General features: G+C 38.2%; 2 protein-coding genes across 5 annotated transcripts; one reads left to right on the top strand and one right to left on the bottom strand.

Annotated features, from left to right (window-relative positions):
* Nucleotides 1-28,938: 28,938 nt before the first annotated feature.
* Nucleotides 28,939-94,300, bottom strand: SEPTIN10 (septin 10). Of its 4 annotated transcripts, none has more exons than XM_042931817.1 (12): nucleotides 93,857-94,300; nucleotides 67,959-68,027; nucleotides 62,097-62,217; nucleotides 61,497-61,692; nucleotides 56,741-56,927; nucleotides 53,511-53,672; nucleotides 51,828-51,924; nucleotides 50,474-50,642; nucleotides 37,916-38,048; nucleotides 32,372-32,559; nucleotides 31,774-31,856; nucleotides 30,263-30,603 (listed from the first exon to the last, which is right to left on the bottom strand). In XM_042931817.1, the coding sequence occupies exons 1-12, from the start codon at nucleotides 93,881-93,883 to the stop codon at nucleotides 30,440-30,442; spliced, it is 1,596 nt and encodes a 531-aa protein (XP_042787751.1). In that variant the 5' UTR covers nucleotides 93,884-94,300; the 3' UTR covers nucleotides 30,263-30,439. The 4 variants fall into 4 exon arrangements, with proteins under 4 accessions (XP_042787752.1, XP_042787751.1, XP_042787753.1 ...); XM_042931819.1 differs by having other exon boundaries at nucleotides 30,519-30,603; nucleotides 31,699-31,856; nucleotides 93,857-94,297; XM_042931818.1 differs by lacking the exons at nucleotides 30,263-30,603; nucleotides 31,774-31,856 and adding an exon at nucleotides 28,939-29,239 and having other exon boundaries at nucleotides 93,857-94,295.
* Nucleotides 94,301-94,544: 244 nt separating this feature from the next.
* On the top strand, nucleotides 94,545-99,004 carry SOWAHC (sosondowah ankyrin repeat domain family member C). Its single transcript, XM_042931816.1, has one exon. The coding sequence runs from the start codon at nucleotides 94,697-94,699 to the stop codon at nucleotides 96,335-96,337; it is 1,641 nt and encodes a 546-aa protein (XP_042787750.1). The 5' UTR covers nucleotides 94,545-94,696; the 3' UTR covers nucleotides 96,338-99,004.
* Nucleotides 99,005-144,179: the final 45,175 nt, after the last annotated feature.

Below are 144,179 nucleotides of genomic sequence, written 5' to 3'. Positions count from 1 at the left end.
CATGTGAAACTAACCGTCTTCAATGCTCAATTGTCTTCTGGAAGCAGCGTATGTGAGTCAGGTCTTGCGAGAGCAACAGGTGTACACTGGTGGAATGGTTGCTGGACCAGTAACATGGGCCCCCCAACATGCCAGGTTCCCAAAGAGACACAGTGTTCTTGGCATTCAGGGCACATCATCTCCTGTAGTCAGAAGGATAGAAAGTCCCTTGGTGGCTCCTAGGTCACCTGTCAGAGTAGCTCAGGACAGCCTGCTTAAGGGCCCATTTGTCATAAAATGCCAGGGAGAAAGGTCACATGACTGACCATTGCTCTTATTATAAAAATTGGGATCCATTTCTAAGAATGCTTTTCCTCCTCCACCATCTTGCCTGCTTGATGCATGTCTGAGTGCTCAGGAACACAGCTGCATGTCTGGGTTACTGCCTCCACTTTCCCTTCTCGACTCAGTTATCTGGGGTCTCACTGGTCTTACTATTTGTCATCTGAAGCAGATGCTGCCATTGTTAATTCTCCCAGTTCAATCAGATGCCTTGGTGTAATCTCTAAAACAACAATGTGGGGCACCTAAGTGTGCAGGGAGGAGGCCATGCGCATGCTTCTCCCTGTGTCCACACCCTGGTCACAGGGCATAGGTCTTGGTTACAGGGCCATGAGTATCTAGCAGTGAGGACCTGCCACACACAGCCTCTGAACCCCCACTGCCAATTAAGATTGAGCTTTAGGCTCGAGTCAGGAAACTGGAGGAAGTGAGTACAAAATTAAGATTTATTATATATTTTTACAGATTAGATATCCCTTCTTTCACTTCTCATGAAGTCTTCATCTGCCATCTTCTGAGACCTCAAATTCAAAGTACAGGCTTCCTTCTCTTGAATTTAGACCTCAGAGCTCCCTCCTGCTGGCGTTGTGGACTGGGAAAGGTCACCTCTCTGTATTATTTTTGTATTATTTTTTTCAGCTTTTTTGCAAATCTAAAATGATCTCAAAATAAAAGATTTGTTTGTTTAAAGAAAATAAAAAGATGTGGCTAGCAGGTTGCTAATCTTAAGTTTGCTTTGTAATTAATTCTTTTTTAAGGACTTCAAGCTGTCGTCAGAGTCACCTGGGACTGAAGCCACTTTCCCAGCTCCATAGAGAGAACTGAGTGGACATAAATGACTGAGGCACCCTTGGAGAGGGCAGAAAGCCAGGGAAAATTGGGGGTGGAAGCTAAGAGCAGGAGAGAAGACTGGGAGGTGTCCCAAGTGGACTAGTGGATGGTCTGTTGGTCTGGGTTGATGGTCAATTTGATGAGAAGGGCTCAGAGAGTTTGGACCCCTCTGGGCTCTGAGCATCACCATCTTTAAGGATGACTCTAGCTAACTAAAGGATGCACATGGCATAAGGGTTCTAAGAAGGGCAGGAATTTCCAGAAACTGGAATGTAGGGAGGGGAAGATGGGTCAGTGAGAAAGGCTATGCTGAGAGAGACAAACTTGAGATGGAAGAAAAGGATTTGACAGTTGTGACAAGTAAGTGATGGGTCTGGGTGAACAGGAATTCTCTGGGTTGCTGGAGATCCAGGCAGAGGCTGAGGTCATGGGAGCAGAGCAAGAAAGTCCATCAGCACCGACAGGCTCTGAACGCTTTCTTCTGGAGAAATCCTAGAGGATGTACCAAGGTGGCAACCTGACCACAGAACAGGGAAGTTCATCAGCTGTAGAGTGCACAGCTGGGGAGGTTGAGGCTGGAGCTGGGTCTGCTGCAGCTAGGTACAGGTTGAGCCCAACAGGGCTTCTGTGAGGGCATATTTGTTGACAGCATGTCACCAGCAAAAATTTTAGCTGTTCAGTGGTGTGCAAAATAGATGTCCTGCCCTCCCTCCAGTCTCACCCTGCTCCATCCAGCATGCATATGCCATCCCAAATGCTGTACTGTCTCCCGCTGGGAGGGAGCAAGCACTACTCTAGGAATTACCCATAAAAACACAGAGCAAGCACTACTCTAGGAATTACCCAAAAAAACATACATGCTGAGTGGGTGAAAGTTTGCCATTTTAGGCTATGTCAGTCCGCAGAACTGGAGCCAGATTTCCAAGAGCCTAGCAAGACTGACCAGTCACAGGGTTCAGCCTGGAAGAGACAGGGGAGGATATATGGTTTAGAAAAAGAGATTATGGATAACAAAATATGAGAATAGATCCAGGAGGGCTTGTGGTGAAGCTTCTGCAATGCACAGGGCAGAAGGAACAGGAAGCAAAAGCGGTGACTGGGAGGGTAGCAAGGAGGGGCCAGTGCCAAACATCCTTTAGATGAAGCAGAACCATCACTCCCAAGGCGTCCTAATCCCAGGAACCTGTGAAAATGTTGTATTCTATGACAGAGGATTTAAGATTGCTAACCAGCTGACCTTCAGAGGGGAAAATCTTCTCGGTTTATCTAGGCGGGCCCAGTGTAACCACAAGTACCCTTGAAGGTGGACATGGGAGGCAGAAGAGTGAGTGTCAGAGAAATGCCATGGAAGAAGGATTCAACCTGCCATTGCTGGTTTTGAAGATGGAGGAAGGGGCCATGAGCCAGCAAATGCAAGGGGACTTCTACCAGCTGGAAGAGGCAAGGAAACAGATTGCCCCTAGAGCTTCTGGAAGGAACAGAGACCTGCTGACACCTTGATTTTAGTCCAGTGAGACCTATTTTGGACTTCTGACTGCAAGAACTGCAAAACAATAAATTCGTGTTACCACCACTAAATTTGTGATGATTTACTACTGCAGTCACAGGAAACAGAGACAGTGGCCATCACTGTGTTCATTCACAGGTTCAGCCAGTGCCCCTGGAGTTAACTGCAGGCTGATGAGCGCCACTCCTCCAACTCATGCCACGTCCCGTTTGACCTCAGAGAATCTTGGAGTCCCTGAAGGGCCTGGAGGGCTGTGTGGCCTGGCCTGCCTCTTGGGATGGATGGAGGTGGGTTTGTTTGAACACGGTCAGGATGAGGGGTCAGCCAGGCAAAGGCAGATGGCCAGCCAAATCTGGTGCCAAGCATGCAGAGGCAGAGGGCTCCTGACTGGACTCCGGCAGCATCCCTGGAGGCATGGAGAAAGCTGCTGAGAAGTTTCCAGGGAGACGGGCAGGTGGGGCTGGGGAGACAGAGGACAGAACAGAGCCACGGTCCCCACAGAGGAGGTGACCACTGTGTGTGTTGAGAAGAGACAGCCACAAGGAGTTTTGGTTTTGGACTGAGTGTAAGAGACCCTGACCAGTGAGGAGTGGGACGTGGATGCGGCATGCAGATGGCATGTGGGGAAATTCCACAGTGGCCAGAGTTGAATATGGGCAATAGCTGCAGAGGGCCACAGGGACTGGGTTGTGTTTGCTTTCTTTTTGTGGGACAGGGTAAAACTGTGTGTGCTCAGAAACAGGGAGGTGTTGAAGGTGTCATGGAGGGCCGTTCATGGATGGGTAAGCAGCAGGAGGAGGGATGGACCCTGGATGTTTTACTCTGTCACCACACCCATCACACCCCTAGGGCTTTACCTCAGGAGCAGGATTGGACAGGTTCCTTTCAGGGACCCACCAGGCCCCAGGCTGTGGTCCCCACCCTCCAGTCCCCACTTCCCCCAACCTGGTGAAACTTCTTGCCCTTTGGGGCATGGAAACTTCTCTTAAATCATCACACATTCTTCCCCACTCTACTGTTTATGGAATAAATCTCATGTTTTCTGTCCTTCCAGTCCTCAGCCTTCTGGCAATAAAAATGACTCTTTTCTTTAAAAAAAAAAAAAAAAAAGAAAAGAAAAATAAACACCCCTTGCCTTGACGTTCGAGACTGATGCTTCTGCTTTGGGTCTGAAAAGTGCAATGAACAGAGAGTTTCCAGAAAATAAATACAAATGGCCTTCACCATATGAAAAGATGTTCAGCCTCACTTATAATCAGAGAAATGAAAATTCAAAAACCACAGTGAGACAGCACTGCCCATCAGACTGGTGGACATCCACAGATGCCCCACACACTACACTAGCGATCTGCAGGGAGCTGGCACCCTCCTACCTGCTAGTGTGCAGGCAGACAGCAAGCACCAGGGCGGGGAATGAGCTACATGGACACTCTCATGCACCAAGAATGACATATGGAACAGGGCATTCATTGCAGCCTTGTGACATCAAACAACACAAAGCAGCCAAGGATGTACCAGCCAGGGACTAGGTGAACACACATGGCACATTCCTGCCAGGGAGCTCAAGTGGCTGCAAATCAGACAAAGATGTGAGCAAACCTTGGCAAATGTATCCGCACGGTTTGTTAAATGAAGGAAGTGAGATGTAGAACAATAAACAGCGTGTATCTTTTTGTAGAAATGTACATTTTAAAGTAGAAGTGTATATATAAAATGTATATATATGTATGTATATGTATATATACCTATACATATACATATATATTCTTTGTATTTGCTTGTTTTTGCATAAGAAATACTAATAATACTGATGATAAACACAAATCTAATAAAAATGGTGAAGGAATAGAAGGAAATGGGACTGAGACAGCAGAGGTGGGCACGAGATAGTTCTAGGTATACTTTTTTATATGGTGTTTACTTTTACCATATAAATATCTTAGGTCCTCAAAACAATTTTCAACTTACTTGGGAGTCTGAGCTGAACACTGACTGCCTGTTTCTCTGGCTAGTTGATGGGGTTCACTGTGCTCCAGTGTTCACCCCAGCCCAAGACATGTGGGAGGAATGACATGGCTTGTCAGAAAATGAAGAAAGATTTTGCAAGAAAGAATTTAGAGCCCTCCCCAACCAAGGCTAGTGCCTCCATGTCCTTTCCCATTCCACACCCCAGGCCCAGTTGAACCTCTTCCAATCCAGGGAACATGCAAATAGAGGGAGCAAGCAGGACACACAGGGATCTTTGAGGATTTGGCACAAGTACTTCTATCTTTGGTCTCAGAGTTTGTCCCTTGGATATCAATGCTGTCAGAAGGTTTTTCTCCCTCGCCTCTTCTTTTTATGTTCAAAGCCCCAATCCTGACACTTGGTTTCTGATGTGAAAACATCCTACTCTCTAGACTGGTTCCGTGTTTGATGTTGGCCCTTTCAAATGTTCAAGACGTGCTTTGCAGAAATGCAGACTCTGCCAGCTTCCCTCTTGTCCATTTCTCTCTGTTCAGTTCTCAGCTGCTGTGGGACTGAGCACTTATAAAAATAAGGAGGGGGCTCACCCTACACTGTTGCTGAGTTATTAAAGTCATGGCAAATCCAACACATTAACCTGAACTCAGACCTTTAATGTGACTCTTAAATATGCATCACAGCCCTAATAAATGTAAATCAGCCTGGGAATGACTTCTCAGCTGTTTATCTGGAGCATCACTGATTTATATTTTTTTCAATTAACTCATCAAAGGGCCTAGATTTTAATCAAAGACTTCAGAATCTTCTGTGGGGCCAAGTCATATCACTGTCAATGTGAAGGGAAGTCTCCAGTGGCATACCACAGGGCTCTACCCAGTAGAGCATTCCATAATTTAGATGAAGGCATCAAGAAATAAATATCACATCTATCAATTACCCAAAGTCCAGTGGGATAGGTAGATATAACAGATGGCAGAATCAAGGTCACAGTTACCTTAAGAGAAGAAATTAATGCACCAACCTGAATAATTATAAAACCTTGTGTATAGAAACCAGCAACTCATTGTACTTGATCAAAGATCATTTACAGAGTGACTGAAGTTTCTCCAAAAGGATAATATGACATAAGTAAATGCAAAACTGCCTGTATGGGTGGATGCAGAGGGCCATCCCATTGCACTCTGGAGTAGCCATCTGCCCCACTGAGAATCCACCAAGGTGGCTGCCATGCTGTAGGGGCATGTGGGGAACCACCAAAGATGTGCAGCTGTAGAGCCTGGAGAAGGGCTAGTGGTAACACAGCACTGCTCTGAAAGCTCAGGGGTTGTAATGGCCTCTGATTGTTGTGAGGTACTCCCAGGATGAACAGGCAGAATTTGCAAGGGAGGTAAGTTCCTCTTCAATCATAGACACATTTTCCAGGTATTGGGATGATCTATTAATACAAATCTTCAAATTGCATCAAGCAAGCAAATTATAAATGAACTACTCTATATTTTAAAAATCTTAGAAACTTTTGTTTAAATGAAATCTCACCTGGAAGCCTAACATTACAAGCCAGATGAAAGTGGGTTTATTCTTCTTAAAACAGAGGTGGAGCCCATAACCCCATTTTTATGGATGTCCCCCACAACCCAGAACACTTGTAAAGGTCTTCTGTAGAAAATCCCCAAATCCCGGTGATAAAGAGGCCACGAACCATGTGTGCTTTTGACTCCTTTTATTTCTCCCTGGCAAATATAACATTTCTGTAATCTAACATTTTGGTTACAACTGACAAGCTGTCAGTTGTGTTGGGGCGTGATGTTCTAACATACTGCTAGAGGAGCTTGTAAGGATGTGTAGACTTAAAAATATGATCTGGAATTGATATCACAAAGTTAAGTTAAACAGTTCAGCTATCAAATTTTATATTCAGTATACACTATATTCCCAGAGTCCCCCAGGATTTGGTTTGGTGCCAGATCTCTCAGGTTTGCTTATTCCTCATCTCTTCTTAGTATCAGGCACGAGACCATTGTCAAAGAACGTCTCTGTATAGCCTCTTCCCAGCCACTAGTGAAGTTCAAATGCAAAATCCCAAATAAACCATCACTTCCTGAAACATCACCGGTCACTTCCTGAAATGCCCAGATATGTTGATACTGCCTGGTGTACAGGGTTTTGTGAGGGTAAGTTCACTCTTTCATCTCATTTAGAAAGCTTCTTCTCATCTCTTATCAAATACAAAAGTCTCATTGGTATGGCATAGACTTCTACCATTCTCCCTTTCTTCCATAGAAATATAAATTTTATCTGAGTACAAGATAGCCTCCCTAAATGCTTTCCCAGGCTGCCCTGCAAAAAGGCCTGGCCATGAGCATGGTAGATATGGAAAGCTGTACACATGCCTTGTTTCTCTCCCTCTTTCGGGAACAGGAGCATGGATATGTAGAAAGACATCTGTGGCCATGAGGACAGGAGCAAAATCCACAGGCAGCAGAAAAGCAAGAAGCAGAGATCTCTGACTCCATCAAGCTGCCATGGATGGCCTGCTCAAGGTATTGAGTGAGAGAGAAATAAATTTTATCTATTTAAGCCCCTTTAACTTTGAGTTTCTTATTTTAATAGTCTAGACTTTTTTCCTCTTACAGCTATGTTTTAAAGTCTCTGCTAGTCTTCTTTCTAATCTGACATTCTATGAATTGTCATTTCTTCTTGGATCACAACTAAAGCTGGAGCAGATGTTACTGAGTGACTAAAGCTAGTTCTGACTTCTGCTTATGGACATGACAGAAAGACAGGAATTGGATTTACTTTCCAGCTTACATACCTAGAAAATCAAACAGAATATAGAACTTTATAACAGAAACATAGAACAGTGATTGTTGAGAGAAGGGAACAAGATGAAGTGCATTAGTTTGCTGAGGCTGCCATAGCAAAGTACCACAGGCTGGGGGGGTGGGACTCACCCAACAGAAATTTATTTTCTCACAGTTCTGGAGCATAGAAGTCTGACATCAAAGTGTGAGCAGCATTAGTTTCTTTTGAGGCCTCTCTCTTTGGCTTGATAAGGCCGTTCTCTCCTTGGGTCCTCACATGGCCTCCCTCTGTGAGTCTGTATCTTAACCTCCTCTTCATATCAGGACACCAATGATACTGTATTACGGCCTACCCTCATGACTTCATTCAACCTTACTTACGTCTTTAAAGGTCCTACACCTAATGCAGTCACATTCTGAGGTACTGGGGGTTTAGGACTTCAACATATGTATGGGAAGTGGGGAGACAACTCAGCCCATAACACAGAGTGTGCCTAATGAATGCCTAGGTCTATCCTAGAGAGTTTCTAGGCTTACGTACAAGGAAAGGTAACACAAAGAGAGCCAGCTGAGTTGTAGAGACAGAGGCCAAAGTAAGCAGAATTTGTGGGAGAGGGTACCAAAAAGGAGGGGCTGTACAGAGTGAGCAAGCTCTTGAGGTCTACAAAGAAACCCCTCAAGTCTTTACTTGAGTACCAATCCACGTGAAGGAATTATGCAAGCTGGGGAATGAACCACCATGAGGGAGTAGGCAAAGCAATCCCCAGAACTGACTCGGGACCAGTGGCTTGTGCTCCCACCAGTAGTGAGCAGGAAGAAACCTCCTCATACAAGAAGCCATGAGATCACTCAGAAGTGTGTAATCTCAGTAATGTGACCAAATTCGTTCCAGAATAAAGCTGTTTGGATAAAGTGCAAACATGAGCCTCATACAGATTAAACTGATTCCAAGGAATTTAACCACTTCTAGGACAAAGCCAAAACTATACGAAGGAATACAACAAACTCCAGCACTCCAGCAATAATGTAAATTTCACAATATCTGGCATCCAATAAAGAATCACCAATCATACAAATAAAAGTAGTAAAATATGATTCTCAATGTTTTTAAAAAAGTCATCAGTAGAAATAGACACAGAAAAGTCACAGCTTATAGATTTAGTAGACAAAAACATAAAAAAACTCCTATTATAACTATAGTCCATAAGTTTAAAAAGGTAAAGGAAAGCACGAAAATGATGGAAAGAGAAATGATAGATTTATAAAAGACATAAATTTAATATATAGAGATGAAAAATACAACATCTGGAATGAAAAATATACTTAATCTCCTAACAGATTAGATGATTCATGAGAAATATCAATGAACTTGAAGACCCAGCAGTTGAAATGATCGAAAATGAACATAGAGGTAAGACAGAATACTAAGAGAACATCAGTGAACTGTGGGACAATATCAGTTGGCTTAACACACATGTAATTGAAACCCTAAAATATAAGGAAGGTGGGCAAAAAAGACTTTGAAGACCCTATGAACAAAAACTTTCCAATTTGACAAAAACTGTAAATGCACAGATAAAAGAGGCCCAGTGAGCCCTAAGTAGAAAGAATATGAAAACACACATGCCACCCTCACACACCACACATACATAAATCATAATCAAACTCCAGAAAACCAGTGACAGAGAGAAAAGCTAAAAGCAGTTAGAGGAAAAAAGCACATTACATAGAGACGAACTAAGTTAAGAATGAGGGAGACATCTCATCAAAAACAATACAAGCCATAATACAATGACAACTTTTAAATACTGAATGAAAAAAAATGTCAACCTAGAATTCCACGTTGGAGGAAGTATCTTTCAAAAACAAAAGCAAAAGAAAGACATTGAGACAAACAAATGCTTAAAAAATGTATTGCTGGCATTCTTGGATTACAAGAAATGTTGAAGTTTTTCTGGCAGAAGGAAAACAATACCTGAAGGAAATTCAAATCTAGACAATGGTAATTCAAATTTGGAAATGGTAAATATGTAACATAAAAACTGTTTTTCTCTTGTTAAAAAACATTTTATAAGATAATCAATTGTTCAAAAAAACGTCAAATGCATTGTGGACTTTATAACATATATGGAAGTAAATACATGAAAACAATAACACAATGGCTGAAAGGGTAAAATGGAAGCACACTGTAATAAAATGCTTAGAAAATGTGTGAAGTGGTATATTGTGAAATGGAAGCATACTATGACAAGGTGCTAACAAAATATGTGAATTGGTACAATATTTATGTTTTATATCATGATAATTTAATAATTAATGATAATTAAAGATGTATATTGTAAACTCTAAAGAAATTACAAGATATTAAAACAAAGAAATATGCCTCTTAAGCCAAAAAAAAAAAAAAAAAGAAAAGAAAATGGCAACATAAAAAATACTAAATTAATCCAAAGGAGTCAGGAAGAAAAGGAGAAAAAAGAAACAATGAATGGATGAAACAAAAAGAAAATTGCAAGATTGTATATTTAAATTCAATTACATTATTGTAAATGGCCTAAAACACTCCAATATTAACATGCAGAGGTCATCAGATTGGATTGAAAAGTAAGATTCAATTATATGCCATCTAATAAAACACGATTTTAAAAACATAGATATAGTTACATTAAAAGTAAAAGGGAAAAAGATATATTGTGAAAACATGAATGAAAAGAAAGCTGAAGTGGCTACATTAATGTAAAACAAAGCAGGTTCAGAATAAATAATTTTATCAGAGATGAATGGGGTCATTTCTTAATGATAAAGGGGCCAATTCATGAAAACTTATTGATCTTAAGTGTGTATGCACCTAATGACTGAGTTCCAAAGTATATGAACCAAAAAACTGATGGAACAAAAAAGAGACCTAGAGGTCCCCTAGTCAGTAAAAGGGAAAATCTACTACTGTAATTTCAAAAATGTTCTTTCAGCAATTGATAGAACAAGTAAGCCAAACTCTATAAAGATACAGAAGAATGTGGTTCATATATACGATGAAATACTACTTGTCAATGAGAAAGAATGAAATCATGCCATTTGCAGCAACGTGGATGGAACTGGAAGGTATTATGCTGAGTGAGATAAGTCAGTCAGAGGACACGTATCATGATTTCACTCATATGTGGACCTTGAGGAACTTAACAGAAGACCATGGGGGGAGGGAAGGGGAAAAAAACAGTTACAAACAGAGAGGGAGGGAGGCAAACCACAAGAGACTCGTAAATACAGAGAACAGTGCTCACTTCGGCAGCACATATACTAATATTAAATACAGAGAACAAACTGAGGGTTGATGGGATGTGAGAGAGAGGGGAAAGTGGGTGATAGGCATTGAGGAGGGCATTTGTTGGGATGAGCACTGGGTGCTGTATGGAAGCCAATTTGACAATAAATTATATTAAAAAAAAAAAAAAGAAATAGCCCAGTCAGAGAAAAACAAAGGAAAAAGAATGAAAAAGAGTGAAGAAAGCCCATGTAATCTATGACATTCCACCACAAGAGCAAATATTAAGAATAATATGGGTTCCACCAAGTTTTCTTCTCTAATTATGGTGACTTCACCCTTCTTTGTGTTAAGATGAGAAAGTATCTAACTTTTCTTATTTCCTTCTCTGTCACTCCTCTTTTACCAGTGTTGTTATTATGAACTGGAATCTTACATTCAGAATGTGTGATTAATAATGTGTCTTTCACCATATATTTTTCTCATAATATTGTTTTAGATGTTTTTTATATTTTATAGACACTTTAATGACTGTTAACCTATTTGTAATAGGTTGTTGAGTTATTTTATTTCACAACTTGTGAGTTTCTTATGTTGACTAATTTTGTTTGTTTGTTTACTGAAGTATTTTAAACGTGTTTTTCGCTAGGAATGTGATAAACTCGTTGATATTTACAAATATCTTGTGCATGGCATTTTTAAGGGAGATTATAGTAATTTTATCAAAAGGAAGCTGGCAAGCTTTGTTTTGACAAGGTTTGTTCTTAAAACTGAAATGATGATCAAGGATCAGTTTCAATACCATTTATACGAAATGTCCAGAATTGGTAAATCTGTAACAGAGAATAGATTAATGGTTCCCTGGGGCTGTGGGATGGAAGAGATTAGGTGAGGCTATGTGATATTGTATGCAGCTTCTTTGGGGATAATGAAAATATTATAAAATGCATTGTGGTAATGGATGCATGACTTTATCAATATACCAAAAGTCATTGAATTATACACTTTGGGTTGATTCTGTGGTTTACAAATGACATCTCAATAAAGATATACAAAATGAATAAGATTATTTTTTAAAAAAAGAATCATATGGGTCCAGAAGGAGAAGTGAGGGAGAAGGAGAGATAAAGTTTATTTAAATAAATAATAGCTGAGAACTTCCCAAACTGGCAGGAGACTTGGACATCAAACTTCAAAGAGCTAACAAATTGTCCTGTTATCTCAATGTAAAAAGACATTCTTCAAGACACTTTATAATGAAACTCTCATAAATAAAAGATTTTCAGAGTTCTGAAAAGCAGTCAGAAGGAAAAAAAAAAGAGAGATTGCAACCCTACAAAGGAACCCCCATTAGGCTATCAGAAAATTTCTCAACAGAAACCCTATAGGCCAGAAAGAGTGGAATGATATATTCGAAGTTTTGAAAAATAATTGTCAGCCAAGAATACTCTATCCAGCAAGGTTATCCTTCAGATATGAAGAAAAGAAAAATACTCTCCCAGACAAACAAAAATTGAGGGAGTTTATCACCAGTAGACCTGCCTTGCAGGAAATGCTGGAAAGAAAACAATGATCAGTAACATGAAAGAATACAACACATGGGTAAAGGTAAATATATAGTCAGACTTAGAAAACTCTAATTCTGTAATAGGAAGGTATGTTAACCACTTAATTATAGTATAATAGTCAAAAGAAAAAGGTATTAAAAATAATTACAGCTACTGTAATTTGCTAACAAATATATAATATAAAAAGAGAAAAATAGTAACATCAAAAATGGGAAATGTGAAAGTTTTTTGTAGATGATTGAAGTTAAGTTCCTATCAATTTCAAATGTATTGTTTCATCTATTAGATTTACCACCACAAAGCAAAAACCTAGAGTAAGATTTAAAAGGAGGAAACAGAACATATCACCACAGAAAATTACCAATTTACAAATGTAGGCAGAAACAGAGAGAAAGAAACAACACAGAGCACAAAACAACCAGAAGACAATTAAGATGACATTAGGGGGTTGCCTGTGGGCGTCCGACTTCGGCTCAGGTCATGATCTCACAGCTCTTGAGGTCAAGCCCTGCGAAAGACTGTGCTCACCGTTCAGAGCCTGGAGCCTGCTTCAGATTCTGTGTGTGTGTGTGTCTCTCTCTGCCCCACCCCACTTGTGTTCTGTCTCTCTCTGTCTCTCAAATATGAATAAATGTTAAAAAAAAAAGATGGCATTAGGCAGTCCCTTATATAGCAAGAATAACTCTACATGTAAATGGATGGAATTCACCAATCAAAAGGAAAACGGTAGCTAAATGGATAAAAAATAAAAACAAGACCCAACTATATGTTGCCTACAAGAGACTAATTTCAGCTTTAAGTGCACTAGTAGGCTCAACATGAAGGGATAGAAAAAGATATTCCATGCAAGTGGAAACCAAAAGAGAGCAGGGGTAGCCATACTTATATTAGACAAACTAGACTTCACAAAAATGGTAACAAGAGACAAAGTGGTCATTATGTAAAGATAAAGGGGTCAATTCATGAAGAAGACCGTATCATAAATATCTATGCATCCAACACTGGAATACCTAAATATATTAAGCAAATATTTATAGATTGCCAGGAGAAATAGACAACAATATAATAATAGCTGGGGACTCTAATACTCCACTTTCAGCAATGGATCCAGACAGAAAATCAACAAGGAAATGTTGGACTTGAACCATATATTAGAACATTCCATCCAACAGCAGTAGGATACACACTCTTCTCAAGTGCACACAGAACCTTCTCTAGGATAAATCACATGTTAGAGAACAGAACAAGTCTTAGCAAATTTAAGAAAATTGAAATCAAGAAAGGATGCTGCATTTTGTCAAATGCTTTTTCTGCATCTATTGACAGGATCATATGGTTCTTATCTTTTCTTTTATTAATGTGATGTATCACATTGATTGATTTGTGAATATTGAACCAGCCCTGCAGCCCAGGAATGAATCCTACTTGATTCATTTGGGAATCAAAGTAATGTTGTCTTCATAGAATGAGTCTGGAAGTTTTCCTTCCCTTTCTATTTTTTTGTAACAGCTTGAGAAGGATAGGTATTAACTCTGCTTTAAATGTCTGGTACCATGTATCCCCTCTGACCACAATGGTAAGAAACTAGAAATCAAAAGTATGAAATCTGGAAGATCTACAAATATGTGGGAACTAAACAACACACTCCTGAAAAATCAATGGGTTGAAGAAGAAATCAAAAGAGAAATTTAAAAAAATCTCAAAACAAATGAAAATGGAAACACAACATACCAAAACCTATGAAATGTCACAAAAGAAGCTCTGAGGGGGATATTCATAGGGATAAATGTATACAGTAAGGAAGTAGAAAGAATTCAAACAAACAAGCTAACTTTACCTCAAGGAACTAGAAAAAGAAGAACAAACAAAGCCCAAAGTTAGCATAAGAAAGAAAATAAAAAAGGTTAGAGTGGAAATGAATGAAATAGAGGCTAGAAAAATATAGAAAAAATCAGTGGAACTATTAGTAGGTTTTTTGATATGATAAACAAAATTGATAAACCTTTGCTTGACTAAGAAAAGAAGAGAAAAGACTTAAATAAATAAAATTAGAAATATAAGAGACATTACATCTGATCATTCAGAAATACATAGGATCATAAGACATTACCATAAACAACAAACTGTTCAGCCGAGAAGAAACGGACAAATTCTTAAAAACACAGCCTGCCAATACTGTATCAGGAAGAAACAGAAAATCTGAATAGACCATTAATGAATAAGGAGATTGAATCAGTAATCAAAAACCTTCCAACACAGGAAATCCGAGGACCAGATAGCTTCACTGGTAAACTCTAGCAAACATTTAAAAAAAGAACTAACACCAATCCTTCTCAAACTGTTCCCAAAATTGAAGAAGAAAGAAAACTTCCAAATTCATTTTACAAGGGCAGTATTACCCTGATACCAAAACCAGATAAGGACACTACAAGAGAAGAAAATTATAGATCTGATGAATATAGATGTAACATTTTTTTAACATTTATTTATTTTTGAGAGAGAGAGACAGAGCGCGAATGGGGGAGGGGCAGAGAGAGAGGGAGACACAGAATCTGAAGCAGCCCGGGGCTCCAAGCTGTCAGCACGGAGACCAACGCAGGGCTGGAACTCACAGACCATGAGATCATGACCTGAGCCAAAGTCGCCCGCTTAACCCACTGAGCCACCCAGGCCCCTAGATGTAAAAATTCTTGACAAAATGTTAGCAAACTGAATCCAACAGCACATTAAAAGGATTACATGCCATGACCAAATGCAATTTATCTCTGGGATACAACATATGCAAATTAATAACTGTGGAATACCACATTAATGGAATGAAAGATAAAAATCCTGTGATCACCTAAATGGGATGCAGATAAAGGATTTAGCAAAATACAACATCCTTTCATGATTAAAAACTCTCAACAAATTGGACACAGAAACATACTTCAACATAACAAAGGCCATGTATGACAAACCTACAGTAACATTATATTCAACAGTGAAGTGTTGAAAACTTTTTCCCTAAGATCAGGCACAAGATAAGGGTGCCCACTCTCACCACTCCTATTCAGAGTAGTCTGGAGGTAGAGCTGGAAGTCCTCCAGAGCAATTAGACAGGGCAGAGATAAAAGACAACTAAACTGGAAAGGAAGAAGTAAAATTGTCATTATTTGTAAATGATATAATCTCATATGTAGAAAATTCTAAATATGCAACCAAAAAAGGAAACTGTTAGAACTAATCAACAAATTCAGTAAAAGTGTAGGAATTAAAATCATTATACAAAATTAGTTGTGTTTCTATGCACTGAAAATGACACTGAAAAAGATATAAAGAAAACTATCCCATTTGCACTAGTTTCAAAAAACCAAAATACTTAGGAATAAATTTAACCAAGAAAGTGAAAGAGAAAGAATTGGATGAAGGGGGTCAAAATGTACAAAGTTCTAGTTATGAGATAAACAATTACTGGGCGTGTAATGTATAGCATGATGAGTACAGTTAACACTGATGTACGGTGTTTTTGAAAGTTAAGAGTGAATCCTAAGGGTTCCCACCACAAGGGGGAGAGAGAAAAGCATTGTGTGTGTGTGTGTGTGTGTGTGTGTGTGTGTGTGTCTATGAGATGATAGATGTTAACTAAACTTATTGTGGTAATCACTCCACAATATATGAAGGTTAAATCATGATGCTGCTCACCTTAAACTTACACAGTGCTGTATGTCAATTGTATCTCTGTAAAACTGGGGAAAAAGGGAAATATCTAAATAATGAAAACTACAAGACTTTGATGAAAGAAAGTGAAGATACAAATGAAATTTATCATGTGTTCATGGACTGCAATAATTAATATTGTTAAAATGTCCATACTATCTAAAGCCATCTATAGATTCAATAAAATCCCTACCAAAGTTCCAATGGCATTTTTCATGGAAACAGAAAAAACAATTCTAAAATTTGTGTGGAACCGCAGAAGACTCTAAGTAGCCAAAGCAGTCATGAGAAAGAATACAGCTGAGGCATCACGCTTCCTGACTTCAAACTATACTACAAAGCTATAGTAATTAAAATAGTAAAGTACTGGTACAAAAATAGACACAAAGACCAATGAAACAGAATACAGCGCTCAGAAACAAATCCCTGAATTTACTAACATATGACAAGAAGCCAAGAACATTCAGTGGGGAAAGGATACCTTTTTTGATAAATGGTGTTGAAAAACTGGATAACCACATGCCGAAAAATGAAATTGGACACCTATCTTTCCCCACTCAAAAAATTAACTCAAAACTGATTAAAGATTTAAACATAACACCTGAAATAATAAAACTCCTAGAAGAAAACATAAGGAAGAAGCTCCTTGAAATTGGTTTTGGCTGTTATATTTTAAGTTATGACACCAAAAGCAAGGTAGCAACAGCAAAATACAACCAGTGGGGCCACATCAAACTTTAAAACTTACACACAGCAAAAGAAACGATCAACAAAACGAAAAGTCAGCCTCTGGAATAGGAGAAAATATTTGCAAACCAAATATGGATAATATCCAAAGTATGTAAGGAACTCCTACAACTCAATAACAAAAAATCAAAAAATACAATTAAAGATGGGCAATAGAAATAGATATTTTTCCAAAGAAGACCAAATGGCCAACCAACAGGTACATGAAAAAAATGTCAATATCACTAATCAGCAAGGAAATGCAAATCAAAACCACAATGAGATATCCCCTCACACCTGTTAAATGGCTACTTATCAAGAAAACAAGAGATCACAAGTGTTGGTGAAGGTGTGGCCATAAGGGAATCCTTGTACAGAATTGGGAATGTAAATTGGTTTCAGCCATTACAGAAAACATTATGGAGCTTCCTCAAATAGTTAAAAAGAGATCTACCATATGATCCAGCAAAAACAGAACTGTCATATGATCCAGCAATTCTATTTCTGGGTATACATTCACAGGAAATGAAAAGAGAATATTGAAGAGATATCTGCAATCCCATGTTCACTGCAGCATTATTCACAATAATCAAGATATGGAAATAGCTTAAGTACCAGTGGATGAATAGATAAAGAAGATGTGGTGTATGCATATATATAATGGGAATATTATTCAGCCATGAGAAAGAAAGAAATCCTACCATTTGTGACAACATGAATGGACCTTGAGGGCATTATGCTAACTAAGTGAGATAAGTCAGAAAGAGAAAGACAAATAGTGTATGATATCACTTATATGTGGAATCTGAAAAAAGCTGTGACCTTCTAAAAACAGAAGGTAGAATGGTGGTTACCAGGGGCTAGGGACTAGGGGAACTGGGGAGATGTTGGTTTAAGATGCAAACATGCAACTAATAGATGAGTTAAGTCCTGGAGATCTAATGCACAGCATAGAGATTATTGAGAACATTACTGTATTATAAACTTCAAAGTTGCTAGAAGACTAGTCTTAATTGTTCCCACAAAAAAGAAATGATAATTATGTGATGTGACAGAGGTGTTAGGTAACACTACAGTGAAATTTATGTCACAGTGTATAAACATATCAGATCAATACATTGTATACCTTAAACAACTTACACTATGTCAATTATATCTCAGTAAAAATACATTTAAAAACTAGGTTAAAAGGGGAAAAAATGATCATTTCAATAAAGAAAGCATTGAACAAAATCCAGCATCCATTCCTGATCAAAACAAAACAAGGCTAAACCAGCATCCTTTAGGCCTTTGGCCTTAGGCCTTTGAGGCCCCACCAAGTCCAAACTGGGCATGCCATTTACAATCTTCAGTAGCATCCTGAGCTTCCTCCATCAGAGTCCTCAAGCAACAGAGCTCTGAGCTCTACCTTCTGGCTGAGTCATCATGCCTCAAACTTCAGCCTGCTATGTGGCTCAAAGGAGCTACACAGATATCTGGAAGCTGAATAAATGGATAAATTTATAGGCTAAGATTTACAAAACATTCCTTAAAGAAGAATAAAAAATAATTAGAAGACCTGTTTCTTACATGTGCTTATTTAAAATGTATGATCTACCAAATTCAAAAACAAAAAGAGATAGAATAAGATTTATAGTAAAAACACATACACATGTAAACATAGAAGTTAATTTTTTAAGCTGTTGGAAACCTTACAGTTAAAGCAGGGAGATAAGTGTACCAGGAATTAAGGACAAGCTTATTACTCCAATGAGGCACTACATTGAACTTTGAGCTCCCTAGTATCCAAAGCAAAAACAGGAATATATCAGAGGTGACTGTAGAATTCTCACTGGCTCATAAAGGAAGGCAGTGCCTGATGAGCAGCAGAAACAAGCTGCTTACAGAGATAAAAAGTTACTCAGGGAAGAATTATATGATTGCCATGCCAACAATTGGGAACCTTTCAGATAGTAATACTACCTACAGATATATGCTTGCTAAATTGATCTGTGCATTCAGCAAGCCCCCCACTGAGCCTGACAAGAAGAGTTTGAGTTGCACAGCCATGGATACCCATAAGGAATGGGTAGAATGGGTAGAAGACTGTGTGGAATGTTGATTTTAAAATGGGCTCTGGAGGCCGATGGGAGAGACTTGATGTGTGGTCTGTTGACCACAGAAGATCCACTACCTAGACAAGGCAAGGCAGGGTTTGAGGAGCTGCCGTATTCCCCCAAGAGCAGCAGGTAGGATGGCCTCTGAACTGCATACAGTAGGGGTGCATCCCAGCTAGGTCAGGGAGCCACAGGTAGAGGAAGACCAAAGCACAAGAAACTTGTCTCATAGAGGAAGGATGTCAAGAATTAGGTCAGGTCAGTTCTTCTGAAAGTAAATAGGTAAATAACAACCTAGTTAATAGATCTTGTGTACTTACTGTTTAAATAATATATACTGTGCCAACTCTCAATATACTCTCTCTCAACTTCAAATTCACCCTTCATCACCTACTCATGAAAATTAAGATGGGCCCTTTAAATATTTTTTCTTTGCCAGCTGGCACAATATTAAGTTTTGTCAGTTGAGAGCACTGGGAAAAGGCGTTCTCCTTCCAAGTTCCAGCAGGCTCCTACAGCACTAAGCTGTCTGTGTAATGGAGACACCTCCCTGAGAACAGCCTTCCTGGCCCCTCTAAGGTGGATTTCCAGCAGGTTTCCCATGGTGGCACCACAGAAACCATGCTGTGAGCCCTGCAAGGACTGTGGGCCCAGGGCGCTCCTTCTCAGCCCCAGCAGTAGTGGCTGCTCCTTGTAGCTGCTATTGCTATAGACTCTGGCATTTTCTCTGCTTCTTACTATCCAAATTCTCTTTAATTCTATTACAGTTGGTAATTCTTCATATTAAAATTTCCCTATTCATTGTGTAGTTTCTCTCTCCTGACTACTTCTGGCTGATATAGCATCTGTTAGAAACATTTTCTCCAGCTATTAAAAAAAGTCTTGTATGGAGCGCACAAACACCATTTTTAATGCCCACAGATTGACATCATCCATCCAGCTGACAGCTGAGTGGACTGTGTGCCAGACTCTGAAGGACACAGACCCTAACCTGAAGGATTTTGTGATGTAATGAAAAGCTCAAGCACATAAACCAACAATAAACCATCTAGGCACTCTGATGTAGGAATATATTTTGTGGGAGCTCCAAGAAGGGAGTCCTGTCAACATCAGGACCCTGCTGGTCCAGCTATTCTGTCTCTCCCCCAACCCCAGCCAGCACACCTGCTCAATGCCCAGCACTGTATACTTTGACCCCTGCATTGGGGGTCAGCCACCCCCTCTCCACAGGATGAGGAGAGCTCAGGCCCAACTGGCTCCCAGAACCTCTGCAAATCTCTGTCTTTGGTTCAATCTCCCAGGACAGCCCAGGTCCCTAGGAGTAAGCTGAGGGTTGGACAAGGAACATTTGTGTGTGCATGCAGAGGGGATGAGGGGCAAGTTGGGGCTGTTGGGCAAAAGATCCACAGTCCTGTGCATATAGGACCCTTGGTCTGAATAGAAACAGGAAGGCACTGGTGTCCATTTGTGCTCCTGCCAAAGGCACCAAATCATCCTGAGCCTCTCCCTAAATCCTTATACCCACAGCACTGACTGCTCTCACATCTCCCTGCCTTACATATGGTTGATATGTCCTGCCTCTGTCTCCCACCTGGGAAATTCTTCTCCCCTGCTCCACCTCCCTACCCCAGTAAGATATCAAATAAAAAAATTAAAAAAAACAAATACATGCTTAGTAAGGAAAGACTTTATTCCAAGGATTGTTGCAAGAACTGGAGATAGAGACTGTTGCAATAGGGAGAATGTTCTGTTCATGACATCTGTGTAGCTCAGGGTTAGGCAAAAAGGGCAACAACCCCAAGGACCAGGGAACCCATGTGGAAGCCTCTGGAGATAGGTTTGAGCAACTGGACAGATAGTGTTCCATCAGCCAGACAAGGGTACCCAGGAGGAGGAGTGGGAAGTGGACACGAGGAGGCCCATTTGGGACTGCTGAAAAGTTGGTACCTGTGGGCCACATAGGCAGTATTTCCAGCAGATGGTTAGAAATATGGGTCTGGTGCTTGGTTGAGAGATGAAGGCCACAATACAGATATGGCACCACCGACATGTGGCTGAAGTGAGCACACACAGGGGGACTGAGGAGGGGAAGGGGAAGGAAAGCTGAGGATAGAACACTGGTGACATCATCTTTCAAGTGATTAAGGGAGCAGGTCCAGTGCAGGAGTGGAAGAGAAATAGGTGAGAACAGGGCTTAATCTTCCTGACTTTGTCTCAGCATCTTGAGAGAGATGATAGAAACAACTACCTTTTGGAGCATTCTAAGGATCGATGAAACAATTATGGCAACATAATGCACCTGGATAGTGTCTCACACTTCATTACATTTAGTAACACACAGGTCCAAGGCTCAAGAAAAGCAGGGATTTCTGCTCATTCATTACTGTTACTCCTAAAGGCACTATATAGACAATAGAGCCTCAGGAAGATCTGAATGGATGGCTTCTTCCTTATCTGGATGTGGGCCTGGAGTAAACCATTTGGCAAACGGGTCACAGTCCTGTCATCCAAAAGGAGAGATGCTAATCTGTCCATCTTAAGTCATCAGAGAAAACTATCAAGATCAACAATTTATTAAAGCTAGAGATTATTTTTATGGTTGGTCTGTCATTGCTTTTGCTTATGCACGCCAGGCACTATTTATTCATGTATTTATTTAAAGTTTATTTATTTTGAGGGGGAGGGGCAGAGAGAGAGAGAGAATCCCAAGCTGACAGCACAGAGCTCAACAGTAGGCTTGATCCCATGAACTGAACCGTGAGATAATGACCGGAGTCGAGATCAAGAGTTGGATGCTTAACCAATTAAGCCACTTAGCTAACCCCCACAAGGCACTATTTAAGGTCATATGTGGCACTGAAGTATAAAGTAATCACACATCTTGTTTTTACCCAAATGATAGATTTCTAAAAGAGATGGAAAATTTTCCTTAAGTCCGTCATCTCTGAGAATATCCTATTATACTTAGGCACACTCTTTAAAACCTCCCAAGTATTTTCTGGACAGTCTCAAATGATTTGCTAGATCTTCACCTCTTTTAAGTTGTCATTACCTACTTTGACACTGGGTAACCCCTACCTTTATTCAGAAATTAGCACAAAACTATTGCTGCTCATTAAGAAGACAGCCATCCTAAGAGCATGACCAAGACACACCGCCACATGCAACTCACAGTGATTATTTAGCAGCACCTGCTGGTGGGAATCATAAACACCCTGGATTTGAAATGGAAATTTTTTTAGTTATGGCAAACTGTATATACTCTCACTAGGAACAATCTAGCACTGAAGGAAGATTTTATTTTTTGTTATTGTTGAATGTGGAGGGGCAAAAAAATGGCCCACGTTTAAATGGATGGTTCTAAGATGGAAGGATTTGAAAACTCGATAGACCAATGTACACTGTGAAGTGTGTGCAAACGTGTGAACTGGGGTCCACAAAATGAATGGCAATACAGTGACCTATCCTATTTGTTATTGTGCTATTCTTCGTATCTTTAAAAGAAATATTAGACACATTTTTCCTCTTGGAAAATACAGTTGAGTTTTATTTGCATCTGCTAGTCAAAAACAGAAAAAACATCTATCTTCTAAAGCAGAAATTTTGATGTGGAAATATTGAAAATATTGATCAAACCATGTACCAAGGCTGTCCAATGGGATGAAATGGGTGTGACATAATGTCTGCATTCCAGTGATATTCTCCACTCAATGTCACATTCACTTATTTTTTTTTACAGAACAGTTTTAAAAACATTTTTTAAAAAGAAGCTCTTAGCAAATAGAAATTGATAAGTATTAGAGTGATACAGTGTCATAGGAACTATGAATTCACTAAATTCATGCAAACACAAGTTCTAACCCCTACCATAAAACACCCTTTACTATGACCAAATTAGAGAAAAGGAGATCCTGAGAGGAGCTTTCAAAAATTTCCCATGTACTGATATTCCTGAAATCCCATCAAACTTGTTCGAATCTTGAAGAGTTTTGTTCTTTATGCTTCTTTTTAAAGTTAATATTTTTGTCTATGTGGGGTAACACTGTTAAAACACTGAAATTAACAACTCTGCAATAAGAAACCAGGAATGAACAGAAATAAGTGAGGAATACAGTGTAAGCCCTGAAGAATATTACCTGGCTTTGGCAGGGGGAGATAATCTGCCCTCTTTCTTTAGGTGTCTAACCTAAGGGACATTATAAGTGGTTTTCAGTTTCCAGATGCCCAAAAAGAAATTACCCTCAGCTCACTTCTTCCTGGAGACATTCTATTGACAAAGCTGTGTTGGTGTGTAAGACTGTCAGAGCCAAGTCTTGTGGGAAAGACTTAGAAATGCCTGTTGTTGTTGTTGTTGTTGTTGTTTTGTGTTTTATCCTGGAGCAGACGCGTGTTACAGCAGGAGACAAGGAGGGTCAGTAACACCTTTCCACCTGCTTCCTTAGTCAAATAGGCATACAGACATTAGAGCAGTCTGAAAATTACTAAGTGCTTTAAAAGCAACTGAGAGCTCAGAGGGCACCAGAATAAGCAACTGTATGGACCAGTGCACTGAAATGTCTAGGACCAAAAGTTTCTTGTTTTTGTGTTTTACCTGATTGAAGTCAGGTGAGTTGGTAGTAGATATAATTCTGAAAAGACCTGCACACATCAGCACTGCTTGGGGTGGGGTGCGGAGGTGGTGATTCTCCCTAATTCTGGGATTCATTTAACAAGCTCATCTGGCTCTCACATTTAGTCTTTGTCAGCAATAAAGGTGACATTTTGGCCTCCAGCTGCCAGTTTTACTTTTCAATTTCTTTCAGAACTCAGGTGAGGAAAATGGGGGGCTATTTATCAGGCCTCAGAATGTGCTACTTTCCCTCCCTCCCTCCCTTCTTTCTAAACACTTGAAGTACTGCAGAAAGCGTACATATAAATGCACAGCCTGACAAATTTTCACAAAACAGTAGCACCCATGTAACAAACACCAAGATCAAGAAACTTACCAGGACCCTGGAATGTTCCCCCAGGCCCTCTCCCGTCACCATCCTTACCTGGAATAACCGCTATTTGGACTTCTAGCTACACAGATTCAATATGGGTGGGTGTTGTGGCTTGGTGTCTTGTGGGTTTGTTTAGCTGTGCACTTGGCTTTACACTTCTAGACTTGGCAGAATTTAAGATTTAGGGAGCCTGCTGCTTTTAATTTGTGGGTAACAGCTACTTGTAGCTAAGAGAGGCAGGAATTTCAGCAAGGGTCAGAAGTCTCACTTGGGTCTCATGGGGCTAAAATCAAAGAATTAAATCAAAATCAAAGCACAGCTGAGTTCCTCCTGAAGGCTCTAGGAGAGAATCCGTTTCCTTACTTTTCCCAGCTTCTGCAGGTGCCCTGTGCTCTTTGGCTGTGACCCCTTCCTCTGTCATCAGAGCCAAGAGTGGCACTTCTCTCTGACCTGTTTCAGTGGTCACATCTCTCTCCGACTACAGCCAGGAAAGGCCCTCAGCTCTAAAGAACTAAGTGATTAGACTAGGCCCACCTAGTCTGGAGAATCCAGGACCATCACCGCAACTCAAGGTTGTACATCTATTGTCTCTTTTGCCAGCTCAGGCTACATATTCCCAGGTTTGGAACATTAGGGCACAGACATCATTGGTGGTGGGGTTGGGGGCGGGGGGGAGAGGGAAACACTGTTCTATTTACCACAGGGAGAGAAGTGAAAGAATGCTTTCCTCTTTAAATGTCTGGTAGGATTCTAGGGTGAAGCTATCTTGGCCTAAACTTCATGAAGATTTTAATTATGGATTATTTCTTATTATGAAATTTCCTATTAATTTTTTATCAGTAAGCTATTTTTAAAATGAATTTATCATTTCTTCTGTATTTTCAAATTTATTGATGACACTTTAATGCCTAACAGGATCTGTAGTGACATCTTCATTTCCATTGCTTTTGCCTTTAACTTTTTAAGAAAAAATATCAGGCTTATTGAGGTATATGGAATATTTCCACCACTCTAAGAGATTTCCTTGTGTGCATTTGAAGTCAATCTTCCTCCCTCAGCAGGCCCAGCAACCACAGCTGATTTCTGTCCCTATGGTTTTGCTTTGACAAAAATGTCACATAAATGTAGTCATATAGCCGTTTGTGTCTGGTTTGACTTAGCAAAGTACTTCTGGATTTATTCATGTATCTACATGTATCAGTGTGCCCCTTTTCATTGTATGATGAACTACAACTTGTTTATACATTTATCAGTTGATGGACATTTGAGTTGTTACAAGTTTGGTAGATTATGGAAATAACTGCTATAAACATTTAAGTACAGGTCTTTGTATGGACAAATATTTTCATCTATCTTGAATACATTTTTTAGGACTGGAATTGCTGGGTTTTATGGCATGGCAGGTAGAACAATGTCCTCCTAGAGATCTGAATCCCCAGAACCTTTGAATGTTAGGTTGCATGGCAGAAGGAAACTAAGGTTGCTAGCCAGCAGATGGGGAAATGCTGCTAGTGGGCCCCATGTAATCACCAAAGTTTCTTAAGGTGGAAGAGGGAGGAAGAGAAAAAGGTCAGACTGAGGCCATGTGAGGATTCAACTCACCACTGCTGACTCTGAAGATGGGGGAAGCAATCATGAGCCAAGGAATATGGGCAGCTTCTAGAAGCAGGAAAAGGCAGAGGATTCTCCCCTAGGGCCTCCAGAAGGAACAGATCCCTGGCCACACCTTGATTTTAGCCCTGTGAACCCCATGTCAGCCTTCCAGCCTGCAAGAATGTAATACAGTGTTTTTTAAGTCAATAAGTTTGTGGCAATTTGTTAGAGCGTTGTAGAAAACTAACACATATGGTGAGGGAACAGGAAGCTGGCCGACTTTCCAAAATGACTGAACCATTTTGCATTCCCACCAGCAATGCAGTGTTCTAGTCATTCCACAACTCCCCACCTTCATTTTCATAATGTCAGGTTTGTTGTTTTCAACTCTAGCCATTCCAAGCCTCTTTCCTTTCTTCTTGGTTGTTCTTCCCTTGGTTTTTTAATCTTAATATATCTTTTAAAAATATAAGAAATTTGGATTTTTTTTCTATTTCATTAATTCCTGTTTTCATCTTTATTATTTTGCTTTGGGTTTAATTTACTATTCTTTTCCTAACTTCTTGAGATGAATGTGTACAACATTGGTTTTCAGCCTTTTTTCCCTCCTAATACTAGCATTTAGGATTATAAGTTTTAGCCTTTTTTCTCTTCTAATGCTAGCATGGAGAATTATAAATTTTGAGCCTAAGCATAACTTTAGCTGTTTCTCACAAGTTATGATATAGGTTTTCATTATCATTCAGCTCAAAATATTTTTCAAATTTCCTTTTTGATTTCTTCTCTGACCCATGGGTTACTTAGAAGTTTATTTGCTAGTTTCCAAATATATGGGAATTTTTGTTACTACTGATTTCTATCTTAATTATATGATGATCAGTCTACATGTAACTCCTTCAGAAGGTACTCAGGCTCACTTTGTAGTCAAATGTCCTGGTCAGTTTTCATACATCTTCCCAGTGGGCCTGAAAGCAGTGCGTGTTCTGTGATTTGGGGTATACTGCTCTATAATTAATTGTTCTCCAGGCCAATGTGGTTGAATGTTTTCTTCAAGGCTCCCATATTTGTACTAATATTGGTCCGCTTGGTCTATCATATACAAAAGGTGTATGGAAATCTCCCAGAGTATGGATTTGCACACTTCTCCACATATTCTCATCAATTTTTGCTTTAAATATGCTCACAGAGGCTGTAAGGTACATACAAATTTGTTGTTATATATTCTTGTATTTGAAGGTCTATCTCCAACAATACCTTTGCGTTAAAGTTTTTTTTTTTTTAATATATAGAAAATATAGCTACACATTAGCTTTTGGTTAGAGTCTGCATGATGTACCTTTTCCTATCTTCTGTCTATGAAGACAGAGAAAGTTTCAGGCCTCTCATAAAATGATTATAGCTGATTTTTAAAGACTTTGTCTAAAAAAATTACAGCATGTAATCAATGTGATAACATATTTACTTGGGTCTACATCTATCCCATTTTTAAATGTTTTCTGGTTGTCATACCTGTTTTATTTTCTTTGCTTTCTTTTGAATTATCATTTATTAGACTAGTGTTCCCTCTGCCAGTTTGAAAGTTACACACTTTACTGTGTTTACGTGCACTCTTATGAAGTCTCATGTTACTGGGCTGACTGGGACTCATTCTCCTCCCAGTTAATGGAAGAACCTTAGATGACTTGATTTATCCCACTCCCCCAATTTATATGCCACTCTAGTCTTGTGTTTTAGTTTTCTGTATATTTCCAACTCTTTAAGACATTATCATTGTTTTGCAGTCATTATTCATTTAGATTTATCCATTTGGTTACCACTTCCATTACCATATATACCTTTCTGCATCCGTATTTTTTTAACTACTTATTTATTCTATTACACAAGAACTGCTCACCTGTTTTCAGTATGGAGGTTCCTCAAAAAATTAAAAATAGAATTACCCTATGACCCAGCAATTGTACTACTAGGTGTTTGCCCAAAGGATACAAAAATACTGATTCGAAGGGGCACATGCACCCCAACGTTTATAGCAGCATTATCAACAATAGCCAAATTATGGAAAGAGCCCAAATGTCCATCGACTGACGAATGGATAAAGAAGATATGGTATAGAATACTACTTGGTGATGACAAGGAATGAAATCTTGCATTTGCAACAACATGGATGGAACTAGAGAGTATTATGCTATAAAAAATAAGTCAGTCAGAGAAAGACATACATTATTTCACTCATATGTGGAATTTGAGAAACTCAACAGATGAACACAGGGATAGGGAAGGAAAAAATAAGAAAAACAGAGGGAGGCAAACCATAAGAGATTCTTAATACAGAGAACAAACTGAGGGTTGCTGAAAGGGAGTTGGGTGGGAGGGAGGATGTGTTAAATGGGCTCTGGGCATTCAGGAGGGCACTTCTGGGATGAACACTGGATGTCATATTTAAGAGTTCAGGTTCTACTCCGGAAACCAAGACTACACTGTAGTCTTGAATTAAAAAAAAAACTTTAATTAAAAAAAAAAAAAAAAAGAACTGCTCACCTGGACTGCAGTCTCTCTACTGAGTCACCCTGCCCAAGCCAGTTCCAGCTCCTCCAATACATCTTTTCTGCTAACTCTGGAGGAATATCTGACCATGTGAGGTCAAATCTTTCTATGGCTCCTACTGCCTGTGGGATTGGGTTTATAAACTCTTTCTTGATCTGTCCCCTAATTCTAAAATTTCATCCTCACTCTTTTCCACATCTCCCCTATACTCTCTACTCATAGTTAGCTATTTTCTAGAGTACACAGATATTATCAAAAACATACTATTCCTTGTACCTGAATTATGGTTCTCCATTCACGTATCTAAAAAACTGCTTCCAATCCTTCAAGACCCAGTCACTTCCTTGAGTGCTTTCTTGTGTTCTGTGGGTGAGATAAAAGCCCTTCTGAGACTACTCTATGCGTAAATTTGCTCTCTTGTCTTGTTACTGTTCTCGTTGCTCCATTAGGGCATGGCTAGCCTTAACCATGTGTATGCCTATTTCCTAGCCCAATAGGAAAATGGGGCCTAAATTGAGTTCTTCTTCAAAAAGGGGATAATAGTCCCTGTAATGTTTTTTTCCCCCTTTGTGTTTTTCTGAAGCTGAAATCATAGTCTATGTGAAAAAGCTTTAAAGATCAGACAAGTATGTAAAGATTAATGGTTGATAATGAGGTAATTGTTTCACATGCTTTATGGAAAACAAATTACCAAAACATGTCTAGCTTTATTTTGTTCCCAGGGAATTTATTAATTCAAGCTTCATTGGATCATAACTCACTTTGTAACCCTGCACCTGGATAGTGAAGAATAAATCAGGTTTGTAAGAAGAACATGAACATTATAGTATATTTGTTCTCAAAACTTTTGAATCTCAAATGAATGAAATAAATTAAAGATCACATTGTCAGTTGAAGCACATGTGGTGAGTCTTGCTTACAGCAGAGTCAGTAGTAGTAATAAATGATTACCCTTCTGCTAAGTTCAGAGTCTTGGGCAGGTTTCCATAATCTTTTCAACTAGAAAATTGAATAATTTTTTTTAACATTGCCAACAACCAATCTGGCATTTAAACTTACTTTATTAAAGTTGAGGATAGCTGTTTAATACATAGTTTGATATAATAAAACTACAGATGACCAGCACTCACATCACATAATTGAGTTTCCAGGATGACACTCCCCTCAGCTAACGCTCAGTGCTGTGGCAGTGGATGGGCTCTGTACGACAGGCTACCTGCCCTCAGGGACTCACGGGCTCTCCTGCTCTCACCTTCCAGCTGGGCTCTGTACACCAGGCTACCTGCCCTCATGGACTCAGAGGCTCTCTTGCTCCCACCTTCCAGAACTTGGGCATTACTGATCCTGAGAAGAAAGTTCAGAGCTTTTTCTGTGATACTTATAACTTACTTTACTAATGTTTTAAAAGGCTAAGAGACATTTGTGAATTTCAAATGCAAAACTGGAATTTAAGGTGTTTGTTCTGATAAATTATGCTATGAAATGAAAGGTTTTATTTGCAACTTATACAATTTCATGAAAATATACACTGCTCAGAATCTGACATAGGCTAAGTAAAACATTTTGTTTTCTGAAAAATACTGGTAATATACACCTCTGTCTTAAAATAATTCAAACACATGATTAAATGAACTAATTTTGACAAAATGTTTCTTTAAGATGACAGTTTGCAAAAAGAAAAGTTAAAGTAATTTTAAACCAATTTTAGTAAATACGTAGATATATTTTATTTGTCAAGAGGATATTTTATTTAGGATATTCAAGTACAAAAGTGAAAAATTATATACCTATGACTGTTAAGAAAAAGTTAGAAGGCATCCAATTGTTCTAAGAATACTATGAAGGCACTGAATTCAAATATCTCAATATATGAGTTATCTAAATTTTTATATCTTTAATATTCAGATGCTGACAGATATTTTCTTAAGAAGTATTTTTAATAAGACAATTCAACCTTATGATTTTTTTTTCCCTGGAAGACAGTTTTAAACATATAAAATATCCTAATGAAATAGAGTGGCAACACCCCAGATTCAAAGGTACTCATCACTAGAAAAGGGATTTATACCTGGATGTTATTACTTTCAAACATATCTTGCTCCATCACAACAATACTTCAACCACAATAAGGTATAGTGAAGCATAGAAGGCCATCATGTTACATAATTTCATACAAAAGCGTAGGATCATGTTATCAATTGGATAATGGTACAAAAATTAAAAACTTCTATAAAACTATTAAGAGATTAGAGCTTCAGGTATATAATACATTTTAAAACATATTTCCCAAATTTTACCTTTGGTATGTACAAAAAAGGAGTTCCTCTTGGAATATAAATGCAATCAGATAGCCATACAATGAATGAGTTCTGTATTTTCAATGTCATTGACACTTTGCTCCATGGTACAATGCATGTAAGTGACAATAACCGGGCAGCAGGAAAAATGATCTACATTCATCACAAACCAGCAACTTGAAAACCTCTAACAACAGTGAATATATAAGTGATATCATTCACTGTGGCTTATATATTAACTTTATACTTAAAAGCATTTAAGTGCCATTTGTGGCCATTTGCCAGATATAGAATAAGTGATACAGAAAATAAAAACAGCAAGAAAATCAGAGCATACTTCTAACATTTTAATAACTTTTGCTTGTGATGACCTTCTATGATCTGGAACCTTTGTTTTACATAAAATTGGAGCTGGAAAGAGAAAAAAAACCTTTTGATTGGTACAATAAAAAACTATATAGGAAATAAAAATTACTAAAATCATTAGTTTTACAAAGCTTTTACAGAAAGAGCAAATATACATCTAATATACTATAGGATATTTAGCTATGGGACTTTGGAAAAGAAAAAATAAAAATACCTCATCAAACTCTATTTTCTTGAATATTAATTCTTCTGAGCTCTCAAAAAACTATGGGCTTTGCCCTTACTTTATAAACAAGAACACATACTAATGGTTGCTAAGTGGAGCAGGGTGACAATTTTTACAAAGCAAATGTAAGCTGTCTTTCATACATGGAATAAACTTGGGGAATCCAATTTTAGTAACACTGGATTAAGATGAAAGGATGAGAAGGTAAAAGGTCCCTTAACTGTACAATTCGAAGCATATCTGAAAGCAGTAATAAACTATATTTATAGCTTATCTTTTGAAATTCAATTATTGAATAAAAATAGCTATTAAAAATCATATACATTTTTTTGACAAGTAATTGCATGCCCACTATATAGCAGGCACTGTTATAGGCTCTAGACATGGATGCATCAATGAACAAAACAAAGATCCATGCCCTTGTAAAGTTTATATGGAAGGATCACACATGAGAATTCCTTCCTTCTTTCTTTCTTCTCCCCAAACTATAAAATCCACAGGTCGGCTAAATCCACCAAAACCCTGTGGATTTACTTCTCCATAGTTTAAAAATTGGAAAGTCCCCATGGTCCAATGTTAGGTTTCCCTAATTATTTGAAGTAAGTCACAATATTCTGAAAATGCTGGGTTTGAAATAAGATATGATGATAAAATTAAATCAGAAATGTTGCTCTGTGAGGAACATAAGGAGAGCTGGATGCTGCCAAAACAGAGGCAGCTGGAATAAACTAAGGCAAAGAGTCACAGAGAAGCACTCTCAACAGAACAGGTTAATGATGAATTTCAAGAAGAGTCAACTAGGCAAAATGACAAGGGCATTTTAAGTAGGAGAAATAAAGGACATAAAATATAGAAAAGAAAAAAAACAACAACTTATTTTCTAAAATGTTGGTAACTTTGATTTTAACACATACCCCAAACCTATAAGCCTTGAGATTATCATCCAAATGCTACTCATGGCCACCCCATTGTACAGGGGCCCTCTCTACCTTCCTCTGCATCTTTACGTCCACCATTGATTTCACAAGCTCTGACATCAAAGCACAGGAGTTCAAATCGATAGCCTGGATCCCTTATTAAAATAAAAATTCTCACAAAATCATTATCAGTAGAATTTATAAAATAAAAAAAGAGAACCTAAGAATTTGGTCTTTTATCAAGTATTACTTTACTTCTATGATTCCCCAACAAAGTATATACATGAAATTCAAAATAAATATAACCAACGGTAGGTAAGTCAGCAGTTATTAGAAATACAGGCTAGGTGACAAAATAAGAGCAACCATTCTTCCCCCCAGGTAGCTGACCCTTTCTACATTATGATACTTTTTTTTCACTCATTCATTTGCTCAGTTTGGCAAATATTTACTGAGTACCTAATATGTACCAGGTGCTATTCTAGATGCTGCAGAAACAGCAGTGAAGAAAAGGGATAGGTCTCTGCTCTCAAGGAGCTGATATTTTAATCACAAGAGGTTGACAAGGAATAAGGAAACTGGTAAGTTCAATGAAGATCAAACAGGGCAATGAGAAAGAAAGTAATGGAGGAATGGGGCCACCAGAGTCAGGGAGTTGGGGATGGCTTACTTCTTACGGTCTTTGTCCTTCTTCAGGTTGCTGCCTGATGCCATGTAGGACTGGTTCTGGTATATCTCTGAAGTAGCTTTCTTTTTTGAGAAAGCGATTATTTCTTCTTCCAAGAGTCTTCTCTTTTCTTCAAGCTTCATTCTCTCTTCTTGGTGAACTCTTTTAAGGTGCTCAAATTTAGCCTGTAGCTGTGAAAGAAAGGTGCAGTTCCCATCAACAACACATTGTGGCAGCACATGCACAGGAATGTTCTCCGGCTTAGCAACAATTTCTAACACTAACCTACACAGCAATCTACAAGTTTTCCTGATGTCTCGAAAGTTCATGCTTTAAGTAAAAATGTACATATGGAACTGCCTTGGTAACTTTAATTATAAATGAGTTCCCATGCAAAAGATGCATGAACAAAAACACATAATAAAAAAAATACAGTCTCATGTAAAATCCTGTTTTTTTTATTCTAATTTTATTTTTTCATTTTTTTTTAAACATAATTGATTATCAATTTAGCTAACATACAGTGTATACAGTGTGTTCTTGGCTTCGGGAGTAGATTCCCATGTTTTTAAAACATTTGACCTTTTCTTAGAGTTTTCATTTTCTTGCTCTATATATTTCCCTGCAAAGCCTCTTCAAATAAAACTCTCTAAAATCCATGCTTAATAAAAGTGAGGGACACAAATTACAGAAGCAAGTTATTTTCCAAATAAAGTTACCAAATATAGTGAAACTGTTAAAAGTTCTATTGGTAATCTTGCTTGGAAAGTGTCAATTGTCAATTTAAATCAAGAACCTTAAAAATCTATTACATTTTCCCACAGTCATTCACCTTCTTGAAATCTAAGCTAAATCAAGAAATCCTAAATTGAGTAAGTTTTATTCATAAAAATAATCACTGTAGTTGAGTTTACAGCATAATGGAAAACATAGCCCACATCTAATAAAGTCAAAAAGTAAATTTGTGCTAAATACACTCAATGCAACCATTAAAATCAGTTTGTAAAAGTTTATAACATTATAACATGATATTTCCTTGGTTTGTTTATCTAGAAAAAAGAATCTAGGGACTTTAGTGGATCCTATATCAATCAGCCGCGTGTCTTGCCTGCCAAGAACACACGCACAGCATCCAAAATCTAGATAAAAAAGGTAACTTTTTGAATTCCCTGGTCTAGTTAGATAATGTTTAGTATTTTCAGTTCTGGGTAGCATTCATATAAAAAAGTAGGACTTGGTTTCTAGAAAAGATGGCATATAAGAAACTGAAGAGCTAAACTCCATCCTAATAAAAATTCACTGTTCCAAATATGGAAGAGGTTGTCTTGTGTGCCAGTAAATCCTGACAGGAGATGTATTTAAAAGGAGACAGAACAGGATTGAAACAGATTAAGTAAAATTCTTCTTCCCTAAAATGATTTTATTCCTGAGGATGGCATTTCAGAGAAGCATCAGTTCCTTAGTATTTGCTTATTTCATAGTTCCTGCTTTTACAAAAATTTATGTGTGTGTGTGCATGTGTATTTAAAAAGTGGGGTTCATCTAGTTGTCATTCAAATCAATGGTATACATAGAGTCACAACTGAGTATGTGTGTTTCTCCTATAAATGTGGGAGAGGAGCTGAGTAAAGCCTGGAAAGACAGGATACAGGAGTGGATTTAGATTATGTGTATAGGAGTAGATTTAGATGACATGTACAAAGACATCTCTGATTACTTAAATGTAGGCTGTATACTCTATATGCATAAATATCTTGAAAGGTTATAGACTACTTCATAGATCATTCATGAAGTTGACTAAAAATTGCAGAAATACTACAAAAAGAAAAGTGTTTTTAAAAGGGAGGCAGAGATAGGTATGACTATTATTTACATAATGTGGAATTCATAACTTTTGACAGCAGCAGTCTATTCCATGTACATAAAGCACTCACTTACGGTTCCACTATTTAATTCAAACATATTTCAAATACTCAGAAGCAGTGTTTACAAAAGATATAGCATATTGGTGATACTGTCTTAAGGGCATTGGTGAGAAGTTATCAACAGCACAAAAGGTCTCCTGTTTTCTTGACCCTGACTCTAAAGTATTAATGATACTGGCTTTACAGTATTAAAACTAGCCATGAAGTACCTTGTAACATTAATAAGAGAGGCCCAGAATCTACTGCCTATAATGCTATATAGTTAAAAATTTAGGGAGCACCTGGGTGGCTCAGTCAGTTAAGCATCCAACTTCAGCTCAGGTCATAATCTCATGGCTCTTGAGTTCAAACCCCGTGTGGGGTTCTGTGCTGACAGCTCAGAGCCTGGAGCCTGCTTCGAATTCTGTGTCTCCCTTTCTCTGTACCTCCCCCACTTACACTCTGTCTCTCTCTCAAAACTAAATCAACAGTATGGAGGTTCCTAAAAAAATTAAAAAATAGATATACCCTATGATCCAGCAATAGCACTGCTAGGAATTTACCCAAGGGGTACAGGAGTGCTGATGCATAGAGGCACATGTATCCCAATGTTTATAGCAGCACTTTCAACAACAGCCAAATTATGGAAAGAGCCTAAATGTCCATCAACTGATGAATGGATAAAGAAGATGTGGTTTATATATACAATGGAATTCTACTTGGCAATGAGAAAGAATGAATTCTTGCCATTTGCAGCAATGTGGATGGAACTGGAAGGTATTATGCTGAGTGAAATAAGTCAGAGAAGGACAGATATCCTACGTTTTCACTCATGTGGATCTTGAGAAACTTAACAGAAGTCCATCGGGGAGGGGAAGGGGAAAAAAAAAGTTACAGAGAGGGAGAGAGGCAAACCATAAGACACTTTTAAATACTGAGAACAAACTGAGGGTTGATGGGGGGGGGGGAGGGGAAAGTGGGTGATAGGCATGGAGGAGGGCACCTGTTGGGATGAACACTGGGTATTGCATGGAAACCAATATGACAATAAATTGTATTAAAAAAAATAATAAATAAATAAATAAATAAACATTAAAAAATTAAAAATAAAAGTCTATAAAGGATCTACTGACAAACGGTCTTTCTCTTTTTCTTTCAACCATGTGATTTGAAATTCAACCCTGAATTTTCAATTTCCTTTTAAATAACACACATTTAAACAAGATAATCTTGTGTCGGATTTTAAAAATTAAAAACTCAACTATAGGGGCGCCTGGGTGGCTCAGTCAGCTAAGCATCCAACTCTTGATATCAGCTCAGGTCATGATCTCAGGGGTCATGAGACTGAGCGCCACGTCAATGTGGAGCCTTCTTAAGATTCTCTCTCTCCCTCTACCACTCATGCTCACTCTCTCTGTCTCTGTCTCTCTCTCTCTCTCTGAAAAAAAAAAAAAAAAGAAAAAGAAAGGAACAACTCAACTGTAAACCACTTCTACATCTTTTCTCCTCACTGGAAAAACTAAGAATCATGATATATGAGAATTAAACTCTTAAATAGTTTCACTCTACTTCTATCTTAAAGATGAATCTACTAATGAAAAAAAAGTCAGCATCCTCATTTCCTGCTCATTACAACTCTTTCTTCAATTTTTATACTTAAAAATAACTCAAAACTAGGGAACTATTCTTGGACAAAAGAGACTAAACAAACAGAATACCCGAATGTGATATGAGACCTACAACTGAATTCCAGTTCAAAAATAAAAAACTAAAAAATCTGTAAACAAATAAAAGAAAAAAAAACAATAAAAGACCATCTTGGACAACTGGGGAAATGTGACTGTGGACAGGAGATCAGGTGAGATTATGGCATTCCCATTAATTTTCTTAGGTGTAATACTAGTACAATGGTTATGGAAGAAAATGTGCCTAACTTCAGAGATGCACACTGAAGTGCCTAGGGGTAAAGTGTCATAATATCTACAACCAGCTTTCAGATGACCAGGGAAAAATGGACACCCCTCTCTCCCAGATGCATACACACACACACACACACACACACACACACATACATATATATGTATATATAAAATAAAGGTGGCAAAACACCCATTGCTAAATCTAGGTGTGGGGAGGGACATAGGTAGGTACCCTTACTCTCACTTTCCTGTTTGAACTTTTTCAAAATAAAAAGTTCAAATTCAAATTATAAACAAGATATATTAGACTATTAATTTTATAAAACTACTTACAAGTATACTTGAAAAAATAAATTTGTAAAATTATAAATAATTCAGAAAATCTTGTATTATCAAGTTCACTTGTATTAACATTTTTGTCTTAGAAATTCCTTTTTGAACTCATCCTTTTTGACTCTCATCTTGAATGTGGCCATTTACTTAAAAGTAGCCATTGTAGTTAGGTCTATAGAAAATAGTTTAACTCAAATAAAACTAGTTGCTTGAAGAACTAGAAGCAAACAAAACTATGGAAATAACTGCAATGTTTGTGTGTGCATGTGCACATGTGTGCCAAGGTTATCCAAAAGTGATTTGACCACCTGACTGGTCTAGAAAGCCTGAGTTCAAACTCAGAAGAGTTACTTAATTGTTTTCATAGTTACCTGTTTCATGGCATCAACCCCAACAGCTCTCAAGAACTCTCAAGAAAGGTTTTATTAAGCCACGGCTAAAACATTTCTGGTTCAAAGTTAAGGTATTTATTCTATTAGACATTCTTTCCTGCTTTGCTGAAGATTAGTTGACCATAATTTTACTATTAGGTATTTACCCAAAGGATACAAAAATACTGATTCAAAGGGGTACATGTTCATAGCAGTGCTATCAACAACAGCCAAACTATGGAGAGAGCCCAAATGTCCATTGACTGATGAATGGATAAAGAAGCTGTGGTATGTGTATATACACACACACACACACACACACACACACACACAGCCTCAAAAAGAATGAAATCTTGCCATTTGCAACAATGTGGATGGAACTAGAATGCATCTACTAAACAGCGAAATAAGTCAATGAGAGAAAGTCAAAAAGCATACCATATGATTTCACTCATAAGTAGAATTTAAGAAACAAAACAGATGAACATATGGGAAGGAGGGGGAAGAAAAAGAGCCGGAAACAAACAACAAGAAACTCCTAACGACAGAGAACAAACTAAGAGTTGATGGAAGTGGGTGGGAGATGGCTAGATGGGTGATGGGTATTAAGGAGGGGACTTGGTGTGATGAGCACTGGGTGTTGTATTTAAGTAATGAATCACTGAAATCTACTCCTAAACCAATAATTGCACTGTATATTAACTAAAGCATAAATAAATAAATAAATAAATAAATAAATAAATAAATAAATAACAAAGTTAAGATACTTAAAACACCTATTAGTGACCTAGTCCCCTTGGAGAACCATTTGTAATGGAAGACGATTTGCTCAAAAAAGCCAAATTTTTATTTGATTTCAGATTTTTAAAAGTCTGTATCCAAAGACTATGTGTTAAAATAGCTACTTTTTAAAGAACAATAAGTACTCTCCAAAAGCATCTCAGCTAAATTCTTGAGATAAATCTCTCAAACAGGACACCTAAAAAACAAATGCAGATCACATCAAACCAGTGTACTTGCCTCTCTTTCAGCTTCTTTCAATATGGCTTCTTTCTCCTTTACTCGCTGCACAAACATCTGCTTCATTTCTTCTTCCTTCCTCTGACGTTCACCATAAAATTCATGTCTTTTGGCTTCATAGGTCTCTTGAAGACTACAAAGTTATTTGTGGTACTCTCATGTTAAAAAACGATGTAGGAAACTTTCAAACAGTCAAACATCTTGGATTAATCCTCATAAGTATACCATACTTTCCAATACCCTCTTACACACAGCAACCCAAAACATGATATTTCCTATAGCAATGAGACATAAAAAGCCACCAGTGACACAGCTAACAGAGAGTACTGGAATTCTGAAATCTCTGCTTTTTATAAGCCCTTTACAAGAAGTATTCTAATTTTACCCCAACTGAATTCCTCTTTCAGTCTTTGTTAATTGGCATCACTGTGTCTGAAAACCTTGAAGTCTTGAAGTCATCCTTGACTCTACCCTTACCTTATCTGATCACCAAAGTCTGGGAGTTCAGTCTGTGCTCCTGACATCATTTCATTCCAATCTTCTGATTTTTACAGATATCCTAGCTCAATCTTGGTCATTTTCTGCTTTCACTATTGCAATATCATAACTGATTTCTGGGCTTTTAGTTCCTCTTTCACTTTCTTCTTTCTTTTCACTCCTAAGATTTTCCAAAAAGTCCCACAAATCTCATCTTTTTTTCCATTGCACTAGTTCTGTTATCTACAGAATAAGGTCCCACCTCCTTTAAATAGCACTCAAGAAACTTCACAAGCTGGCCTAATTCTACCTTTCCAGATTCATTTCTTTTAAAACAAAAAAAAACTTTATTTATTTATTTTGAGAGAGAGAGAGAAAGAGACAGAGACAGAAAAAGAGAGAGATGGGGGAAGGGAGAGAGAGAGAAAGGGAGAGAGAATCCCAAGCAGGTTCCCTGCTGTCAGCACAGAGCCAGACGAGGGGATTATGAGATCATGACCTGAGCTGAAATCAAGAGTTGGATGCTTAACCAATGGAGCCACCCCAGATGCCTCTCCAGATTTGTCTCTTAACAAACAAATCCAATGCCCTAAGGTTCCAGTCATAACAGCCTACTCATTGTTCCTAAAACACACCACAAATTTCATGCTTTAGCTTATGTGTCTCCTGTGCTTCCCATGTTATTGCCCACCTCTCAATCCTCATTCTACCCATCTAATCTTCTACTTCTCAAGGTCAAATTCAAATGCAACTTCCTCTCTAAAGCCTCCCCTAGTCTCCCCCATTGGAACTAACTGTGCCTTTGAAGCATTCTCATGGCACTTTGTACCTTTTCCTTGGCATTTATATCCTATCTGCCTCTCTCTTCCAATAGATCATTATCTTTGTAACGTGACTATACAGCAAAGCTCTCTAGACATTTCAGTCTCTTAATAAATGTTCATTTGGTGACAGAAATTGGCAGAAAGTAGAGCCAGATTTAACCAACCAGAGAAAGGACTGTATTGGAACACTATGCCTAGCTGCTCTTTCTTACTTATAGCATTTCAGATGTACTTCTTATACATCAGAAATGCCAAGCCCTTCCATTTCAACTCACTATGAGACTATCCTAAAGATTTAACAGGGAACACAAATGCACCTTCCAGCTGTGTTGCAGTTAGAAATTTCTACTGCTTACAAAAAAAAAAAACTTTACATCTAAATAGATATAAAATGTGATAAATTAAGGCATTTTACAATCTTAAATGTTGTAACTGGAGAAATAAATCTTCCAAGTATAGAATTTTAAAAGTTCATGAAGAAATAGAGTAAGAAATGTTGCATAACAGCTATTATGGCTTATTGTGTGTGGTATGCAAAGCAGGTGTTCTGAGGAGGAAAAGATCCTAAACACTTTCTTTAAAAGCAAAATGTACAAACTGCCCTAGATAAGCACATAAATGTCCCAGATCTCAAGAACATTTTGCTTTTTACCAGGCTTTTTGCTTTTCTGTGGTTGTTCTCATCTTATTTTTGTTCTTTAAACATTTTTTTAATTTTTATTTATTTTTTTTAATTTACATCTAAGTTAGTTAGCATACAGTGCAACAATGATTTCAGGAGTAGGTTCCTTAATGCTCCTTACCCATTTAGCCCATCCCCTCCTCCCACAACTCCTCCAGCAACCCTCTGTTTGTTCTTCGTTTTTAAGAGCCTCTTATGTTTTTGTCCCCCTCCCTGTTTTTATATTATTTTTGCTTCCATTCTCTTATGTTCATCTGTTTCGTATCTTAAAGTCCTCATACGAGTGAAGTTGTATGACATTTGTCTTTCTCTGACTAATTTCGCTTAGCATAATACCCTCTAGTTCTATCCACGTAGTTGCGAATGGCAAGATTTCATTCTTTACTCATTCATTACTCCTCATTACTTGCGGAATAATTAATGAATTATTCTTTATTATTTCATTACTCCGCATTACTTCTGGAGTAATACTCCACTGTACATATATACTCATTGTGGTTTTGATTTGTATTTCCCTGATGATGAGTGATGTTGAGCATTTTTTCATGTGTCGGTTGGCCATCTGGATGTCTTCTTTGGAGAAGGGTCTATTCATGTCTTTTGCCCATTTCTTCACGGGATTATTTGTTTTTGGGGTGTTCAGTTTGATAAGTTGTTTATAGATTTTGGATACTAACCCTTTATCTGATATGTCATTTGCAAATATCTTCCCCCATTCCATCAGTTGCCTTTTAGTTTTGCTGATTGTTTCCTTTGCTGTGCAGAAGCTTTTTATTTTGATGAGGTCCCAATAGTTCTTTTTTGCTTTTGTTTCCCTTGCCTCTGGAGTCATGTTGAGTAAGGAGTTGCTGTGGCCAACGTCAAAGAGGTTTTTGCCTGCTTTCTCCTCGAGGATTTTGATGGCTTCCTGTCTAACATTTAGCTCTTCATTCCATTTTGAGTTTATTTTTGTGGATGGTGTAAGAAAGTGGTCCAGGTTCATTTTTCTGCATGTTGCTGTCCAGTTTTCCGAGCACCACTTGCTGAAGAGACTGTCTTTATTCCATTGGATATTTTCCTGCTTTGTCAAAGACTAGTTGGCCATATGTTTGTGGGTCCATTTCTGGGTTCTCTATTCTGTTTCACTGATCTGAGTGTCTGTTCTTGTGCCAATACCATACTGTCTTGATGATTACAGTTTTGTAATACAACTTGAAGTCTGCAATTATGATGCCTCCTGCTTTAGTTTTCTTCTTCAAGATTACTTTGGCTATTTGGGGTCTTTTCTGGTTCCATTCAAATTTTTGGATTGTTTGTTCCAGCTCTGTGAAGACTGCTGGTGTTATTTTGATAGGTATTGCATTGAATATGTAGATTGCTTTGGGTAGTATTGACATTTTAACAATATTTGTTCTTCCTATCCAGGAGCATGGAATATTTTTCCATTTTTTGGTATCTTCTTCAATTCCTTTCATAAGCTTTCCATAGTTTTCAGTGTATAGACTTTTCACCTCTTTGGTTAGATTTCTTCCTGGGTATTTTATGGTTTTTGGTGCAATTGGGACTGATCTCTTGATTTCTCTTTCTGTTGCTTCATTGTTGGTGTATAGGAATGCAACTGATTTCTGTGCATTGATTTTATATCCTGCCACTTTGCTGAATTCATGGATCACTTCTAGCAGTTTTTTGGTGGAATCTTTTGGGTTTTCTGTATACAGTATCATGTCATCTGCGAAGAGTGAAAGTTTGACCTCATCCTGGCCGATTTGGATGCTTCTATTTCTTTGTGTTGTCTGATGGCTGAGGCTAAGACTTCCAATTCTATGTTGAATCACCGTGATGAGTGGATATCCCTGTTGTGTTCCTGACCTTAGGGGAAAAGCTCTCTGTTTTTCCCCATTGAGGATGATATTAGCATTGGTCTTTCACATATGTCTCTTATGATCTCAAGGTATAATCCTTCTATCCCTACTTTCTTCAGAGTTTTTATCAAGAAAAGATGTTGTATTTTGTCAAAGGCTGTCTCTGCATCTATTGAGAGGATCATGTGGTTCTTGTTCTTTCTTTTATTGATGTGATAAATCACATTGTTTTGTGGATATTGAACCAGCCCTGCATCCCAGGTATAAATCCCACTTGGTTGCGGTGAATAATTTCTTTAATGTATTGTTGGATCCAGTTGGCTAACATCTTGTTGAGGATTTCTGCACCCATGTTCATGAGGGAAATTGGTCTATAGTTCTCCTTTTTAGTGGGGTCTCTGTCTGGTTCTGGAATCAAGGTAATGCTGGCTTCAGAGAATGAGTTTGGAAGTTTTCCTTTCATTTCTATTTTTTGGAACAGCTTCAAGAGAATAGGTGTTAACTCTTCCTTAAATGTTTGGTAGAATTCCCCTGGAGAGCCATCTGGCCCTAGACTCTTGTTTGGGGGGAGTGTTTTTATTACTAATTCAATTTCTTTACTGGTTTGGATCTGTTCAAATTTTTTATTTTTTCCTGTTTCGTTTTGGTAGTTTATATGTTTCTAGGAATTTGTCCATTTCTTCCAGATTGCCCATTTTGTTGGCATATAATTGCCCATAATATTCTCTTACTGTTTTTATTTCTGCTGTGTTGGTTGTGATCTTTCTTCTTTCATTCTTGATTTTATTTATTCGGGTCCTTTCCTTTTTCTTTTTGATCAAACTGGCTAGGGGCTTATCAATTTTGTTAATTCTTTCAAAGAACAAGCTTCTGGTTTCATCGATCTGTTCTACTGATTTTTTGGCTTCAATAGCATTGATTTCTGCTTTAATCTTTATTATTTCCTGTCTTCTTCTGGTTTGGGGCTTTAGTTGCTGTTTTTTTTCCAGCTCTTTAAGGTTTAAGGTTAGGTTGTGTATCTGAGACCTTTCTTCCTTCTTTAGGAAGGTCTGGATTGCTATATACTTCCCCCTTATGACCACCTTTGCTGCATCCCAGAGGTTTTGGGCTGTGGTGTTATCATTTTTATTGGCTTCCATGTACTTTTTAATTTCCTCTTTAACTTCTTGGTTAGCCCATTCATTCTTTAGTAGGATGTTCTTTAGTCTCCAAGTATTTGCTGTCTTTCCAAATTTTTTCTCGTGGTTGATTTTGAGTTTCAGTGTTATGATCTGAAAATATGATCTCAGTCTTTTTGTACTTGTTGAGGGCTCATTTGTGTCCCAGTATGTGATCTATTCTGGAGAACGTTCCATGTGCACTGGAGAAGAATATACATTCTGCTGATTTAGGATGAAATGTTCTGAATATATCTGTTAGGTCCATCTGGTCTAGTGTGTCATTCAAAGTCATTGCTTCCTTGTTGACTTTCTATTTAGATGATCTGTCCATTGCTGTAAGTGAAGTGTTGAAGTCCCCTACTATTATGGTATTATTATCAATGAGTTTCTTTATGTTTGTGATTAATTGATTTTTATATTTGGGTGCTCCCACATTTGCAGCATATATGTTTACAATTGTTAGGTCTTCTTGGTGGATAGACCCCTTAATTATGATATAATTCCCTTCTTCATCTCTTGTTACAGTCTTTATTTTGAAGTCTAGATTGTCTGATATAAGTATGGCTACTCCGGCTTTCTTTTGTTGACATTAGCTAGATGCTACTCCATCCCCTTACTTTCAATCTGAAGGTGTCTTTAGGTCCAAAGTGGGTCTCTTGTAAACAGCATACAGATGGATCTTGTTTTCTTATCCAGTCTGTTACCCTATGTCTTTTGATTGGAACATTTAGTCTATTGACATTTAGAGTGAGTACTGAAAGATACGAGTTTATTGCTATTGTGTTTCTTGTAGAGTTGGAGTTTCTGGTGGTGTTCTCTGGTCCTTTCTAATCTTTGTTGCTTCTGGTATTTTTTTTGTCTTTTCTCCCCTCAGAGAGTCCCCCTTAAAATTTCTTTCAGGGCTGGTTTAGTGATCACAAATTCCTTTAATTGTTGTTTGGGAAACTTTTAATCTTTCCTTCTATTTTGAATGACAGCCTTGCTGGATAAAGAATTTTTGGCTGCATATTTTTCCAATTCAGCACATTGAATATATTCTGCCACTCCTTTCTGGCCTGCCAAGTTTCTGTGGATAGGTCTGCTGCAAACCTGATCTGTCTTCCCTTGTAGGTTAAGGATTTTTTTCCCTTGATGCTTTCATGATCCTCTCCTTTCCTGAGTATTTTGTGAATTTGACTATGATATGCCTTGTTGATGGTCAGTTTTTGTTGAATCTGATGGGAGTCTTCTGTGCTTCCTGGGTTTTGATTTCTGTGTCTTTCCCCAGGTTAGCAAAGTTTTCCACTATGATTTGCTCACATAACCCTTCTACCCCTTTTTCTCTATATATATATTCTGGGACCCCTATGATTCTGATGTTTTTCCTTTTTAATGAGTCACTGATTTCTCTCATTCTTAAATCGTGCTCATTGCCTTAGTTTCCCTCTTTTTTTCTGCTTCATCATTCTCCATAAGTTTGTCCTCTATATCACTGATTCGCTATTCTGCCTCATCCATCCTTGCCACCATGGCATTCGAGATTGCAGCTCAGTTATGACATTTTTTTATTTCATCCTGACTAGTTTTTACTTCTTTTATCTCTTCAGGGAGGGATTCTAATCTATTTTTGACCCCAGCTACTATTCTTACTATCGTGATTCTAAATTCTGGTTCAGACATCTTGCTTTTATCTGTGTTGATTAAGTCTCTGGCTGTTGTTTCTTTCTGCTCTTTCTTATGGGGTGAATTCCTGCTGAGTTCTGTGGCTCAGGTTGTGCAGATTGTTGTGTTAATCCTCCAATCAGTTTTCTAGGGGTGCAGGATGGTTTAGTGTTGATCTGGCTGTATTTCATGGATGTGAGATGCAAAAAGACTTCCATGCTGTTCCGTAATCTTGGCTCCTCCCTGTTTTGGTCTTATTTTAAAGAAGCCTCTAAATCTATCAGGCTACCTTCACCATTGTCAGAAACCTCACTACATTTCACCAGCCCCATATTGGATTTGATAGTCTTTGATGACAAACTTGATTTAAATAATATGTGGAATTTAAGTGAATTTTAAAATGTTTTCAAAAGTTCTCATTATCTGTTCATACATAAGCACTTGAGTTGCTTAGGAGGAAAATAAATCTACCTGGTAAAGAGAAAAGACCTAACATTTGTTGAATAGCTGCTAACAGCAAGGTAATTTTCTGGTAATTCCCGTATCTATCTAATTCCCATACCATCTGTGAAGATCAAGCACTAATACTCTGTTTTACAGATAAGAAAACTAAAGCTCAGAAAGGTAAAGTAATCTGCCCAAAGCAACATAGTTGGTAAGTAGAAAGTTGGAAATTGAACCAGGTCAGATTTTTGGTTTTTTTTAAAGATAAAAATGTACTACTCCTGCATATTTTCCACCATGTCATATGGTTTTTCAACTTTGACAACCAAAAGCCAATTGTAAGTAAAGAAACCTGCACTATCTTTCAAAAAGTCATAAAGAAACTCTTAGAAAATCTGTAAGGGAATGATTTATTAGTTAGTGTTGTAAAACTAAGACAACCACTGTTTACTATCATGGATTTATTCATTAAATGAAAATGAAAAAATGGTTTTCTTGCTATTTTAATATAAAATTCTTGCTTTTTCTAATATAAAAGTAGCTTGCTGTGAATATTCAATGCAACATATTACTATACTTAAAGTATCACTGTTGAAAACCAAAGAAGAAAAAAAATTCTCAGAAATTCATTTTCATCAAGAAAATCACTGCAGTCCCTTCACTTGGGATTTCTTTGTGTTTCATATACAGTTCTAATAAACCTGCTGAACTTTCTCCATTTCTGCTGTAGACTAAATGCAAAAGTTATTTATTTCTTGAGAATTCCAAAGACACAAATTTTATAACACAAAAAAAATCATGCCAAACACTTAAGCAACTCTAAAATACTACAAAAATCTTCTTTTCAAAACTATAGGTCCCTCAAATCTATAGGTCCCTTCTATTCTCTAATGTTAAAGATGATTAATTTGGGGAATAAGAGTGGTTATGTTAATCTAAAATAACTTGGGGATTTAAGGAGCTTTATAAGCATGTCTGATCTAGCTTAAATAACTAAAGATCAGTTAATTAAGACTAGAGGAGAGTATAATGCCATTTACTGGGACCTCATGATAAGCACCTGAACAGTGTTGGGAGATTAGGATGCTAACTATGACTCAGCATAACTGTTCACAATAAAATGTAAGTGGAAAACAAGCTGACGGTATGGCAGTGAAGAATAAAGGTCATCCTAACAGGTTCATAGAACTATTTTTTATTGATAGATATAATAGGGATGGATTTCATATGCCAACCAAATCACAGTGACTATTTTTACATACACCCCAAATTAAATGGAAAACATTGCCCAGAAAATAGAATACAACGTCTTGAAGCTGTAAAACCTTCCTAAGACATCAGGCTATACTGAATTATAGAAGCTTTATCAGATAATTCATTCACAAATGAGAAAACACCAAGAGAAGAAACATCTGCCATGCCTGACTCAAGAAATCCAGTAAGAAATTTCTTCTCTCTTAAGGATGGCAGAGGACCCATGCAGGCAGAGGTCTTCCTTACACTGAGATCTAGTTCCCCATCTTTTCTTGCTTGTTCCCTATCCAATCTGAAATCTGGCATAAATTGAAGAACCTCCTTTGCCAATTTTCCATTCTTCTTCTGATTTGTGAGCGGATGTTTCCCAGACTGAAGATATGCTCAAAAAAAAAAAAAAAAAAAAAAAGATGTTCTAAGCACTCTTTGATTCCGACTGCCCACCATCTATCTATACCTCCTTTTGGTATTGTTACCTGATTACCTTTTGGAGAGCTACCTCTCCCCACTGGGGATATCGTATGATGGGACAATTAATTAGATTCATGCCCACTCTGGCCAAGACGAGGCAAGACGTCCTAAGGTAGGCCTTTGGACACTCTCTCCTGGGCTATAAATTGTCAAGCAGAGAATTAAAAGTCTGGAAATGGTTTCAATTCATTCACTCCACTTCCAGTATAGAATGAAACTGGTTTCTACCTGTTCTAAGCCTTCCCTTTGAATCTGTAAGTCTTGGCCAATGTAGTCTTCCAACTATTGCCCTTTTTGTTTTAGACGGAGTGGTTTTCATTTTCAAAGAGCTGTAAAGGAAGCAACTGGATTGTATTACACTGCTATACTTCTACAGCAAGAACTTGATCCTCAGCTTCAACACAGCTGACCTCTTCCTTCCTGAAACCCTCTTCATTTGGCTGCCAAGACATGACACTGCTGGCTTTCCTGCCCAAGCCTTCTCAATCTCTTCTATCTGCTTCTCTGGCTGAAAAATATTAGAGTGACTCAAGTCTGTTTCCAAGGTACCTTGCTTTCCAGATATACTTCTCTCTCCAGGCAATCTCATCCACACCCATACATTCAAATAAACATCTAAGTGCTGATAACTCTTAAGTTTATTCCTTTGGCCCAGCCCTCTCCTCTGAGCTCCAGAGAAGTACCCAAAGTGCCTATCAACATTGTTATTTGGATTTTTGAGGGGAAACTCATGTCAGCAGGTCCCAAACCAAGCTTTTGATCTCCATCATGGCCATCACTGCTGCTCCACAAAAAAAGCCAGTTCTTCCAGAGATAACTATCTCAATGAAAGCAACAACCATCTGCCTAGCCAATGAAACCATAATACTAGGAAACCAGAAGTCTTTTTTTTAACATCTTCTGACATCTCTTGCTTCTTTACCTCATTACACCCAAACAATCACTAAGTTCTTTCAATTTCATCTTCTAGATATCTTGCAAGCACATCTAGTTCTATTTTCATTGCTTTTACTCTCCCACTGGTCTCTCCAAAGTAGCTTTGCACACCCCTTTAATACCTTCTTTGCATTATAGCTAAAAGTGATATTTCAAATGCAAATATGATATAACTCCTTGAATGGTTTTGCCTTTCCCTTGGGACAAAGCCCAAATCCTTACCAGGTCCTCCCCAGTTTGACTCCTATCTACCTCTTCTCTCAATCTTATACCCCCCAACTTGTCTGTTCTCCAGCTACACTGACCTTCCTACAGACTTCAAAATGTTATTCTCTCTGCTTACACAGTCTTTTCATGTCTTTCTCTTATTTCCCCAAATTATTAGCTCAAAACAGTAACTGCCTCAAGAAAGTCTCTAATTTTCCACATTAAATCAGGATACCCCCCCCCAATATAACATCTCTCCCTTAGTGTGTATTTCACAACTGTGATTGTGGAATTAGTTATTGATTTTGGCCTCCCCTACAAGAATGTAAACTCCATGACAGCCATGTCTACAGGATCTTATTCAGTATTATATCCCCAGCACTTAGCCCAGAGCCTTGCAAAGAGTAAACACCTTTACAATATTTATGATTTTACATAATGTTATTCACTGTTGATTCCCAAATTATTATCTCAGCATTAACTTCTAAGCACTAGATTCATTTATGCAAGGACCTACTGAAACTCTTCACTGTAATATTTAATAAGCAATTTAAATTTAACATGTCCCAAACCTCTCAATTATCAACCATAACTCCTAAATTGACCCTTTCCCCAGCCTTGCTCATATTAGTAAACATCACCACCATTCAGCCATTTCTCAGGTCAACCACAGTGACTAGAGTTATCCTTGATTCCTCTGTCCTCTACATCCCATATCTGAAACATCAATGAGTCCTATTAACTTTACCTTCAAATTAGATGTCCTAAATGTGTTTCTGACTACCTCTACATTACCACCCTAATCCAAGCCTCTCTGGTCTCACCAGGACTACTACAGCAGTCACCCTGACTCTATTTTCCACACAGGGCCAGAATACCCTCCTCCCACCTCTACCCCAGAAACTCTGTAAGGCAGGGTTTCTGTTTAATCCCACAGTGCATACATATCCATTGACTAGCACTGTGTGGGGCAGATGGGAGACAAAGAGTAAATATCTACTAAATGACTGAATGATAATTTTAACTTAAATGTAGATCCTTTGGCCCATCCCTGGAAATTCTGAACCTGTCTTTCTTAATCTTTCACAGATGCCTGATGACTGACCCACCAGACAACCTGAATCCCTCTTTTCAGAGTATTTCAATGCTGTCCCACTTGCTCTCACTCAGGATCCATGTCTTAGTAATGTACATTGAGACCTCTGAATTTTTTTCATGTTTATTTATGTACTTTGAGAGAGAGAGAGAGAGAGAATGTGTATGCAAGTGGGAGAGGGGCAAAGAAAGGGGGAGAGAAAGAATCCTAAGCAGGCTCCATGCTTAGCGAGGAGCCTGATGTGAGGCTTGATCTCACAACACTGAGATCATGATCTGAGCTGAAATCAAGAGTCAAATTTGATTGACTGAACCACCAGCTTGGTGACTGAACCACCCAGGCGCCCCAATGAGACCTCTGAATTGACCCTTAGACTTGAAAGAATAAGAAGTAAAGTCTCATCTGGGAAACAGTGGCAAAGCCAGATCTTCAATAGAGAAAATAATTTTATCAGAACTGACCCATAACCAGAAGCACAGCATGCCTGAAATTGGTGAGGAGGGGTTAAGTACATATAATTCTTAATTTATCATGCTACTAAAGCTAAAACAGTAATTAAATCCATAGATAGAAAAAAAATTGAAAATTTAACCTCATCTATTAAATCTTCCCAAAGGTCATATGCAATAGCAGCATTGATTTAACATTCTCCTCCTCCTTCCTTTTGTGTTTACTCTAGTGCAAATAGGAACAGCCAGGGAAATGACAGAAATGCAAATAATGAAATGAAAAAGGAATCCTTAGTCCCATAACAGAGTTTGAAAGAGTGTTTGTCTTAAAGATCTCATGCTTTCCTCCATGCAAAAACTGTTCTGGAATGCTACATCAAATCAAATTTGATGTAGTAGGTTAAGGATTAGAGTTTCATGTTTACATATCTTAATAAGAAAAAAAAAAGTGAGGAATGTGGCAGCATATAAAATTACCCAGCAAGTTTACTATAACATTGAATGCTATAATCACTGAGCAAGAAGGTCATCAGGCTCTAAAATTCTTATAACTATACTGAAATATTTTAAGAAACAAGTCTAATCTCTGACTTCCTGCAAGCACGTTTATTTTTCCTTTACAAGATAGTTCCCTAAGTTTAAGTCATTCCAAACTTTCATCAGGAGGAAAACCAAGTGGTTTTTTTTTTTTGTTTGTTTTACTATGATGCACATTCTAACTTTCTTTTAGAAGAAAGGATAAATATACTTTCATCTTTTTCAGAAAAATACAAACATAGAACCAAATAATGAGAGTTCTTTCCTTTAGTTATTCATTTCAGCATGTACTGAGATAGTGGGCTTTTGCCCCATGTTCTTTCTTAAACACTTCAAGTCAGATGAGGTCTTAGAGACCCTTCAAAAGCAAGAAGGCCTCAACTAATCTGAGAAGCACAATAATTAATCATTAGGAAATGATTCTACTTCATGGTTTGCCTGATTTCTGAAAACCACATTCTCCAACATCCTGGATATATAACATAGTATAGTTCTAACTTCCTCTTTGGTTGGCTTCTCAGAGAAATCCCCCCCCTTACCTGAGCGGCTTATTCTCTGGACCCACATCTGTAAAGCCCATTTCCTCCAGTTTGCAACGCCTGTAAAGTTCATAATGCCTAGTATGGGTCTGTTCTCGCAGATCCTCCATGTTTGTACAAATAAGCATTTCTCGGAGCTTTACAAAGTCAGAGTGGTTTTCATTTTCCACTAGTCCGAAAAACAAGAAAATAGCAACACCAATTTTTAATTCCTGGCACACAGTTAGCATTTGTTGAATGAATGAATGTATAAAAACACATTTGAAATAACAGTAAAATGATCAGTTACCTACAACTATTTTATATAAATAACCAAGGAAGAAACTCTTGAAATATATACACTGAATTACAGGCATGTAAATTAACAGACTGGGAGATTGCTTTAAATTTAGTAGGCAATAGATAAACAGGAAAGAAATACATTACGTTATGTTACCATATGCTCCAGTTATTTCACTAATATTTTGTTAGCAATTTACAAAACCATCCTCAGGACATTTCACAAAGTGCTTAAAAAGAGTCTATAACATTATTATACTAAAACTTCAAAGTACTCAAGATACCACCTATACATGCTATAATTATCAAATTCTTTTTATACAATGTCACATTTATGATGCTATGTTTGACACGATACAGAATTAATGAATAAATACACTGAGTCCTCCTTACATGGTCCTTCATCTGTTTACAGTGGCTCAAAGACTACAAATAAATGTGTTACTGAAACAAATAGTTTTAAGTACAATTACTATTTGTATATTTTTTTACACATTAAAAATGTTAAGTTTTGTCAATATTTTTATTAATTACAAATTTGTCAATTTAAAAAAGCAGCACTGGGAAATCAGTACTAGTAGAGGTAATCCATTCCCCATTAATTAGCACCACAAGTAAATGAACCAGATAGTACTAATTACTTATTCATTATAATGCTAGATAAATCCTAAAGTTTCTTAATTGCCTGACTCGTTTGTTTTAGAAATAGTAATACTTTGATGAGTGAAAATATGTAAATGTACAAGATGGTTTACTGTGCCTAGAATTACCTAGTAATTAGTTTATGCATCATGTTCAAACACTAGTGTTTACCCTCAAATTCTGTTCAAAGGACCTGACCAGTGCTTTCTACCATCTGAATGTCTTGGCACACCAGACACGAAATGTGTGTGGGATCATGCAGAAAATAGAGAAGCTCTGCCAGCCTCTACAAAGTTGGCTAAAATAAAACACATTCCACACTCCTGATAAACAAATCATAACCCAAAATAAATAATACCTCAGAATATACTGAATGCTACTTTCAGACTGTTAGGTGACATACATATTCCTAGTCATCATTCATCTCATTTACCTTGTACAACACCCCAAGGGTATTGGCGAGCTTTGACCATCTTATTTCCAATTTTTACCTCATCCATACTTCCTACAACAGCAAATGGCAAATGTCCCTGGAAAGGAACCATGATATCAATCATATCTCATATTACTGTGATAAATGCCTAACTAAAACAAGTTTTATAAAAATAACAGATTAGAGAAAATTTACTAAATAATGAAGTTATTAAAATCAAATGACCTGCTATGCCTCCAATTTTAAAACTTGGCAGTGAATATGTGCCAATTGTTCTCTAAGAGTAAATTTTAGGCCCTATAAAGAAAATTATTTATTGAGCATCCCCCACATGCAAGGTATTATGTAATAGGAATACAAAAAAAAATTCTAGTATTAGTATAATTTCCCTCAACATTATCTTGGTTCTAAAAAACAATGTTTAGGAAATTGCACAAGTACATATACTCACACACACACAAAATACATAACTAAAACATATGTCTATATTTAGTGTGTGCACAGATATATGATAATATGAAGCAATATTTAAGTCCAAAACTAATGCTAAATGCAATAAATGCTACATAAACTTAGAAGAGTGAGGGATTATTGTAAGCAAGAAGATACAACCTAAACCAGAGATGGATCAAGGAGAGTAAGAACTAACTTTGGCAAGGGGAAGATTTTGAACAAAGACATAAATAGTTAGATTTAGGAAACGGTGAATAGACTGGTCTATCTGAAACTGAGGATTAATACAGGGGAAAAGTCTAATATAAAACGTATTAAGTGTTTTGTTTAATATTTAATAACTGACAGTGTCTTAATTGGGCCTTTCTGGAAAATTATTCCAAGTGGGCACAAAAAATAAAATTGGATTGGAAGACAATATAACACATAGGTATTGAGATCACTTCATTTACATAGTCAGCTTTTTATATATTTAAAGTATCTGAATGAAAAATCAGAAAAGGAAAAGGAGAAATAGCCTGCAGGGTTACTGAATGTCAATGTGTTAGGCAGTGAACAAGGACTGTCTCCTCACAACAACACATACAATAGGTATTAACCCAATTTTGTAGGTAAGTTAACAGTCTCAGGGAGGTTAATAACTCCCAGAAGAACATATGGTTAAGTCTATATAACTCCAAAACCCATGACCCTTCAAAATATAACCAGATATGTAAGAAATTTAGTAGCTTGGAGAAAGTAACACAAAGAAATTAGCCACATTTGGTTATATTAAATTAAAAGTTATATGAATGTTTAATATGTACATGTAACACCATAAGGGAGAATGAGCTTAAATACCAGATTAGAAACATATCATTAAAGGTTTTAAGATTCTAAAGCATTCCAAGGGAGAGTATAAAGACTTCACATGTTTTTAAAGACAGGATAGAAAGGCATCTTCCTAAGGCAATTAGGAAGTATAGTGCCACAAAAGGAGAACCCTAGCCTCGCTAATGTATCATTCTATTTAGGTAAAAGTAGAGGAAAGAAAATATGCTCAAAAATATATTCTCTTTATATTTTTCCCAACTCTAGAAAATAAAACATTTTTCTATACTGAACATTTGAAAATTCACCTTGTGTGAAGTCTTTTGAGAAGACGCAAGTGAAAGTGTGTTAGTAGGAATGTCATTTATACATTACTCTTTTCACATGTAAAACAGAATTAACATTCAACTAGGAGCTTACATTCATTGAAGCATTGATTTTAGCAATAGTTTCATCATCTGTTGGGAATTGGTATATCTGGACACCACTGCTAACCAATTCACTCATGAGCTTGATCTTAAACTTCTGTAATTCAGCTTTAGAAATTATATCTGCTTTGGCAATCACTGGTATAATGTTCACCTACCAACAATAAAGAAAAAACAAAATCTCACAATTGAGGATTTATTTTTTTAATTCTATGTTTTTTGCATTCAAAACCACTCAGTCTCGACAAACTTTTAACCTAAATCAGATGAACAAACTATGGTCCAGCTCATTGCCTGTTGATATAAAGAAAGATTTACTGGAACACAGCCAGGCTCACTCATTTACATATTATCCATGACCACTTTCATGCTACAATAGCAGAAATGAGCAATTAACTCAGAGACCATATGGCCTGTAAAGCCTAAAATATTATTTACTACTTGGCCCTTCATAGAAAAAGCTTGCCAACTCCTAACCTAGAAAATCTCTGGCTTGTCATTGTCACCATATTCCCCTATACAATCATTCCTACAGATGCTGGCCTTAATAGTAACTCCTTTTAAAATGCAGAGTTCTTATAAGATTAATCTTACACCTGAATTTAGGGTTATAAATTTTACATTTTCTTTTTCAACGTCTCTTATAATTCTATCACATACAAAATGTAAGCAGGAAGTTGAGATCATCTGCTTAATTCACTAAGAATTTTTTATTTCTTAATAATCTAAGCACTAAATAATAAGAGTAATTGATCCCTTGGCAAAACTATGAAGCAGGTGAGTTTCTCCTTCCGCCCCTCATTTCAGCAGGTCCTCTCCCCAATCAATACATCCTATCTGAACCCTGTTGTTAGAGACTCCTACCTAGATGTTGAAGGAAGGAAATTTTATGAATATTAACTGAAAGTTTTCATGACTCAAAGGAATAACACTCTTAGCATTAAAGCCCTATCACTGGCCAAAGAGGAAGAAATCTGGGGTTGTGAAGACGGACTAACTTTACAACATTAGTCCCACAAAAGACTAATGTCTCCACAAATCTAAGGGTTTGTAGGGTTTTTGTTTTTTGGTTATTTAGTTGGTTTTAGAGAAAAACTTCAGGCTAACTAATCATATGTATCAAGAGAGTGAGATATCAATGTAATTTTCAGAATGAAAAGTAAAAGTCATAATTCGTACTCTATTCGTAAATTTCTTGCTCTTCTCCAATTTCAGTGACTTACTATGTATATTCAGATTTATTAGTCTTAATATGCTCCACAGAAGATAAAGATTTTTTCATCTACCCATGAAAACTTTCCAGCAATTATGGGCAAACAGCTTTCATGCTAAATTAATCAAAGTACATAAAAATTTGATGCCAAGTTCTTGGTTTCAATATTGTATACTTAGATTGTCAATAAATTATGCCAAGTTAATAACTTATAATTGCTTCCACAGTAAATAGCAGAAGCATGCTCTAATGTAAGTGCCTAACGTTAAGCTTTTGATTGCCAAGATACTCATTTCAAAGACACCCATGTTGAATAAACATATTGCCAAGTGTATGACACAGCTACTAGCAAAACTGAATAAAGCACAAAGCCACCCCCACCCATGAAGCTCCCCTTTTAGAAAACCTGGGTGACTTACCCAGGTAACTGACCACTTGAGTGAGCCCACTTCTCCCTCCCCGTGCCCTAATTCCACTCTTATCCTTTAAATTTGCCAGGAGTGAACCCGCAAAACCCTAGACACCCGACCCTAAACCCTAATAAAAGCAGAGCCCAGGTTCACTGTCAACTTTATTGTGTGGCCCTCCTACATGTTGTGTACCCTCCAGGACCTGTGAGTAATAGATCTTGTTCTTCAAAGTTCCCTGATGGTATCTGGCTGAAGTGCATCCTGAAATCATAGTAAAAGAGCTATAAGGGCCGGCTCAGCCATGACACTGGTCCTGGGAAGGATATCTGTGGGGCATGCTATGAGTAATATAGTTGGGGGAGTACCTCAGACATTCCTAGCCAAGAATATCACTCTAATTAGACTGGGAGGGTATATCACAGACTGAATGCTACATATCCATTTATTTGTATGTCGCTGGGAGGGAAAGAGAATTTACACTGTTTGCATAAGATAACTTTCCATGTCAAGCTTAGGAATAAAAGACAAGATATCAGTTTAATTAACCCTCACATCTGTCCCTTGAGGTAGGTATTTTTCTCCTTAAATTTTTATTTTAGAGGTGAGGAAACTGAGACTCAGGGGGCTAAACAAACTTGCCAAAAACCACAAAGCTATTAAGGGACAGACCCAGTATTTAAAACCGGCCTCTACTGACACCAAATTCTATAATGTTTATACAGATTACATCATGTTGCTTCTGTCTAGCTAAGACAAACTGGCACATGCTTGATTTTATGAGTTTCCATATAATCAGACTCAACTATTAAAATACTGGGTAAATGGTTACAACATCTAATCAGATGAATAGACTATCATGTAAGCTTCATCAAATTTTTGCTAAATCCAGGGGACTGTGCAACTAGTCAAAAATCAATCAATCTATGTACCATGACCTCACTGGCAGCTTTATGCTTTCCACACGGATTTCTACATAGAGAGTAGTACTGGACAGAATGCCCTTTTCCCTGAATCCTATTTCATAAAATCATTAGGCAGGATAATGAAAACTGCATTTCTCACACCATCAAAGGTTATGGGAAAACTCTGGAGTTTTTTTAGAATAAGATAGTAGTCTTCAACCATCTTCTACGCAGATTAAAAAAAATGAATTAAAAAAACCCCAAAGTGAGTTAATTTGTGGATATTATTTTTATAGCTCCCTGAATTTATATACCACTTCTTTGCTCAGATGTTCAAAACTAGCTTTTCTTGGTATGGTTCAAATTAAAACATAATTACTATAACACATGATGAAACATTAGATCTCAACCTTTGTCAATGAACTTCTTCTCAATAGCATCATTAAGTAAAATCAGTGTCAAATTCTGGCATGCAATTTAATCACTAAAAAAAGGACTAAAGTTTTATGTTAACATATTTTTCTTTGCAGTTCATCTTCCAAATTGAATTTCCCTGGAAAATAACCTAAGATTGAAATTTATCAAATGTTTTTAAAATGCACAGAATAAAAGTTAAGATATATATACATATCACAAAGATATTTTAATAGTTCAAAATAAATATTAAAGCATAAGCTGATTCCTTTTCTAAGCCCACCTTGCTGTCAAGGCTCTTCATTGTTAAGAGATCCAGTGTCTTCAGAGAGTGACCTGTAGGTGAGATGAAGTAGAGGCACACATGGATGCGAGAATCGTGGTAATTAAAGAGAGAACGCTTGATCTTTAGCTCTTCTTGGAGATAGGCCTCAAACTGAGCATCTATGTAGTCAACTACTGGTTGGTAGCTGAAAAAATTAACATTTAAATATTTAATACAGCATATTCATGCTACCGTAATAAGATATTTATGTAATTCTCAAGTGTAAGATGTGTATTTTCACCAATTAATAAACAGCTACTATCTATGCTAAACAGAGAACTTTAGTAATAAAACAAATTGTGCAGAACATGCATATACAAAGGTAGTACTTTAAAACCATCAGTATACCCTGTGCTTTACAGAAATAGAATGAATATACAGACTCACTCTCACCTTCATTTGCACACTGCACGTCTGACAAGGATTCCCACACTTGCCAGACTGCTGAATGAGGACAGGCATCTAACTATAACCAAACTGGACATGACACATTATTTGACTGATAAAAGGTATGAGTACTAATACCTTAAAAGATATCTAAGTCAAATTCTATGATTTCTTCCTTCTTAAATAAGACTCATAAGGCATGAAGAATAGCAACATAATAAGGAGGAAATGCATATATAAAATGAACATAACCAGTAATGCAGGCATAATTTTATTTTTAATTCTAAAAGCGCATCATACTCTATGCTGAGTCCTTGCCCAAATAAATTCTCCTCTAGCTATTTCATTCTATGCATCCTTCAAGATGCAAATCATATTACGTTGCATGTGCACCAGCATTCACATTAGTTTGTGACTGTTCCACTTCATTCTGATATGCTAAATCACTGTCTACTCAACTCAACTTTCTACTCTTAACCATTCTAGTTAAGTAAATCTGGGTTTCCAAGTGAAAATAACAGCAAATAGTTCCTCTGTCAAATTCCCTGGATACCTTATTAATTATCTTTGTAGTGCAAATGGAGTGGTACTTCATACAGCTGAGATACTCAATACATGTGCACAGAACTGAATTCTTCCATGAAGTTGCCTGACGTTTTTAGTCCTTTAGGATCATCACCTCTTTTAATCTCATAGAATACCTTGTTCTTCCCACACAGATGGTAAACAATGTGAGGACAGAGACAGTATCTTCTATGTTCTCCACAACACTTAGTACAATACTTTGAACATTATCAGAGAGACTACTAGGAACACCAGTATTCACTATCAGGAACACTACACTTGGAAAACTTGTCTAAATGTGATGCAACATGATTTCCTCCCCCAAATAATAAAATACTAAAAATTAATTTGTTAAATACATATTTAACATAAAAAAATCCAAAGCTTTTATTAATGACTTGAAGGAGATGAGTAATATGACCTATTTTATGCCCTAATAGCCATAAATGGTCCTCTACCTGACTGTGTTGCGTTATGCTTGTCAAAATGTAAACCAAAACATTTTCTGCTAAATAGTCTACCATTAGGTGTTCTTCCATAGTAATTTGCTTTAGGTTTCCATTTCCAATACACTGCATACTCATTCTTCCAGTGAAACAAAAGACAATGGCTTAAAATACAAAAATAACCTCCTTGAAAACTTCCAAATATTCATAAAATGGTAAGGAATTAACCAGGTCAAAATTGAAGAGAGTGGAACCTGAGAGAGGTGAGCAGAGGACTTAGAGGAGAGGTAGTAAATGGGCCAAGTCCAGACGATGCTTGTATATTATAAGTTTCACTGAAACACAGCCCTGTTCACTGGTATATGTAATGCCTATGGCTGCTTTTGTGTTACAGTGGCTGAGTTGAGTAGTTTGGACAGAGACCATATGTCCCGCAAAGTCTGGAATATTGACTATCTGGCACTTTGCAGAAAAATTTTACTAACCCCTGCACTAAAAGCATCAGTGCTAGTTTTGTCCTGAGGTCACTTGTCAATCTAGTTCTTGAGCTTTAGTTCTGAAGGACTCACAGGACAAGAAAGAAGAAATCAAAGCCCAGGACCCACACAAAGTGGCAATCTATTAAGAGACTGCCTCCCCACATTGAGCTGAGATCCTGAGAGCCTACACCCTCAGGGTTAAGAATGAACTAGAAGTTAACCTACAATTCCTCCTCTCCCCCCAAGTTGTTGCAGGGAAGGTTGCCCTGGCAGTAAATGAAGTAGGGAAAATAAAAGGAAAGAAGAAAAAAAGTCTTTGAGAACTTGAGGCCACAGGGTCTGCCCTCACATATATCCACAGCCCAGGTTCACAGCCTCTTTGATACTGAAAACCTCTAGCCATGAAACGGATTTAAGGATCCTCAGAGTATTAATGCCACAGGGGCATAACATAAGCAAATCTAAATCTGTTCAAAGGAAGGCATCTTCATCTTAGACCTCAAAGTATCTCTGCAAATAATTTTTCAAAGACCATGATACCTACAATAAAAAATAACCAAGCATATGAGAAAAAAAAAAACACAATGAATAAGACCCAAAGTAAAAAAACAAACATCGGTAAAATAATTTATAATCTTAAGTATGCAAAATGGTATTTAAGATTTCAAGGCTAATTTACCAATGAAAAATCAGTTACTAAAATTCACCTTGCTACAGATTAAATAAGAGAAAGTAAATTCTTTTCTACAGAATGAATAAACAAAATAATATCTGATAATATTTATTCATGAGAAAAAAAAGCCCTTACCAGTAATACAATGAAACTTCCTTACTACAACTAAAATGTTTAAAAAAGCAGGGAAGCATAATACGTGGTAAAAATCAAGCTTTCCCTTTGTATCAGGACAAGGCAAAGATACCCACTAATACTACTGGCTATCCAATATAATACTGTACATTCTATCCAGTGCAGTCAGGTTTTAAAAATGGAAGAAAAAAAAATAAAAACTCTCTGCAGCCATGATGAAGTAACTGGGACTGGATTTACTCTCCCACCCTAAACAATTAGAAACTTGGATAAAATACACGAAAAAGGCTCTCAAGACATGGGACAACACACCATATAAAACTGTGTTCATTCAGAAGGGAAATAAATGAGAAAAACTTTATAATTCCCTCAGCTTACTCCCTGGATATAAGTTTCCAGGGCACAGCACAAGAGAGCCAGAGCCTGGTGGGCTCACCAAGTTGAGGAGACAGAAACAGGAGTTCAGGGAGGCCAAGGCAAATAAAATTTGTAGGCAAAAACACTAAACAGAAGACAGCTGCACCAACAAAAGTGCTAATGATCTGGACAGCAGTTCCCTCCAGTCTTTGGTGAAGCACTAATCTGCATATATGTCTGAGGAAAGAACCCAAGACTATAGATATATCCTATATTATAGTCCTGGTGGTGGTTATGAAACCATGTATGTGTAAAAATTAACTGAATTGTACACTTAAAAAAATCAGTGCATTTTATTTATGCTATATAAATTATACATCAATAAAATTTATTTTAAAAGGAACAAAAAAAACTGAAAAAAAAGATATATAAATGTCATTATTTGGAGATTACACATTACATACATAGAAAATCTACACAAATTTAGAGATGAATTTTTGGAATTAATCAGAGAATTTACAAATGTCCCTATATGCAAAATCGATTATATTTCTATACACCAAATAGAAAGTGAAGTATTTCTAAAAGATATCATCTATGAAAGCATCAAAATGCCAAATATTTAAGAATAAATTTGAATAAAGCTGTATAAGATGTCTACATAGAAAATTATAAAAAAATTATGAAGATTTAAAGCAACATGTCACAGGCCTTTGACTCTACCACTAATCTTCTTCCTCTAGAAAACCCACATAAATGTGCTGATAGGCTAACATAAGTCACATAAAGGGAGCCAATTATGCAAAATATTTCTCCTCTCAAGCAAACTTTAGGAAACTAAAAAATTACCTCTAATAATGAAAATATATGCATTTTGAAAAGGAAAGAGAACAAAATGTTATTGCTTTACTCCAATCTATTTCCCTATTTCATACTTTAAATTTCATATAGATTCTATAATCATTCTTTATAGTATCATAGGAGAAATAATGATATCCTATAAAATATAAGTAATAATTTATTTATATCAGACCTTTCCTGCAATGCTTAATAATGTACCTGGCTGATTTGGTTAGAATTTCACACACAAAAAATTCAAGCACCATGGATTGGGCCATTATATATCTGCCACTGTATGTCTTGTTATTTTACCCTCAACAAAATAATTTCCTGCCTGAAAATTAGTACAAATCACTTATTATATACCAAATTGGCATATGAATAATTAAAATAATTTTTGCTGAAATACACATTTCAATAATGTGATTCAAATTATTCTAAAAAAATTAAACTGGATAGAAAATGTCAATTTGTTAAGAACAAAATATAGCTGAATTATTAAAAAAATTAAAGTCTGGGAGGAAGGGTTTGAATTTCCATAGTAGAAAACCAAATCATGGCACAAGACAAATGTCTTTTTTTTTTAATGTTTTTACTAATTTTTAAGAGAGAAAGATAGAGCGTGAGTGGGGGAATGGCACAGAGAGAGGGAGACACAGAATCTGAAGCAGGCTCCAGGCACTCAGCTGTCAGCACAGAGCCTGACACAGGGCTTTAACTTGCAAACTGTGAGATTATGACCTGAGCCGAAGTCAGATGCTTAATGCACGCACCTCAGACAATTGTCTTAAAATAAGAAAAAACTTATTTCATTACAATAAGAAAACACATACCTTTCTTCTTTGTTTATTTGGTCACCAAATCCTACTGTATTCACAATGGTCAATTTCAATCGAACATTACTTTCATGGAGTTCATATGTCTGAGCTTTAAGTCTAACATGTGGGAAAAAATGTGAGGATTCATGGTCTGCAAAATTAGTATTAAACAGTGTGTCAATCAATGTTGATTTTCCAATTCCAGTTTCCCCTGAAAGAAACAAAGGTATATCTTCACAGGTGCATTAAGACAAATGAGAAAAAAATAGAACTCCCAGAGTGGTTTCAAGGGATCCCAAATATTTCAAACATTTCAAAGGCTGAGTTGTCTATGAAAGACATACATATAAAGGCTGGTCCACTGAGTCATTAGCAGAACATAAAAGTAAGTATGTATGCTAAGTTACTCAGAACTCTGAAGAAAGTACTGAAATATTTAAAGAACAAAAAAAATTTAAAGCAGAAAAGCTAAGAAAAAACTAATAGAATTTAAATAACTGAAAAAATCTGCGATCATGATATCAAATTAATGACATGAGCATCATACTCTTTGCAAGAATGAAGAGAACACAAGGAATATAAAGGAATAATATAGAAGAAGAGTTTGGCCCTTACCCACACAGAGAATATTAAAACAGAAGCCTTGCTGAATGGATCTATTAACCAGCTGATCAGGCAAACTCTCAAAACCAACATGGCCAGACATAGTTAAAGAACGAGTATTTTCTCTTTTTTGCTGAAAGAAAACAAACACAATGGCAATAATTTAAAAAAAAAAAACCTTTTACTAAAATAGGATATAAGCACATTTCAAATGATAAATATAATTTATCAAAGAAACTAAAGATTTTATGATCATTATACCTTCACCAAGATATAAATGTGTTAAGCAAATTTGTGAGAAATCTGTGTCCAGACCCTCAAAACACATCTGCATTTCTTATTTTCTTCATACAATGAGAGTCCAGCATTGTTTATCACGAATATTTGATTTCCAAAAAATAGGAAAATAATCATGTAAACTATGGCATATTCATTCATAAAATGGAATGTTTAAAGTGATTAAATATGTTTATGATAAATATTTAGCAATTTAAATTTTAATTTAAATGTTACATGAATAAAGTACAATACAAAATTATACAGTTTTAGCTCCCAGCAATGGGACAGCAAACTTATGTCACACTAATGTTCCTACTAATTAACAATTATAATCAATTCTTCCAAGTTGCTGAAGTGCAACCAAAGGCCAATAGACACTAGAGGGAATGAGACTTTTGGGAACAGGAGACCATGTAGGGTGAGATGTACATTTTCTAGGTCTTTCCGAGGGCACAACCTAGTCACTGCTACACAAAGAAGATAGACCTCAAGATGGAAGTAGTAGTCTTACTGGGTTGAGTAGTCAGTTGGAAACAAGAGCAGGTAGATCAGCTGAAAATTGAAGAAGAAAATTCCAGAAAGGAAGAAGATTTTGGACTAAAATCTACAAATACACTCCTCTTAAAACTCAGGCTGACTGCTGAACTTGAGTATAAGGGGAGCACAAAGAGCCTAAAGGGGGGAGGGGGATGGAAATTGGAAGGAGCTATATAGAGTTTTCAAGAATGCCATCCTGGGGAGCATAAATTTTAAGTCTATAAGTTAAAGGGGCTCAGTAAACACTTCAGGCTTTCCATTGAAAAACTATATGGACTACATTTTAGGAGTAAGGATCACATCCCAGAAATCAGAAATGTTCCCTAATACACAGCTGAAATAGACCTGCCCTAAAAAAGCCTATAACCAAGGTTCAACATGAACAATGCAACAACCTAGCAATTTACTGCCTGCTAGAACAAAGGTCAACACTCTTCAGAAGAAGAAAACAAAATCCAACACCTCCACAATGTACTATCCACAGTATCTAACATATAATAAAAAATTACTAGAGGAAGAAGTAGAAAAATGTGATTCACAGTCAAGGGGGAAAAAAGCACAGAAAGAGATCCACAAATGAACCAGATGTTGAATCAGCTGATAAGAACTTTAAAATAACTATGATAAATATGCTGAAGAAGAAAACTATACTCTTTTTCTACAGGAAAAAGAGATGGATATAGTGGCTAACATGACAGAATTACAAGAGAGATATAGAAGCTCTCAACAACAAAAGTCAGCAAATGGAATTCCTGGAAGGAAAAATACAACATCTGAATAAAAAACTTATTGAACCATATTAACAGCAGATCAAACAATGGAAGGAAAGATTTCTTCAATAGTTATCATCCAAGCTAAATACCTTTATTTCTCCAAGCTAAAAGTCTCTCATAGAAAAGATAAAACTGCAATAGAGCTCCAAAAACTGTGGAATGATATCAAATGGTCTAACATACCTGTAACTGGAGTATCATATAGAACAGATGGGGAGAGACTGGAGGAGGATGGAAAGAAATATATTAGTAACAGTGACTGAAATTTTTCCAATATTCTAAACATGAACTCAGAGATCCAAGAATTTCAGCAAACTACAAACAGGAAAAATCCAGAGGAACCCACAACTAGCCATATCAGAACAAAATGTTTCAACAAGAGGATAAAGAAAAATTTTATGAACAACCAGATGTGGGGAGACATATTACACACAAATAATACATAAAATGACTACAGTTTTCTCACAAAAAAACAATGCAAAGCATAAGACCACAGAAAATAATCAATAAAATGACAAAAGAAAAAAATGACATGTAAATGTGTGTAAAATAACTTTTCGTTTTAATTTCTTGAAAATATTACCATTTAAAGCAACAACAATATATTGCAGAATTTGGAATCATGGAGAAATAGAATGTATGATAATGACAACACAACAGAGGGAATTGACAGTTATGATTGTAAGGTTTCTGTATTATACATGAAGTATTATAATATTGTTGGAAGATATGTGTAATAAATTAAAGCGTACATCAACTACTATTTAAAAAAAAATAAAAGACCAAAGAGGTATAGGTAAGAAGTCAATAGTAAAGATGAAATGCAATAAAAAAAACGAATCCAAAAAAAAGGCAGAAAAAGAAGAAAAATGAAAGAACAAATGGGACAAAGAGAAAACAAACAGCAGCAAATTGGCAGACTTAAACCTAGCTATACCTATAGTTAAATTAAATGTAAATGATCTAAACCAACGGTATCTGATAGAATGAACTTCCTGTAATGGTGGAAGTGTTCTGTATCTGATCTATGCAACAGGTAGCCACCAGCCACATGCAGATATTGAACACTTCAAATGGGACTAGTGCAACTGAGGAACTGGTTTTTACATTTTATTTAACTAATTTAAATTTAAATAGCCACATGTGACTAGTGGCTACCATAATGGACAGTGAATATATAAACATTTCAGTTAAAAGAAGGAAATTGCCAGATTGGATAAAAGAATGACTCAACTCCATGCTGTCAATATAGTAACTGACAAGATCATTCTAAAATTTATATGGAAATGCAGATGATTTAGAATAGCTAAAACAATTATGGAAAAGAACAAAGCTAAAGGATTTATACTATCTAATCATAAAGTTACAATCACCAGGAAGTGTGGTATTGGGATAATCTTATTATTTATATTTTTCTACCTTATCAATATTAAAAACTTGTGATCATCAAGGAATATGTAAGTCACAGACTGGAAGAAAATATTATATATATGACATATATATATGACAAAGCACATACACTCAGAATACATATGATTCAATAATAACAATCTATTTTTTTAATGGGTAAAAGACATGAACAGAGATAACAAAATAGCCAATCAGTGAATGAAAGAGTGCGCAACATTATCAGGCAAATGTGAATTAAAACTACAGTAAGATACCACTGAATAACCACTAAAATGTCTAAAATTTAGCAGGCATATAATGTCATGCATTAGAGATTCTGAAGAACAAATGGAACTCTGATAAATTTTCTGGTACAAAAGCAAAACAGTACAGCCACTTTGGATAACAGTTGAGTACTTTCTTATAAAGTTAAATACACATTACTATACATAACCAAAAATCCCTAACTGAAGGTATCCAAGATAAATAAAAACATGCATCCACACACATGAATGTTCATGGAAGCTTTGGTCCAAATAGTCAAAAACTAGAAACAACCCAAATATCCAACAATTGTTGAATGGGTAAATAAAATGTAGTATATCCATACAACGGAATACTAAACTACTGATACATGCCACAACATGGTTAAGTCTCAAAAACTAAGTGACTTTTTTTTTACTGTGATTTGACTAAGAAAAAAAAGTATTATTTTTTTCATATTTTCTCATATATATGAATATGGATGAAAATGTCCATGAGAGTGGTTATTAATGGAGAATGGATTTGCAGGTTGAGGGAGTGGTCTTGGAGGTGGAGGTGAGAAAGATTCACTTGTTACTGTATATGGTAGGTAGAATTCCAAGATGGACCCCAGGATTCATGGCCTCTGGTGTACTCACAATCTTCTATTTTTTCAACCCAACAGCAAACTATCTGCTGCTATGAAGGGATTTTGCAGATGTAATTAAGGTCCCAAATCAGTTAATCTAAGAAAGGGAGATTATCCTTGGTGGGTCTGAACTAATCAGGTGAGCCCTTAAAATGCACTGGGATCTTTCAGGTGAAAGGGATTTGAAACCTGATTTGACATTAGTTCTCCCCTGTTGTATGAATGACAGAGAAGCATATGGCAAGGACATAAGAATGTTCTCTAGGAGCTGACAGCAACCAGCCAGCAAGAAACTAAATTCTGCCAACAACCTGAAAGAGTCTGAAGGGGAGCTTCAAATAAGAACCCAGCCAGCCAACATCTTAAGTGAGACCCTGAGCAGAGAAGCAAGCTATGCCAACCTAGTCTTATAACCTACAGAACTATGAGCTAATAAATAGGTGTCGTTTTAAGAAGCTGAATTCACGGCAATTTGTTATGGGGCAATAGAAAACTAGTATACTATATTCTCATTTCTGCCCTTTAGATCCCTTTTAGTCACATAAGTATGTTATCTTTATCATTAAGAAAAAGAAAGTAAAGTGGCACCTGGGTGCCTCAGTCAGGTTAAGCGTCCGACTTCGGCTTAGGTCATGATCTTGCCATTCTTGAGTTCCAGCCCTGCATTGGGCTCTGTGCTAACAGCTCAGAGCTGGGAGCCTGCTTCGGATTCTGTGTCTCCCTCTCTCTGTGCCTCTCCCCTGATCACACTCTGTCTCTCTCTCTCTCTTCCTCAAAAATAAATTTCACATTAAAAGAAATAATAAAATAAAAAAATAAAAACAAAAAGCTTTAAACTTTAAAAAATATATATAATTTTGATATGTCAATCATACTTCCTTAAAAAATATTTAAAATAAATAAATAAACATTAAAACATTTAAAAAAAAAAAGAGAAAGTGAAGAAACACTGTGCTTCCCAGTAATGAAAGTATTCAAGATTAGATACTTGTTAGAGTTTTTACTTGATTAGCACATGCTTATCAGATAAAACTTGAAGTAAATGGCCTGTAGAATCCCTTCTCGTTCTACAGCTGTAAGACTGTTAGGTCATGAAAATAACAGAAGCTTCTCAAAAATGTGCCAGTGGTCACCATAATTTAACGAAGAACAGGGACCAGAGAAAATGAGGACTAAGCAATCCACTCAGTGCATTCATCACTAAAGGATTACTAGTGACTATTGACAGCAGTTTCAGCAAAGCAATGTGTTAGAAGGCAGATAAAGAGTAATTCTAAAAGTTTGCAAGTTGATAAAATAAAGATGGAGCAGACCATTATTACCAATGAGAGAAAAAAGATAAAAAGGATGGTAGTTTGGTGGTCAAACTATAATTTATCAAAACCATGGGGAACTTAGCATTTGTGAAGGAAGAGAGAAAAGCAAGAAGAGGCTTAATGGGCACAGAACTAAAGGAAATAATTTAATCTTACTGAATTACCTGTGCTTGTTTTTGCCATTTTCTATTTAAAAACTCATCAACTCACCTCTTTCACCAAGTTAAACATACTCCCTCTTTTTTAATATATATTTTAATATGAATTACTAAAGCACATCCCTCTTATGCAGGCACACTTAGAAGAATGTTGGAAGCATTAAGAGCTTGATCTCACACTCAGGAAGGCATCTGCAGGTCCACCTGGAGACTTCCTACACCCTGTCATTAAAGGAGTTCTCTATACCCACCAAGTTCTGTAAGCATGCCCAGCAAAAGCAGTGCTAGTCCTCCTACTGAATGCTCTGGAAGCAGTCAAGAGTTTTAATTTGTTTCAAGTCCCATACATCGGTAAGAGACACTGAAAACATTCAACAATTATTCAATCTATTACTGATTTTCAATTTCAATCAACATAAAAGTTAATTTACATTCAAGGTACAAACAAAATGTCAGGTCTCTGAGCAGTTATTTTGAAATCCTATAGGTATGTGGAGTACAATATGGCTCTATTTGAAAGATATACTCACTTTCTGTTCATCATCAGATACTTGTGAGGATGGACAAGTTGTTTTTGTTGGCATGTGAGACTGAAAGAGCTAAAAAAAGAAAAAAATATATTAAAAAAATATTACTCTAAAAAACCCTATATCTAAATAATATATCCATGTTAAAAAGGAATTTAAAAATTTTCATTATCATCAAGTTGTCACTTGTAATCTACACACTTGACTCATGTTTAAAACCATGGTTTCCTTGCTGGATAAATATATGCAATATATAATATATATTAAAACATTTACCCACATATGCAAAAATATTATAAAAGAGTAAACTCCCATTTACATCCAGGAAAACAAAGAACATTACTTTTACTTAAAAGACTTTACAGGATTAAAAAGGGAAAATAAGCTATTTCACTAAAAAAATACTCTAAGAGCCAAGGAGATATTCAAAATTAGGTACTTGCCACAGAAGCATGCCAGAGTAAATACAATTGTTAACGATCCAATTTTAGTACATTTAAGAAAGCAGTGATTTAAAAATCTGAACAAGTCCTGGGGCATCTGGGTGGCTCAGTCAATCATCCAACTTCGGCGCAGGTCATGATCTCACTGTTCATGGGCTCAAGCCCCACATTGGGCTCTGTGCTGATGGCTCAAAGCCTGGAGCCTGCTTTGGATTCTGTGTGTGTGTGTGTGTGTGTGTGTGTGTGTGTGTGTGTGTGTCTCTCTCTCTGCCCGTCCTCTGCTCGCACTATGTCACTCTCTCTCTCAAAAATAAATAAACATAAATGAATTAAAAAAAACTTAAACAAGTCCTTTAGTTATCCAACTAAAATAGAAATAATTATCATTTATAGAATTCCTATTATATGTCTATCACTATGCAGCTCATTAAGTATATTTTCTTATTTAACTATGTTTATTATTTTCTGAGCTATACATATTCAAGGCTTCTATAAAATTAAATAAATTACTCCAAATCATAAAAGCCAGTATGCTGTAGACATAGGTCTGATCTGCCTGCAAAGCAGATATTCCTTCTACTACTGTCCCAAGTTGTAAACCAAACACATATTCACTGTTTGCAACAGTGAGGAATGGGGGGAAAAAGGTACAAGAGAAGTTGTGGGAATTTCAAATCCATACTACCTCAAAAACTGCTATCCTACTTTTGACTACACAAGATACTAAGGAAATGTGGCATTTTTAAAAAAGCAGTAAAATGGATTATAGTAAGAAAAATGCAAACAGTGCCAATAAGAAAACTGCAAAATAAGTTCCCTTCCTACCCTTGACTTGCTAGTACTTCAGCAAACCTATGTATACTTCCAGAGACAGACCATACATGTATGAACATAAGTGAATATGCAGGTGTCTTTGTTTATATAAATGGTAGTGGTCTATTGCTCTGCATTGTGATTTTTTTTCCCTTAATCTCTCCTGAAAACTGCTTCTAATATGTAGATCTACTACATTCATTCTGTGGTATAGTATTCTGTTTTGTATATGACAATATATGATGAAAGGGAGAAGAACCTTACCACTGTAGCAAGAAAATAGTGTTTCTGGCACCATGCACACCCATACACACACCCGCCCCCATACACACACACACTGGGATTGTGAATGCAATCTCACAGATAGACAGGTATATATCATAACTGGATTTTACAGAAAGCTAACAACAATCTACCTCTGTACATTCTGGGTAACAGAAGCTTTTGAAGGCTGGCCTTGTGACTTAACCACTACACATACAACTGAACACATTGTTCCAACATGAAATGACTCCTGTAAGTTGGAAGATGTCCTTATATAAAAGCACACAACAAAAGCTCTGTGATGAACACTTACAGATAATAGCCATATTTTCATAATTTAAAAAGTGAAAATTACATAATGATACAAAGCACATCAAATTGGCCTAAGGTTTTGTTTTTTAATTATATATATACTTCACCTTACTCCCTCCATCCAGCTGTCTCACCTCTGGTCATTGTGTGGCATGTAGGCAGTAGCTCATGTCCCTCTCCTATGCCAGAACAGAAAAGTAAGAAAGAACTAAGGGAAAGAGCAATGGTAGTTACAGACATGTGGAGAAAGAGATCATTAAAGGCCAAAGCAGTTTTCAGAGAAGACAATAATATTGAAATGAGTCAGGAAAGTGGTATATATACCAAGAGAGAAGGTGGCATTTAGGGTAGAAAAAAATCCCTAAGCACTGGAGCGAGGTAAAATTTTGTATTTGGGGAAAGTAAATCATGAGTACAGTAGTTTGGTACAGGGAAAAAAAAAGTTCATTGTCTCCTTTTGCAATTATGAATGAGGTTATGAAGGAGGATGAGAAACAGATTAGAGACAAGAGATGAGTAGCTGACTGAGGAATTTTGAAGAGTCTATCTCAAGAGTCTCACTTGTTGGTAAAGGCAAAGAAGTACCACAGAACACAACTGTTTGGGGACCCTGTTGAGAGCCTTGCCTTAGATAAATCGAGTAAAAGTGTAGAACATCCCATGCTGAATGCTACTTCCTGATGTAAAAAAAAATATGGTAAGAAAGTAGCTTTAGGGTTTTAATGTAATGAATAGCATATTTTTGTTAAATGCTTGCTTAGTAAGCAATTCGGTTGATAAGTAAAATTTGCTTAAAAAAACAGGATAAGTTTTGTACTAGTTCATCATTAAATTCTGACTAATAAAACCTAGGTTATTTTTCTGTCATTTATGTAAGCTCATTTCAAAGATCTGCTTTTGATTATTCACTTCCTGTGTTTCTGAATACCTGCCAAAAAGTCTACTTAATATCTCTGTGGATAAAAGTTTTGATCAGGAAGTATGAATGAGTCACATAAAAATATTATAAATAGTTGTTTTTAATATTTTCCACTGCTGCTACCTGACTAGTCAAATTTCCAAAACAAGTTTTAGAATAAAAAGGTTTTAATAAATTAACAGGACATTATTGAAGGTAAAATAAGAAGGGGACAAGAGCTGACCAAGTCCTTCTAGTGGCAAAACCTAAATTAAAACAAAACAAAACAAAACAACAAACTGGAAGTGAAATTCCAGTCTGCAATATCAATGATCACTTACTATGTGTAAATCACTGTGCTGGGTACCAGGGTCTCAAGAGGAGTAAGACACAGCCCTGACCTTAAGAACTTACCTCTGAGAAACACAAACTCATGACAGGCAATCACAGTCTCATCCTAAGTTAGACTAATGAAACCACTACCTACACTCGATTATGCAGTTTGCTTTTACACTTTGTTTTAAATACATATATACATCATACATTCACAAACACATATATATTTAAATCTATACATACACTACCTAGAAGTAAAAAACATATAGTACCTTTAATTCCTGGCAAAGTCTAACACACTTTTTTTTAAGTTATAATATATAATGAATCATGGGAAAAAAAGTACCAAAACATTGAGATAGCTGAAGGAAATTTCTTCAAAATTTCACTTTGGGGAGTATCGGCAATACAACAGAGGTGGCACACAATTGTTCTGGGTCCCTAGGGAGACATATAGTAGATGACCTTTTTCCTATCAGCCAATTATGGGGAAACATTTGCTGATTCTTTCACAAAATACATTAGATAACAAGTTTCCTTACTTGTAAACATTCTTGAAACTGCCCCTTTCTCTAGGTATAACAATGAGCCTTAGAGGAAAAGAAATGTGACTTGGTTTTAATAGCTTCATTTTAATTTTATTTTCCCACAATTTTTATCTTTATAAAATTAATCAAAGTCTCAGGATACAAAATCAATGTACAGAAATTAGTTGCATTCTTATACACTAATAATGAAGCAACAGAAAGACAAATAAAGAAACTGATCCCATTCACAATTGCACCAAGAACCATAAAATACCTAGGAATTAACCTAACCAAAGATGTAAAAGATCTGTATGCTGAAAACTATAGAAAGCTTATGAAGGAAATTGAAGAAGCTATAAAGAAATGGAAAAACATTCTGTGCTCATGGATTGGAAGAACAAATATTGTTAAAATGTCAATACTACCCAAAGCAATCTACACATTTAATGCAATCCCAATCAAAATTGTACCAGCATTCTTCTCGAAGCTAGAACAAGCAATCCTAAAACTTGCATGGAACCACAAAAGGCCCCGAATAGCTAAAGTAATTTTGAAGAAGACCAAAGCAGGGGGCATCACAATCCCAGCCTTTAGCCTCTACTACAAAGCTGTAATCATCAAGATAGCATGGTATTGGCACAAAAACAGGCACATAGACCAAGGAATAGAATAGAGACTCCAGAATTGGACCCACAAAAGTATGGCCAGCTAATCTTTGACAAAGCAGGAAAGAAAATCCAATGGAAAAAAGACAGTCTCTTTAACAAATAGTGCTGGGAGAACTGGACAGCAACACACAGAAGAATGAAACTAGACCATTTTCTTACACCATTCACAAAAATAAACTCAAAATGGATGAAGGACCTGAATGTGAGACAGGAAACCATCAAAACCCTAGAGAAGAAGCAGGAAAAAACATCTCTGACCTCAGCTGCAGCAATTTCTTACTTGACACATCCCCAAAGGCAAGGGAATTAAAAGCAAAAATGAACTATTAGGACCTCATGAAGATAAAAAGCTTCTGCACTGCAAAGGAAACAATCAACAAAACTAAAAGGCAACCGCAGGAATGGGAAAAGATATTTGCAAATGACATTATCTGACAAAGGACTAGTATCCAAAATTTATAAAGAACTCACCAAACTCCGCACCCGAAAAAAAAAAAATTATCCAGTGAAGAAATGGGCAGAAGACATGAATAGACACTTCTCTAAAGAAAACATCCAGATGGCCAACAGGCACATGAAAAGATGCTCAACATCACGCCTCATCAGGGAAATACAAATCAAAACCACACTGAGATTACCACCTCGTGCTGGTCAGAGTGGCTAAAATGAACAAATCAGGAGACTATAGATGCTGGAGAGGATGTGGAGAAACGGGAACCCTCTTGCACTGTTGGTGGAAATGAAAACTGGTGCAGCTGCTCTAGAAAACACTGTGGAGGTTCCTCAAAAAATTAAAAATAGATCTACCCTATGACCCAGCAATAGCACTGCTAGGAATTTACCCAAGGGATACAGGAGTGCTGATGCATAGGGGCACTTGTACCCCAATGTTTACAGCAGCACTTTCAACAATAGCCAAATTATGGAAAGAGCCTAAATGTCCATCAACTGATGAATGGATAAAGGAATTGTGCTTTATATATACAATGGAATACTACGTGGCAATGAGAAAGAATGAAATATGGCCTTTTGTAGCAACATGGATGGAACTGGAGAGTGTGATGCTAAGTGAAATAAGCCATACACGGAAAGACAGATACCATATGTTTTCACTCTTATGTGGATCCTGAGAAACTTACCAGAAACCCATGGGGGAGCGGAAGGAAAAAAAAAAAAGGTTAGAGAGGGAGAGCCAAACCATAAGAGACTCTTAAAAACTGAGAACAATCTGAGGGTTGATGGGGGGTAGGAGGGAGGGGAGGGTGGGTGATGGGCATTGAGGAGGGCATCTTTTTGGATGAGCACTGGGTGTTGTATAGAATCCAATTTGACAATAAATTTCGTATTAAAAAGAAATTAATCAAAGAACCAAAGTTTTCAAACTGTCCCCTGGTGTGTTTCTTGGAGTCCTTTAGGACCAAAAAAAAAAAAAAAAAAAAAAAAGTAAGAGACAAGGAAAAGCAGAGAGTGGTCAAAATAATTACCTAGGCCTATTGTATGGCTTAGAGTTCTTTGAAAGATTCCACAGACTCATTGATTAAAATCATTTTATTAAATCTTCAGGTTAAGGAAACTTTAAAATAAACTTAAGAGTGTTGATCTAAAATTTTCCTAAAAACAAGTGCTAACATTACCTGATTCTAGAAGTGGATGCTAATTACACCCCAGGGGAAAAAGAAAGAATTCAACTGAAACCAGTGAGACTGGGCAGTGTAAGGCAAAGCAACACATTGGCCTCCTATGTGCACACCTGGATCTCCTCCAGGGCAGTCTCAGTTTAAGGCAGTTTGGGGTGGTCTAAATCCCATCAAAATATCACCTCAATTTTACCATCATCTCCAGTAAATATAAAAGTTAGAGGGTAAATACAAAGTCTAATATTCAGCCTCAAAAGATCAAGACATGTAAATTCTTGATAGTAGTTCATGTGATAAAAAATTAGGGGTATCAAGGTTAACAAAAGTTTACAGTAATACATGGCTGCTTAAAATAATAAATGTAATCTTATCTTGAAGTTACCTTCCTACTCTTAATTAGAAATGGGAGTACTTTATGTTTATTATAGGAAAAAATAGCATTTCTAATCATGTCATTTTAATAACACTGCAATGAACATCCATTTTGTGGTATAGTACTTACATCTCCCTTCCAGCAAGAACTAGCCCTTTGGCTACAAAGAATGCAGTTGGCTGATAGCTTCCAGCTTTAGAGCCTTCAGGATGCACAGTATTCCACCCAAGACCACTCCTTCCTGGCAGCCCCTAGCCCAGGACTGAGCACAAAGAGCGTGTCAGGGCCTGGCCCCTTCTGCACTAGGTGAGCCCCCCCTAACAGGCAGTCAGAGTGGTCTCCACTGGGTTGGCCCAGACTGCCAGACCTGAATATCCTCTGAGGCTCTCTCTGCCAAGTTCTGCTTCAGCTTCTTTCCTTTCACAGCTGTCAAAATCTGCATCAGAGCCTGAAGCCTTTTCCTTTCCAGTACTGCTTCCTCCCTGTCTCCTACAGGCATTACCTCCCCTCCCTGCTTCTCACTCCCAATCTATTTCTAACACTCTTAACTTCAGCATCTGCTTCCCAGAGGACCCAAGGGGACACACCTGTATAAACATCAATCATTTTGTACATCTGATAATTTCCTCATGATAAATTCCTAGTATCAAAGGTATGAACATATTGTCCTGATCAAAGGTATGAACATATTGTCAAACTCCTCCTCAAAAAGGCTATATACCTGCTCACATTTCCAAAATTAGTATGTTCAAAAAAAAAAACCAAAAAATAAAATTTGTATGTTCATTTCACTATGAAGTCATCAATACAGTATATTAACACTTTTTAAGTGTTTGTCAAGTTCACAGGCAAACACTGACATCTTAATTTGACGTCCACTATTTTGAGTATTTTTTTCAGAATATTTTCATAAATCTTAAATTCATGTTTTCCCCCATTTGCCCATCGGGGTATCCCCTTTTTTGTTCTTCTTATTAACAAAAGCTGTTAGATATAACTGTGCTTCTCATGTGTATTACAAATATCTTTTCCTGATTTGTCACTGACTCTTTCAATTTTCATAGAGTCCAATCCATGTTTTCCTTTCTGGTTTCTTCCTTAAATGTGAAGCTTAAAAAATCTTTTCATACCCTGAGGTTCAAAAAAATCCATCTGAATTTTTTCCAAGTTCTTTAAGGGTTTCATGTCTTACACATAAGTTTTTAAGCCTTCTAAAAATTATTTTCTAGCACTGCGTGAGTCAAGGCAATCCGAATTTTTCCCAACATTCTTAGCCTATTGCTCTATCAAGGGATAGCAAAGTATATTCAAACATCTCTATAGTCTGTTTTAGGGAAATGAGTTCCCAAGGGAAAACTTAGGATGCATGAATGGACTAGAGAGGTCAATCTGACACAGTGAAGAGAAATTACTGAATGACTAGAGCTGCCTAGCAAGAGTGGAATGGGCTGTCCCCATAAGGATTCAGTTAGTGGCCCGGGGGGGGGGGGGGGGGGGGGGGGAGTTTAAACAGTGACACAGTCATCAACTGGACACACAGAGCCAATTCCTTCACTGAGTGAGAAGCAAAAATAATGAACTTCTAAGGTCTCTTTCAACTCAGATTTTATGACTGTATAACTATAAGCAAGCAGTGAGGAAAAAGTATGTGATATGGAGAATGAAGAATGAGCCATGGAAACTGCATGCTCAGACAAGGGGAAGTAAGGACAGGCATGACATAATTGCATCTAGTTGATGTGAAAAGGCTTTTTGGAACTAAATCTCAAAGGCTATTAAAATGAAATGTAGACAGCTTGAATTCCTGGGAGAGGGAGCATGTTCCATGTAGACTCATGAAAAAAAGCCAGTCAAATTTGAAAAGTAAATGGGAAAAGCAAGCAAATGGGAAAAGGAGCTGAAGAAGGGGGGAAGGCAGAAGAAATTCATTAGAAGGACTTAGGGGCACCTGGGTGGCTCAGTTGGTTGACAGTATGACTCTTGATTTCAGGTCAGATCATGATTCCAGGGACATGAGACTGAGCCCCACGTCGGGCTCTGAGCTGAATGGGGAGCCTGCTTAAGATTCTCTTTCTTTCTCTTTTTGTCCCTCTCCTGGGCTTGTGTGCACTCTCTCTAAAAAGTAAAAAAATAGGGGTTCAGTCAGTTAAGTGTCTGACTTCAGCTAAGGTCATGATCTCAAGATTCGTGGGTTTGAGCCCAGCCACCCAAGCCTACAGCCTGTTTTGGATTCTGTGTCTCCCTCTCTCTCTGCCCCTCCTCCACTTGCATTCTGTCTCTCTCTCTAAAATAAATAGACATAAAAAAATAAATTAAATTAAATTAAATTAAAAGACTTAAAATTGACATGGAATATCTGGGAAAAAAGAATACTGAGGAGTCAGTATGAAGACTATCAATATACTGCTTTTTATTTATTCCACAAATGTACACAATACTTACTAAAAGGTTTTCCATCTTCAGGACAGAATAACAAAGGTGAATAAGCCAATATCCTTGCAATTTAAATTTTAGTACTGTGGGGAGACATGCATTCAACTTATAAACACCACAGTAGCTCGGGGTATACTGAACCCTGCATGGTCAGAGAAGGTACTGCCAAGAAAAGCCTTGAGCAAAGACTTGAAGGAGAAATAGGAATATTCCTAGCAAATGGGAAAAGAAAGTAGAGGAATCAATGTGTGCAAAAGCATGCAAGTATACTAGGAAAGCTAGGAAAACTGCAGTAAGCTCATTATCATTCAAGCCTAAGGAGGCTTAAGGTTAAGTGCAAGGTGGACAGAAGAGGTAAGCCTGGACAAGGAAACAGGGGGCTGGACATCCACTCTGCCTTAGAGTGAAGCCATGCCCACCTTCAAAGGTGGTAATTTGGTAGATGTTACTGTGAGGCAGGAAAGAAAATGAGATAAATCAGCACTGGTTTGATGCAATTTTGGAAATACTGAGTTTAAGGTTTTCATGAGCGCTCTGGATCCCTCAAGGAGATTCTACATAACCACTGAAGTCTTCAGTCAAGTGTATAATTAATCTAGGGTAACTTTTACATGATTATTAAAAATAAATACAGTGGTGGGACACCTGGGTAGCTCAGTCAGTTAAGCATCCAACTTTGGCTCAAGTCATGATCTTGCAGTTCGTTGAGTTCAAGCCCCACGTTGGGCTCTATGCTGACAGCTCAGAGCCTGGAGCCTGCTTCGGATTCTGTGACTCCCTCTCTCTCTGCTCCTCCCCCACTCATGTTCTCTCTCTGTCTCTCTCTCAAAAATAAACATTAACAATAAATAAATAAATAAATAAATAAATAAATAAATAAATAAATAAATACAGTGATAATTCCCATTTCTCTTGAAGTTGCCACTGATTCCCTAAGACTGGAATTCATCCATATTGGTAATTCTTCCACATTTTAGAGCACTAAAAATTTAACCTAACTCACTAAGCCAGTCAGTCTTGATTTTTAGACTGAACATAGTTAATGCTATATATTACTAGTAACAGGCTGCAGTTTAGAAAGTATTATCCTATTTTTACAAGTCAGAAAAAGATAAATCTTTTTTAAAAAAAGGAAGAAGTTCCATATAAGTCTATGTTGAAATACTTTTTTTACAAAAAATTGGAAATGATAGTTATGAAAATTAAGGTTAATGACATGATGTGATATTAAGTAGCAAAATAAGAATATAAAACTGTATTGACACCATGGTTACAGATTATTTATGCATATGGACAAACACCTGGAGTCTGATTCTTAGAGGGAAGAGAATACTACCTTTTCTTCTTGATAACCATTAATATTATCATTTATGTGAATTTAACAGAGACTAATAGAATATAAGTATTTTTCAAATATCTATAAAAATGCATTTATTCAAAAGGTATGTATTGAATGACTACTATGTTCCAGGAACTATCCTAGGTATGGGGGAAGTATAACTGAGCAAAACAGAAAAAAGTCCTGGCCATCAGGGAGCTTCCATTCCAGTTAGGGAAAGACAGGCATAAAGCAGACACTGCTAATAAAAGAGAATAATAAACACAATAAAGAAAAATAAGACAAGAAAGGGGGACAGGAAATGTGGAGGTGGCATGAGTGAGGAGAGATCATTTTGGTTTTGTTTTTAAAGATTTTACTTTTTTTAAGTAATCTCTATACCCAACGTTGGCTCAAACTCGAAACCCTGAGATCAAGAGTTGCATGCTCTACTGACTGAGCCAGCCAGGTGCCCTGAGGTTAGAGAAGGCCTAACTGGAAAGGTGGTAAGTATGTCCTGAAGACGTAGGAGTTAGGGGACCTGAAGGAGTTAAGGGAGGAGAGCAGATGAAGGGGCTATCTGGAGGAAGAGCATTCCAGGCAGAAGGAATTAAACCATTGCAAGGATCCTGAGGCAGATGTTGCTGTTGGTATGAGGAACATCAAGGAGGCCAATGTGGCTGGTGGCTGCAGGGGAGGAAGGGAGATGCAGAGGGGTCAGAGAGAAATGAGAGCCAAATTATGTAAGGACTGGCTTTGAAGAGTTTTTAGCATAAGAAAGACATGATTTCTCTTTGTATTAAATAGTTCGCTACAGCTACTATGTTGAGAGTAGACTAAAGAATGGCAAGGCAAATGGAACTAGAGTGTATTATGCTAAGTGAAGTAAGTCAGTCAGAGAAAGATAAATATATGATTTCACTCATATGTGGAATTTAAGAAACAAAACAGATGAACATAGGGGAAGGGAAGGAAAAATAAGATAAAAAGAGGGAGGCAAACTGTAGAGACTCTTAAATTCAGAGAACAAATTGAGGCTGGCTGGAGGGGTGTTGGGTAGGGGGAATGAGCTAAATGGGTGATGGGCACTAAGGAGAGTACTTGTTGGGATGAGGACTGGGTGTTATATGCAAGTGATAAATCACTAAATCCTACTCCTGAAATTAATATACTATATGTTAACTAACTTGGATTTAAATAAAATTTAAAAATTCAAAAAAATAATGGCAACACAGAAACAGGTAGACTGGTTAAGAAGCTACTATGTTAATTCAAGAAAAGAGATCATGGCAGAATGTGAATGATGTAAGAGGTAAGACATGGTTAAATTCTGGATCTACCTCAAAAGTAGAACTTGTTGAGAGGCACCTGGCTGGTCAGTAGGTTAAGACTTCGACTTTGGCTCAGGTTATGATCTCACCATTTGTGAATTCGAGCCCCACATTGGGATCTGTGCTGACAGCTCAGAGCCTGGAGCCTGGTTTGGATTCTGTGTGTGTGTCTCTCTCTGCTCCTCCCCAACGTGAGCTCTGTCTCAGTCTCTCTCAAAAATAAACAAACATTAAAAAAAAATTAGAACTTGTTGAATGTTCAATGTGGGATGTAAAGAGATATAGAGAATGGTTTCCAAGTTTTTTATTTGAGCAACATGGAGGAGGGAGCTTCCACTTACTGGAACTGGGAAGACAATAGAATGAGGACTGTGGAAGGTCAGGAGTTCTCTCTGAAACATATTAAATTGGAAATGCCTATTAGATGCTGAAGTGGAGGTACTAGGTAGGTAGCTGGATAGACAAGTTGAGAGTGAAGGATCTCTAGATCACAGGTGAAAATTCTGAAGTCATCAGTACATGGCAAGTAGTCAATGCTACAGGAAGAGATGAAATCACCCACGGAGTAAAAGGTATTTAGAAAAGAAAAGGGATCACAGAAGTGAACGCTGGGGGAACTCCAACATTTAAAGGCTGGGGAACTGAGGAGCAACCAGTCTAAGTGACTGAGAAAGATCAGCCAAAGAGGGTGAAAGAAATCCAGATATATGTGGAATCCTGGAAGACAGGTAAAGAAAGCCTTTGGGGGAGGAGAGAGTATGCCACTATCATTCCTTTACATATTGTGTGTGGTTGTTTTCAGGCCACAACAGAGTTGCATAGTTGTGAGAGACCATCTGGCTTACAACGCTGAAAATACTATTTGACCCTATAAAGAAAACCCTTAATCTAGAAGATCCTTAATCTAGAAGAATTAGAGGGCAAATAAATGAAGAAAATGTGGTACAATTTTCAGGCAGCACCAAGGCCTCCGGAGTCCAGTGGTCATGACTTAAGAGTGAGACTATTCAGCATGATTACCCTCAATCTTATTCAGCTGTGAGGCTGCATGAGCAGAGTCTGGAGATAGTATAATTTCACTGTGTGTGGCTTTTGCCAGTGGAGAATGATGAAGCAAGGAAGGGAACTGAGACACGCAAGGAAATGACTATAAATGTTATGAGGAAGGACTTACAACTGGGCAAAAAGGGGAAAGAGCATGGAAGACATGAAGGAAGGGAAAAGGTAGTAGGAACAACAGGTCAGGTCAAAGAATTGTGGGACTTGGTACCACAGGGAGTAAACAGAAAAGGTAGGAGGTGTGGCTGAGTGGACTGCCTGGAGGGGCCGCATTTACAGGGAATAACAAGGTCAAGATATTAACCACAAGAAGGACAGGTGAAAGCAGGGAACAGAATACAAGACATTGAAGGAGAAGAGGCCAAAAACTGAAAGGCAGGGTACTGAAAGGATAATCCATGTGGATACTGAAATCCCATAGAATTACCACAGATCTAATGTTGGAGAATCACAGGGAGCCAGTACCTACACCATCAAGCATGGAGGCAGATAAGTTTCAGAGATGAATGTAACAGAGAGATAGTGAGTATACAGTGGGATAGCTGATTGAAAGTCAAGAGAGAATGTTTAGGGAGGAGAGGAGAATGATCTGGAAGTGGCAATGAGGAGTAAAGGGTCAACCAGGCCATCTCCAGGTTTTGTGCTACAAGAGGTATCCATTAGTGACAGGAATCCTTGAAACGTAGCTCTCGCAAATCTCCTCTGGGAAAAGTTTAGTCACATGTAAATTTAGTAAAACATTACTATATTCTGACTAAAATAACCAATACGTAAGGAAGGCTTAATCCATTTTAACCCAAGAAAAGCAGTGGGCAGAACTCTTTAGGGAGCTGTGAAACATGACACAGGTAATAAATAAATGAAATTTTTTATTGCCGCTCTTTTATACACTTTGGCAAAAAGGAGTATCGCAGTGTGATGATGCCCTGTTCCCTCTCTATGCCAATCCTTTTGTCCTAGACCATAGTCTCCTTTGGTACTATGGCCTCACTAAGGCCCTACAGGATTTGACCACCATCTATTTCTGCAGCTTCATGTTGTTTTTGATGACCCCTTTTGGCATGTTTTCAGACATGCCAAATTTCTACCCCAGCAATTATCATTACCTCTGCTTGGATACCCTTTCTATCCTTGGTCCCATACAAAACCTCCTCCTCTCAAGGAGCTTAATGAAGAGGAGGCAGTTAAACAAGAAAGCAAAGTGTGGTCAATATCATGAAGGAAAGAGAGTGATGTGAGCCAGAGCAGTCAAAGGAGAGGGGGAGGTAGATTTCCAACAAGGTGCAAATGCAATTCAATGTGGAAAGGATAGTGTTTTTTAAAAATGGTACCAGAGGGACGCCTGGGTGGCTCAGTTAGTTAAGCATCAGATTTGAGTTCAGGTCATGATATCGAAGTCCATGAATTCAAGCCCCACATCAGGCTCTGCACTGACAGCTCAGAGCCTGGAGTCTGCTTTGGATTCTCTCTCTCTCTCTCTCTCTCTCTCTCTCTGCCCCTCGCTCACTTGCACTCTGTCTCTGTCTCTCAAAAAAAAATAAACATTTAAAAAAAAATTTTAAAATGGTGCCAGAATAATTAAGATTCCAATATCTCCCCCCAAAAAACAAAAACAAAAACAAAAAAGGAACCTGGTAACATATACAAAAATTAACTCAAAACAGATTGTATACATAAAACCTTGTGGCCTTAGGTTAGACAAAAACTTCTTAGCTACCACACCAAAAGCATGATCCATAAAAGAAAAAAATGATAAATTGAACCTAATAAACCAAAAAAGCTTCTGCTCTTCAAGACACTGTTAAGAGAATGAAAACTCAAGACACATACTTTGATTGATAAAACATTTGTAAATTATTTATATCATAAAGGAATATGAAAAACGTATCTTTTTAAAACTTGTACAACTCAATAATTATACAATAACTTAATTTTAAAAATGGGAAAATATTTGAACAGATACTTCACCAGGAATACAGAGATGGCAAATAAGCAAATGACAGTAGCTCAACATCATCACTCATTAGATAAAGCCAAATAAATTACAAGATATGACTATATACCTATAAAAATGACTTTTTAAAAAACTAACAATACTGGCAAAGATGCAGAGCAACAAGGGTTCTCAGTCATTAATGTTAGGAAGGCAAATTGGTACAAACATTTCGGAAAACAGTTTGACAGCTTCTTAAATACATACCTACCATTCTACTCAGCAATCTTACTCCTAGATATCAACCCAGATGAAATAAAAAACTTATATTCACATAAAAGCCTGTATGTGAACGTACACAGTGATTTTATTCAAAACTGTTAAAAACTGGAAACAGCCCAAGTATTCCTCAAATAAAGAATGAACAAACTCAACTGTGATACATCCATACAATGGAGTACTACTCAGCAATAAAAAGGAACATGCAACAACATGGACAAATCTCAAAAGTATTGCTTTCAGTGAAAGAAGCCAGCTCAAGGCTACAATAATTCCATATGTAGGACACTCTGGTAAAGGCAAAACAACAGGAGCAGAAAACTGATCAGTGATTGTCAGAGATGGAGGAGGACTACAAAGAAGCACAAAGGAATAACAGGGGATGGAAATGGTGATAGAAATGTTCTATATCTTTGATTATAGTTGTAGTTACACACAACTATATGTGTTCATCAAAACTCCTAAGACTTTATAATAAAAAAGGGTAAATTTCACTACACATAAATTATACCTCAATAAAAAAGCTTAATTTATGAAGATATAACAAAATTTTCTAACTAAACATAAGTAATCAATTCACAAGAAAGCAGAAGCTAACAAAAACTTAGAATATGTGAGGATAAACTAGGTCATTGAGACAACAAATGATAATTTGTAAGCAGCAATAAAAAAGTAAATATACACCAAAATAAGCAAATGCAAAAGGAGATTAAAATATTTTCTCCAATTGCTCAAATTACAATTCAGTATGAAGTTCTTTTGGCTCTCAGAGTTAGGTGGAAACTGCAAATTAGATTTCTTTTCTATACAACAGAATCTCTGTTACCATATGACAAGCAGCCTGTCTTCTCCCAAAACAGAGATCCCCTAGAAATGATCTCAATGGCCCATGTCACAGTAGAGAAGAATTGACATGACATCAGTATAAATGTATGGCTTAAGAAGGCTGTTAGAATTAATTGCTTATGGTGGCAACAGACGCAAACTGTTGGAGCACTAAATAACTGCCAAAGCCATGTAGGAGGGCCTGGGACAAGGAGGTACAACAACAACATAAACAAAACAAGACTTCTCAGCAAAATTTGAGAAAGTTAAGCCTCATCCCTCCAAAATGAAAATAACAGTTCTGAGCTCCTAGGGTTGGGAAGATAAATGTGATATTACAACTAAAGTACTTGTCACAGTGAATGCACTTTAGCATTTGGTATTATCCAATTACCCCAGTGGATTTACTCAAAGCAGCAAAGGAGAAAACCATATAAAAATGTATCTTGAATACTTTAACTTTTGCAAAGATCTTTAAAGATTACTAGACCACTAAAAAAAGTAAAAGTATGTACAAAGAAATTGAAAATAATGGGTAAAGTTCACTTTAGTTTAAAAAAAAAAAAAAAACCTTAAAAAATTTTAAGTGAATTTTCTCTTGATTGGTAAATACAATTAAAAGGCATCTCATGTTCAGGCATCTGGGTGGCTTAGTTGGTTAAGCATCCAAGTCTTGATTTTGGCTCAGGTCATGATCTCACAGTTCGTGAGCCCTCCCTCGGGCTCCACACTGTCAGTGCAGAGCCTGCTTGGGATTCTTTCTCCCTCTCTCTCTGCCCCTCCCCCCACTCGCTCTCACTCTCTCTCAAAATAAATAAATAAACATTTAAAAAAAAACAACAAAGATATCTTTTTATTTTCAAAACTGATTCAATCATCTCTGGCTTAATCCGCAGTGCAAAGTAACATTCCAGCTAAAAGGTATACATTCAACTAAGGAAAATATTGCTGTGCACATTTTATATTCATCTATGAAAAAAACAGCATACAGATGACTCACAAAATACCTTTCTACACATATCATAATAAACAGAATAACAGGACTCTTTGCTGTCTCTATAAGCATAGCTCACACAGAAGGTAGGATAAACTTGACCTAGTTCTTAAGAGGAGAGGTAAAAGGAGATCAGAGAAGATGTCTCATGGTTCTCCCATCTTCTCTTTGGTAAATCCCTGGGTCATATGACAATAGGCTGTCTGAAACTAGTTTGAAGGGGCTAGAGCACCCATTATGCCTGGCAAGGACCTGCAGGGCCAGATCATCCTCCTGGTCTTACCCCACATCCAAATCTCAAACACAATTAACTTTTCTTTCCCAATGGTAGCCCCTTCTTCTTCCTATGTATATATTACTTTGTTCAACATATGGCATTATTTTAGTTTATTTTTCAATTTAATACATTACTCAAGTCTGATATTCCAGCAAATAATCCTGTGTCTCCTATCTAATTTCTACGTCTGGTCATAAGCATTTCTGGGACCTATCTTTTGTTAACTAAATGATGACTATGCAATCTCTAAAATACTGCCATATATTTACTTTTTTACATCTGTCAGTTGTCTCAGGTTTAGTATCAGATTATGTAGGATTCCTTAAATGGAAAAAGACCTGGGACAGCATTAAATGGAACTTGGCTGAGAGGGTATATCTTTATCCCTCTCCCCTAATAGAGGTTCTACAGCCTTAGCTCTCCCATGTTCCTATCACAGAAACTACCACTTCCTGTCACTTCAGTTTTCAAGCATCTTCCCCTATAAGAGAAAGACGTAGAAGTGAAATTCTAAAGCCTAGGGTCCTTCTCCTCAGCTTGTATCTCCCTTAGGATACATTTCAAAAATCTTTCACATGCTGTTTGCCTTTACCTTCCTTTCTAGCCTCAATACCCAGTTCACTTTTTAAAATTTGCCCCAACAATTTATTTACTCTGTAACTTAAAATGATCTAGTGTCTGAAAAAACAGACTGAAAGAAACTGAAAATTCTAGAATTCCCAATGTAATCAATTCATGGTTACTGAGAGAATATGGTAACCATGTTTCTTCAAACCAAGGTCTAAAGGGATCATGTACTAAGACACCTGGCACTGTTCCAGGACTCAAGACTTCTCTAGGTAAAACTGTAATCACACACCTTCATTTGTCTATGATAATATGGTTTATAGAGAGCCAAAGGGAAACCTGTACATCTGACGTAACATTATTTAAATTGAACAAAACAGAGAAGGAAAAGGGGGCTGCCAAAATATAATACTGAACAACTTTAAGACTGGCAAACAAGGGAGGGGTGCCTGAGTGGCTCAGTCAGTTGAGCATCCAACTCTTGATTTCGGCTGAGGTTGTGATCCCAGGGTCATGGGATATAGCCCTGACTGGGGCTCTGAGCTGAACATGGAGCCCACTTGAGATTCTCTCTCTCCCTCTGCCCCTCTCCTCAGCTCGTGCTTGCTCTCTCTCCCTCTCTCTCTCTCTCTAAAAAAAAAAAAAGACTGGCAAACAAAATTCACCTTTAAAAGAAGCAATGGAATAATACTGGGCAATGAGAAAGAATGAAATATGGCCTCTTGTAGCAACATGGATGGAACTAGAGAGTGTTATGCTAAGTGAAATAAGTCATACAGAGAAAGACAGATACCATATGTTTTCACTCATATGTGGATCCTGAGAAACTTAACAGAAGACCATGGGGGAAGGGGAAGGAAAAAAAAAAAGTTAGAAGGGAGGGAGCCAAACCATAAGAGACTCTTAAAAACTGAGGGTTGATGGGGGGGGTAGGAAGGAGGGGAAAGTGGGTGATGGGCATTGAGGAGGGCACCTGTTGGGATGAGCACTGGGTGTTGTATGGAAACCAATTTGACAATAAATTTCATATATAAAAATAAATAAATAAATAAATAAATAAATAAATAAATAAATAAAATTTAAAACATAAGGAAATAATTTTTTTAAAAAAGAAAACAGAAAGAAAATCCTACAGTTACGACATCTTGAAGGGGGAGGAATTGTTTTAAAGAAGGGACCAGCAACAAGAAATTCTGAAATATTAAATAACTAATAAAATGTGTCCATTAAATTTAGCAATAAAGACGTCTTCCTAAGAAAAAAAAAGAAGAAGATGTTCTGGAATGAACTTTGAGTTCTACTATACTTAAACTATTTTAGCTAAATCCTCAATGAAAAATCTCTAGACTGGGGTACCTGGGTGGCTCATTCCATTAAGCGTTCGACTCTTGATTTTGGCTCAGGTCATGATCTTGCATTTTTGGGTTTAAGCCCCTCATCAGGCTCTGAGCTATCAATGTGGAGCCTGCTTGGGATCCTCCCCCTCTATCTCTGCCCCTCACCCACGCATGGCCCCCCTTTCTCAAAATAAAAAAAAACTTAAAAAAAAAAGAAAAATCTCTATACTTGCTAAGAAATGCAAAAAAGAGCAGTTAATTTCAAATAAGTGTAACTGCCAAAGACAAATTTTCAAAAATGGGAAGAATATTAGAGCACAACATGCATATTTACTAAAGGTAATACTAACAAAATCTAAATGCTATATCCCAGTCTACTACATCATAATATTTATTTTAAAGGTATTTAAAATGAGTTTTTAATCTTTTATTTATGTTATTGAGACTATAAATGTGATTCCTACTTCCCTGATCTTCAAACCAGTAGTAGATACATATCTTACAAGGTGTTAAGTAAATTTTTAAAATACAGCACCATCTAAATCAAATTTCCTTCCAATAAATGACAAGAAATTGTAAAAATTAAAGTTCCCAGTAAAAGAGCTTTTAGAATCAGGTATTTTATATTAGGAATACTTAAAATCTTAAGCAGAGAAAGCTATATTTAATATGATTAAAAATGAGGTCTGATACATATTCCTAAAGAGAGAAAATCTATTTGTAGTAAAATATAAAATTTTAAAAGCACCCTTCTTCTTCCTCCTCTTCCACACACTGAAATACATACATACATACCAGTACAAATAGGTATAGTCTGGGACTATGTTAGGATCAAAATCAGTCTGGAAATACCTAAAAGATATGACACTATCTGTGTCCAGCCTGGATGAAGGTGGAGCTTCATGAAAGCATAAATGTAGACTAAGAAATAGCTCCTGGCTACCTACAAGAATTCATAATTTAAGCATTTAACATTGAACAAGAATAAAATGATTCAAGGTGAACTTATTTTCCATATAAAATGTAATCAACATCTGTCCTAAACAATATAAAATCATGGTATGAAGGATACAAAGAATATTACAGGCTCTCTTCCTGAAGACAGATCATTTAATAGAGGGGGAAAATGCAAGGCTCATTAAAATTTAATTGATGCAAAAAGTTAAGTAACAATACAAACATAAGTTAGGAAGTATTACAAGGTAGCATGTGACTAAGTGGCAAACAAGTAGTATGACAGATTGTCGAGGATTAGAATTCTCTGGAAAAGTTTTAGAGAAGGTGAGAAAGGAACTTGGTCTTTCATTATCCCATAATGATTATAGGATATGGATCAGTAGGAAAGAAGTCTCTCCAGATGACGAAATGAAAATACATCAAGGCACTGAGGTGGTCATTAATTCCAAGACGTGAAAGTAAAGAATTAAGAATCACAACTTTGAAATGGAAAATAAAATGAGGGAAGCCTCTAAGATACAAACATCCTCACTGAAAGATAACTAAAAAAGAAACATAAGAGTTCTGAAGCATTGCAGCTGAAAGAGGAAATGACAAATACAGATAAGAACTGAAAAAATATGGATACCATTTAAAAGTTTTCGTAAGTGGGAATTTATAGGTGCTTTTCTCAGGAGAAAGGAAAAGGTAGTTAATGTTATTTCAAGATCTATTATCGCAGTCAGCAATATATAACTATATAGTCAAGATCTTTTGAAATAAAACTTATGCAATTACTAATAAGGGGCATCCTGGAGACTGGCAGAAACAATATGCCAAGAGCAGATCTCACCATCACCAGCTATGATTCCATCAGCAAAATACAAAACTTTCAGAGTCTTGATGTCCTCTTCTCTTAAAAAAAACAAAACAAAAAAAACCTGGAAACCTGAGTATCAAGCGAGATTTAATATAACTCTTTAAATAATAAAGGTAGAATGAAAATGAAAATAAAACATACCCAAATTTGTGGGACACAGCTAAAGCCATGCTGTGAGGAAAGTTCACACCATCAAGTCCATATATTAGAAACGAGGAAGTCTCAAATCAATGATCTGAGGTCTGCCGTAAAAACTTAGAAAAAGAGCAAAATAAACCGAAAACAAGCAAATGAAAGGAAATAAAGATCATAAATCAGTTATATTTAAAACAGAAAAACAAGGGCACCTGGGTGGCTCAGTTAAGCATCAGACTTCCGCTCAGGTTATGATCTAACGGTTTGTGATATCAAGCCCTGCATCAGGCACAGAGCCTGCTTCAGATCCTCTGTCTCCCTCTCTCTCTCTGCCCTCCCCTGCTCCTGCTCTCTCTCTCTCTCTCAAAATAAACTTTAAAATAAATGAATAAATAAATAAAATAGAAAAACAACAGAGAAAAATCAATGTAACACAGCAGGTTCTTTGAAAAGATGAATGAAATTGACAAACTTCTAACAAGACTGACCAAGAAAGGCAGAAGACACAATATAACCCTATTAGGAATGGAACAGGGAGGGATGCCTGGGTGGCTCAGGTGGTTAAGTGTCTGACTTGGCTCAGGTCAAGACCTCACACTCTGAGTTCAGGCCCAGCATCCAGGCTCTCTGCTGACAGTGCAGAGCCAGCTTCAGATCCTCTGTCCCCACTCCACCCCCTTCTCTCTGCCCCTCCCCTCCACCCACATCCTTTCTCTCTCACACAAATAAAACATTAAAATTCAAAAAAAAAAAAGAAATGGAACAGGGAATATTATTACAGGCCCCAAAGACATCAATATAAGGGAATATTATTAACAACTTCATACACATAAAAATAACAACTTAGAAGGAATGGATCACAAAACCACCCACTACCACAACTCACCCAATATGAAATAATATTAATAGCCACATAACAACTAAGGAAATTAAATTTGTAATTTTAAAACTATAAAAAAGAAATCTCCACGCCCAGATGGTTTCACTAAAGAAGTCTATCAAACATTTAAGGAAGAATTAACACCAATACTATACATACAGTCTCTTCCAGAAAAAGGAGGGAACACTTCCCAATTAATTTTATGAAACTATTATTACCCTGATACCAAACTAAATAAAGACAATACAAAAACCTACAGACCAAAATCCCTTGTGAATTTGATAGAACATCTACAAAAAAATCTACATCTGTGATAAAAGACTGAATGTTTTCCCCCCATCACAAACAAAGCAAGTATGTCTGTTCTCACCACTCTTATTCAAATAATGTTACAAGTCCTAACCAGCATAAATAAGGCAGCAAGAGGCAAACAGACTAGAAAGAAAGAAATAAAACTGTCTCTATGTGTAAATGACAAGATTTTCTATGAAGAAAATCCCAAGGAATCTAGGAGGAATCCCAGTTCCTAGAATAAATGAATTCAGTAAGGTCAAAGGATACAAGATAAACATACAAAAATCAACTGTATTTCCACATGTTAACACTGAATATGTGGACAATAAAATTAAAAATGCAATACAATTTACAATTGCTTAAAAAATGAAATGGGTTTAAATCTAGTAAAACATACAGGACTTGTATGCTGAAAACTACATAATGCTGATGAAAGAAATGAAAGAAAATATAAAGAAATTGGAAGAGATACCATGTCTATAAATTGGAAGATTCAACATAGTAGAGACTTCAATTCTCCCTAAATTGATATACAGATTTAATACAATTCCTATCAAAATCCTACCAAAATTCTCTGTAGATATAGACAAGACTATTCTAAAACTTATAATGAAAGGCACAGTAACTAGAATAGCCAAAATAATTTCTGAAAAAATAAGAATAAAGTGAGAGGAATAAGTCTACTCTATTTCAAAACTTACATAGCTACAAGAATCAAGACTATGTGCTAGTGCTAATAGGGAACCCAGAAATAGATCCACACAGGTATGTTCAAATGGTTTTTTGGCAAAGGGCAAAAGCAATTCAATAGAGGATAGACAACATTTTCAATAAACGGTATTGGAGCATCCGTAGGCCAAAAAGTTACACTTGATCTAAGTCTTATACCTTATACAAAAATTAACTCAAAATGGGTCATGGGCTTAAATGTAAAACACAAACCACAAAATTTTTAGGAGAAAAATAAGAAAACGTTTGAGATCTAGGGTTAGGCAATGAGCTCTTAGACTTGACACCAAAAGTATAATCCATAGGAGGAAAAACATAAAATAGATTTAATCGAAATTGAAAATTTTTGCTCTGCAAAAGACTCTGTTAAGAGGATGAAACAACAACAACAACAACAACAACAACAACAACAACACAACAGACTGAGAAAACATTTGCAAACTATGTATCAAGAAAGGACTAGCATCCAGAACATATTTAAAAAGAAAACTCTAAAATCAACAGTAAACAAAATCCAATTCAAAAATGGGCTAAAGAAATGAAGAGACATTTCACTTGAGAATATGCAGATGACAAGCCCATGAAAAGATGCTAATATCATTAGCCACTAGGGAAATGCAAATTAAAACCACATACCTGTGATACATACATACATATATACCTATCAGAACGTCTAAATAAAAAATAGGAACACTAAATGCTGATGATCCCTCATAACATCTCTGGTGGGAATGGAAAACAGTACAGAAACTCTGGGAAACAGTTTAGCAGTTTCTCATTAAAACTAAACATGCAACTGCCATGTGACCCAGCAACTACACTCCTGGCAATTTATCCCAGAGTATTAAAGACTTATGTTTTCTTTTTTTATATATATACTAAATATAATTTATTGTCAGATTGGTTTCCATACAACACCCAGTGCTCATCCCAACAGGTGCCCTCCTCAATGCCCATCCCCTACTTTCCCCACTCAGCCCTCAGCTTGTTCTCAATATTTAAGAGTCTCTTATGGTTTGCCTCCCTCCCTCCCTCTAACTTTTTTTTTCCCCTTCCCCTCCCTCATGGTCTTCTGTTAAGTAGTGAAAACATATGGTATCTGTCTTTCTCTGCCTTACTTACTTCACTTAGCATAATACCCTCCAGTTCCATCCACTGAAGACTTATGTTTTCATTAGGTGACATTATATATTACTATACTGGAATGTTTATAGAAGCCTCCTTCATAGTAGCCCAACAATGGAACTACCAGATGTCCTTCAAACAAAGGTGGTATATCCATACCATGGAATACTACTCAGCAATTAAAAGGAGCAACTCAATGATACATCCAACAACCTGGATGAAAGCTCCAGAGAATTTTGCTCCATGAAAAAAAATCCAATTCCAAAAGGTTATATACTATATGAGTCCATTATATAACAGTCTTGAAATGAGAAAATTATAGAAATAAAAAACAGATTAGTGGTTGTCACGGGTTAAGGAGGAAGTGAGGTGGAAATGAAGTGGATGTGGTATAAAAGGGAAACCTGTGGGATGCTGTGATGATGGAAATTTACCTTCACAGTATCAATGGCAACGTCCTGGTTGTGGTCTTGTACTATGGTTTTACAAGATGTTATTATTAAAAAAAAACTGGATAAATGGTACAGAGGATCTCATTATCTCTTAACTGCAAGACTGCACCTGAATCTTCAATTACTTCAAAATAAAAAGTTTAATTAGAAAATAAAAGTACACTTACTATTGCAAAATAAGTACAGCAGTTGACAAGCAATCCAACACCAATTAAATGAAGTGATCTCTTCAGCTCAAGTTTAATTCTGAAGATGACTGTGAATGAGTTTATAAAATATTTTCCTCACCCACACATGCACACAAAGCAACTGTAATGCAGTTCAGACAGAAAAACTGATATTTCTCTAAACATGTGACTAGAGTGTCCAGAGACCTGGGCTGAATCAGGGAGAAAAATCCTTGTCCAGGATGTATCAAAGAAACTGGCTGTGTAACTTTCCACACATCACCTAATCTCTCAGGCTACAATCTGAACTCTGTTTCTACAATCTAATTTAAGAGCTTAGACCAGTAATTCCCAAACTTTTTGGTCTCGGGCCCACATAGAGCTTTTGCTTACCTGGCTTACAACCATTAATATTTACAGTGTTATTAATTAAAACAGAAATTTCTTATTTTTTTAAGTTTATTTATTTTGAGAGAGAAACAAAAACAGCAAGCAGGGGAGGGGAAGAGAGAGACAGAATCCGAAGCAGGGTCCATGCTGTCAGTGCAGAGCCCAACACGGAAGGGGGGGGGGGGGGGGCGGGCAACCATGAGATCATGACCTGAGATGAAACCAAGAGTCCCAGAGACTGAGCCACCCAGGCACCTCTAAACAAAATTTTTTTAAAGGACAAGTACACACATTAGCCCTCAGAATGGTGAGGTCATTCCACATCATGTAGCCTCTGGAAAACTCGTTTTACACTCATAACAGCAAGAGTGTGAAAAAGGCAAATAACAGCTTGGTATTGTTACAAAAATAATTGTGACCACACTTTGGGAACCACTGGCTTACTATATCAAGTGAGGTAAATATATAAGTGATTTTAAAAGTATAAAATATTGTGGGTGCCTGGGTGGCTCAGTGGTTGAGCATGCCACTCTTCCTCTCTGGTCATGATTCCAGGGTCCTGGAATCCAGTTCTGCCTCGGGCCAGAGCTGAGCAGCGTGTCTGGGTAAGATTCTCTCTCCCTGCTCCTCTCCCCTGCTCTCTCTCCCTCCAAAGTAAAAAAAAAAAAAAAAAGTATAAAACATTGAACAAATTTGTCACATACATCATTTTAAGGTTCAAGGGTGCCAAAGCAAAAAACAAAAACAAAAAAAGGCTCAAATCGTAAAGACTAAGGGAAGAGTATACAGATGTAAAATATTACACTACTATTGCATTAATCTGTGCCTCCAAAACCGTTACAAAAATGATGGATCCACAACCGCTGTTTCAGATTTAACTTTTGGCTAGACAGAGAAGCCGTGCAAAAAACTCCCAGCCACTCCAGCAACGTGGGGTCGGGAGGCTGGGGAGTCCGCCCTGTGCCCCCGCTTCTGGCAGCGGGAACAGCCCCGCTCCCTGCCTCCCGCGCTAAGAGAGAATCCCTTCTCCCAGCAGGGTCGGATCATCCGACCTCGGGAGCCTGGGGATGACCGGCCGAGAGGGCAATGGGAGCTGAGGAGCGGCGCGGCTCACAATCCCGGCCACGACTGGACGGGGCCTGACTGTGTTAAGGGGCCCCAAGCTCCGGACTGAGGAAGTTACGCTGGGACCCTGGGAAAGGCGGGGCGGCGGCCCGGGGAGTCGGGCCCAGGGTGGAGGGGGCAGCGCTTGGCAGCGGAGGGGTCGTGAGGAGTCGACAGGGACTCACCAGATGCCGCGCCACCTCAGAGGTCATGGTCCCGAGCGGGAGCTGAGCGGAGGCTGGGGTCTCAGCGAAGTGGGGTTTCAGCCCGGGCCCCCGAGCGTAGCGTCCCGACCGCGAAGGGAGCAAAGGGGCGCCGGGAAGAGTTGAACGCGCGGGGCGCGGACCGGAGGCGGTGTAACGGGCGAGGCCAGCCTCCGCGGGAGAGGGGGGGTAGGGGTGTCCGGGGAAAGGGGAGGGGCCAAGTCTAGTGGCCTCAGTGACGCGAGGGCAGAAAGCCAGAGGGCTAAGGCCCCGCCAGGCAGGGCGCGCGACATTAATTAACCGCGCCAAATAGTTGCGCGCGTGCGCGAAGGGAGCCTCTCTCAGGAGTATCCCCTCGACGCCTCAGAAGACGACAAACCAGAGCGGAGGGAGAGTGACTGGAAGAGATTCAGGACCTTAGGAGAAAGACGCGCGGAAAAATACTCAGCCAGCAGGCGGCGGGTGGGTGCAGTGATTGCCGGCCCGCGCTAAGGCCGGAAGTGGGCGGGCCATGGGACGGGGGGCGTGCCCGCCGACGGCCGGCCTGAAGCAGCGCCAGCGGCCAGCGCAGGGACCGGAAGTGGGCGGTCTTGGGGGGGCGGGGTGAAGCCGTAGGGGCGGGGTTGTGGGGGGGGCGGGGGTGTTCCCCAGGGGCGCGGCCCCAGTGAGGCGGTGGCGGCGTCTCCTGACGAGGACGCTCTGGCAAGAATCCACTGGAGCCAGGCGATTGGACTCTACGTCCCTCAGAAGCCAGTGTTTTCAAGCGGGCCGCGATGGGGCCGGGTTGAGCCACCCGCCGCGGGAGGAGCAGGGCGGCCACGGATGGAGGGGCCCGTGGAGCTCAGCCCAGAGGCCGTGCTGCGTTTCCTCGCGGAGCGCGGGGGCCGGGCCCGACACGCCGAGCTGGTGCAGCACTTCAGAGGTTCTCTGGGCGGCGAGCCGGAGCAGCGCGCCCGCGCCCGCGCTCTCTTCAAGGAACTGGTCAATGCCGTGGCCACGGTGCGCACCGACCCTGCTGACGGCTCTAAGTACGTGCACCTTAAAAAGAGGTTCTGCGAGGGACCCCCCCAGTCAGAAGCTGCGCCCTCGCGTGACCTGCCCAGCATCTCGGTGACCGTAGAGCCAGAGTCCAGTAGCGGCGCCCCAAGGACGCCCGACGGCCGGGTCGAGACCCAGGAAGGCGGCTTGTGCCCAGAGGTGGCGTCTCCCGAGGCGTCCTCGGGTCCAGACTGCGAGCAGAGCCATGGGGAGACACCGGCTGCCGCGCTTGGGCCGCCAAGCCTCACTGGCGACACCCTGAGCGGGCCGCCACTGAGCGGCGGGGCCCGGAGGAAAAGCTCTCAGCGCGAGGTCCAGCCTTCCCCCCGGGGACCGGACCCCGGGCCCAGCGAGGACCTAGAGCCCCCACCCCATGGCTGCGAGGAGACGGACGCGGGCAACTCCCCCGGCGGTGGCGTCACCACCCCAAAATCTACGCGCCAGAACCTTAGGGACCTTGTGATGGGCAGCTCACCGCAGCTGAAGAGGAGCGTCTGTCCTGGGGGCAGCAGCGCGGGGACCTCCTCTGGGGGAGGACGCGGCAAAGGCGGGGGCGACTCAGACAGCGCATCCGTCGCTTCGTCGTCGGCAGAGGAGGAGAGCAGCGGTGGCGGCTCCGTGACGCTGGACCCTCTGGAACACGCCTGGATGCTCTCAGCCTCTGACGGCAAGTGGGATAGCCTGGAAGGGTTGCTCACCTGTGAGCCCGGCCTGCTGGCCAAGAGGGACTTCATAACTGGCTTCACCTGCCTGCACTGGGCCGCCAAGCATGGCAGACAGGAGCTCCTGGCCATGCTGGTCAACTTCGCTAACAAACACCAGCTGCCAGTGAACATTAACGCCAGGACGAGCGGAGGTTACACTGCCCTGCACTTAGCTGCCATGCACGGGCACGTGGAGGTGGTGAAGTTGCTGGTGGGGGCTTACGACGCAGACGTGGACATTAGGGACTACAGTGGGAAAAAGGCCTCTCAATACCTGAGTCAGAGCATCGCTGAGGAGATCAAGAACCTGGTGGGAGCCCTGGATGAGGATGATGGAGAGAGTGCCACTGGCAGCGGGGGTGGGCGATGGAGGCTTTCAAAGGTGCTGCCTTCACACCTCATCACCTACAAACTCTCACATGTCTTAGAGGATGGAGGGGATCATCACCATCACCATCACCACCACCACCACCACTTGACTGAGGGATGGGCTGGAGGCAAAGCAAAGGATCCAGGTCGCAAGGCCTCCGGCAGCTCTAGTGGACGAATAAAACCCAGACTCAACAAAATCCGCTTCCGAACCCAGATCATCCACACTACACCCTCTTTCAGAGACCCAGAGCAGCTACTGGAGGAAGGAGAGGAGGAAGAGGAGGACCGGGCTCTTAAAAGCCACTCATCTTCATTCAAATTGAGACCGAAGTCCAATGTATTTGGGTAAAAAATAATTTCTTTTAGAAAATTCTAGGTTTATTTGTTTTCAGGAATAGAATACTAGGAGTAGGCAAGAAAGTAAGACCAGATAAGAGGTTAAATTCTGCATTCTGGCTTGGGAAGTTGGAATGGGTGGGAGGAATTACCATAACCTAGCATTCTGGGTGAAGTAAATTTCCAAGTGATTTCATCAAACCTTGCCCTAGGCCTCTTTTCCATATGCCACCCCTCTGCCCTGGAGTCCCTGTTTCTGAGGACTGGAAATGTATTTAAATTGGGTGTACAGAATTGATGATTAAGGGATCCTTTGATTTTACCATTACTGGATGCCATGCAAAGTAAGGAATGTTACACTTTTATGTTTCTGTTTTTAAAAGTGGTTACTCTTCCAAGAGTGACAAGAAATGCAAATTGTAATGAAATTTTAAGTGTGAACAAAACTACATACTGCCCTGATTTTTGTTTTTTGTTTTTTACTAATTGCATTTGCCTTTAGAGTAGATACAGTAGAGATACTACTGAAGGTCAGGTCAAAGTTGAAATACAAAAAGCTATTTACAGAATAATGTGAGTAAAAATGGTATCCTGTTTGTATTAGGTAGTGCTCAGCTATTTTTTAAATAGCAATTTCAACTTTAATTACTGAACTAAAGAAATAGGCAGCATTCACTTTTAAGTTAATCTGTACTCTGGTTTTCTTTTAACTGTCTCTAAGACCACTGCACTTAGTGTTAAGGTACATTATTAATAACTACACAAAATTTTATTTAAAGAAAACACTTGATGACCTATGGTACTTTTAAGTAAAATGTTGCCTCTGGTTCTGATTCTCAGTAATTTGTTTTGCTAGTCTAACAGTCTAAATTTGTCAGAGTTTTTATTCTGGGGATCATTTGTTCTATTTGACATGACCCTATTTGGTGGTGCTTAGAGTTGAATTGCCTACAGAAGCTGTTTCTGGTTTAGAGGACTAGCAAAAATTGGTATAAATGCTAGTCAGCTTATGCTTCTGTGAAGTAATTATTAAATCAACTTAATGATTCTCACATAAGGTACACTTTTTATTTTATTCATAAAATACATTCATAGTCTGTGCTTTGTAGCAATGTTTGCAAATATTTCTAATACTAAGGACTTTGAATTTTTCAGTGTTTCCTTGAATCTATTAGAGACATACAGTGAAGTTACTGAAAAGCTGGATAGTAAATCTACCCAGTTAAAAATAGCACTTTATAAAAGGGAAAAGAGAAGAGATGGAACTATATCTTTATTTAAATGCTGCTGGCTATTGAATTCCTTTGTATGTAAATGAAAAATGCCTTTCATTAAAATTAAGGGTGTAGTCCTTAATTACATTTCATTCAAATTTGTTAGAGTAAATGTCTTTATAATTATTATAAAATTTAACTCACAAGCATATTAAATCAATTTGTAACTAGATTCAAAACTATTTTGTGGGAGACTAATTCTAACAAGTCCTTCTCCCTTAGTCTTTTTGGTCTCATAATTGCTGAAACATAAGTACCTGCAGCCTCTAGAGATTAAGGAGTGAGTTAACAGCTTGCAGAGTGAGTGAACCAGTATATGAATCAAACTGAATTGCAGAGTTTAGAGAGTTCTTAGATCTTTACTTTCCCAAGTCAAAGAAATTTGTACCAAGTTTGTTACACCTCTCTAGATAGCAATTGAATTTGTTTAAAGGTGTATCAAAAATATTCACATAAAACATATAAACTATTATCCATTTGTGTGCCTGTTTTGTTTTAGGATTATGGAAATGGACTGTGTACATTTGACAAGCACTTTTATGCATACATGTGGGTAAAAACAGTCTAATTTTGTATAAATTAAAAGGGGGCTCTTTGAAGGTGAAAAGCAGCCATTTGTTCTGAATCATATACATATTACCTGTAGTTAGTGCCTCACAAGCTTTATAACTTCCCACTGAGGAATCTTACATTTCATTGACATGTGTAGTTAAAGTGAACTATAAAAAGTAGATACTTCAGAACCATCTAAATGTTCTATTGAAATCAGTGTTAATCTTGAAATGTGTATGTTAGTAACTAATTGCACAAAATCTATAATTTACTGGATCTTTAGAGATTGAGTCAACACTTCATTTAACCTGATTTTCACACTAAGGATATTAGCTTCTCAATAAAATATACTTTAAATTTTCAAATTCATTCCTGAGGGGAACAACTTCTAGCATTCCTTGTCATGATGTGCTTGTGTGCCATAAGTATAACATTTTCAGCTACTTAACTATACATTCCTCTAATTTTTCAGTTTCCAAGTTGAGATTATTAAAAGCAAATTATTCATATAATTTGATTTTGTGGAGTTGTGTCTGCCATTAATGGAAATATATATGTCAATTACTTAGATATTTGTTAATAGGAAGCTGTGTGGTTAAAAAACCCAAGTTGCCCACGTGTCTTATAGGTACATTTGAAACTAGTGAATGCTTGTCACAATTCTCTTCACTTTTATGGTATGTAAAATGCAACTAGCTTATATAAATTGAAAATCTGGTACTGTTTTATTCATGCCTGAAATCTTGGGAGTCCAGGATGCCTCATCTCTTATATTTTAAATGAGTGAAACTTGGGAGTTTAGAGTGTATAATTTGTAAAAATTTGTTTTGTCAAAATAAAAGGTTCACACTAGACTTTTTCTCTGAATTGTCTAAATCTTTGTAGTCCTTTATAGTTCATACAATGCTTTTTGAAGTTCACATTTATTTGATCCCTTTCCTGTCCCTTAAAATTGAAAAGGGAATGAAAGCCGATGACTGTTCAGGGTCACGAAGTAAATAGCAGTTAGTAAGATTTTAAGATTCAGTGCTGTTCCACATTATATTTTCTGCACTTCCAATTGCCTAATTTTGGCAAAACTATTGTAGTTTGTCTTCAATGATAGAGGAATCCACTTGGACAGAAGGTAGTACTTTTACCACTACCTTAAAAAAAAACAACGCTATAGTTCATGCACACACCAGCTAACTATGAGCCCTTCCTACCCAGACCAGATCTTAGGAAAGATATGGGAATACCTTTTTCAATTTTCTTCAATATCCATTAATCTTTGAACATTAATGAGCCCATTTCCTCACCAAGGAAATACTTTGATCTTCATTTTAACGAAATTCACCTCTGTTCTGATGGCAAAGGGATGCATCAGAAACCTTGATGTAATTGTCAGCCATGGCTCACTTGGGAAGATCCCATTATGATTGGTTTTGGAGATTTTTGTTGTTGCTCTTGCTTTATGACAACTTATAAAATATTTTTCAGTGCCACTGAAGAACTGAAGTCTAGTTTCTGTTTCTGGAATGACTTCTTTCCCTAGAAATAGGCATCTTAAAAGGATTCATTGAATAGTCCACTTGAAGATCTCTGCAATTAATCCTGGTGAAAACCTTTTTTTTTTTAATTTTGCTAAAGGAAGGCAATTATTTGGAGTTTCTTAGAATTTATTCCTAAAAATAAATACTCTGGGAATTTTCTGCAAAGCATTGTTCCTTCAGTGATTAGCCAGATTTTCGTGAAATAACATTAGAAGTTAAGCAGGAAGATGACAGTTTGTGAACTCATTTTTCAAGATTCAGCAGTAGAGTTGTTTGCATCTTTTTCAATTATTTTTCTCTGTAGAGTATCACTTTCATGTTATACTTAAAAAAATTTTTTTAAATGTTTATTTATCTTTAAGAGACAGAGAGAGACAGAGCACAAGCAGGGGAGGGGCAGAGCAAGAGGGAGACACAAAATCTGAAGCAGGCTCCAGGCTCTGAGGTGTCAGCACAGAGCCCAACGTGGGGCCCGAGCCCACGAACCGCGAGACCATGACCTGAGCAGAAGCCGGACGGCCAACTGACTGAGCCACCCTGGCGCCCCTCATGTTATACTTTTTTCTCCTTAATCTTCTCTTTAAATCTCATTTTCATCTCAGGAGAGGCTTCCCCATTCAGTTAAAAAAGGTGTCTATTTTTCCACATTTATTGGTGAGGAATATGAGACAAGTTCCAACTCTTGCACAATACCTAGTATATTGAAGATAATAAGTGGGTTTTTTAAAAATAGAAAACGCTAAAGAAATATTTCATAATGTTGCGTCATATGGATAAGTTCAGAGATATGCCCTTCTGCCAAATGAATAAAGGTAAGTATTTTTCATAGGATCTGGCTCCTAAATACCAGTCAACTACCACATTTGCAGACCAGCCAAAAGAACAGTATTCCAACCCAGGAGGTAAAATAGGCTTTAATAGGATTTTACTTTGTGAGCAACTTAGAAGATTTTCATGAGTAAATTTCATTATAAGAAAGTTTTACCTTACAAGTTGATCCAAGTACATAATCCCTAGGAGAATCTACTTTAACTGGCTTTAAATATTCTAAGTATTAATTATGTATACAAATGACTACTTTGTGAAACCCCAAAAAGCAAAAGAATAGAGATGAAATTTAGTTTAGCTTAGAGAAATTTCTAATAGTCACTTTAAACATGATGTGGACTGTCTTAGGAGGTAGAACATAGCCCTTGGAAATAATTGATCAGAGGTTACATGAGCACCTGAGAAGTTAAAATAGATTTAAGGCATCCTTGTGCCTGATTCTGTCTTGATAAACCTTGCTCTAGGCCATATCTATTCTGACCAAAGGTTTAGCCAAAACTGACCTGACTTTGAATGAAGTAAGTTATCCAGCAAAGTAGCACTATATAATTAATTTTTTAACCCAAATTTATGGTGCTCTAATGAAAGAACCTGGAAGTACCTGTTAGAATACTCTTACAGGTCTCTCAGAAGCTTTGGATTTAATTTCTATAAATATAATTGAGTATTCCTGAGATCTGTCCAGAAGTTTCCAATATTAATAAACGTGATCTTTGAGTTTTGTTTTAGTCCATGCAGGCTGCTATAACAGAATACCATAGATTGGGTGGTTTATAACAGGCATTTATTTTTCATAGTTATGGAGGCTGGGAAGTTCAAGACCAAGGCACTGGCAGATTCCATGTCTGGTGAGAACTTGTTTCCTGGTCATAGACAGTAGTCTATTCCATGTGCCCTCACATAACAAAAGAGCAAGGGAGCTCTCTGGGGTTTCTTTTACAAGGGCATTAATTCCATTCATGAGGGATCTATCTTTATGACCGAATCATCTCCCAAAGGCCTTACCTCCTAATACCATCACACTGGGGATTAGGTTTCAACATACGAATTTGGGGAGGACACAAACATTGAGTCCATAACAAGTATGCATTCAAGAGGCAATGATTTGGTTTTGGTCAGCAGTTCAATCCTATGGTTGCATGCTGAGTCTGCACTGAGGAGATTCCAAACCCAGCTAAGGGTTCTCTTTGGCTGTATGAAAACAGTTAATACTTCCAGGAAGCTTACTGTGCATGCCAGGCAAGGTTTTAAGCACTTTATAAAAAGTAAGCTGCTGGAGCGACTGGATGGCTCGCTCACTCGGTTAAGTGGCTGACTTTTGATTTCGGCTTAGGTCATGATCATGATCTCACAGTTCGTGAGTTGGAGCCCCATGTGGGGGTCTGCACTGGCAGTGTGGAGCCTACTTGGGATTCTCTCTTTCATCCTCTCTCTGTCCCTCTCCTGCTTGTGCATGTCTCTCCCTCCCTCTCTCTCTCTCTCTCTCAAAATAAATAAATAAACTTAAGAAAAATGTAAGCTGTTTAATTCTCCCATCTCCCTCCCCATTCGGTTCCAGTCTCTCCATTTCACTGATGAGGAACTGAAGGGCAGAAACTGGCTATTTGTCCAAGTTCACAAAGCTAGTTGGTAGTAGACCTGGGCCTAGGGTTTGTGGTAAGCAACAGACTATATGAGACCCTAGGCCTGGACTTAGGGTTTGTGGTAAGCAACAGACTATACTACTTCTCAGGGAACAGAAGTTATAGTCAACTGGCCATAAGTTCACAAGGCTACCACCTAGTGATGTAGAAATGATGTAGAAAATTCATAGTCCCTGTGTAAAAGACCAAACAAAAATCACAACCACGCACTGATGATTGAGACAAATACTGACATTAATACCCTAATATTACTACACAGGAATAAGATTAAAACTAGATTTTTAGGTGTTTAGATTTTTCTGTCTCACCTAGGATAAAATTCATTTGGGTTGGGAAAGAACATTTTCTTAGCTCAGAATGGTGGAGTTCCTAAAAGTATAGGGTGTGGTTATATTTCTTTGGTCAGCCTCCCCTCCCCTCTTCCTAGTCTCTCCTCCCACCTTGTCTGAGCACTAAGCTTTAATGAAAGGATTTGGGCCACTTATACACAATCTTAAGATTGATGATCAACCTGGAAGAAAACCAACAATACATCATCCATTTTCCTTGACATAAATTTAACCAATAAATCTGAACTTTGATAACCCATTTTGGAATAGGCAGACACTTGCCTTTGCTGTATTGAAAAGGGTGACAGTTGAGTGTTTTAAAGAAGAGAATCTTTAAAGATGCACCTGGTTTGCAAACTGCTCTTAACAATGAATCGTTTTTCAAAAAAGAAAAGAGAGAGAGACAGAGAAAGTGGGAGGCAAACAATAAGAAACTCCTATCCATAGAGAATAAACTGAGAGTTACTAGAAGGGTAAGTGGGCAGGGGATGGGCTAAATGAATGATGGACATTAAGGAGGGTACTTGTGATAAGCACTGGGTGTTTTATGTAAGTGATGAATCAATAAATTCCACTCCTGAAACTATTACACTGTATGTTAACTTTCATTTTTATTGAAATTAACTTAGTTAACATACAGCGTAGTCTTGGCTTCAAGAGTAGAACCTAGTGATTCATCTCTTAAACATTACACTCAGTGCTCATCCCAACCAGTGCCCTCTTTAATGCCCAACACCCATTTAGCCCATCCCCTACCCAACTCCCCTACAGCAACCCTCAGTTTGTTCTCTGTATTTAAGTCTTTTATTGTTTGCTTCCCTCTCTGTTTTTATCTTATTTTTTCTTCCCTTCCCCTATGTTCATCTGTTGTGTTTCTCAAATTCCACATATGAGTGAAACCATATGATATCTGTCTTTCTCTGACTGACTTATTTCGCTTAGCATAATACATTCTAGTTCCATCCACGTTGTTGCAAATGACAAGATTTTATTCTTTTTCATCACCAAGTAGTATTCCATTGTGTATATCTAAACTTCTTTATCCATTCATCAATCAATGGACATTTGGGCTCTTTCCATAATTTGCCTATTGTTTATAGCAATGCTATAAACATTGGGGTACATGTTCTCCTTCGAAACAGCACTCCCGTATGTATCCTTTGGATAAATACCTAGTTGTGCAATAACTGGGTCATAGGGTAGTTCTACTTTTAAGTTTCTGAGGAACCTCCATACTGTTTTCCAGAGTGGCTGCACCAGTTTGCATTCCCACCAACAGTGCAAAAGCCTTCTTTTTCTGCATCCTTGCCAATATCTGTTGTTTCCTCAGATGTTAATTTTAGCCATTCTGACAGGTGTGAAGTGATATATTATTGTGGTTTTGATTTATATTTCCCTGATGATGAGTGATGTTGAGGATGTCTTCCTTGGAAAAATGCCTTTTCATGTCTTCTGTCCATTTCTTCACCGGATTATTTGTTTTTTGGGTATTCACTTTGATAAGTTCTTTAAAGATTTTGTATACTAACCCTTTATGTGATGTCATTTGCAAATATCTTCTCTCATTCCGTCTGTTTCCTTTAGTTTTGTTGATTGTTTCCTTCACCGTGCATAAGTTTTGTTGTTGTTGTTGTTTTTCTCTTGATGAGGTCCCAATACTTCATTTTTGCTTTTATTTTCCTTGCCTCCAGAGACATGTCAAGTAAGAAGTTGCTATGGCCTAGTTAAATTCTAGTTAAATTCTGACTAGAATTTAAATAAAAACTTGAAACCAAAAAAAAAAAAAAGTCATTTCCTAAAACTTTGATACCCAATTAACTACATATATACTTCAAATGAATAAAAATGTCTTGCTTTAGGAAAGAATATCCAATGGAAAAAAAAAACAGCCTCTTCAACAAATGGTGTTGGGAAAACTGGACAGCAACATGCAGAAGAATGAAATTGGACCACTTTGATACACCACACAAAAAAATAAATTTAAAATGGATGAAACACCTAAATGTGAGACAGGAAACCATCAAAATTCTAGAAGAGAACACAGGCAGCAACCTCTTTGACCTCAGCTGGAACAACTTCTTAGTAGACACGTTGTTGGAAGCAAGGGAAATAAAAGCAAAAATGAACTATTAGGACTTCATCAAGATAAAAAGCTTCTGCACAGCCATGGAGACATTTGACAATATTAAGAGAAAGCCTACAGAATGGGAGAAGATATTTACAAATGACATACCTGATAAAGGGTTAATACCCAAAATCTTTAAAGAAGAACTTATCAAAATCAATACCCAAAAAACAAATAATCCAGTAAAGAAATGGGCAGAAGACATGAATAGGCATTTTTCCAAAGAAGACATCCAGATGGCTAACAGACACATGAAAAGATGCTCAACATCACTCATGATCAGGGAAATACAAATCAAACCACAACAATATACCACTTCACACCTGTCAGAAGGCTAAAATGAACAACTCAGGCAATGACAGATATTAGCGAGGATGCAGAGAAGGGAACCCTTTTGCTCTGCTGGTGGGAATGCAAACTGGTACAGTATGGAGGGTCCTCAAAAACTTAAAAATAGAACTACCCTACAACCCAGAAATAGCACTGCTAAGTATTTACCCAAAGGATACAAAAATATGGATTCAGAGAGGTACATGCATCTTGATGTATATAGCAGCATTAACAATAGCCAAACTATGCAAAGCACTCAAATGTCCACCGACTAATGAATAGATAAAGAAGATGTAGATATACGGGGTGCCTGGGTGGCTCAGTCAGTTGAGCATCCGACTTTGGCTCAGGTCATGATCTCATGGTTCATGAGTTCAAGCCCCACATTGGGCTCTGTGCTGACAGCTCAGGGCCTGGAGCCTGCTTCAGATTCTGTGTCTCCCTCTCTCTCTGCTCCTCACCTGCTCACACTCTGTCTCTCTCTCAAAAATAAGTAAAGATTAAAAAAAAAAATTTAAAGAAGATGTAGATATAGAAGATGTGTGTGTATACATATATATATATATATATACACACACAATAGAATATTACTCAGTCATCAAAAAGAATAAAATTTTGCCATTTGCAACAATGTGGATGAAGCTAGAGTGTATTTATGCTAAATGAAATAAGTCAATCAGAGAAAGACAAATATCATATTATTTAATATGATTCCACTCATATGTGGAATTTAATAAACAGATGAACATACCGGAAGGAAAAAAGAGAAAGAGGGGGAAGCAAACATGAGACTCCGAATGACAGAAATTAAACTGAGGGTTGATGGAGAGAAGTAGGTAGGGGTGGGCTACATGGGTGATGGGCATTAATGAGGGCAATGGTTGGGATGAGACCTGGGTGTTATACGTAAGTGATGATTCATTAAATTCTACTTCTGAAACCAATACTACATTACTTGTTAGCTACCTTGAATTTAAATGAAAATTTGAAAAAAATGCCTTGCTTTAATTTATTAATGATTTTTATATAAAAAAAATGTGATGTGTGCTCATGGATTTCAACAAATGACAAGATAGAAGCAGATAGGGCAAAAAGTATTCATTTTTCCTATTTACATTCCCCAGAATAACTCCAACTTAATGGTTCCTTCTATACTTTAAGATATTTGACTTTTCTTTAATTCAGACTGGAATCTCTCCTTGGTTTAAAATAATTTATTCAGGGGGCACCTGGGTGGCTCAGTTGGTTGAGTGACCGACTTTGGCTCAGGTCATGATCTCATGGTTTGTGAGTTCGAGCGCCGCGTCAGGCTTTGTGCTGCCAGCTCAGAGCCTGGAGTCTGCTTCGGATTCTGTGTCTCCCTCTCTCTCTACCCCTCCCCCACTCATGCTCTGTCTCTGTCTGTTTCAGAAATAAATGAAAACATTAAAAAATAAATAAAATAATTTATTCAGTTTTTATTGGATTATACCTAATACAGATATTGAAGGAGTGAAAAAAGCTATTGTTTTAAAAAGTAGCTTCACACTCAGTGGGGAGCCCAGTGTGGGGCTTGAACTCAACTCTGAGATCAAGACCTGAGCTGAGAACAAGAGTCCCATGCTCAACTGACAGCGACCCAGGTGCCCTCCCAAAGCTAATATTCAGACTCTCACCGTGGACACCTTAACTACAAGGCTTCTGGGACGACAATAGGACTTGTTACAGTTTGGGTATCACAGGAAGTTTCATTCAGGGACTTGTTCCAGCTCCTCTGCCAGTCCAAGGCACCCTTTCCAAAGGGAGATTTGCAAATGAACATCTGACCATGCCATCCCTGGCTTTGGACTTACAAGGGTTTTACAATCTCCCAGAGTCTACTTTCAACTTTATGTCTTCATCTTCTGCTACTCCCCTCACTGCCTCTCCACCTCACCATGATAATATGCTTTCATCCACTTTGCCAGTTTTATAAACATTATTTACAAATATTTCAAATTTACAGTCTCTTAGACTGTTACTTCAGGTGTCCATCTGAAGTTAGCTGCAAGTTGCCTGGGGAATGTTACTTGAGGTCTGCTCTTCTTTTCTTTGCCTTCTGGGGAGGGGAGTTAATGAGAATAGTCTAGATATGTATAATTCTTATGCTGACTGCTCAGATTAGCTCTCTCCCTGTGTTCTTCCATACATCTCTCACTGTCTCTTGGGCATACACAGAAAATCTTTTCATATTTAGGCTGCATTGAAATTAAGCTCTTAGCTAATTATGAAGTCATATTTTTGTAAGCAAACAAATAGAATAAATGAGTATTTAAGGGAAAGATTGCTAGGTGAAGACTATAAACCACCATCATGTGTGCCTTTCATTTGAGGCTAATACTACCATTAGTGTAGGATATTGAAGAGAGAATTCTTGCAATGAGTAGAAAGTTGGACAGGATAAACTTTGAGAACATTTTAACCAAAAGATTCTGTGATTACAGATGCTTATTCTCATGCCTCAGCATAGAGGCAGGTCACTCCCAGCATTCATTAACACTGGGAACTATGTTGAAGCAGAAATTTTTCAGCCTAGTTTGATTTTATAAATAGAAATTAATTTCACTTATGACATCTTAAAATTCATATTTTTCATCAATTCATGTTGATCTGACCCCCAATCAGTATTGTTTATCATACTATAAAATATTTATTTAGATATAATTTTTTATATGTTTAGTAACCAATGTGTTTTAAGTTTACTTATTTATTTTGAGAGAGAGAAAGAGCAGGGGAGGGGCAGAGAGAGAGAGAAACCCAAGCAGGCTCTGCGCCAGCAGTGCAGAACCTGATGCAGCGCTCGATCTCATGAAATGTGAGATCATGCACTGAGCCAAAATCAGGAGCCGGGCACTTAACCGACTGAGCCACCCAAGTGCCCTGGAAGTGACCACTATTCATTTAAGAAACCAAACAAATGAGGAAAAGAGAGACAGACAAACCAAGAAACAGACTCCTACTAGAAAGAAGATGGGTGGGGAGATGGGTGAAATAGGAGATGGGGATTAAGGAGTACACTTATGATGAGCACTGGGTGTTGTATGGAAGTATTGAATCAGTATATCGTACACCCAAAACTAACATAATACTGTATATTAGCTAACTGGAATTAAAATTTAAAAAAATAAATCGATCAGTATTTCTTGGTCACTAGAAAATTTATCTGCCACTTATGTGCCATTTAAACTCAGGCAAGCACTGTATTTTGAGTTTCAGTAATCTTCATCTATAAATTGGAGATGATATATCATATAACATATCACACATAGTTGTTTTGAGATTCAAATGATATATCATGTGGATTGCTTCAAATCTGTAAAGTATTAAACACATAACATGTGGAATTAAAGAAGTCCAGTATCAAGGTTCCTTTTTCCTCTTCTCTCACTGAATCAGGCAGTTCCCTCATTTATTAAAGTTTATTTATTGGGGCGCCTGGGTGGCTCAGTTGGTTGAGCCTCCAACTTCGGCTCAGTGCATGATCTCACAGTTTGTGGGTTCAAGCCCCACATCGGGCTCTGTGCTGACAATCCAGAGCCTAGAGCCTGCTTCAGATTCTGTGTCTCCTTCTCTCTCCGCCCTTCCCCCACTCATGCTCTGTCTCTATCAAAAAATGAATAAACGTTAAAAAAAACTTTTTAAAAGCTTATTTACTTTGAGAGAGAGAGAGAGAGAGAAGGGTGAGGGACAGAGAGAGAGGGAGAGAGAGAATCCCAAGTAGGCTTCAAGCTGTCAGCATGAGCCTGTTGCAGGCTTGATCTCAAGAACCTCAAGATCATGACCTGAGCTGAAATCAAGAGTTGATGGCCTAACCAAACTGAACTACCCAGGCACCTTGGATGTTTCTTTAAAATCATGATTATATACTCAAAGCTTCCCCTGAGTAAAGTTAAAAGTATGCAGATTTCAAAGAGAAAGTGATAAATTAGAGCAAAATATTTAAAATGCCTTTCAGAGACTGAGAGTTCATGCATCCCAAATGCTAGAAATGATGTAGAATATATGAATAACTACTTAATATATTTATAAATGAACACTGTGCCTAACAAATGGTAGGTATGTATCTGTGTGTACTATGGACACAGAAAATTTTACAAGCATTGATCATTTACAAGTCACAAAAGGAAGTTACAACAAATTGTTTTTAAGTTTATTTTTTGAGAGGAAGAGAGAGCATGAGTGGGGGAGGGGCAGAGAAAGAAAATCCCAAGCAGACTCCACACTGTTAGTGTGGAGCCGGATGAGGGGCTCAGTCCCATGAACTGTGAGATCATGGTCTGAGCCAAAATCAAGCATTGGACACTTAACTGGCTGAGCCAGCCAGGTGCCCGGCAACAAATTTTAAAGAATCAATATCACACAAACCAATTCACTTACCACAGTGCAATTAAATTACCTCAACAATAATCATTTTATAAATAATTTCTTTGGAAACCTAAAATTATGTTCCTAAAATTCTAATGAGTTTAAAAAAATTGCATCTGAAATGACAATATATTGGGCCTAGAAGTGAACTACATTGAAAGTACTATTGATATATCAAGATTTGTATGATGCATCTAATGGGATATTTGAGCCAAGTTTATAGCCTTAAAGAAACTCATTTAGAAAAAGATTGAAACTAGGTCAATCACTCAAATCAAACTAGAAATACATTAAACTTAAAGATGATGGTATGAAATTATTCAAAAACAATGTAGTAACTTTATGGTAACAATTTGAGAAATAATATTAAATAGGTCATGTTTTAGGGGAAGAAGTCTTAAAAAGCAATAGAAAATTCTTTAAAAAACAAATAAGCATTCAATAAATTTAGTTATTAATTAAAAGTCATCTTTCCCCAAACACTGTAATCTCTTAAAACAAATAAAATGTATCAACAGCAGATACTTCCTGCCATATATTGTTTCAGATAATGTAAAAAGAAATGCTCTATGAATTTAATGTAATCTTGTTACCAAAATCAGACTGGTAGATTACAAGAAAAGAAAATTATAGCTCAATTTCACTTATTAACTTAGATTTAAAAATCCTTAATAATAACTTATCAAATTCATCAAATTCAAGTAAGGTCCTCCCTTCAGCAGTGAAAAGCTGGTTCCAAATGAGAAAACCTGTTTGATATAACATACCACAATCAGGTGTGGAGAAAAACTGTATAATCATCGAAACAACTTTATATTCTTATAATACCAAGTGTTAGTTAAAATGTAGAGCAAAGGGAACTGGAGAGTAATTTGGAAAAATGTAATGAAGTTGAAGATACATATACCCGTTAAGCCAATAATTCCACTTCTGAATACATACCCTACTCAGCAGGTGGCCTTCGGACCAACAGCATCAGTATCACTTTGGAGCTTATTAGAAATCCAGAACCTCAGGCCCACCCAAGACTTCCTGAATCAGAATTCGCATTTTAACAAGATCCCAGGAATTGGCAAGCATAAGTTCTAGGGATTTCAAGCAGGGGTACATGTATGTTTGCTGTAGCATTGTTTCTAATAACAACCAAAAAAGGAACAACCCAAATTTCCAACACAAGGAGAACAGATACATTGTAGTACTGCCATATAATGACATATTATAAAGTAGTTAAAAATAAATGAAGTAAAACCATATATAACAACATGGATTAAATTCAAAATTGTAGTGTTAAGTGAACAAAAAAAGCAAATTGCAGACTGAAATGTAGAGTATGATATACTTTATATGATATGAAAATAAAATAATATTCTGTTTCATTTGTGGTACAAAAAGAAGCATGGGATGATATATACCAAATTCAATATGGTTGTTATGTCTGCATGAGAAGGAGAATGAAGTGGATAAATAACTAGATCCATGGTGTTCTTTTTCTTAAAAGAAACTCAGAATCAAACATAGCAAGATGTTTAAATATGGTACAGCTTGTTGATAGGTATATATTTGTTTACCATTTTTAAAATATGTTTGAGATAGATATATTGCACGAGGAAAAAAAGTACAAAAAAAAAAAGACTTTGGTCTCCTGTCACAACTTTTCCATTCTTCCTTATTTTGTTGTTTATCTGAACTCATTCACAATATAATTTAAAGGATAAAATATAGTTTCTGAGAAAGAGTGTCAAGCTGTTAACAGACTAGGCAGAATTAAACTAAAGAGGGAAATATCAAAGACATCAGCTAGTGGATGGGAAAGTGAGACTGATTTGCAGACTGGTCACACAACTCTATTCCAGCCCTCTGTCCTTGCCTCACTCTGAAAACTGGCACATTTCAGACTTGCAGCTATACCTCTTAGACCCTCAAATTTGAGAATTTTTATTTAGACTGGTTTCCATCAAATTGCTGCCTTGCAGGTTAGGAAGGTCAAGGTGAGATGCAGGAGCTTCTATGTCTGTCATTCCACAGACAAGCTGGGGATGGAGATCCTTCCTGGGAGTAGAGGCCTAGTTTGGTCCTTAGATTCATGAAAGTCTAGAGCAGTGTGAAGGCATCCAATTTGCTGGTGTGCACTGGGGCTTTGGGGGCCTAGGTCCATATTTGAGGCAGTGGCTTAAAAAAGTATTTTATGGAAGTATATAAAATATTCCATAGATTAATTTTGACTTTGTATAAAAATGGAACTATACAGTATGTACTCTTTGTGTCTGACTTTTTTTTTTTTTTTTGCTGAACAGTGTTAGTAAGATTCGTCCATATTATTGATTGCAGATTGGTTGTTTATTCTCATTGCTATATAGTTGTGTGACTATAACACAATTTATGTCTTCTGTTGATGGTCAATTGAGTAGTTTCACTTTGAAGCTATTATGAATGTACTATGAACATCCTAATGAAAGGATTTTGGTAAGCATAGCTGGGTGGCACAGCATACAAATGTTTAAATGTGGTCTATCTGGGACAGTGACTTGCTTCTCTATCTTCCAGATAGAAACAGAGGTGGCAGCTCCAGTAGTCCTCTTCTGTGGTGGTATTCTGGGAAGGTATTAGGAGCCCAGCTGATAGCCTCTCTCTAACTCTTACAAAGATGTTCCAGACACCTAAGAGACTGCAATAAATCCTCCTTTCCTGGTTTCTGTTATGAACAACTGATCATGACCATTAAAGAATATATTTCCCATTATTCCCATTATAGCCACATTCAGTTTACTAGGGTAGACCCCTCTCCTCCATATGCTTATTTATATTCTCATGCTTTTTAGGTGGATGCATTTTTCTGCTTCCAAAGCTGTCTGCTTGTTTTATATATTTTAAAATCTATCCACATTTCATTTCAAGGCATTTCACCAATATGATGACCTTTTCAAGGCAACTCATCTCAGGTAGTACATTTAATGGGTTTATTTTATTTATTTTATTTATTTATTTTTTAATTTTTTAGAGAAAGAGAGCATGAGCAGAGGAGAGGGCCAGAGGGAGAGAGAAAGAGAATCTTTAGAAGGCTCTACTCTTGGTGTAAATGCCAACATGGGGCTCCATCCCTCAACCCTGGGATTATGACCTGAGCCAAAATCAGACTCAAATGTTCAACCAACTGAGCCATCCAGGCAACCCTTTTTATTTTATTTTTTTATGTTTATTTATTTTTGAGAGAGAGAGAGAGACAGACAGAGTGTGACTAGGGAGGGGCAGAGAGAGAGGAAGACACAGAATCCAAAGCAGACTCCAGGGTCTGAGCTGTCAGCACAGAGCCCCAAGTGAGGCTTGAGCTCATGGACCGTGAGATCATGACCTGAGCCGAAGTCAGATGCTTAACTGACTGAGCCACCCAGGCGCCCCATAGGCAGCCTTTTAAAAAAGTATCTATCTATCTATATCTATTTATCTATCTATCTATCTATCTATCTATCTATCTATCTATCTATTATTTGTTTTTCAATGTTTATTTATTTTGAAAGAGAGAGAGACAGAGTGAGCAGAGGAGGGGCAGAAAGAGAGAGGGAGAGAGAGAATCCCAAGCAGGCTCTACACCGTTAGCACTGAGCCCAATGTGGGGCTCAATCTCAGCAACCGTGAGATCATGACCTGAGCTGAAATCAGGAGTTAAGGCACTTAACCTTTATTTTTTAATTTTTTTTAGAGACAGTATGCAAGCTGCGAAGCAGAGCAGAGGGAGAGAGAAAAAGAATAATTTACACTTAAATGGCAGATTTTGTTAACCTTACAAAAGTACTTATGTAGTTCTGGGTGTTATCCCCCCCTTTTTTTTTCTTTTGAAGAAACTCATGTTTTTGGCAAATATACTGGCAATCATTTAATTGTAAGCATCTGGCTAAATAAAAAATACTACCAAACGGATAAATACTACTGAATAGCCACCAGCAAAGTACAACTATTACTTGGCCTAAAAGTAGTTTTTTCTTTAATAAATTATAGTGATTTTTCATTTTGGGGGGACTTAATTCCACAAACTTGAAAAATGAAAGATCTCTACCTTAATATAAAAATTAGCTTTATAAATATTTGCTAAATTAAGAATTGATTTTTAAATCTCAATTACCATACCTAATGGTAGAAAGTTTCTAAGTTTAAAGCTTGAAAAATATGTACTAAAAATATTGTAAGAGTGTTAGTTATTTGAAGCTTAAATACACATGATGCCATCATTGTGTGAACTGGCAGTTGACTTGTGGCAGGCCTACGATGGCAGATGCCATCTTGTCCAGCTCTTGGTGTTATATCGAGTGCAGCAGAGATAAGGCAAGAGTAACATTGTGGCTGAGCTAGGACTTGAATCTAAGCCTACAGAGTCTCAGTACTATTGCCTTCACTTAGACTATTTTCTATGGTTTAGGTGAATTATATGTTCTTAAAATAGGATATTTTGAAAATAAGTCTTATTCATAGTCCCAAATCTTTTTGGAAATTGAGCTAAGTATGTAGATATCAATTCATAAGTTTAATGACAACATCTGTCATAACTTGCCAAATCCTTAATTTGGGAAACTCTAGTTGTAAATAACGTTTAAACCTAAGTTATATGCTGATTTTTGTCCTTCGTCCCTTCTCAATACTAATATGAAGCTCGAAAATCCCGTGCTCTGGGAAAGCTACCAGTTCATTAAGCCATCTTATGATCATTGTGTATAATAAAGAATGTTTCCGGTCTTTGTCTTAGATTCCTGGCAAGGAGACTCTAAAATGTCTTGGAATTTCCTGATAGCTGTATCTTTGTTATGCTAATGATTGACTCAAGATAGGTCCCTAGATAGCTTCAGGATGGGGGCTGGTCACCAAAAAAGCCAACATGCATTTAGAGGGTTGGGACTTTATACCTTTGGGGAGGGACATGGGACTGGAAGTTGAGTTCAGTTATGTGGCCAGTGATTTAATCAGCCATGCCCATGTAATGAAGTCCCAGTAGTGACATACCCTGATTCCACAGGGAGAAGGCACAGAAATTCTGCATTTGGGACCCTCCCAGATCTTGCCCTATGTGTAACTTTTACAATAAAACTATACTCCTAAGTATAGCATTTTCCTGACTTCTGTTTGTTGTTCTAGTGAAGTATCAAACCCAAGGGGGTCATGAGAAACCCTGAATTGTAGCCAACCAGTGAGAAGTGCAGGTGGCCTGGGGACCCTCTGAGGTTTAGGGCTGCCATCTAAAGTGAGGGCAGCCTGTAGAGGACTCTACCCTCAACCTGTGGGGTCTGCACTAACTTCAGGTCGTTAGTGTTGGAATTGAATTACAGTGTACCCAATTGGTGTCAGATCAGTTTTGGTGGAAACAATTCCATATTATCTATTCAATACTTGATGTCCAAGATGAAATGCACAATTATCATGTGACATTTCTTTCCCTTTGAATTCCTTTTTGCCTCCAAAATCTTATACATTACCATAAATGTTGTTACTCCCCTTTTCCTGTGCTCATGCTGTATGAGAAATGATTTTGGGAAACTGTATTAGGCAGAGTGATGATGGGAAACAAAAGGCATGTTCAGCTGGAATTTTTAAAAAGACATTTGAATGAAGGAACTCTCAACAAAAATTCTTGGAATGCAAAGATTTGGTCAGAGGGAAGAGGAAGATTTATCGCCATGCAGTTTACAAACTGGGGAGACACAGCCTCTGTTACAAACCAAAAATATGCTTCAAGAGGGAAAGTTTAGGCCCAGAGTTAAATCAGTGAAAACTGGAAGTTCTGTGCCCTTTATCGAAATTGGTCAGAGTCAAGGTGCCAAACTGCACACTTTCAGAGCAGAGTGGACCAGAAGGATACAGCTTGTGATTTCTGGTAGCAGTTTCAGGATGTGGCAGAAGTCTCTAAAGAGCATGATAAGATATGTTGCAGTGGTCTTCCTGCAAATTTGATGAATTTTGTGCAAGCCTGTCACCTTAGCGCTGTTTTTTTTTTTTTTTTTTAATGTTTATTTACTTTTGAGAGAGAGAGAGCACAAGCGGGGAAAGGGCAGAGAGACAGTGAGACACAGAATCCAAAGCAGTCTCCAGGCTCCTAGTTGTCAGCACAGAGCCCAAACCAGGCTCAAACTCACAGACTGTGAGATCATGATCTGAGCCGAAGTCTGAAGCTTAACCAGCTGAGTCATCCAGGTGCCGCAGTGGTGACTAATTTTGTTTCTTATAGCTGTTCAGCCCGATTAAAATTTTATTTTTTTCTCTTGACATGAGGGAACTCATCTTGTCTGTTAGCTGTTGCTGTCTAATTATTGGGGTGTCTTGTTCTTAGAAAAATTTTATTTTTTTTAATGTTTATTTATTTTTGATAGAGAGAGAGAGAGAGTGCAAGCTGGGGAGGGGCAGAGAGGGAGAGGGAGACAGAGGTCTAAAGCAGACTCCACACTGTCAGCATAGAGCCCAATGCAGGGCTCAAGCTCACAAACAGTGAGATCATGACTGGAGTCAAAGTCAGATGTTTAACCAACTGAGCCACCCAGGCACCCTCTCAAAACAATTTAAAAAAGAAAAGACAGGATTAAGGAACCAGCCGGGAGGGCTGAGGCACCCAGGAAGCTGTTACCACCTTCAAGCCTGAGATGTTACCAGCACCTGTTGAGAGAGCTGGAGAAAGGGGCTGTCCAGCAAGTCCTGTCATCCTGGGAAGGATGCGGCCACTGCTAAACCACAGCCAAGGGCAAGGAGTGAGTCAGTCCCCCTCTTCCAGTGCTTGTCAGCAGTTGGATAGAACTGAAACAAAATTAAACCTAGATGATCTGTCCCCCAGGTAGAGAATTAATCTAGGGTTGAAAGGATGATATTGAGCACAGAAAATGAGTGTAGGAATCAAAATAAGAGATTGCTAGATTCCAGGACTGTTACAGATTGGTTGATTTTCAAAAAGTCAGTGGATATTTGTTTTCTCTGGTAGCATGGAATTGATTCTATTTAATTCTGTTAAAATCTAACTTATGCAACAGTTGGTATCATGTGAATGTTGTTGCTCAAGAGAAATATGGATTAACTGGTAACTTCACTTGCAATTCATAGTTAGTCATTTTCTTCAAGAAAACTTTGACAAGTTGATACATTTACATGTTGTGTGCTCCCTGTTGCACTTTCTCTTATGATGTTGTAATTTAGTTTTTCTACCTAACTATTACCCATACTATGTGGTGAGCTTTTTCAGGGCATGGATTTTTTTCTTATTCCTTTCTGAACGCTCAGTACAAAAATGTGAGCAGCTAATGAGAGACTATAAGTTCAATAAGCTTATTTGAAAAAAACTAAACAAAATTTTATAAATAAAATGTATAGTAATTTAAATTTAAAATAAAAAAAACTTAGTGGATAGCCTTACACCACATTAGACATTTCAGAGGAAGAAAAAAAATCAACTGGAAGATACATTTGAAGAAATTATCTAGATGGAACTCAGACAGATTTTTTTAATAGAAAAAAAGAAGTTAAGACACATAAAGAATAGGATGAGACCCAACATACATGCATTTAGTAGGAGATAATGAAATAACGGTGAAATTTTCCCCAACTGATGAAAAATACCAATCATTGATCAGGAAGTCCAACAAATCATAAGCAGAATATATATTATAGTTAGACTGAAGAACACCAAGTACAAAGAGAGGACATTAAAATAAACCAGAGAGAAAAGGCACATTATCTCTCAAAAATGGACAGCTAGGCTGAGGGCCAATCTCTCAATAGCAATAAGAGCCACAAGGCCAGGGGTATGATGGCTTCTATGCACTGGCAAAAATAATAGTCAGCTATAATTGAAGATGAAGCTAAGAGGTCTTTGAAGACTGAGGGCACAATAAAGATATTTTCAGATAAGTAAAAATTGAGAGACTTTGCTGCCAACATAATTTCTCATTAAAGAACTATATTCAGAAAAAGCTAAAGTAATCCTAGATGGAAGTTCTGAGACATATGTGGTTATGTGTACATTAATGTGCATATGTGGGCAAATCAAAAGTCTAGTGACTGCATAATACAATAATGACAATCACTTGCAGTGTTAAAAATTAAGAGAGAACTAACATAGGAAGGAATTTAGATCTGCATACAAAAAAAGATCAATGTTGGCGATAATACTAATTTGCATATAATATGAAGTCAAACCCAAATGAGTATCTATGAAAAAATTAAAGCCTGGTAAACAATTATGATCTTCTTTTTCTAATTAAATATCCCATTGCTGACATGTTTACTTATTTCATCTGCCAGCAACCACTAACACATAGGCTATGGCAAGAGCCTAAATGCTGAGTGTTAACACCAATTTATGGGGAAACCTGAAATTGATGATACTAACATTTTCTGTAAATTGCAAAAAGAAAAGTTTCTGAATGTGAAATTCCAGTGTTTAGCAGAAGTGAGAGAATTACTTGGCATATTATATTTTAAACATGTTTTATTTAGTGATCCAATATTCTCAAACATTGAAGTGAGTGGCATTTTTTTTTTTACCACTCTGAGCTCCCAAGGGGAGGCATATATCATGTCTAAGAGGGAGCTGTATCCAAACTGGGCTACTGTCTGACTCTGTCTAAATTGAGGTAGAAGCCAAGGTTGAGGAGATACAGAGCAGAAACCAAGAGTAAAGATGATTTGTAAAGACGAAGTGAGTGCTCTCCTCTTCAAAAATAATTCATTATGTATTATTGAGTGCAATTAGATGTCATGCACTTTTCTGGCTGCTAAATTGTAAATATGAGTAAGAGATGATCTACACTTTTCTCACTGCTGGAAAGTGATAAAATAAACATAGAATTGTACTACAGTTATTAAGAATTTGATGATGGTTTAGAATTGTCCTGTGTTTTTTCCCATTGAGAAGAGCATACCAAGATATAGTTTTTCTATGAAAAATTATTATGCATTAACATAATATGCCTCCTGATATGAGGCACTGAAAAGAATACATTACTTCTATGAAATCTCTACCAAAAGCATGTAACCTGAATGGAATAATTAGGAAACATCTGACAAGCCCAAATGGAGGAATTTCTATAAAATATAGTTAACATGTCTTCAAAAACATCAATATCAAAAAAGACAAAGAGAGTCAAAGGAGCTATTCCAGATTAAAGGAGACTCAAGAAATATGACAACCACAGGCAACACATGATCCAGACTTTCTTTTGCTGTGAAGGACATTCTTAAGATGATTGACAAAATCCGAATAAGGTCTGTAGATTATAATGGTATTGTTTTGATGCTAATTTCATGATTTTGATCATTACAGTTATGTAAAAGAATGTCTTTCCTTCCAGGAAATACACACTATCTGGGCTAAGGAGCATCATGTCTGGAACTTACTCTTCAATGGTTCAGGAAAAAAATTAGCAAAAGAGAAAGTTAAAGCACATGTGGCAAAATGTTAACATTTGGGGAATTAGGACAAAAGAAATTTGTCCTAATTCTTTGTGGAAATTCTTTGTGCTCTTATTTCAACTTACATTAAAAATTAGGTAATTCTTTGTTTTGGAAATTCTTTGTGCTCTTATTTCAACTTACATTAAAAATTAGGTAAAAGCCTAAATGTCCATCAACTGATGAATGGATAAAGAAATTGTGGTTTATATACACAATGGAATACTACGTGGCAATGAGAAAGAATGAAATATGGCCTTTTGTAGCAACGTGGATGGAACTGGAGAGTGTGATGCTAAGTGAAATAAGCCGTACAGATAAAGACAGATACCATATGGTTTCACTCTTATGTGGATCCTGAGAAACTTAACAGAAACCCATGGGGGAGGGGAAGAAAAAAAAAAAAAAAGAGGTTAGAGTGGAAGAGAGCCAAAGCATAAGAGACTGTTAAAAACTGAGAACAAACTGAGGGTTGATGGGGGGTGGGAGGGAGGGGAGGGTGGGTGATGGGTATTGAGGAGGGCACCTTTTGGGATGAGCACTGGGTGTTGTATGGAAACCAATTTGACAATAGATTTCATATATTAAATAATAAAAAAAAAGAGTCAGATGCTCAACCGAAAAAAAAAAAATTAGGTAAAAGAACAAACTATTGTGCAAGAGTTAACAGTTAAGATGTAGCATTCACTAGAACCAAATTAAGTTCATATAAAGATGTGGTAAACACAAGGTTTGCTCTCTGAAAAATTTTTTTTCTGAAACTTTCATCTTTATGTTCTATAAAAACAAACCAAAGTTCCAAATTCTCCCCAAGGTATGCATATTACATGTTTGGATCAGCGTGTGCTGTTCTTGTTTGTCCTGAACCTGGTTTTGAAGTTGACTTCCAAGAGTGGGACTGAGCCATCTACAAAAAGATAATAGTGATTTAATTGCTGGTCTTCTGTGTGACATCTTTCGATTGACCAGCTTAAAAATCAATCCAGTTCAATTTAGCTTTCATACATACATACAAAATCAACTTCTGATTCCCCATATAATATATAGTAATACACAGTAATACAGAGTAGGTTTGCACAGTGCTAAAAAAATTTTTTTTAAATGGAGCCTCAGCAACAGGGCTCTCATCATTCTTCTAAAAATTCTTTTAAAATAATTTTTATTTATTTTTAATTTAAATATATTTGATAAACACATTTTATAAATTTAAGGTATACATGTTAACTTGATGCATTTTATAGATAGATAGGTGATAGAAAGATATAGACAGATACAGATAGATATAGATATATAGTTTATTTAAAAAATTTTTTTAATGTTTATTTATTTTTGAGACAGAGAGAGACAGAGCATGAATGGGGGAGGGTCAGAGAGAGAGGGAGACACAGAATCTGAAACAGGCTCCAGGCTCTGAGCTGTCAGCACAGAGCCTGAAGCGGGGCTCGAACTCACGGATCGCGAGATCATGACCTGAGCCGAAGTCGGCCACTTAACCGACTGAGCCACCCAGGCACCCCTATGGTTTATTTTTTAGAAAGAGAGAGTGTGAGTGGGGGAGAAGGAAAGAGGGAGAAAGAAAGTGAATCCTGAGCAGGCTCCACACTCAGTGCAGAGCCAATGTGGGGCTCAATCCCATGACCCTGGGATCATGACCTGAGCCAAAGTCAAGAGCCAGAGGCTCAACCAAATGAGATACCCAGGCACCCTGATACATTTATATATTGTAATATTGCCGTTGTAGCAATAATTAGCGCCTCTATCATATTACATAATTATCCTTTCTTTTTAGAGGTTGGAATCATTAAATTCTAATCTCTTAAGATTAATGATTATAGTACAATATTGTTCTCTTTTAGATTCTTTTAATGGCTCACTCAAGGTGTCTTGATCTCAGCTACTAGGACTGGCTCTCCTGAAAACACTAAACTGTTAAAAACCATTAAAAACAACTAAAACTGTTGAAAAGCAGTTTCAAATGCCTAGGAAATTGCATTGTTGAGATGATGTTCTTATAAGACTCCCTGCTTCTTCTGCCAACACCAAGATGATGTTTCTTGAAACAGAGCTTGGAGAATTTTTTCTACCTTCAGGAGAGTTCTGGCCATGCTCCCAAACAGAGCCTGGACCCAGCAGACGTTGCTACTGGCCAAATCCCTTTATGGCAAACATGGAGCAATCTAAAAGAAGTGTCACCTGGCTTTTCTAGCCAATAATCTTAGAGAGTAGGAGCTAGTTTCCCTAATGCTTAGAATGTTTTTTGTTGTCAAATAGGGCTTTCTTCATATGTCAAAGTAGTTTGATCTGCAGCACTTCCTCATTTGCAGAGATTCACTGAGATTTTTTTCAAGTGCTTTTATTGTCTACTTTCTGAATTGAGGAGTAGTAATGGATTTAAACATTAGGCCAAATTTATGCTAAGAAAATGAAGCATATGTTTCTCCATCTCAGTGGATGGGAGTAAAGAGAATCCCTCCGGAATTCTGCAGGTTTTAATTAAGTAGTTATTTGACTCTAGAAATCATGTGAGGAAATTGATTATAATCTAGAGGCTTTGACATGCCTTTTACAAAAGGTTATTACAGGTCACTCATGTTTTCTAACAGTACTAGATTAGAAAAGAACCCATGGAAATTTCCGCTCAGAAAGGTACTGGGGATATTCTCTCTCTCTCATTTTTTTTTTTTTGGCCTTCTATTTTTTTTCTGAAAGAGTATATTAACCATAGTAGAGGATTCACACAGTTAGGAATTATGATTTCTTTTTTTTCAAAGCCCAACTCTCTTAATATTTAATATTTATTCACATGGCTCTGAAGCATGAACAATAAAGATCCCTTTTCTAAAAGCTGGCAAACTCAAACCAGGGAAGGGCAAAGTTGATTAGTCACTGAGGGCCACAGCCAATGCTTCATTACCATAGTATGTCACTGCAATCCTTAACTCTGGGTTGCCAGCTTCCTGCTCCCATGAATCACAGTCACACTCAGCCCTTTCTTGATAGGAGGTTCAAATTCCTGGGCTCTGTTTTTACCCTGTCCGACTGCTGTTTACTGAACAGTCATTCCAAATCCTCAAGCCTGGAGATTGAAGCATCTGTTATTCTAAATTAGGCCCAGGTGTAGCCGGAAGGACTGAATCAGATGTCTCAGCATCCATCCATATCCGCCTGGCTGCTGCTTCCAAATCAACTCCAACAATCTTCTGGCACTTAAAGGCTGTTGCTTTTATATGAGGCTTACCAGAGGCTAGAAATTGAAGATAAATCTCCTAGAATTACTTAAAAAATAAGAGAAGAAAGAAGGGAGATATCCAGGATGCCTAAGAAGTATAACTGCAAATAATGGCTTTCAAACATGGATTGGGCTGGGCATATACCCAAAACAATGGAAAAGTAGGACTTGAACAGATATTTGTATGCCAACGTTTATAGTGGGATTATGCACAATAGTTAAAAGGTAGAAACACCCCAAATGACATTGATAGATGAATGGGTAAACAGATGTGGTATATTCATACAATGGAATATTATTCCACCTAAAAAGGAGGGAAATTCTGACACATGCTACAACCTGGATTAATCTTGAAGATATTATGCTAAGCAAAATAAGCCGACACAGACAAATACTGTATAATTCTACTTATATGAAGTACCTAGAGTCAAATTCATAGAGACAGAAAGTAGAATGGTGGCTGTGAGATGATTGGGGGATAGAGAATGGGGAGTTAGTAGTTAATGGGTATAGAGTTTCGGTTTTGCAAGATGAAAAAGTTCTGGAGATGAATGAGATGAATGGTAGTGATAGTTGCACAGCAAGAGAATGTATTTAATGACTGAATTGATCTAAAAATGGCTAAAATGGTAAATTTTATGTTATGTATATTTGCTACATTAAAAAAAATGGATTGGGGAAAAAGGGATAGTATCCTAGCCAGTCATGTAAATGGTAGAGACAGGCTCTCTGTTTCTCAAATAATCTTTCCTTATTTTCTTTTGGCTATTTGAAATACATTTTAAAAAGAAATTAGGATTAATAAAAGGAACTGACTAATGTCCACTTAATGCATGGTTCAGGGTGTTTCAGCCAGATTGTGTACTTTGGCAACTGAACATTTGGGACAGACAGAAGTTTTATGCTGTCAGCAGGAAATAAAAGTCCCTTGTGTGTGAACAAAATGATGCTTTACTTAAAGCTTGAGTAAATCTGCTAATATTATCTGCTAAGGTCATAAGACAAAATCTTCCCATACTGAGACCAAAGTATTCAGAAGGCTGTCACCAGGTAATTTTTTTCTCTTCTGGACAGATTGCTTCACTTCTAGCTTTTCTTTTTCCCAACTTTGCTTTCAAATATCACTATCTTTTTCCTTTCAAAGTTCTACCTCTAGCATCTAAGTCATTACAGCCATTTAACTAACTCATATTTATTTAATCATTTACTATTGACCATAGTGCTAAGTCTTCTACCAATAAGTAGAATACAAGGTTTTGGGTCTCAGGAACTTATCCTAGATAGGGAAGAAAGTCACATACATATAGAAAGGTAACTAACAATGTCAGTGCTAAAGGAGAGATATGCATACTAATGTGTTACTGATGTTCCAAGAGGTGAAAACATATTGTAAAATGGGAAGCATTAAAGGAGACAGACTGAGGAACCATGTACTTGGAGTGATGATGGAGGGTTGGTCCCAGCAACAGGACAATATAATGCATGTCCTCAGTGTCTGGGGTCTGCACCTCACATTGGGAAACAATGAATAATTCACTTTGGCCAGAACAAGGTGTACTTCCAAGAAGTAGAACATAAGGTAGGAAATAGGAATTGCTATTGAAAGACTGTGGGTCCTAAGAAACAAGATATTATCTTGAGGGAAATGGTTAGCTTTTGTTGTTGTTACTAACTTTTCATTTTGGAACATGTCAAAAATATGGAAGAGTATATATGAGCCCTAATTAACTCACAAATCAGGCTCCACAGTTATCAGCATTTTGTCAAATCTTCTTTCATCTATTTTCCTACCCACTTTCCCTTGTCTCATGTTTTTTTGAAGCAAATCCCAGACATCAGAAATGGTGGAGCTCATACATATTGTTGAGATGCTTAAAACTGCTGCTGGTAATTTAGGAATATAAATTTTGAAATCTAAATGGCTGTTTTCAAAGAATTTTAAAAATAGAGGAAACTCTTTGTGCTGGCAAGTTGAACATCATCAGGTGTGTGCACAGTGAAGTATATGGACATGTTTAATGCAGGAGGGTGTTGTGTCCAGGAAGCCTTCCCAGTCTCTCCAAAATATTTAGATTTTTAAATTCTTAATAAAACTCAAGATTAAAAAAATGTTTGTATCCCTAAAAGGTAAATGTGTGTACCACATGCATACACACAATCACATAATCACAATACCATTATCACACCTAAAATATTGGCAATAATTCCTTTACACCATCAAATATTCAGAGTGTTCAAATTTCCCCCATTTTCTCAGGTTTCTAAACAGTTTTTTTTTCCTTTTGTCTTAAAAAAATTTTTTTAATGTTTATTTATTTTTGACAGAGAGGGATAGAAAGAGAGAGAGAGCACAAGCAGGGGAGGGGCAAAGAAAGAGAAGGAGACACGGAATCCAAAGTAGGCTCCAGGCTCCAAGCTGTCAGCACAGAGCCCAATGGGGGCACTCAAACCCATGAACTGTGAGACCCTGACCTGGATTGAAGTCGGATGCTTAACCCACTGAGCCACCCAGGTGCACTGATAGATCATTTTTTTTTCAAAACAGAGTCCAAATTAGGTTCATGTATTTCAATTGGTCAATATGTCTTAAGTCTCTTAATTGATATGTTTCTCCTCCAATTACTCCATCAACATTTTTCTTTATAGTTTCTATTTATTTGTTGAAGAAACTGGGTCATTTTTCCTGCAGAGTTCCCATAGACTAGATCTTGCCAACTGCATCCTTATGGTGTCATTTAGCATGTTCTTCCATCCCTTATTTCCTGGAAATTGGTATTCATATCTACAGGCTTGATTATATTCAGTTTCCATTTTGCCAAGAATACTTCATAAGTGGCGTTGTGTACTTTTATCAGGAAACCCAAGATAACTGTTGTTTGTATGTATAAATGTGAAGTTAGTGGTATTGAAGATTGGTGCCCAGATTCACTATTTCATTAAGGGTTGTCAAATGATGATCTTCTAATTCTATCATTCCTTCTTCAATTATTAGGTGGAATACTTCTGTAAGGAGAAACTTCTTCTCATCAGCTATTCAGTTACATTAAGATATAGTTCATATAGGAAAAGAAGGACAAATGCATGGGCTTTACCCATTTAGCTGTCAATTTTCCAAATAATAAAATGGTTTCCTAGAATCTCCCAAAGGTGGCCAGTGAGTTGGAATTTTAAAGATAACTTTATGAACTGTGAGCTCTAACATATTTAACGTGTTTCAACCCTCTCCAATTACTTTTTGATGCTCTAATTTTCATAGCCAATGTAAGAGGGTCTTTCTGACCTTTGGTTGGCTCTCAGGTTGGCTAATAATTCATTGTGACATAACTCAAGGACTCTGTTACTTCTTTGCTTTCTAATATGACAATATGTTCCAAGTTCATTTTGTACATTTTCTTCACCATACCTGGAATTGGACATTTCTCTAAAGAAGCCTAGGTGTTTTTTGTTTGTTTGTTTATTTGTTTGTTTATTTTTAGTGAGAAATGCTATTGAGACATCTAGAGTGCTATTGAGTTTATCATTGCTATTGGGTCTATCATTGTTTCTAGGTCTTTCAGAGGACAGTGCTATAAAATCCATTTAAAAGAATAAAACAGAGGTGCCTGGGAGCTCAGTCGATTGAGTGTCTGACTTCGGCTCAGGTCATGATCTTGCATTCATGGATTCAAGCCCCACATCAGGCTCTGTGCCAACAGCTCAGAGCCTGGAACCTGCTTCTGATTCTGTGTTTCCCACTCTCTCGGCCCCTCCCCTGCTCATGCTCTATCTCTCTCTCTCTCTCTCAAAAATAAATAAACATTAAAAAAATTTAAAAAAATAAAACATATTACTAGCTGTGAGACTTAGATCAATTTGATTCACTTCTCTGAGCCCAAGCTTTCTTATCAGCAAAATAAAGATGAATAATAGCAACCATTTCATAAGCTTGTTAGGGGAATTCAACAAGACAGTATATGCTAAATTTAACTAGATGTCCTTCTACACAGTTTGAAATGCAATTTATAAGGGTGCTTGGGTAGCTCAGTTGGTTGAGCATTGGACTTCAACCCAGGTCATGATTCCACAGTTTGTGGGTTTGAGCCCTGCATCAGGCTTTGCACTGAAAGCATGGAGCCGGCTTGAAACTCTCTGTCTCCCTCTGTCTCTGCCCCTCCCCTGCTCATGCTCTCTCTCTCTTTCTTTCTCAAAAATAAATAAACATTAAAAAAGAAAGAAGTGCAATTCATAGACCCTCTCGATCTTAGAGCAATTATATGCTATTGGGAGGTGGCAGACTGAAAGTCTAGTCTGTTCCCTTCCAAAACACTATCCCTTCCTCTTGATACACACAGGATATCCCCCATAATAATAGGGGTCATTAGGGAACATATCTTTGACCCATCTTCTTTTGGGGCACAGCCTGCAGTGGATAGATGGGGTGCATGTTAAGAAGACACTAAGGGGGCGCCTGGGTGGCGCAGTCGGTTAAGCGTCTGACTTCAGCCAGGTCACGATCTCGCGGTCCGTGAGTTCGAGCCCCGCGTCAGGCTCTGTGCTGACAGCTCGGAGCCTGGAGCCTGTTTCCGATTCTGTGTCTCCCTCTCTCTCTGCCCCTCCCCCTTTCATGCTCTGTCTCTCTCTGTCCCAAAAAAAAAAAAAAAAAAAAAAAAACGTTGAAAAAAAAAAAAATTTAAGAAGACACTAAAGCTGAAAAGACTTACTCTAGCATCTGCCACTTCCTAAACCTGCAACTGACAGCTCCTCCCATCCTCAATTTCTTTCTTTCTTTTTTTAATCCATTTTTGAGAGAGAAAGAAGGCACAAGTGGGACAGGGGCAGAGAGAGAGGGAGAGAATCCCAAGAAGGCTCTGCACTGTCAGCATGGAGCCCAACGTGGAGCTTGATCCCACAAACCATGAGACCATGACCTGGGTCAAAATCAAGAATCAGATGTGGAAATGACTTAGCCACCCACGTGCCCCTCAACTTCTTGCTGACTAAGTTCTTTTGATAAATTTTTCTTAAACTCTCAGAACTCAAAACATCTTGTTTCATCATTCTTCTAATACATTCAAGAGATGACTGGCCCACTCTTAGCCTGAGTATTTTTAGTACTGACTATGCTACGAAGTAGCTGGCATTTTCTCTTTAAAGGAGAAAGCAAAAAAATCAATGTAATATCAGCAAAGGCCCCTTTCTGGCAAAACACCCTGCTCCATGCGTCCAGACAGAACAGAGGGCTGGTAGGGTAGAGGTGAGTGTCTGGAAGAAAAAGATCAAGTCAAGGTCAAGAGCCCATCTCAGGTTGACATCATTCAGTATCTGATCCCAGTGGTGAGACAGGTGGCCTGAGATTTTGGGATGCCTTACTGTCATGTCCTTATCCCTTATTTTCAACCAGTCCCAACTAATCACGTTGTTCCATTTCTCCCACCTACTATGTAGACTCTAGGTTTGGATCACCAAATAGAATTCCCACATAATTTTTAAAATTATAGCTCCATTTCATTAATTTTGACCAAAGGGATTCTCAACTGTAGCCTATATAAAAATAAGTCAGACACTTGAACCCACAGTCAGTCATAAATGCACTAAAACTGGAACTGTAGACATTATACCTCCTGATATGATGCAGGAAGTTTTCAGCACCACTTATGTAGTGCTTGCCATAAAAATGTAACCAAAACTTAATCAAACCTGTATAACTAGTTACTACCTTTCTTACAGGAAATAGCAGGGAACAGTGAAACAATTTAAGTGACATTATGGGGATGTTATAAATTAATCAATCCAGAATGTGGAAAACTCCACAGGACAAATGACCAGGACCCCCCCAAATTAATGTCATAAAAAGGGAGAGGAAGGATGATTATAAAAGAGATTTAAGGAACAAATTAGCCAAATACAATATGTGGAATTTGTTTGGATCTTGATTCCACCAAAACACTTGTAAAAAGTATGTTTTAAAACAATATGTACAGTATGAAAGGAGTACTGCTAATTTTGTTAGATATGATAATACTATGGTGGTTATATTTCTTAAAAATTTTTTATCAGTTACAGATGCATACTGCAGTATTTACAGAAAAAAAGTAGCAGGATATAAGAGATTTGCTTTTAAAATTTCTGAAGTTAAACAAAATATCAATGTTTGTACGAAAAAAAGATAAAAATGATATGAGCAAAATGTTGATATTTTAAAGCTAGGTGATGGGTTTATGGAGGTTATTATATTATTCTCTTTAGTTTTTGTATATTTAAAATTTTGCAAAATAAAGAGTTCTTTAAAACATAATTAAGTAAAAATGAATAAGTGAGAGAGAAGGAAGAAGGAAACTTTCACGAAGTAATCTAGGTGAGAGGTGAAGGTGTCTGGTACTCTGGTTCTGTTAGTGAGATTGTAAGAACTGAATGATTAGGTTATATTTTGGGGGAGTAGAGAACTGTTTTCTAGTAGTATTAGGAAAGGGGTACCAATTATGATTTCTAGGTTTTTGGTTTTGAGCAACTGGAAGGATGACTATGAACTTGTTGAGAAGAAAACTGAGAGAGGCAGAACTCAGAAGTTCAGATTTGGCCATACTGAGTTTGAGGTGGCGATTAGAAGTGTCAGTCCATAGTTGGATATCCAGCTCTGGGGCTCAGCGGAGATGGAGCTGGTGCTACACAACAGGAATCATCAACCAATGGATGGTATTTAAGGACAAAGAATTGAATAAGGTCACTTGGGGAGAGAGTGTGATTGAAGGAAAGTAGTCTGTGTTTCAGTTAGAATGTTCCAGAGTCTAAGATGAGTACTAAGAAATCATCTGCAAAATTTCTGTGAAGCGAGAAAATAGAAATCAGACTTTTGAAGTAACCACATTTGAGCTGTGAATTGGCTCCAGTGTCTCTTGATCCCCAAGAGTATCTAGAACACTGTTGCTGGGGAAGTTGCAGCAATGCTGCCTCAGTGCAGCCTTGGGCTGGGATTTAAAGCTGCCAGCCAGCATTCCACTTTCCAAAGAAATGGAGCTGTCATCCAAACCTGGACTCTGTTTCCTGCCCTGCTTCCTTAGCTGCTTGTCAATATTTGATTTCCAGATCACAGGACCCCATCCACTGCCAAGCCCCAGGGCCTGACACTTAGAACAAACAGAAGAGGAAGTCAGCAGAAACCACTGGGCTCACACTGTCTACTTTTAGGGACTTCCCCCCCCCCCCATTGGTTTGTTCCTGCTCTTCCCCACCCCCAGGAATAGCAATGCAATGCTAACTCTGAGCAGTTTTTGTTTGCTTCCCAAACAACAATGCCTCAATTCACAAGCAAGTGAGATCCTAAATGTTACAGTGAATGCTAGCAGCAAAGTTAGTCTTCAATCCACTTGCAAAATTCTTCCACTGGCATTTTATTGGTAATGCACACTTTCATGGGCTCAATGAGTTTAATTCCTTACACATTGTTTTTGAGCTTCTATTGCCAACAGAGTGCAGGGTAATCTTTCAAGACAAAGGACTTTAGAAACAGATAGGAGGAAGGCAGTGGGGTGGGACTGGCATTGCAAACCCTCACTAATCCACTAGGTAATTTCAGCTACCTGTCTTATAGCAACAAATAGTCTGAATTGACAAGTGGGCACCCAGTCTCTTCTGGCCAAATCTCTGATGGGAGGTGCCTGAAATGCACCCTTTTAGCCTGAGATTTTTGTTCTTTGTGTAAAGCCAAGTGTTGCTGCCATTAGTAAATGAGCCCATGCCTTATTAACATAAACCCAGGTCCTCCCAAGTTTATACCTGAAAGGAGACTTTCCAGGTGAGGATTACACTGTAAGTCTCCAAGGGTCCGTGTGGATAGATGGGAGAACATTGTGTTTCTGTGCCTGGAGTCTATAGGAAGGCCAGGGTGAGTGTTATAATTATTTTTTATGGCTAGCTCCCAGAGAAGCACAGTTCCCATTTTAAACTCTCTGCTCTCAGTGTAAATAAAGTCCTTATTTCCTCTTAGCACAGCCAAGATAGGCTGCAACATTCACAAAATCTTCACTAAGACATAAGGAGAACTAAAGGGATCTAAAGTGAAAGGAAATCTGAAACCTGATACCAGCTGAGTAGGGCTCTAGGGGATATGGTGAGATGGGTCTGGCACCCCATTCAGGTGACTTCCTACTTCTTGACCTCTGACTTTCCTTCCTCAGTCACCTTGCTCTTCTGAGGAAGACCACACTGTGCACACTCCCTAGGTTATTTTCTGTTGATTGGTTATACTTCTGGTCTCCTTTCAGGTGACTTGACCCTCATATTTCACTCAGGTATCAGGGTGAGGCACACACCTTGGGCACAAACTGCAAGGGGAGCAGTGCCAGAAAACTCAGTCATCCAGATAAATAATAGTTTGATTTAATATTTTAAAAGATCACATGAATGCAAAGCATTCATGATGAACAAAGTATTAAAAATTTAAATGAAGACAGAATCCAAGCAATAGTGAAGCCTGAGGTAAAGGGAATAATGTGCTTCCCCATATTCATGTTTTTATGTTTTTTAAATGGCTAACGATTTTGATAAAACATTATTAAAGAGGTTATTTCCATCAAAGCCTGGAAAGTAAAATGATAATTCTATTTTGAGTATAAGTAAAATATTTAAACTTAAAATAATGCTGGGAGTTTTAATAAGCTTATGTTTCAAATTTTTCAGTACGTTTTAACTATTTCAATATTCTGGGACAAAAAAAAAAAATCCTTACAAAATACATAAAACTCTGAAGAGTCATGCACCTTTCAACCCTTTGCCTCAGACTCCAATATGGCTGGTCAGCAGGACCCTGGGCTTGCCTTCCATGTCTAGTGATCTATGAATATGTGTGTGTGCTTGGGGAGGCATAAGCCCAACCAATGGCTTTATCTATCTATCTATCTATCTATCTATTTATATTTTAATTTATTTTTTTATTTTTAGCCTCTCCTTACTTAAAAATTGTTCCTTCACCCCCAGAAGTGATCCATTCAGGTCATTTATTCCAGGTAAAATGAATAAAGTTTTACACCTAAGATGGCCTACAGGACTAAAACAAGCTCTGGTCTCTAGCTTAGAGACCCCTCTTCCAGGTTCTTCTTGCCCTGTTTGCCGCCCAGGCATGTGAAAACCGGCCACAGATATGGAAGCTGACAACTATAAATTACCCTTCTCCCTCTTCATCTGGAGCTCAGATTTTTGGAGAAACAGTCTCCTCTGAGCTCACCGGTGTTAAATAAATCTCTGATCCACCAAGATCTCCAAGTGCTGCTTGGTTTTTCTGCCAGTGTTCCAGCCTGTTTCCATAACATATTTGGTTTCCTGACCTGGAAAACCAATTGCGCTGGCCCATTGTTGCCATTGGTTTGGGAAAATGGTGAGGTGGTGAAGGATCAAGGAATTGCAAGGGAGAAGGTGTGCCCTGCCTGAATTTCAGCAGTCTCCCCCTTGGTCGCCTGAGGCCAGCCCCAGTTCTGCCATTCCCACCAGACTCAGGAGACTCGGTAGGTGAAGACCTGGACCCAACATTGGAATTGGTAAGGCTGGGGCCCAATCTAGTCAGGCCCACTTGCAAGAGCAGAAGGGGAACTTGATCACTCCCCAGAGACCTCAGAAGTCTCACAGGTAGGAATTCTGTGGGAGGGAATATAATAACGTCTGGTGTGTATGTGAGTGTGAATGTGTGACTCAGTCTAGCTTGCCTGCTGAGTTTGATTCTGTGGCTCCATGGATGGGCACCCTTAAGGTCCCCAAAAGCCCATGGAGTCTGAGTGGGCCTGTCTGCCACTCCATGGTGAATGGCACACAGTCTATGGTGGCATCAGAATAGCTTCTGATCGTAAGTCACAAAGCTGAGACTGCTACAGCTTAGTGTCACCTAAGTTCCTTTGGGACATGGCCAGACAGGCATCTGACTGGTCTCCTCATTAGAGGGGATAGAGGGCACCCCTATCCCTCTGTCTGTCTTTGTGACTCTGCCTCATGGGAACATTATGGGGTCAGGACAGAGCAAAGAAGCAGTTTTTGGGAGACTATGGAATTAAGATAACTCCCGGCACATTAAGGACCCTATGTGAGTTAGAATGGCCCACTTTTGGTGTAGGAGGGCCCTCTGAGGGAACTTTGGATGTCCCAATGGTCTGCTTCATCTGTCACGTTGTCTCCTGAGACCCAGGTCACCCTGATCAATTTCCACACATCGACTTCTGGCTTGAAATTGCCTGAAATCCTCCACCTTGGGTGTGATTCATCCATAGCAAGCAGAGCCAGGCAAAGGTTTTAGCCGCTTTATCTGGAGACTCACCCAGGGAGCCAAAAAAGCAACCCACTGCTTCCCTAGTGTTTGCGGGAGACCTGGAGGAAGATCCTGTCTTTTTGCTACCTTATGACTCACCAAGCTCCCTCCCTGCTCCCCCTGAGTTTGAAACTCCTCCCCCATCTGTCTCTCTGCTGCAGCTGCAGTCCGAGCAGTCAGCGCTGCCGCCATAGTCACTGGGGCAGTGGCCGCCACCACAGTTACCACTGCAGCCGCCACCATGGCCACAGTTGCCATGGCAGTGGGCGCTGCCCATCTCCCCTCCTCTCTCAGACCCAGAGAACCCTCCCCCACAAGGGCCAGCAGCCAGACTGTGCCCCAGACCCAGATCTAATGCTCTCCAAATACCTGTAAGGGAGATGAGAGAGCCTGAAAGACAGAATAAAGATGGAACAGTCCAGCCCAGCCATTCCATGATGTATTATCAACCTTTCTCTACAGCCAACCTCCTCAATTGGAAACACAACACTCCATCATACTCTGAAAAGCCACAAGCAATGGTCGACTTGATGGAGTCCCTCTTCCAGACCCACCGACCGAGTTGGGAAGATTGTAAACAGTTACTCCATACTCTGTTTAATACAGAGGAAAGAAGAAGAAGAATGAGAGAAACAAGACAGTATCTAGATTACACACCTCCAGGGATCAATGACCCTGCTGTCTGGGCTCAAGCTGCTGCACCTGCAGAACACCCAACATGGGATTTCACCACAGAAGAAGGGCAAGCCCACATCCGATGATACCAGGAAGCCATCCTTCTGGGAATTCGAGCTGGAGCCAAAAAGCCCATGAACATGACTAAAATATCGTCAGTCACACAGCAGCCTGGGGAGTCTCCCAGAGACTACTATGAAAGACTATGCATACCATGTATACACCCCTTTTGACCCCGAGGCACCAGAAAGTCAACAAATGGTAAATACCTCTTTTGTGGCACAGGCTGCCCCAGATATCAGAAGAAAACTCCAGAAGTTGGAGGGCTTTGCCAGGATGAATATCACTCAGCTGATAGAGGCCGCCAGTAAGTTTTCATGAACAGAGAAGTAGCCAAAAGAGAAGCAGGGAGAAGACTAAAAAAGAAGGTCACCTTTCTTTCACTAAAAGAAATAGACATTGCTAAGACAGGAAGACCCCAACCACCAAAAGGGGAGATGCCCAAAGCCCCCTTAGCAAAAGACCAATGTGCATACTGCAAACAGAAGGGACACTGGAAGAATAAATGTCCCATCCAGGGAAAGTCCCAGAAACCCAGCTGATATCAGGAGGAACCCTGAGAAGGGGACCTTATTGGTCTGGCCAAGATAGAATCAGACTGAAGGCGACACTGACTCTCTTTCCCTGTTCCTCTGCCTAATAGATGTGAGGGATTCTCCCTCATTTCCCAGGTTAACAGCTATAATTGGAGCCAACTGTGGTTAGTCTACCTCAGGATGGGGACTTTAAGGAATGTTCCCAAGCAGTTGCTGAAACTCCATTTGTTTCAGGGAAATTCCCAGTCTTCTCTGGCCTGATGTGGACTCCATATTTCCACTTTGGTGGAAAAAACATGGTGTCTGCTCCTCTGTCTGAGTTAAGGTTTTGAATTAGGTTTTCCTTCTCTGCCTTCTACTGCCACCTTGCCTCTTCTGCCTTCTGCTCCCCCTGCTGTTTCTGCACCAACTTGTGTGTGGTCTACATAACTGGTTCCTATACCCTCCTCAGTGGCTCCTCCTCCCATCCTCAAGGTCAAGGAGTAAAGTGCACCCCCTTGGACGTCTAGGTCTTTTCCAAATAGAATGAATTGCTAAAGCTTTGATTACTGAACATAGGTTTGTGTTTTTAACTTCTTATCGCAGAGAAATTAAGGCTATTTGGACCTATTGGAAAACATGCTTTGTACTTAATTGGTTCATGAATTTGCCATCTAAAAAAAGTCTGGTGTAAACACCTCTCAATTGGTTACTAAGTCCTCAATTGGAGACTAAAGTTTCCTAAGAGTTAAAATTCTGCTAAGTGTACTTAAGACTGATGGAAATAAGGAAAGCAATCCTGTATGTAGGAAAGTAGGAGGTATGTAAGAAAGATATAAGGAATGGAAAAACATTTTTGTTGAGCTTAGAAGGAAGTAATTTTGTCCTAAATGAGACTGGTTATTTGGAGAGAAATGGCTTTGAGACAAAGTTTGAAGGCAAAGGAAAGCTGTAGAAGGTTCATGAAGGGAAATCTTTGGAAAGGAATTTTATGTGTGCTCAGGATTGACTAAGATTGAGATGAATGGAATTTTAAAAGTACACTGGTATAAGGTTGAAATTCTGCTTTTCTCTCTGTTCAAATGACAAAGTTTTCTTGGACTGTTGATCTACTCTTGATAAGACAATGCAAACAAAGGTTTGTCTTCTGGGAAAACCAAAGTTTTAGGTTTCATCTTTATCAGGTCTTTGATTACTTAGTTAAAACTTCTCAATGTTAAAGGACCTAGGTTTTTGGTAACTATATAATGCTATACATTCACCTTTAGGATCTTTTATTGCCAGCTTGGTTGAATAAATAAAGTTTTAAGGTTTTTAATGATCTATACTCCTATTTAGGATATACTTATAACTTCCTAAGGTTTAACAAACTTCCCAGGATTTAAATAGTAAATGAAGTCTTTTTGACCAATTAGGGCCTTTTATTTGGGATGATAAGTTACTTGGAAAAGCACTGTCATACAATATTAAACCTTAGGTTGTATTGCACAGGTGAATGCTGTATATGCAATTCCTAAAGTTTTAATGTTTTGGTATAAGGTCATCACTTAATATTCTGATTACTTGAAGTGTTATGTGTCACAGAAATAACCGAATTTCTTTATCACTTGCATCATAATGAACTCTCATCAGATCTTTAACAATGTCTATTTCTGAGATTTTGTCATTTATAATTGTTCTTATTCTCTCACAAAACGTGTTTCTTTTTCAAGGAGATTTATAAGAAAGACTTTGGAGACAAATACAGGTATTTGACATCTTTAAGATTAATACTAAAATGGGTAAGAATTTCCAGAACTAAAAAGCTGCATTGAAACTGAACAAAAATTAGGAACATGGGATTAAATGAATTGAGGAAGATTATAGTTTTGTGATTCTTGTCAAAAATATTGCTGGTTCTCTAATGTTTGCTCTTCCAGATTAAGGAAACTTGCTCCTAAGATATCTATGAAATACAGAAATGTCATAAAGTATTCATTTGTAAACTGAAGCATTTATCTTTTCTCTCTAAAGAACTCCCCTGAAATTAAAAAACTCTCAGTGAATATTCTTTCTTTCATGGCAGTTACAATTGTTTGCATAAGTTCAGTAAGAATCTGTTCATCTTGTAACAGGTCACCATTGGAAATACTGGTTATTTTTCCAAGGCTTTGACTGGACTGTCATATTTGAAAATGACATTCATAGACTCAGATATGACCAGACAGCTTTCAGGAACTAAGGTTGGCTTTATGAAACATGGAGCCATAAAGCCCCTTGGAAATGTTGGCCTGATACTTTGCTTACAGAGTTCCCAGAAGCCTCACCTGGTGAGTAAAGAAGGTCACTTTCTGGCAGGTGTAAGAACCTCAGGATATCTTGAGGACCTCATGAAGAGGAATTTGCCCAATTCTACAGGTATTGTAGGCCTGTCTCATGGCAAGTATTTGGCTTGGCTTCTGGTCTGGAGAGGCTACTAAAAGTTCAACTGGGAGATTCCTTATAAAAGTTTCCAGCAAAGCAAACTTTAAAAGATCCTCATGATCAATCGCTATTCTTGCTGAGCTTATGTAAATAATTAGGCCAGGTTTGTTAAGACTGGACTTATTCTACAAATGTATTGGTGTCAATTTGGCTGTCTCTGGAAAGGGGAGTTTTTAGAGAGAAAAACTATGTTTCAACAATGCACCGTTATGGATGTTAAATTCTAGTTATGATTGTCTTTAAATGTTGTTTGCCTAAACTAGACAACTTGAGGTAAACTTCAGAAAAATTGTCACAGTATTTCATGTATAGACAATCTTCTGTGCTTGTTATTCTGTGGGAATAATAATAAGACCTCATGGGCATATGATCATTTAAACAATTGGAAAACAGGATGGATACCTAAATATGCAAACCATATCTTCCCTAACCCTGATCTTACAATTACCAGAAACATGCCCCTTTCGAAGGCTTGGAGGTGGACTTTACAGATATACCACCAAATAGAGGATTCCATTTCAGGTATAACCCCATGGGTCCATCACTCCAGAGTTAAGAAGGCCAACTCAGAGGAACTCTCAACCTGGCGAAGTGATCCAGATCTAGTCAACCTGCTTAAAACTGACCTTCAAAAAGACACTGGCCCCTGAGATCTCCAGTCTTACTCCAGCCATACCCTGGTAGCTGGCTGATCTGTGCATGGCAGAAGCTTGAGGAATCAACATGTGGACGGAGCCCAGGGGTTTGGATGCAACTCTGCCAGCCCTTGCCCCTTACTGGTGTCATAGCCCTGATCTTGCTTCTTGTTGTTGGGCTAATAGAGACTGCATCAACAAACTGGACATGGAATGGATAGCAGACTCCCTGACAATCTTACAAAGCCAAATAAACTCCCTGGCAGTGGTGTCCCTCCAAACTAGGTAAGCTCTCGACCTCCACACTTCAGGAAAAGGAGGGACTTGTATCTTTCCTGGGAGGAATGCTGCTATTTTGTAATCCAATCAGGAATAATCAGGACTAAGGTTAAGGAACTCAAGGAAAGAATTCAAAGTAGACAACAGGAAAATATCAGTCAATGGAGAAGATGGGATCTCACAGACTGGGCATCCTGGTTCCCCTGGCAGGGCCCCTCCTTTCCATAATTTTACTTGTGACCATTGGCCCATGTATACTAAATACCCTGGTACGTTTTATTGAAAGCACTGTTGCTTGCTAAACTGCAGCACGTACCTTAGCCCTCCGAGGGTACCAACCCCTAGAGCTAAAAAGCGATGCCTAATAAAAGATTTTAAAAGGCATCAAAGGGGGGAATGTTGGGAAAATGAATAAAGTTTTACACCATAAGATGGCCTATGGGACTAAAACAAGCTCTGGTCTCTAGCTTAGAGACCCCTCTTCCAGGTTCTTCTTGTCCTGTTTGCCACGCGTGTGCGCAAATACCTGCCACAGATATGGAAGCTGGCAACTATAAACTAACCTTCCCCCCTTCATTCGGAGCTCAGATCTTTGGAGAAACGGTCTCCTCTGAGCCCGCTGGTGTTAAATAAATCTCTGATCCACCGAGATCTCCAAGTGCTGCTTGGTTTTTCTGCCAGCGTTCCAGCCTGGTTCCTTAACAGTGGCCCTCCCAGGCACGCATCTGAAAGCATGACCAAAACTACACCAAGCACAATAGATCTTGATTGAGAATTGAGAACTGGGATGCAGAAAAGCCAGTCTGTGCTGGCCAATTCATGGGGACATGCTAGCCTGGAGACCAGGGGACAGTTGTAGCTGTGTATGCAAAGAGTGAAGGGCCCTCAGAAAAAGAAAGATGAGACTTACTTTTTGTGACACAAAAGTCCTTTTAGGCCCCCAGCTATTTTCCAAGATCTATATGCCCTATGTACCTGCTCTACTTTGCCCTAGCACATTTCTTGGGAAACTTCCTAGGTGCAGAATTACAAAAAAATGTAAAAACCTCAGTAGTTAAAGATTTTAAGGTAACAAAGGGAGTGCAAAAACACTCTACTAGGCCAGAAAATAAGCCTAACCATATCAGAGACAATAAATCAGTACTAAAACCGCTAGTGCTATTTCAAAAGTTAAGCAAAGGTCTTGCATTCCTTACAGAGATAAGGGGACATAGACCCCATCCAGTGTATATAGGTACTCTCTGGAGCATGCTCATAGCCCCTTCCCCTTGCCAACTGGTTACCTCTGCCTCATTATAGTGTTAAAGTCTCCACCCTGTGCTCCCCTGAGGTGCAAAAGCTTCATTAACGTATATATGCGTGCATGTGTAGGCTTATTTTCTAAGTAGGCCTTTGCAACTTTATGCCTGCCTTTACCTGCGATGACAAAGCTCCCTTCTCTGAATATTTATCCTAAATCCTAAATAAAAAGAACCCCTGCTCAGACAGTCACAGCTTTGGAAGTTATTCCCTGTTATCTCCTTATTTGCTGCAAATTACGTTTACTTTGCGTGACAGCTCCACCTGGAGTAGTTGCTACTTTTAACTCACCAAGGAGTAAACTCATGTTTGGTGATAACTGGTCATGTAAACAGTCTGCAAAGACAGACAATGGGCGATGTGCAGATGGAAATGGAGACAAGTGACCATGGGGCTGGGAGCAGGACTTGGAAACAACCTTCTAGGTCCTGACTGTTTCTTCATGAAGCTGCAGTGGGTTTCATGATCATCTACATGCATGTCCTTATAATCCAGTCCTTTTTAAACTCTTGAGCTAGTGTAGATGGATTTCCATTATTTAGAATAAGAAACTCCTTGAAGCACATTTAACAAGTCAAATAGGATAGCAGAGGCCTAGTAACATGGTTACTCTTTGCACGGCTGTCATTGGCAATACCCATAGATTCATAAAGACAATGTATGAGAAAGGTCAAAGAGGGAAGATAATATCAACAAACCAATTAACTGGTGTAAAGTAATACAGGGCAGTTCCAGGAGTGGCTATTTCAAGCAACTGCAGAAAGTCTGACAGCTAACCTTCAGGTTTCAGTTTAAACACCACCTCTTCAGAGAGTATTTCCCTGACCCCTACTCAGCTAAGTCCTTCAAAAATTATGTAATAAAATATCTGTAAGAATGTTTTAGTGTCTGTCTTCTCTTCTAGAATGTAAACTTCCTGGGAGCAGGGGTCTACATCTGTTTGGTCACCATTCTGTCCCCAGGACCTGGTACAGTGGGTGACAATGCCATGTGCTTACCTCTAGTTGACTGAGGTAAACAAACACATACTTTGGGTAAAACTGTATCTTATTGTTATATCATGACCTAAAGCCACCCTAGAACTTACAAATGCATGGTTACAAGTGACTTCCATTCTTCACGAGTAAATATTTTTCTTAGAAACAATACTCACAACCCATGCTTAAGTAGTGCTTGTTCTCTACCAGTGCTATTAGCAGCACTTACCTAGAGTTACCATTTTACTCCTAACAACACTTTTAAGTGGCAGTTCAGGGGAGGGCTGGGCTTTGAATCAGCCCTCCAGCCTCAAGGCTACCCTCTTTGGAATTGAATGAGTGAATGGTGAGACAGAAATGATTCCATCTCAGTGTCATTAGAAACTCATATCTTATGAATAGAACACTTAAGAAAATATAACAGGGAGACCCGAAGAGGATTAGAAGACCTTGGCACCTAGAGGAGGGAGGCATATAGAAGTTGTTTGCATAGAAAGCAAGGAAATACACAGCTCACCCAGATTTGCAACATTAGAACCTAAGGACAAACTAGACTTGCTTTTATGCCTTTCCTTCCTGAAAGGCTTTAGAGGTCACACCTGTGCTGGCCAGGTGTAACTGAGACCTTGAGAATAAGTATCATTCTACAAACCCTCCTTGGTCACCTTACTGCACTCCATCCCCCATGCAAAGCCCTGTGACCAGTGACAAGTGACCTCTATCCCTGCCCTGGAGTTGCTTACAGTCTTGTTGGGGGAGGCAGACAATAAGGAACTAAATGGACAACTAAGCAGAATCACACATCAGAAGAGTCTTAGGGAAGAAGCACAGAGGATGAAATAACAGAGTGACCAGGGCTGGTTTCTGAAGGAAGGCTAGCAGGAATCAATGAACTATATTCTCCATGTATGGGAAGCCTCTGGAAGATTTTAAGTAACAGAATGACACTGTCTAATTTACATCTTTTAAAAGCATATTGCTGGCTGCATTGCGGAGAATGGACTAGTGAGTTGGAGGACAAGAGGTAGAGATGGAACATGAGGTAACCATCCTAGCAACAACGGAGCTCTGGTGTGGAGGCCAAGAGCAAGGCCTAAACTGGAAAACTGTTTTGGAGTTAGCATCCTCAGGACTTACTAATGGAATGAATGGAGAAGGCTAGGGAAGACTCAAGAATGAATCCCAGTTACATTTTCAAAAAGAGTTCCTATCTTTTAGACATATATACTAAAATATATTTGGGTGAAATGGTATTATATCTGTCTGCCTGAGATTGTAGAAGTAGATGGAGATGTCTTAATGAAAAAAGACCAGCCATGTGTTGATAATCACTGGTCTGGTTTTGGGTGTATGGGGTTAAGTATGCCATTCCTTCTTCCTTTGTATATGAATGAAACTTTTCATAAAGCATTTTTTTTAAAAGAAAAAGCTAATGTTATATGACACTTGATCCTGCCAGACACCATTCTGAATGTGCACTTCTGCATTTGAATGCTATATTTATCATCACCATGCCCATTTTATAGATGGGGAAGCTGAGATACAATTTAAAACTTAAGTGGTAGAACCAGGGCTCAAACTCAGGCAGCTTGGAAGAAGAGCCACCACATCACATCGATTTCTGTCCAGTCTGAAGAATTAGGTTCCAAGAAATTTTACATGACATTCTAATATTTTTGAGACAAACATAGAAAAATTAACATGTAACAATCTCAAAGAATATTAAAATAAACTTTAAAAATAACATACAAAATAGAAGAGTAACATATAAATGTAAGGTAATACTAATACCAACATATTTCAAAGGAGGCAAAGCAATATTCTTGGGCCTGTCTGCTCTTCTGACAGTAGAGTATGGGGTCAGTTACTGCTGCTCAGTGAACCATTACAATGTGAACACACTGGGTGACCACTACCCAGACCAAGACAGAAAACCTCATCACCTCCCAGAGCTTTTTTGTGCCCCTCCCAGTCCCTGCCCCACCCACCTCCTCAGAGGGAGCCACTGGCTTGTGTTCCAACATGGTCAGTTAATTTTTGTCTGGTTTGGAGTATATAAAAAAAACAAAAGATTCCAGTTTCTGACTTGAACAATGTGGTATCTTTATTGAGATGATGAACCTGTGGAAGGAAAAAGTTTTAGGGGAAAACCGAAGTTTATATTTTGGGATGGGTTAAATTTGAGATGCTTATCTAAGTTGAAAGGTGAGGCAGCCAGTTGGAAATAAGAGCCTAAGAGTGCCTGTTTGATTCAGTTGGTTGAGCATCCTACTTTGACTCAGGTCATGATCTCAGGGTTCATGAGTTCGAGCCCTGCATTGGGCTTGCTTCTGTTAGCACGGAGCCTGCTTCGGATCCTCTTTTCCTCTCTGCTCTTCCTGGTGCATGCACTCTCTCTCTCTCTCTCAAAAAAATAACTATTTAAAAAAAAAGAACCTGGCAAGTGTCTGGGTCAGACCAAAGAGCTCATAGATGACATGGAAAGCCAGGCTGAGCTCACCTGGGCTGGGGTGCTGTCACTAGGTCAGACCACACCCTCAGGCCCTCCTGCAGGTATAACCTGGGGAGGTCGGTGGTAATACAACTAGGAAAGTATGTCCTTTGCTCTCACTGGCAGTAACTGCATGTCACCTGCAAATGCTTGGAATGGTCAGGCTCTCATGGGTCACCATTTCCTGGGGGCAGATAGGTGTGTTACAAAGGCAAGCCCCTCAAGAACTCAGAGATATACATAGTCCCACTCCTGTAGAGTGGCTCTTGTCCTAACCAGAACACCCTCTCCATCTCAGAACCAATTTCAGAAGATAGAGGAATGAGTACTTCTCTCCCTCAAGCTAACCCCCTAACTTAGCAGATAAGTAGTGATTGTGACCATGTACGTTGACAAATAATGAAGGAACCTACAGATGCAAGGCAATATTGATAAACTGGCCACAGGGCAAAGCCTGTGCTTTTTCATTGTGAGTAGCAGGGCTACTCTATTATTATCAGTTTTAAGTTCTAAAAAATCCCAACCAAGTTGTCTAAGGAGGAGTGTTTATTATCTCTTATCACATGACCTTCCAAAGATGTGATGGTCATTTCATGATGTCATCAGGGACTCAGGTTCATTCCATCACTATGCCCTATGCTCTGCCATTCTTAGACTTCTATGCTCAGCTGAATCCCCTCCATGGCTGCAGATGTGGGGCCCCATCACTGAGAGACTCAGTTTCACCCTGGAGCTTCCTTTTAAGAGTAAGGGAATTTTTCTCAAAGGCCCACTGTCCCCACATGTTTCAGCCCAAATTGGGTCAGTGAGTCCTGGTTTGGGGAGGAGCCTTTATGGAGGCTGACATATAATGTATTTAATAGTTAACTTGAGTCCCTAGTAAGGGAGGGCACACAGGACAGCTTCTGATCACAACCACTGAGGAAACCAGGCCTGTTGTGCCCTTGGGCCCTCTCTGTTCAGGCTGGCTGCTTAAATCAGAGGGCCTGCTCTTCAGGCATCTTAGGGACCTCCATCAGATTGGGTCTGTTTTTCTGCTTACCATTCTTTCTATCAGTGCAATAAGAGATAATCACACAAAGTGAAAAGTGCTTCGCCAGTGTGCTAAGGAAGAACACACAGGATTCCACAGCCTGGCCTTCCTGGACCTGCATGTCTGCGATTGCCTCCAACAAACTACTGGCCCATAGCCATTGAGGATGGGGGTAAAACCAAGAAGAGGAAATAGAAGCATTTCTAATGTCCCTCCCACACCCACACCCAACCTGGCCTGGAGAAAAGATGAATAGCTGATTTCTGGTCCTGTGGATTTGGAGAATATCATTCGCTATAACAGAGTCATGAAAATTGTTTCATCTGGGCTCAGGTCCACCTTTGAGGTGGCAGCCTCCCCAAGTGCTGGCTCTTACCTCCCCAGAAAGCAGGAGGTTGTGGGTCTTGGGGGGTACACAGCTGGGGGAAAATGGGGCATTCCCCTCCCCTCACACTCCTTTGTTTGCCATATCCACCCTTTTTGACTGGCCCAGATGACTCCCCTGTGCACACTGATACCTGATCACCTTACTTTTTGTAGTAAGCACCTTTCTTTTTCCCACTTATGCCCAGTAATCCACTGTTTGGGAATGTGACCTTTCCTCAGTGTAGAAATCTTGGTCAGTCTTAGCCCATTGCCAGACTTGTTGCCTAGACATGCAAGTTCCCCAAGGGCTAACAATTTACCCTGGCTAACAGTATGTTGGGGAGGCTGCTGGAGAGCTCTGGGAAAGGGTCCCTCATTCTTTAAGGAAGGAACACACAGGCCTTCAGCTGACCAGGGTCTACGCAAGGCTGGGATAGGGATGCCTGTCTAAGATGGTGCTTGGTTGAGAATGAAGCAGGAGGGAATGGATGTCTGCTGTGGTCACTTCAGGTTTCTGAAGAACTATAGGTGGCCTCTATGCTTGCAGGATTTGGGGAGAAGAAAAGACACATTGATGCAAAATAAGCCATGTACCCTCCTTGTCCAGTCACTACCCTAGGGCCTGAAGGGACCAGAACTGCTTTCTGTTCTTCCTTTAGAGCTATGTCCTTCCCAAGATAGTCAGTGCTGGAACCCAGACTCAAGACTCAACAGTCTGTGTGTGCTTACCCACAACTACTTTACTTTTTTTATTGCTTCTCTAAAAACCTTTATACCACAGAACCGTGCTTCCCAAATTTGAAGGTGAATGTGAACGAACTGGGAACCGTGTTGAAATTCGAATTTCTGACTCAGTAGGTCTGGGTGAGGTTAGAGATCATGTTCCTAAGCAGAGCCCAGAGGATGCTGGTCCACAAACCAAGAGTAAAGTGACCAGGCCAGGTCACCTTGGACCTATGACTCATCTGTACCCTATTTAGAGCTTCTGTGATTTCTCCTTAGTACAGTGCTTGTTAACTACTACCTTCACACCATAAAACAAAAAAGTAAGACTTGGTGCTTACTAAAAATTAAAATGTTACAGTTTTTGTTAAGAATTAGAAAATAAAAACCTGACTAAGACAAACTTTGAAAACAAGAAAAAGAAAAACAAAAA

Source organism: Panthera leo, chromosome A3 (assembly GCF_018350215.1).
Source record: "Panthera leo isolate Ple1 chromosome A3, P.leo_Ple1_pat1.1, whole genome shotgun sequence".
Taxonomy (NCBI): Eukaryota; Metazoa; Chordata; class Mammalia; order Carnivora; family Felidae; genus Panthera; species Panthera leo.
Note: the sequence above shows the minus strand (reverse complement) of the source record. Positions and strands in the feature narration are given on the sequence as shown.

Bases quoted from the DNA above. Each gene is read 5' to 3' on its own strand.
- SEPTIN10 (XM_042931817.1), bottom strand. From the start codon at position 93,883: ATGACCTCTGAGGTGGCGCGGCATCTG. The intron at 61,693-62,096 runs GTAAGGGCCAAA...TGTTTCTTTCAG, and splicing joins TTTTAATATTCTCTGTGTGG to GGGAAACTGGAATTGGAAAA. The intron at 56,928-61,496 runs GTATGTGTTTTC...TAATTTTTTCAG, and splicing joins CAAATAAACAAAGAAGAAAG to CTACCAACCAGTAGTTGACT.
- SOWAHC (XM_042931816.1), top strand. From the start codon at position 94,697: ATGGAGGGGCCCGTGGAGCTCAGCCCAGAGGCCGTGCTGCGTTTCCTC.